This window comes from Solanum pennellii, chromosome 2 (genome assembly GCF_001406875.1).
Source record: "Solanum pennellii chromosome 2, SPENNV200".
NCBI classification, from domain to species: Eukaryota; Viridiplantae; Streptophyta; class Magnoliopsida; order Solanales; family Solanaceae; genus Solanum; species Solanum pennellii.
In genome coordinates this window covers 20,377,044-20,521,222 of record NC_028638.1, presented here as the reverse complement: position 1 = coordinate 20,521,222, position 144,179 = coordinate 20,377,044, and positions in this window count along the sequence as shown.

Sequence of the window (144,179 nt, the reverse complement as noted above, 5' to 3'; positions counted from 1 at the left end):
TGCCATCATCGCCCTTGGAAAGCACACACTGTTAGATGACGTTGTGTGTGGAATGCCTACGTAGTCCTTGAACATCATACACGGTCGGACGATGTCTCGCATGGCATACCATCATGGCCCTTGGATAGCATACATGGTAGGTCGAGGTCGGGCGTGGCATGCGTGAGTAGCCCTTTGAAACCACAAAACCGGAAGACGTCAGTCGTGGCATGACATCATAGCCATTGGAAAACACATACAGTTAGATGCAGTCGGGCGTGGCAGCCCATCATGTCCCTTGGACAACACACACGGTTGGACGATGTTGTTCGTGGCATGCCATCATGTCCATAGGACTAATAACACGGTCGAACGATATCGAGCATGGTATACAATCATAGCCCTTGGACACCACACACAATCGGATGAATTCGGGCAACGTATGCCATCTTAGCCCTTGGAAAGCACACACTATTGGACGACGTCGGGTGTGGCATGCCATAATGGCCCCTGGACAGCACACACGTTCAAAAGACATCAGGCGAGGAATGCCATCATATCCCTTGGACATCACACACTGTCGGACTATGTCTGGTCTGGAATGCCATCTCTTGGATAGCATAAACGGTCGGACGACGTCGAGAGTGGATTGCCATAATCTACCTTGGAAAACATATACGGTCAAACAACGTCAGGCGTTGCAAGCCATTACCGTCCATGGACTTTACACATGGATGAACGATGTCGGGCATGGCATGCCATCTTCACCCTTGGATAGGATACTCGGTGGGACGACGTCGGCCGTCGCATTCTATTATGACACGTGGACATCATACACGGTAGGATGACGTCGGGCGTGGCGTGCCATCATCGCCCTTGAAGAGCAGACACGGTCGAACGACGTCGGGCATAGCATGCCATCATGGCCCTTAGATAGCACACACGATCGGACTATGTCGGGCGTGGCATGGCCGCATAGCCCTTGGACAACACATACGATCCGATGACATCGTGCTTGGCATGCCATCATTGTCGTTGGTCTGCACACACGGGCAGACGATGTCGGGCTTGGCATGCCATCATCTTCCTTGTAAAGCACACACGGTCACATGACGTCGTGTGTGGCATGGTTGCGTAGTCCTTGAACAACACACACAGTCGAATGATCGGGCATCGCATGCCGTAATAGCTCTTGGAAAGCACACACAGTCAAACGACGTCAGGCGTGGCATGCCAAATTTTCCCTTGGACAGCATACACGTTCGAAAGACATACGGAGAGGAATGCCATCATAGCCCTTGGAAAGCACTCACAAGCGGGCGACGTCAGGTGTGGCATGCCATCATGTCCCTTGGACAGCATACGCGGTAGGTCGAGGTTGGGCGTGGCATGCGTGCGTATCCATTAGACAATGGACGATCGGAAGTTTAAAGGTTTGGCATGCCCACATAGCCCTTTGACTGCACACACACGATTGGACGACGTCTGGTATGCCACACCTTCATAGCCCTTGGACAACACACACTGTCAGACGACGTCGGGTGTGGCAAGCTATCATAGCCATTGGACAGTACATACGATTAGACGTTATCGGGTATGGCATGCCATCGCCCATGGATTGCAGACACGTACGGATGATTGTGGGCTTGGAATTCCATCATCTCCCTTGGACAACACACAGGGTAAGACGACATCGGGCGTGGCATGCCATCATCGCCCTTGGAAAGCACATGTTCAATAAAAGTAGTACGCTATGTAACATTCCTATCCGAGGGGTCTATGTATACTCTATACGACTATATATTATGTGTATGTAGAGGTCTATGTAAACCTCAAAGTAGATTTTAATGAAAAAGTTTTAATTCTTTCGTATTTTCGATCAATGAATGTGATTATGTAATACTAAGAGGCTAATCATAGGTCACAAAGAGGATGACGACTCCAGTTGCATCTGGGGGTAAACCCGAATGTGATAAACTTATTTGATGCTAAGGAATCACTCTCATTTTGGAAATCCATTATCGTGCCTCTAGAGTGTACTTCTTATATGATTTACCTAATCCTTGTATTTTAGTTATAGTAAATGAATACTCCAAGGAATGCGTCTAGGAGGATTGAGGAGGAGGTCGCTAATGTAAGAGGTCCTCTACATGGTGATCAAGTCCTTCTACTTGAGGAGGTAGTTGTTGATGATTAAGCTTCGACTAATCCTCCACATTTGACGGAGGTCGAGATGAGGGTTATTCTTGATCAGGTCTCCCAAGCCATTACTACTCAAGACCAAGCCGCAACGGGTCAAGCCCAAGCTATGACAGCCTAAGCAAATCGAGAGGTTGAACCTCGGGTCAATCAACAAGTTTCTACTATGGAATGCCGACTTAGTGATTTTACTCGGATGAATCCTCCTATATTCTATGGGTCTAAGGTTTATGAATATCCCCAAGAGTTTATTGATGAGGTCTACAAGATACCATATGCCATGGGGGTTTCTACAAGTGAGAAGGCCAAGTTGGCCACATACCAACTCAAAGATGTGGCTGAAACTTATTATGTTCAATAGAGGGATAATAGGACTCTTCTGGGTGGGTCGGTGACTTGAGCTATCTTCGGACGTGGCATTTCATTATAGCAATTGGACAACATAAACGGTCGGACGACGTTGGGTGTGGCATGCCATCATAGCCCTCTTACTACACACATGAATGGACGATGTCGGGTGGAAATGCCATCATTACCCTTCGACAGCACATACGGTTGGACTACGTCAGGCGTGGCATGCCATCATCGCCCTTGGACTGAACACACGGTTGGAAGATATAAGGTGTGGCATTCCCATGTATCCCTTGGAAAACACACACGGGCGGATAACTTCGGGTGTGGCATGCAAATATAGACCTTGGTCTGCACACACGGTAGGATGATGTCGGGCATGGCATGTGATCATCACCCGTAGACGGGATACACGATCGGATGACGTCGGGCTTAGCATGCTCGCGTAGCCCTTGGATAGCACACATGGTCGGACAACACCAGGTGTGGCATTAAATCATAGCCCTTGGACAGCACACATTGTCGGATAATATCAGGCATGGTATGTCATCATAGCCATTGGATAGTACACACAGTAAGACGATGTCGGGCGTTGAATACCATCATAGCCTTTGGACTGCATATATGAAATGATGATTTAGGGCATTGCATGCCAACATTGCCCTTGTATAGCACACACAGTCAAATGACATGGGGCGTGGCATGCTATCATACCCCTTGGAAAACACATATAGTCGAACAACGTCGAGTGTAACATGCCCGCATAGACATTGGAAAGCACACACAGACAGACGATTTCATGCGTGGCAGGCCATCGTAGCCCTTCGAAAGCACGCAATATCAGGCGTGGCATGTTATCATAGCGATTGGTAAACACACATGGACGGACAAAGTCATGCTTGGCATGGCATCATTACCCTTTAACTACATACACGAACCTACAATGTCGGGTGGGTATGTATTCGTCGCCCTTTGACAGCAGATAGGGTAGGACAACGTCGGGCATGACATGCTATCAATGCCTTTGGATAGCATACTCGGTCGCACGAAGTTTTTCATGGAATTCCCGGGTAGCAATTAGATATCACACACGGTAGGTTGAAGTCGTGTGCGGCAGGCCATCATAGACCTTGGTAACCACACATGGTAAGCTGACGTGGGGCGTGGCATGTAATCATAACCCTTGGATAGCACACGGTCGGGCGATAGTCGGGTGTGGCACTGCACACACGGAAGGATGATGTTGGGCGTGGCATGCCATCACCGCCATCAGAAAGCACACATATTCGTACAACGTCAGGCGTGGCATGCCATCACGGCCCTTGGACAACACACATTATCAAGCGACATCGAGCGTGGCATGCCATTATCTCCCGTGGATTACATACATGGTCAAAATACGTAGCGCGTGGCATGCAATCATCGCCCTTCAACTGTACACACAGTCAGAGGCGTTGTGTGTGGCATGCCATCATCGCCCTTTGACTGCACAGATGGTCGGATGACGTCGGGCATCGCATGCCATCATCGCCATTTGACAGCACACAATGTTGGATGATATAAGGCGTGGCATGCGATCATAGCCCTTGGACAACACACAATTGTATAAGTTTGGCATGGCACGCCCGCGTAGCCCTTGGACAACACTGGCGGTCGAACGGCATCGGGCTTGACATGCCATCATAGACCATGGTTGGTACACACGGTCGGATAACGTGGGGAGTGTCATGTCATCGTAGCCCTTGGACAGCTCACACAGTCAAGCAACGTCGGTTCTGCCATTCCATCATCACCAATGGATTGCACACATGGACGGACGATGTCAGGCGTGACATGCCATCATTGTACTTGGACTGCACACATACACGAACGACTTCATGAGTGGCATGCCATCATCGCCCTTCGAATGCACAAACGGACGCACTATGTCGAGAGTGGCATACCATCATTGCCCTTGGATAGCACATACGGTCAGACAACATTAGGTTTGGCATTCCATCATCTCTGTTCGACTGAACACATGGTTGGACGACGTCGGGCGTCGCATGCAAGATGGAACTTGGACAATACACACGATCAGCCAATTTCTGGTGTGGCCTGCCATCATCTCACTTAGACCGCACATACGGTAAGAGGACGTCGGGTGTGGCATACCATTATTCCCCTTGGACGGCTCACATAGACGGATGACTTCATCAGTTTAATTCCATCACTGCCCTTAGATTGCACACACAGTCGGACGATGTTGGAAGTCGCATTCCCTCATTGACCTTGGACTAGACATACAAATGGAAAACATCAGAAGTGGCATGCCACCATCGCCTTGCACAGCACACACGGTCGGATGATGTCGGGCGTTTTCTGCCACCATGGCCCTTGGACAACACACACGGTCGAAGGTTGTCAGGAGTGGCATGCAATCATTGCCTTTCGACTGCAAACACAGAAAAACGATGTTAGGAGTGGAATGCTATCATCGCCCATGGAAAGCACACAAGTGTGGATGGCATCGGCGTGGCATGCAATCATGGCCCTTGGACAACACACACGATAAGACAAAATTGAGCGTGGCATGCCATAATTGCCCTTGGAATGCACACACGGACGGATGACATCAGGCGTGGCATGACATCATAGCCCTTGTACTGCACAAACAGATAGGCGATGTTAGACCTGACATGCCATCATCGCTCTTCGAGAGTACACACAGTCGTACGACGTCACAAGTCGCATGCAACCATCGCACTTGGAAAACACACACGAAAATGACATCGGATTTTGCATGCCATAATCGCCCTTGGACTACACAGATAGTGGGAGGACGTCAGGTGTGTCATGCCATCTTTTCCCTTGTACTGCACACACAGACAGATGAATTAATGAGTGGCATGACATCATCGCCCTTAGACAACACACACAATCAAACGATTTCGGGCGTCGCATGCCATCATCGCCCTTGGAGTGCGCACACAGATGGACAACTTTGGAAGTGACATGCAATCATGGCCCTTGGACAACACACAATGTAGGACGACGTCGACCTTCCACTCCACACATGGTCGGATGACGTCGGATGAAGCATACCATCATTGCACTTTGACAGCACACACGGTCAAAAGACATCACGCATGGCATGCCATCATGGAACTAAGACATCTCACATGGTCGGACGATTTCGAGCGTGGCATGCTCGCGTAGCCCTAAGACAACACACACGATCGTAAAATGTTAGGTGTGACATGACATCATCGCCCTTGGACAGCACAGACGGTCAGTCAACGATGGGATTGGCATGTCATCATGGCCCTAGTAAAACACACACACTCGGATGAAGTCGGGCGTTGCATGCCATAATCGCCCTTGGACTGAACATACGGTCATATGATTTCGGGCGTGGCATGCAATCATCGTCCTTGGAAACCACACAAGGTCGGATGTTATCCGTCGTGGCATTCCATCATGGCCCTTGGACAGCACACACGGTCGGATGACAATGAGCGTGGACTGCCATCATCGCCCTTTTACAAGAAACACAGATGCACGATGTTGGGCGTGGCATGCCATCATGTCCCTTGGACAACACACACGGTTTGACTACGTTGGGCGTGGCATGTCATCTTGGTCCTTGGACAGCACACATAGTGGAACCACATCGGGCGTGGCATGCCATAATCGCCTTCGGAAAGAACGCACGGTCGGATGACTCGGACGTGCCATGCCATCATGCCCTTGTGAAAGTACACACGGTCAAATGACGTCGGGCATGCCATGCCATCATCGACCTGGGACTGCAGACAGGGTCATATGAATTCGGGCATGGCATGCCATAATCTTCATTGGACTGCACACACAAACGAACGATGTTTGTCATGGCATGCCATCTTCGCCCTTCTACAACATACACGATTAGACGACGTTGGGCTTCGCATGCCAGCATGGCCCTTGGACAACAGACGTAGTCGGCGAACATCGGACGTGGCATGCCATTATCTTCTTTGGAATGCACACATGGTCGGAGGACGTCGGGTGTGGAATGCCATCATCGCCGTTGGAATGAACACACGTACGGATGACATCGGGCGTGGCATGACATCATCGCACTTAGACAACACACACGGTCAAACGACATTGGGCGTGGATTGCCATCATCGCTCTTGGACTGCTCACCCGGACGTACAACGTCGAGCGTGGCATGCCATCATCTCCCTTCGACAACAAACATGGTCGGACGACGTCGGGCGTCGCAGTTAACAAGGACCTTAGACAACACACACGATCAGACGACGTCAGGCGTGGCATGACATCATCGCCCTCGACTGCACACATGGTCGGAGGACGACGGTCGTGGCATGCCATCATTGCCCTTGGACTACACACACTGACAAAGGACTTCATGAGTGTTATGCCATCATCGCCCTTAGACAGCACACACATTCGAACGACGTCGAACATGGCATGTCATCATCGCCCTTGAACGCCCTTGTATTGCACCCCAAATGAATGATTTCGAGCGTGGCATGCCATCATCACCCTTGGACCGCACACATGGTTGGACTACATCATCTCCCTTGGACAGTACACAGGATCGGATGAAGTTGGGCGTTGCAAGTCCACATAGCCTTTAAACCGCACACAAGGTCCTAATATGTCCGGTGTGGCATTACATTATCTTCCTTGGGCAGCAGATACGTTTGGACTACGTTAGGCGTGGCATATCATCATTCCCCTTTGATAGGACATACGATCGGACGACGTTGATGCCATCATCACTTTGGACTGCACACACGGACGGACTATGTCGGGCGTGGCGTGCTTGCATAGCTATGGTACATTACACATAGTATGAGGACGTCGGGCGTGGCATGCCATAATAGCCCGTGGAAAGCACACACGGTTGGACAGTGTCGAGCATGGCATGCCATCATGGACTTTGGACAACAAACACGGTCAGTCGACGTGGGGCGTGGCATGCCTTCATGATTCTTTGAAAGCACACACGATCGAACGTTGTCGGGTGTGACATGCCATTATGGTCCTTAGACAGCATGCATAGTCGGACTACGTCAGGCATGGCATGCCCGCGTGGCCCTTAGACTGCTCACACGGTCAGACAACATCAGCCGTGGCATGAAATCATTGACCTCTAGACAACACAAGCGGTCGGACGAAGTCTAGCTAGGATTCCATCATTGACCCTTGGACATCACATACGGTAGAAAAACATCACACGTGTCAAACCATCATGGCCCTTTGATAGCACACACGATCAAATAACGTCGCATGTGGCATACTCGCATAGTCCTTTGAATGCACACGTGTAATCGGACGACGTCGGGTGTGGCATGCCTTTATAGCACTTGGACAACAGCATTGTCGGATGAAGTCGGGTGTTGCATGTTATCATATCCATTAGACAACACAAACGATTAGATGACGTCGGGCATGGCATGCCATCATCTCCCTTAGACTGCACACATGGACGGACGATGTTGGGATTTTCATGCCATCATTGCCTTTAGATAGCACACACAGTCAGATGACATCGGGCGTGGCATGCCATCATGACCCTTGGACGATGTCGGGCGTGGCTTGCCCGCATTGCCCTTGGGAAACACATAGTAGAACAACAGCGGGTGTGGCATGCCATCATTGCCCTTGGAAAGCACACACGGTCAGACGAAGTTGGGCGTTGCATGTCATCATAGGTCTTGGATAAGCTATACGGTCGGACGAAGTTGGGCGTGGCATACCATCATCGCTCGTGTTATGCACACACTCATAGACAATGTAAAGTGTGGCTTGCCATCATCTCCCTTGTACAGCACATACGTTCGGACTACGTCGGGCGTGGCATGCCATCATCGACCTTAGAAAGCACACACAGTCATACTACGTCTGAATAGCATGCCTGCAATAGACATGTTATAGAACACAGGGTCAAACGACGTCGGGCATGCATAACATCATAGCTCTTGGACAGCACACACGGTCAAATGACGTCGGGTATGGTATGTCATCTTAGCCCTTTGAAAACACAAATGATTAGATGAAGTCAGGAGTTGCATGCCATCATCTCCCTTAGACTGCACACACGAACGGACGACTTCGGACGTGGATGCAATAATAGCCCGTGGAGAGCACACACGGTTGGACGATGTAGGGCATACATGCCATCATGGCCATTTTACAACACACAGTGTCAGCCGACGTTGGGAGTGTCACGCAATCATGATTCTTGGACAGCACACACGATCGAACGTTGCCGGATATGACATGCCATTGAGGCCCTTGGACAGCACATACGGTCGAACAACATCAGGTGTGGCATGCCCGCGTATCCCTTAGACTGCGCACACGATCTGACGACGTCGGGCGTGGCATGCCATCATAGCCATTGAAGCACACATGGTTGGAAGACGTCGAGCGTGGCATGTAATCATAGCCCTTTGACAACACAAGCGGTTGGATGAACTCAGGCATAGGATGCCATCACATACCCTGGGACAGATCACACGATAGAATGACGTCATGCGTGCCATGCCATCATGGCCCTTAGACAGCACAGACGATCGGACGACGTGGGGTGTGGCATGCCCGCATAGCCCTTTGACGCACACACAGGATCGAACGACGTCGTGTGTCGCATGCCTTCATTGTCCTTGGACAACACAAAAGGTCGGACGACGTCGGGTGTGGCATGCTATCATATCCATTGGACAACACACACGATTAGATGACATCAAGCATGGCATGCCATCATCGCCCTTAGACTGCACACACGGACGAACAATGTCGGGCGTATTATGCCATCATCGCCCTTGGAAAACACACACGGTCGGACGACATCACGCGTGGCAAGCCATCATGACCCTTGGACATCATAAACAGTCGGCCTATGTCTGGCGTGGCATTCCTGCGTAACCCTTGGAAAGCACACACGATCGGACGACGTTAGACGTGGCATGCCATCATCGCCCTTGGACTTCACAGACGGATAGACGATTCGGGCCTGACTTGCCATCATTGCCGTTGGACAGTACACACTGTCAGACGACGTCGGGTGTGGAATGCAATAATAGCCCGTGGACAGCACACACAGTTGGACGAAGTCGAGCGTTGCATGTCCGCATTTCTCTCTGACTACATACACATGACCGGACTACGTCGGGTGTGGCATTCCTTCAGAGACCATGGACTACACACTAGGTCGAACGGCGTCGTGTTTGGCATGCAATCATAGCCATTGGACAGTACACACGATCAAACGATGTCGGGCGTGGCATGCCATCATCGCCCTTAGACTAGACACACAAACGGACGATGTCGGGTGTGGTATGCCATCGTGATTCTTGGACAGCACACACGGTCGAACACTGTCGGGTGTGACATGCCATTATGGCCCTTGGACAGCACACACTGTCAAACATTGTCGGGTGTGACCTGCCATCATGGCCCTTGGAAAGCACACAGTGTCGGACTACGTCGTGCATGGCATGCCCGCATAGCCCTTATAGTTCGTACACGGTCAGACGAGTTAGGCGTGGAATGTCATCATAGCCCTTGCACCACACATGGTTAGATTACATCGGGTGTGGCATGTAATCATAGCCCTTTGACAACACAAGCGATCGAACGAAGTCGGGCATGAAATGCCATCATCGACCCTTGCACAGCACAAACAGTCGAACGATGTCGTGCATGACATGTCATCATGGCCCATGGACGTCACACCTACAATCAGACGATGTTGGGTGTGGCATGCTTTCATAGCCCTTGGACAATACACAAGGTTGGACGACGTCGGTCTGGAATTCTATCATAGCCATTGGAAAGTACACACGGACGGACGATGTAAGGCATGGCATTCCATCATCACCCTTGGAAAGCACACACGGTCAGATGACGTCATGTCTGGCATGACTGCGTAGTCCTTGAACAACAAACACGGTTGGACAATGTCGGGAACAGCATGCCATCATAGCCCTTGGAAAGCACACACGGTCGAACTACCTCGGGTGTGGCATGCCGGCGTAGGCCTTGAGCAACACACAGTCGAACGGCGGCGGGCACTGCATTCCATCATAGCCCTTGGAAAGAACACACGATCGGACGACGTCGGGTGTTGCATGCCATCATAGCTTTTGAATAATATACGGTCGGACGAAGTCGGAGGCGTGGCAAACCATCATCGCTCTTGGACTGCACACACCCACAGATGATGTCAAGTGTGGCATTCCATCATTGCCCTTGGACAACACACACGTTCTGACTTGGTCGGGGGTGGCATGCCATCATCGCCCTTGGACAACACACACGGTCAGACTACGTCTGGCTAGCATGCCTGGGTAGACCTTGTACAGAACATAGGGTAAAACGACGTCGGGCATGGCATGCCATCATAGGTCTTGGACAGCACACACGGTCTGACGACGTCGTACATGGCATATTATCTTAGACCTTTGATAACACAAATGATCGGACGAAGTCGGGCGTGGCATGCCATCATCGCCCTTAGACTGCTCATACTGATGGACGATGTCGGACGTGGCAAGCTATCATGACCAAATTGAACGCACATACGGTCATACGACATCAGGCATGACATGCTATCATGGCCCTTGGAAAGCTCACACAGTCGGACGACGTCGGGCGTGGCATGCCCACATAGCTCTTTGACTTCACCCACACGATCGGATGAGTCAAATGTGAAATGCCTTTATAGACCTTGGACAACACACTCGGTCGGACGGCATCGGGTTTGTCATGCTATCATAGAAATTAGACAGTACACACAGTCGGGCTATGTAAGGTGTGGCATGCAATCATGGCCCTTGGACAGCATACACGGTAGGTCGAGGTCGGGCATGGCATGCGTGCGTAGCCCTTAGACAACACACGATCGGAAGATTTTAGGCGTTGCATGCCCACATAGACCTTTGACTACACACACACGATTGGACAACATCGGGTATGGCATACCTTCCTAGCCCTTGGACAATACACAATGTCGGACGACGTCGTGTTTGGCATGCTCTCATAGACATTGAATAGTACACATGATTAGACGACATCGGGTATGGCATTCCATCATCGCCCATAGACTGCAGACACGAACAGACGATGGTGGGCATTGCATGCCATGATCACCCTTGGACAGCACACACGGTCAGACGACATCGGGCGTGGCATGCCATCTTCTCCATTGGACAGCACATGCGGATTGACGAAGTCGGGCGTGGCATGTCATCATGACCCTTGGATATTACACACCATCGGACAACGTCGGGTGTGTCATTCTTGCGTAGCCCTTGGACAGCACACAGAGTTGGACGACGCCATGCGTGCCAAGCCATCATAGCCCTTTGATAGCAAACATAGTCAAACGACGTCAGGTGTGGGATGTCATCATATCACTTTGACAACACACATGGTCGGATGAAGTCAGGCGTGGCATTCCATCATCGCCCTTGGACTATACACACGAACAGACGATGTTGGGCGTGGCATGCCATAATGGCCCTTAGACAGCACACACAATTGGATGACGACGTGCATGGAATGCCATTATAGCCCTTCAGCAGTTCACACGTTCAGACTACGTAAGGTGTGGCATGCCATCACAGCTCTTAGACAACTCACATGTTCGGACGACGTCGGGAGTGGCTTGCCATCATCTCCCTTGAACAACACACACGATCGAATGACGTCAAGCGTTGCAAGACATTACCGCCCTCTAACTCACACATGGACGTATGACGTCGAGCGTGGCATTCCATCATCACCCTTGGATAGGATACACGGTAAGACAACGTCAAGCGTCACATGCCATTATGGACCTTAGACATCACACACAGTTGGACAATGTCGGGCGTGGACTACCATCATCACCCATGGACAACACACATGGTCGAACGAATTCGGGCATGGCATGCCATAATGGCCGTAAGATAACACACACGATAGGACAACGTCGGGCGTGGCATGCCGGCGTAGCCCTTGGGCAATAGACACAATCGAACGACGCAAGTGTGGCATGCCATCATAGCCCTTGGAAAGAACACACGGTCGGACGTCGTCATTCATTGCATGTCATCATATCTCTTGAATACTATACGGTCGGATGAAGTCAGGGGCATGGTATACCATCATCGCCCTTGGACAGCACACACACAGAGATGATGTCAAGTGTGGAATTCAATCATCGCCCTTGGACAACACACACGTTCGGACTACATCGGGCGTGGAATTCAATCATCGCCCTTGGACAACACACACGGTCCGACTACGTCTGGCTATCATTCCCGGGTAGACCTTGCACAGAACATAGGGTCAAATGACGTCGGGCATGGCATGCCATCATAGGTCATGGACAGCACACACGGTCAGACGACGTCGGGCATGGAATGTTATCTTAGCCTTTGATAACACAAACGATCGGACGAAGTCGGGCGTGGCATGCCATCATTGCCCTTAGAATGCTCATACTGATGGATGATGTCGGACGTGGCAAGCTATTATCACCAATTGAACGCACATACGGTCACACGACATCGGGCATGGCATGCTATCATGGCCCTTGGAAAGCTCAAACAGTCGGACGAAGTCGGGCGTGGCATGCCCACATAGCTCTTTGACTTCACCCACACGATCGGACGAGTCGAATGTGAAATGCCTTTATAGACCTTGGACAACACACTCGCTCGGACGACATCGGGTTTGGCATGCTATCATAGACATTAGACAGGAGACACAATTAGACAACGTCGGGCGTGGTATGCCATCATCGCCCTTAGACTTCACACACAAAGCGACGATGTTTGGTGTGGCATGCCATCATCGCCAATGAAAAACACAAACGGTCAGACAACGTCAGGCGTGGAATGCCATCATGACCCTTGGACAGCATACACGGTCGGACTATGTGTGGCGTTGCATGCTCGCGTAACCCTTAGACAGCACACATGATCAAACGACGTCGGGCATTGCATGCCATCATGTCCCTTTGATAGCTCACATAGTCGAACAACGTGGGGCGTGGCATGTCATCATAGACCTTTGACAACACATACGGTAGGATAAAGTCAGGTGTGGCATTCCATCATCGCCCTTTGACTATACACACGAATGAACATCGTCGGGCATGGCATGTCATCATGGCCTTTTTACAACACACACGGTCGAACGACGACGTGCGTGCCATGCTACGTAGCCCTTGGACAACACACACGGTCAGGCGAAGTCAGACGTGGAGTGCCATCATCTCCCTTCAAAAACACACACGGTCAAACGACGTCAGGCGTTGCAAGCCATTATCGCCCTTGGACTTTACACATGGATGGAGGATGTCGGGCTGGGCATGCCATCTTCACCCTTGGATACGATAATGGGTAGGACAACATCGGGCATCACATGCCATTATGGCCCTTGGAAAGCACACACGGTCAGATGACATTGGGCGTATCGTGCCATCATTGCCCTTGGACAGCACACACAGTCGAACGACATCGGGCATAGCATGCCATTATGGCCCTATGATAGCACACACGATCGGACTATGTCGGGCATGGCATGCCCGCATAGCCCTTGGACAACACACAAGGTTGGAGAACAATGCGAATCGTATGCCATCATTGCCCTTGGAGTGCATAAACAAATAGATGACATCGGGCATGGCTTGCCATTATCGCCCTTAGAGAGCACACATGGTAAGACGACGTCGTGTGTGGCATGCCTGCCTAGCCCTTGAATAGCACACACGGTCAGACGATGTCAAATATCGCATGCCATCATAGCCCTTGGAAAGCACACACTGTCAGACGATGTCGGGTGTGGCATGCCATAGTTGCTCTTGGACAACACACACAGTCGAAAGACGTCGGGCGAGGCATGCAATCATAGCACTTGGAAAGCACACACTGTCGGGCGACATCAGGTGTAGCATTACATCATGGCCCTTTAACAACATACACGATAAGTTAAGGTCGGGCGTGTCATGCATGCGTAGCCCTAGGAAAAAACACGTTCGTAAGATGTGAGGCGTGGCATGACATCATAGCCCTTGGACAACACGTAAGTTGGACGAAATCGGGGGTGGCATCCCATCATGTCCGTTGGACAACATACACGGTTGGACGACGTCATTTGTGGCATGCCATCATGGCCTTGAACTAATAACACGATCGGACGACATCGAGAATGGTATCCCATCGTAGCCCTTGGATACCACACATAGTTGGATGACGTCGGGCGTGGCATGCCATCATGGCCCATAAAAAACACACACGATCGGACGACATCGAGTGTGTCATGACTGTGTAGCCCTTGAACAACATATACGATCTAACGACGTCGGCGTGTCCTTTCATCATAGCCATTGGACAGCACACATGATTGGACAACGTCAAGCATGGCATGTAATCATCGCCCTTGTACTGTTCACACAAACGGACAATAACAGGCGTGGCATGTTATCATCGCCTTTGGACAACACAAACGAATGGACTACGTCGGGCATGATATCCCATCATCTCCCTTGGACAGCACACACAGTTAGATGAAGTCGGGCGTGGCATGCTCGCGTAGCATTTGTATTACACATACTGTAAGAGAACGTCGGGCGTGGAATGCAATAATAGCCTATGGACAGCATACAAGGTTGGACGATGTAGGGCATGGCATGCCATCATGGACTTTTTACAACACACACTGTTAGCCGACGTTGGGAGTGGCATGCCATCATGATTCTTGGACAGCACACACAGTCGAACGTTGTCGGATGTGACATGCCATCGAGGCCCTTGGACAGCACATACGGTCGAACTACATCAGGCGTGGCATGCCCGCGTATCCCTTAGAGTGCGCACACGATCAGATGACGTCGGGCGTGGCATGCCATCATATCCATTGAAGCACACATGGTTGGACTACGTCGAGCGTGGCATATCATCATAGTCCTTTGACAACACAAGCGGTTGGATAAAGTCAGGCATGGGATGCCATCACTGACCCTGGGACAGATCACATGATAGAATGACGTCATGCGTGGCATGCCATCATTGCCCTTGGACACCACACACGATCGGACGATGTGGGGTGTGGCATGCCCGCATAGCCCTTTGACGGACACACACGATCGAACGACATCGTGTGTCGCATGCCTTCATTATCCTTGGACAACACAAAAGGTCGGACAACGTCGGGTGTGGCATGCTATCATATCCATTGGACAACACACACGTTCGGACTACGTCGGGCATGGCATGCCATCATCGCCCTTGGACAACACACACGGTCAGACTACGTCTGTCTAGCATGTCCGCGTAGACCTTGTACAGAACACATGGTCAAACGACGTCGGGCATGACATGCCATCATAGTTCTTGTACAACACACACGGTTGGATGAGGTCGGGCATGGCATGTAATCTTATCCCTTTGACAACACAAGCGATCACACGAAGTCGGCCGTGGGATGCAATCATCACCCTAATACTGCATATACGGACGGACGATGTCGGACGTGGCAAGAACTCATCACCCTTTGAATGCACGTACGATCGGACGACATCAGGCTTGGCATGCGATCAAGGCCCATTGAAAGCTCACACAGTCGTACGATGTCGAGCGTGGCATGCCCACATAGCTCTTTGACTTCACACACACGATCGGACGTGTCGGGTGTGGCATGCCTTCATAGACCTTGGACAACACATTAGGTCGGACGACATCGAGTGTGGCATGCTATCATAGACATTGGACAGCAGACACCATCAGACGACGTCGGGCGTGGTATACCGTCATAGTCGTTAGACTGCACATAGAAAGGGACGATGTCGGACGAGGCATGCCATCATTGCCCTTTGACAGCACACACGGTTAGACAATGTCGGGCGTGGCATACCATCATGTCCCTTGGAAAATATATACGGTAGGACTATGTCTAGCATGGTATGCCCACGTAAATCTTGGATAGCACACACGGTTTAACGATGTCGGGCATTGCATGCCATCATCGCCCTTGGATAGCACAATAGTCGAATGAAATCAGGCGTGGCATGTCATCATAGCCCTCTGACAACACAAGCGGTCAGACGAAGTCAGGCATGGGATACCATCATCGACCCTTGGAAAACATACACAGTCGAACAACGTCGTTCGTGGCATGCCATCATGGCCCTTTGAAAACACACACAGTCGAACGATGTGGGGCGTGGCCTGCCCGCATAGCTGTTTGACTGCACAAACACGATCGAACGACGTCGTGTGTGTCATGCTTTCATAGCCCATGGACAACACACAAGGTCAGACGACGTGGGGTGTGGGATGCTACCATAGCCATTGTAGAACAAACACGATTAGACGGAGTAAGGTATGGCATGCCATCATCGTCCTTAGAGTGCACACACCAACGGACAATGTCGGGCGTGGTATGCGATAATCGCCCTTGGACAACACCCACGGTCAAATGACATCAGGCGTCGCATGCCATCAGGACCCTTGGACAGCATAAACGGTTGACCTATGTCTGGCGTGGCATTCCCGCGTAACCCTTGGACTGCACACACGATTGGACGACGTCAGACGTAGCATGCCATCATCGCCCTTCGACTGCACACAAGGATAGACGATTCGGGCGTGGCATTCCATCATCTCTCTTCGACAGTACACACGGTCATACGACGTCGGGTGTGGCATGCTACCATAGACATTGGAAAGCACACACGATCACACGACGTCGGGCATGGCATTCCATCATCGCCCTTAAACTGCACACACAAACAAACAATGTCGGGCGTGGCATGCCATCGTCTCCCTTGGATAGCACACACGGTTAGAAAACATTGCGCATGGCATGCCATCATTACCCTTTGACAGCATACACGGTCAAACTATGTCTAGTGTGGAAATTTCGCATAACCCTTGAAGAGCACACAACCTCGGACGACGTCTGGCGTTGCATGCCAACATAGACCTTGGATAGCACACATAGTCAAAAGACGTCGAGCGTGGCATGTCATCACAACCCTTCGACAACACACATTGTCTGATGATGTCAGGCGTTGCATGCCATCATGGCCCTTGGACGGCACACACAGTCGGAGGACGATGTGTGTGCCATTCTACGTAGCCATTAGACAACACACACAGTAAGGCCACGTCGGGTGTGGCTTGACATTATAGCCCTTGGATAGCACACATGGTCGAATGACGTCAGACATGGAGTGACATCATAGCCCTTTGACAGCTCACACGGTCGGACAACGTCGAGAATGGATTGACATCATCTCCCTTGGAAAACACGCACGATCAAACAACGTCAAGCGTTGCAAGCCATTATCGCCCTTGGACTTTACACATGGAGGGACAATGTCGGGCGTGGCATGCCATCTTCACCCTTGGATAGGATACACGATCAGACAACGTCGAGCGTCGCATGCCATTATGACCCATGGATAACACACACGATCGGATGACGTCGGGAGTGGCGTGCCATCATCGCCCTTGGACAGCACACATGGTCGAACGACGTCGGGCATAGCATGCCATTATGGACCTTAGATAGCACACACGGTCAGACTACATCGGGCGTGGCATGACCGCATAGACCTTGGACAACACACACGATCGGATGAAATCGTGCGTAGCATGCCATCATTTCCCTTGGTCTACACACATGGGCAGATAATGTCGGGCTTGGCATGCCATCATTTCCCTTAGAAAGCACACAAAGTCATATGACGTCGTGTGTGGCATGCCTGCGTTGTCCTTGAAAAACACACACAGTCGGACGATGTCGGGAATCGCATGGCATCATAGAACTTGGAAAGCACACAAAGTCAGACGATGTCGGGCGTGGCATGCCATAATGTCCCTTGGACAGCTGACACTGTCGGGCGACATCAGGTGTTGTATGCTATCATGGCCCTTGGATAGAATACACGGTAGGTCGAGGTCTGGCTTAGCAAGCTTTCGTAGCATTAGACAACACACGATACGAAGATTTAAGGCGTGGCATGCCATCATAGGCCTTGGACAAAACACACTGTCGGACGAAGTTGGGCCTAGCATCCCATCATGGACCTTGGACAACACAAACGCTCGGACGACGTCTTCATGGCATAAAATCATGGCCCATGGAATGTTAACACGGTCGGACGACAATGGGCGTGGTATGCCATCATAGCCCTTGGACACACACACGGTCAGATGACTTTGGGCGTGGTATGCCATCATCGCCCTTGGAAAAGATACAAAGTCAGGCATTGCATTCCATCATTGCCCTTGGAAAGCAAACACTATCAGACAACGTCGGGCGTGGAATGCCATAATGGCCCTTGGACAGCACACACGGTCGAAAAACCTCAGGCGAGGAATCTATCATGGCTCTTGGACAGCAAACACTGTAGGTCGAGGTCGGGCGTGGCATGTGTGCGTAGACCTTAGACAACACATGATCGGAAGAATTCACGCGTAGCATGCAATCATAGCCCTTGGACAACACACACTGTTGGACGAAGTCGGGCGTGTAATCGAAACATGGCCCTTGGACAACACAAATGGTCAGACGACGTCGTTGATGGCATGCCATCATGGCCCTTAAACAGTTAACACGGTCGGACGACATCAGGCGTGGTATGCCGTCATAGCCCTTGGACAACACACATGGTTGACATTGGGCGTGGCATGCCATCATGGCCCTTAAACAACACACATGATCGAACGACGTCCAACCTATCATGACTTCATAGCCCTTGGACAGCACACACGGTCTAACGACGTCGGGCGTGTCTTTTCATCATAGCCATTGAACAACACACATGATCGAACAATGTCAGGCAATCATTAACCTTGTACTATTCACACGAACGGACGATAATAGGCATAACATGCTATCATCGTCCTTGGACAGCACAAACGAATAAACTACATTGGGCATAATATCCCATCATCTCCCTTGGACAGCACAAACGGTTAAACAAAGTCGAGCGCGGCGTGCTCGCATAGACCAGGTACATCACACATAGTAAGAGAACGTCGGGCATGGCATGCCATAATAGCCCATGGAAAACTCACACGGTTGGACAGTGTGGAGCATGGCATGCCATCATGGACTTTGGACAACACACACTGTCATTCGACGTCGGACATGGCATGCCTTCATGATTCTTGGACAGCACACACGATCGAACGTTGTCGGGTGTGACATGCCATCATGGCCCTTAGACAACACGTACAGTCGGAGTACGTCAGGCATGGCATGCCCGTTCGATCGGGTGTGACATGCCATCATGGCCCTTAGACAGCATGTACAGTCAGACTACGTCAGGCATGGCCTGCCGCGTGGCCCTTTGACTGCTCACACGGTCGGATAACGTCGTGCGTGGCATGAAATCTTTGACCCTTGGACAACACAAGCGGTCGGACGAAGTCGAGCTGGGATGCCATCATTGACCCTTAGACAACACATACGGTAGAACAACATCGTACGTGTCAAGCCATCATGGCCCTTGGATAGCACACACGATCAGGTGACGTCGCATGTGGCATACTCGCATAGTCCTTTATAGGCACACGCGTAATCGGACGACGTTGGTTGTGGGATGCCTATATAGCACTTGGACAACAGCATTGACGGATGACGTCGGGTGTTGCATGTTATCATAGCCATTAGACAGCACACACGATTAGATGATGTCGGGCATGGCATGCCATCATCTCCCTTAGACTGCACACATGGACGGACGATGTCGGAATTTTCATGCCATTATCGCCTTTAGACAGCACACACGGTCAGACGACATCGGGCGTGGCATGCCATCATGACCCTTGGACGATGTCGGGATGGCTTGCCCGCATAGCCCTTGGGAGACACACAGTAGAATAACACCGGGTCTGGCATGCCATCATAGCAGTTGGAAAGCACACTCGGTCAGACGAAGATGGGCGTTGCATGTCATCATAGCCCTTTGATAAGCTATACGGTCGGACGAAGTTGGGCGTGGCATACCATCATCGCTCGTGTAATGCACACACACATAGACAATGTAAAGTGTGGCACGCCATCATCTCCCTTGGACAGCACACACGTTCGGACTGCGTCGGGCGTGGCATGCCATCATCGCCCTTAGACAGCACACACGGTCAAACTACGTTTGGATAGCATGCCTGCAATAGACCTGTTATAGAAGACAGGGTCAAACGACGTCGGGCATGCATGACATCTTAGCCCTTTGAAAACACAAACGATTGGACGAAGTCAAGCGTTGCATGCCATCATCTCCCTTAGACTACACACGGACGGACGACGTCGTGCATGGCATGCCCGCATAGCCCTTAGACTGCGCACACGGTCAGACGATGTCAGGCGTGGAATGTCATTATAGCCCTTTCACCACACATGGTCAGTAACATCGGGCATGGCATGTAATCATATCCCTTTGACAACACAAGTGATTGAACGAAGTCGGGCATAAAATGCCATCATCGACCCTTGCACAGCACAAACAGTCGAACGACGTCGTGCATGACATGTCATCATGGCCCATGGACAGTACACACGATAGGAAGACGTCGGGCGTGGCATGCCCGTGCCATTCGACGGCACACCTATGATTGGACGACGTTGGGTGTGGCATGCTTTCATAGCCGTTGGACAATACACAAGGTTGGACGATGTCGGGTGTGGAATTCTATCATAGCCATTGGAAAGTACACACGGACGGACGATGTAAGGCATGGCATGCCATCATAACTCTTGGAAAGCACACACGGTCAGATGACGTCATGTGTGGCATGACTGCGTAGTCCTTGGAAAGCACACACTATCGGACGACGTCGAGCGTGGCGTGACATAATTTCCCTTGGACAGCACACACAGTCGAAAGACGTCAGGTAAGGAATGCGATCATAGCTCTTGGACAACACACACAGTCGGGCTACGTCAGGTGTGGCATGCCATCATGGACCTTGGACAGTATATACAGTAGGTCGAGGTCGAGCGTGGCATTCGTGCGTAGCCCTTAGACAACACACGATCGGAAGATTTTAGGCGTTGGATGCCCACATAGACCTTTGACTACACACACACGATTGGACAACGTCGGGTATGGCATACCTTCATAGCCCTTGGACAACACACAATGTCAGACGACGTTGGGTGTGGCATGCTATCATAGACATTGGACAGTACAGACGATTAGACGACATTGGGTATGGCATTCCATCATCGCCCATAGACTGCAGACACGGACGGACGATGGTGGGCATTGCATGCCATCATCGCCCTTGGACCGCACACACAGTCAGACGACCTCAGGCGTGGCATGCCATCTTCTCCCTTTGACAGCTCATGCAGATTGACGATGTCGGGCGTGGCATGTCATCATGACCCTTGGATATTAAACACCGTCGGACAATGCCAGGTGTGTCATGCCTGTGTAGCCCTTGGACAACACACACAGTTGGACGACGTCATGCGTGGCAAGCCATCATAGCCCTTTGACAGCAAACATAGTAAAACGATGTCAGGTGTGGGATGTCATCATATCACATTGACAACACACATTGTCGGATGAAGTCAGGAGTGGAATGCCATCATTGCCGTTGGACAGTACACACTGTCAGACGACGTCGGGCGTGGCATGCAATAATAGCCCGCGGACAACACACACGGTTGGACGAAGTCGGGCGTCGCATGTCCGCATTGCTCTCTGACTACATACACATGATCGGACTACGTCGGGTGTGGCATGCCTTCACAGACCATGGACCACACACTAGGTTGAACGACGTCATGTTTGGCATGCAATCATAGCCATTGGACAGTACACACGATCATACGATGCCGTGCGTGTCATGCCATCATCGCCCTTAGACTAGACACACAAACGGACGATGTCGGGTGTGGTATGCCATGGTGATTCTTTGACAGCACACACGGTCGAACGCTATTGGGTGTGACATGCCATCATGGCCCTTGGACAGCACACACTGTCAAACATTGTCGGGTGTGACCTGCAATCATGGCCCTTGGAAAGCACACACTGTCGGACTACGTCGTGCATGGCATGCCCACGTAGCCCTTAGACTGCGTACACGGTCAGACAATGTCAGGCGTGGAATGTCATCATAGCCCTTGCACCACACATGGTCAGATGACATCGGGCGTGGCATGTACTCATAGCCCTTTGACAACAAAAGCGATCGAACGAAGTCGGGCATGAAATGCCATCATCGACCCTTGCACAGCACAAACAGTCGAACGATGTCGTGCATGACATGTCATCATGGACCATGGACAGTACACACGATAGGAAGACGTCGGGCGTGGCATGCCCGTGCTATTTGACGGCACACCTACGATCGGACGATGTTGGGTGTGGCATGCTTTCATAGCCCTTGGACAATACACAAGGTTGGACGACGTCGGTCTGGAATTCTATCATAGCCATTGGACAGTACACACGGGCGGACGATGTAAGGCATGGCATTCCATCATCACCCTTGGAAAGCACACACGGTCAGATGACGTCATGTGTGGCTTGACTGCGTAGTCCTTGAACAACAAACACAGTTGGACAATGTCGGGCACAGCATGCCATCATAGCCCTTGGAAGCACACACGGTCGAACTACCTCGGGTGTGGCATGCCGTCGTAGCCCTTGAGCAACATACACAGTCGAACGACGACGGGCATTGCATTCTATCATAGCCCTTGGAAAGAACACCCGGTTGAACGACGTCGAGTGTTGCATGCCATGATAGCTTTTGAATAATACACGGTCGGACGAAGTCGGAGGCGTGGCAAACGTTCATCGCTCTTGGACTGCACCCACCCACAGATGATGTCAAGAAAGGCATTCCATCATTGCCCTTCGTCAACACACACGTTCGGACTACGTCGGGGGTGGCATGCCATCATCGCCCTTGGACAACACACACTGTCAGACTACGTCTGGCTAGCATGCCCGGGTAGACCTAGTACAGAACATAGGGTCAAACGACGTCGGGCATTGCATGCCATCATATGTCATGGACAGCACACACGGTCTGACGACGTCGGGCATGGCATGTTATCTTAGCCCTTTGATAACACAAAAGATCGGACGAACTCGGGCGTGGCATGCCATCATCGCCCTTAGACTGCTCATACTGATGGACGATGTCAGACGTGGCAAGCTATCATCACCAATTAAATGCACATACGATCATACGACATCAGGCATGGCATGCTATCATGGCCCTTGGAAAGCTCACACAGTCAGACGACGTCGGGCATGGCATTCCCACATAGCTCTTTGACTTCACCCACACGATCGGACGAGTCGAATGTGAAATGCCTTTATAGACCTTGGACAACACACTCGGTCGGACGACATCGGGTTTGGCATGCTATCATAGAAATTAGACAGGACACACAATTAGACGACGTCAAGCGTGGCATGCCATCGTCTCCCTTAGACAGCACACACAGTCGAAACAAGTCAGGCGAGGAATGGGATCATAGCCCTTGGACAGTACACACTGTCGGGCTATCTCAGGTGTGGCATGCAATCATGGCCCTTGGACAGCATACACGGTGGGTCGAGGTCGAGCATGGCCTGTGTGCGTAGCCCTTAGACAACACACGATCGGAAGATTTTAGGAGTTGCATGCCTTAATAGACCTTTGACTACACACACACGATTGGACAACGTCGGGTATGGCATACCTTCATAGTCCTTGGACAATACACAATGTCGGACGACGTCGTGTTTGGCATGCTATCATAGACATTGGATAGTACACATGATTAGACGACATCGGGTATGGCATTCCATCATCGCCCATAGACTGTAGACACGAATGGATGATGGTGGGCATTGCATGCCATCATCGCCCTTGGACAGCACACACGGTCAGACGACATCGGGCGTGGCATGCCATCTTCTCCCTTGGACAGCATATGCGGATTGACGAAGTCGGGCGTGGAATGCCATCATGACCCTTGGATATTACACACCATCGGAATACGTAGGGTTTGTCATTCCTGTGTAGCCCTTGGACAGCACACACAGTTGGACGACGCCATGCGTGGCAAGCCATCATAGCCTTTTGACAGCAAACATAGTCAAACGACGTCAGGTGTGGGATGTCATCATATCACTTTGACAACACACATGGTCAGATGAAGTCAGGCGTGTCATTCCATCATCGCCCTTGTACTATACACACGAACAGGCGATGTTAGGCGTGGCATGCCATAATGGCCCTTAGACAGCACACACAATTGGATGACGACGTGCATGGCATGCCATTATACCCTTCAGCAGTTCACACGTTCAGACTACGTAAGGTGTGGCATGCCATCATAGCTCTTAGACAACTCACACGTTCGGACGACGTCGGGAGTGGCTTGCCATCATCTCCCTTGAACAACACACACGATAGAATTACGTCAACCGTTGCAAGACATTACCTCCCTCTGACTCACACATGGACGTATGACGTCGAGCATGGCATTCCATCATCACCCTTGGAAAGGATACACGGTAAGACAACGTCGAGCGTCACATGCCATTATGGCCCTTAGAAATCACACACAGTTGGACAACGTCGGGCGTGGACTACCATCATCACCCATGGACAACACACATGATCGAACGAATTTGGGCATGGCATGCCATAATGGCCCTAAGATAACACACACGATCGGACGACGTCGGGCGTGGCATGCCGGCGTAGCCCTTGGGCAGTACACACAATCGAACGATGCAGGCGTTGCATGCCATCATAGCCCTTGGAAAGCACACACGGTCGGACGACGTCAAGCATTGCATGTCATCATATCTCTTGAATACTATGTGGTCGGATGAAGTCGGGGGCATGGTATACCATCATCGCCCTTGGACAGCACACACACACAGATGATGTCAAGTGTTGAATTCAATCATCGCCCTTGGACAACACACACGTTCGGACTACGTCGAGCGTGGCATTCGATCATCGCCCTTGGAAAACACACACGGTCAGACTACATCTGGTTATCATTCCCGGGTAGACCTTGCACAGAACATAGCATTTGATATCTTAGCATTTGATAACACAAACGATCGGACGAAGTCGGGCGTGGCATGTCATCGTCGCCCTTAGACTGCTCATACTGATGGACAATGTCGGACGTGCCAAGCTATTATCACCAATTGAACGCACATACAGTCACACGACATCGGGCATGGCATGCTATCATGGCCCTTTGAAAGCTCACACAGTCGGACGAAGTCGGGCGTGGCATGCCCACATAGCTCTTTGACTTCACCCACACGATCGGACGAGTCGAATGTGAAATGCCTTTATAGACCTTGGACAACACACTCGCTCGGAAGACATCGGGTTTGGCATGCTATCATAGAAATTAGACAGGAGACACAATTAGACAACGTCGCGCGTGTCATGCCATCATCGCCCTTTGACTTCACACACAAAGCGACGATGTTTGGTGTGGCGTGCCATCATGGCCAATGGACAACACAAACGGTCAGAATACGTCAGGCGTGGCATGCCATCATGACCCTTGGACAACATACACGGTCGGACTATGTGTGGCGTTGCATGCTCGCGTAACCCTTAGACAGCACACATGATCGAACGACGTCGGGCATTGCATGCCATCATGGCCCTTGGATAGCTCACATAGTCGAACAACGTGGGGTGTGGCATGTCATCATAGACCTTTGACAACACACATGGTAGGATAAAGTCAGGTGTGGCATTCCATCATCGCCCTTTGACTATACACACGAACGAACATCGTCGGGCGTGGCGTGCCATCATGGCCAATGGACAACACAAACGGTCAGAATACGTCAGGCGTGGCATGCCATCATGACCCTTGGACAACATACACGGTCGGACTATGTGTGGCGTTGCATGCTCGCGTAACCCTTAGACAGCACACATGATCGAACGACGTCGGGCATTGCATGCCATCATGGCCCTTGGATAGCTCACATAGTCGAACAACGTGGGGTGTGGCATGTCATCATAGACCTTTGACAACACACATGGTAGGATAAAGTCAGGTGTGGCATTCCATCATCGCCCTTTGACTATACACACGAACGAACATCGTCGGGCGTGGCGTGCCATCATGGCCAATGGACAACACAAACGGTCAGAATACGTCAGGCGTGGCATGCCATCATGACCCTTGGACAACATACACGGTCGGACTATGTGTGGCGTTGCATGCTCGCGTAACCCTTAGACAGCACACATGATCGAACGACGTCGGGCATTGCATGCCATCATGGCCCTTGGATAGCTCACATAGTCAAACAACGTGGGGTGTGGCATGTCATCATAGACCTTTGACAACACACATGGTAGGATAAAGTCAGGTGTGGCATTCCATCATCGCCCTTTGACTATACACACGAACGAACATCGTCGGGCGTGGCATGTCATCATGGCCTTTTTACAACACACACAGTCGAACGACGACGTGCGTGCCATGCAACGTAGCCCTTTGACAACACACACGGTCAGGCAACGTCAGACGTGGAGTGCTATCATCTCCCTTCAAAAACACACACGGTCAAACAACGTCAGGCATTGCAAGCCATTATCTCTCTTGGACTTTACACATGGATGAAGGATTTCGGGCTTGGCATGCCATCTTCACCCTTGGATACGATAATGGGTAGGACAACATCGGGCATCACATGCCATTATGACCCTTGGACAGCACACATGGTCAGATGACATTGGGCGTAGCGTGCCATCATTACCGTTGGACAGCACACACAGTCGAACTACATCGGGCATAGCATGCCATTATGGCCCTAAGATAGCACACACGATCGGACTATGTCGGTCATGGCATGCCCGCATAGCCCTTGGACAACACACAAGGTTGGAGAACATTGTGAATTGCATGCTATCATTGCCCTTTGAGTGCATAAAAAGATAGACGATATCGGGCATGGCTTGCCATTATCGCCCTCAGAGAGCACACACGGTAAGACGACGTCGTGTGTGGCATGCCTGCCTAACCCTTGAAAAGCACACACGGTCAGACGATGTCGGGTGTGGCATGCCATAATGGCTCTTGGACAACACACACGGTCGAAAGACGTCGGGCGAGGCATGCAATCATAGCCCTTGGAAAGCACACACAGTCGGGCGATGTCAGGTGTGGCATGACATATGGCCCTTTAACAACATACACGATAGGTTAAGGTCGGGCGTGGCATGCATGCGTAGCCCTTGGAAAAAACACGTTCGTAAGACGTGAGACGTGGCATGACATCATAGCCCTTGGACAACACGTAAGTTGGACGAAATCGGGGGTGACATCCCATCATGTCCGTTGGACAACATACACGGTTGTACGACGTCATTTGTGGCACGCCATCATGGCCCTTGGACTAATAACACTATCGGACGACATTGGGAATGGTATCCCATCGTATCCCTTGGAAACCACACATTGTTAAATGATGTCGGGCGTGTCATGCCATCATGGCCCATAAAAAACACACACGATCGGACGACATCGAGTGTATCATGACTGTGTAGCCCTTGGACAACATATACGATCTAACGACGTCGGGGTGTCCTGTCATCATAGCCATTGAACAGCACACATGATCGGACAACATCAAGCATGGCATGTAATCATCGCCCTTGTACTGTTCACACAAACGGACAATAAAAGGCGTGGCATGCTATCACCGTCTTTGGAAAACACAAACGAATGGACTACGTCGGGCATGATATCCCATCATCTCCCTTGGACAGCACACACAGTTAGATGAAGTCGGGCGTGGCATGCTCGCGTAGCAATTGTACAACACACACAGTAAGAGAACGTCGGGCGTGGCATGCAATAATAGCCTGTGGACAGCACACACGGTTTGACGATGTAGGGCATGGCATGCCATCATGGACTTTTTACAACACACACTGTCAGCCGACATTGGGAGTGGCATGCCATCCTGATTCTTGGACAGCACACACAATCGAACGTTGTCGGATGTGACATGCCATTGAGGCCCTTGGACAACACATATTGTCGAACTACATCAGGCGTGGCATGACCGCGTATCCCTCAGACTGTGCACACGATCAGACGACGTCGGGCGTGGCATGCCATCATAGCCATTGAAGCACACATGGTCGGACGACGTCGGGCGTGGCATATCATCATAGTCCTTTGACAACACAAGCGGTTGGATGAAGTCAGGCATGGGATGCCATCACTGACCCTGGGACAGATCACACGATAGAATGACGTCATGCGTGGCATGCCATCATGGCCCTTGGACAGCACACACGATCGGACGATGTGGGGTGTGTCATGCCCGCATAGCCCTTTGACGGACACACACGATCGAACGACGTCGTGTGTCGCATGCCTTCATTATCCTTGGACAACACAAAAGGTCGGACAACGTCGGGTGTGGCATGCTATCATATCCATTGGACAACACACACGTTCGGACTATGTGGGGCATGGCATGCCATCATCACCCTTGTACAACACACACGGTCAGACTACGTCTGTCTAGCATGTCCGCGTAGACCTTGTACTGAACACATGGTCAAACGACGTCGGGCATGGCATGCCATCATAGTTATTGTACAATACACACGGTTGGATGAGGTCGGGCATTGCATGTAATCTTATCCCTTTGACAACACAAACGATCGCACGAAGTCGGGCGTGGAATGCCATCATCACCCTAATACTGCATATACGTACGGACGATGTCGGACGTGGCAAGAACTCATCACCCTTTGAATGCACATACGATCGGACGACATCAGGCTTGGCATGCGATCAAGGCCCACGGAAAGCTCACACAGTCGTACGATGTCGGGCGTGGCATGCCCAAATAGGTCTTTGACTTCACACACACGATCGGACGAGTCGGGTGTGGCATGCCTTCATAGACATTTGACAACACATTAGGTCGGACGACATCGATTGTGGAATGCTATCATAGACATTGGACAGTAGACACCATCAGACGACGTCGGGCGTGGCATACCGTCATAGTCGTTAGACTGCACATAGAAAGGGACGATGTCGGGCGAGGCATGCCATCATTGCCCTTGGACAGCACACACGGTTAGACAATGTCGGGTGTTGCATGCCATCATGTCCCTTGGAAAATATACACGGTAGGACTATATATAGCGTGGTATGCCACGTAACCCTTGGATAGCACACACGGTTTGACGATGTCGGGCATTGCATGCCATCATAGCCCTTGGATAGCACAAATAGTTGAACGAAGTCAGGCGTGGCATATCATCACAGCCCTTTGACAACACAAGCGGTCGGACGAAGTCGGGCATGGGATACCATCATCAACCCTTGGACAACATACAGAGTCGAACAACGTCGTTCGTGGCATGCCATCATGGCCCTTGGACAACACACACAGTCGAACGATGTGGGGCGTGGCATGCCCGCATAGCCGTTTGACTACACAAACACGATCGAACGACGTCGTGTGTGTCATGATTTCATATCCCATAGATAACACACAAGGTCAGACGACGTGGGGTGTGGCATGCTATCATATCCATTGGAGAACAAGCACGATTAGACGGCGTCAGGTATGGCATGCCATCATCGTCCTTAGAGTGCACACACAAACGGACAATGTCGGGCGTGGTATACGATCATCGCCCTTGGACAACACACACGGTCAAATGACATCAGGCGTGGCATGCCATCAGGACCCTTGGACACCATAAACGGTCGACCTATGTCTGGCGTGGCATTCCCGCGTAACCCTTGGACTGCACACACGATTGGAAGACGTCAGACGTAGCATGCCATCATCGCCCTTGGACTGCACACAAGGATAGACGATTCGGGCGTGACATTCCATCATCTCTCTTCGACAGTACACACGGTCATACGACGTCGGGTGTGGCATGCTACCATAGACATTGGACAGCACACACGATCACACGACGTCGGGCATGGCATGCCATCATCTTTCTTAGACTGCACACACAAACGAACAATTTCGAGCGTGGCATGCCATCGTCTCCCTTGGACAGCACACACGGTTAGAAAACATTGCGCATGGCATGCAATCATGACCCTTTGACAGCATACACGGTCAGACTATGTCTAGTGTGGAAATTCCACATAACCCTTGAAGAGCACACACCGTCGGACGACGTCTGGCATTGCATGCCATCATAGACCTTGGATAGCACACATAGTCAAAAGACGTCGAGCGTGGCATGTCATCACAGCCCTTCGACAACACACATTGTCGGATGATGTGAGGCGTTGCATGCCATCATGGCCCTTGGACAGCACACACAGTCGGAGGACGACGTGTGTGCCATTCTACGTAGCCATTGGACAACACACACAGTAAGGCGACGTCGGGTGTGGCTTGACATTATAGCCCTTGGATAGCACACATGGTCGAATGACGTCACACATGGAGTGACATCGTAGCCCTTCGACAGCTCACACGGTCGGACAACGTCGAGAATGGATTGACATCATCTCCCTTGGAAAACACACACGATTGAACAACGTTAAGCGTTGCAAGACATTATCGCCCTTTGACTTTACACATGGAGGGACGATGTCGGGCGTGGCATGCCATCTTCACCCTTGGATAGGATACACGATCAGACGACGTCGGGTGTCGCATGCCATTATGACCCATGGATAACACACACGATCGGATGACGTCGGGAGTGGCGTGCAATAATCGCCCTTTGACAGCACACATGGTCGAACGACGTCGGCCATAGCATGCCATTATGGACCTTAGATAGCACACACGGTCAGACTACATCGGGCGTGGCATGACCGCATAGACCTTGGACAACACACACGATCGGATGAAATCGTGCGTGGCCTGCCATCATTTCCCTTAGAAAGCACACAAAGTCATATGACGTCGTGTGTGGCATGCCTGCGTTGTACTTGAACAACACACACGGTCGGACGATGTCGGGAATCGCATGCCATCATATAACTTGGAAAGCACACAAAGTCGGACGATGTCGGGCGTGGCATGCCATAATGTCCCTTGGACAGCTGACACTCTCGGGCGACATCAGGTGTTGTATGCCATCATGGCCCTTGGATAGCATACACGGTAGGTCGAGGTTTGGCGTAGCAAGCGTGCGTATCATTAGACAACACACGATAGGAAGATTTCAGGCATGGCATGCCATCATAGCCCTTGGACAAATCACACTGTCAGACGAAGTTGGGCCTGGCATCCCATCATGGACATTGGACAACACACACGGTCGGACGACGTCGTTCATGGCATAAAATCATGGCCCATGGAAAGTTAACACGGTCGGACGACAATGGGCGTAGTATGCCATCATAGCCCTTGGACACACACACGGTCAGATGACTTTGGGCGTGGTATGCCATCATCGCCCTTGGAAAAGATACAAAGTCAGGCATTGCATTCCATCATTTCCCTTTGAAAGCAAACACTATCGGACAACGTCGGGCGTGGAATGCCAAAATGCCCCTTGGACCGCACACACGGTCGAAAAACATCAGGCGAGGAATCCATCATGGCTCTTGGACAGCAAACACTGTAGGTCGAGGTCGGGCGTGGCATGTGTGCGTAGACCTTAGACAACACACGATCAGAAGAATTCAGGCGTGGCATGCAATCATAGCCCTTGGACAACACACACTGTCGTACGAAGTCGGGCGTGTAATCGAAACATGGCCCTTGAACAACACAAATGGTCTGACGACGTCGTTGATGGCATGCCATCATGGCCCTTAAACAGTAAACATGGTCGGACGACATCAGGCGTGGCATGCCATCATAGCCCTTGGACAACAAACATGGTTGACATTGGGCGTGGCATGCCATCATGGCCCTTAAACAACACACACGATCGAACGACGTCGAGCCTGTCATGACTGTGTATCCCTTGAACAGCACATACGGTCTAACGACGTCGGGCGTGTCTTTTCATCATAGCCATTGAACAACACACATGATCGAACAATGTCAGGCGTGGCATGCAATCATCGACCTTGTACTATTCACACGAACGGACGATAATAGGCATAACATGCTATCATCGTACTTGGACAGCACAAACGAATAAACTACATTGGGCATAATATCCCATCTCCCTTGGACAGCACAAACGGATAAACAAAGTCGGGCGTGGCGTACTCGCATAGCCCTGGTACATCACACATAGTAAAAGGACGTCCGGCGTGGCATGCCATAATAGCCCGTGGAAAGCACACACGGTTGGACAGTGTGAAGCATGGCATGCCATCATGGACTTTGGACAACACACATGGTCAGTCGACGTCGGGCGTGGCATGCCTTCATGATTCTTGGACAGCACACACGATCGAACGTTGTCGGGGTGTGACATTCCATCATGGCCCTTAGACAGCACGTACAGTCGCACTACGTCAGGCATGGCATGCCCGCGTGGCCCTTAGACTGCTCACACGGTCGGACAACGTCGTGCGTGGCATGAAATCAATGACCCTTGGAGAACATAAGCGGTCGGACGAAGTCGAGCTGGGATTCCATCATTGACCCTTGGACAACACATACGGTAGAACAACATCGTACGAGTCAAGCCATCATGGCCCTTGGATAGCACACACGATCAGGTGACGTCGCATGTGGCATACTCGCATAGTCCTTTGAAGGCACACGCGTAATCGGACGAAGTTGGTTGTGGCATGCCTTTATAGCACTTGGACAACATCATTGACGGATGACGTCGGGTGTTGCATGTTATCATAGTCATTAAACATCACACACAATTAGATGATGTCGGGCATGGCATGCCATCATCTCCCTTAGACTGCACACATGGACGGACGATGTCGGAATTTTCATGCCATTATCGCCTTTAGACAACACACACGGTAAGACGACATCGGGCGTGGCAAGCCATCATGACCCTTGGACGATGTCGGGCGTGGCTTTCCCGCATAGCCCTTGGGAGACACACAGTAGAACAACACCGGGTCTGGCATGCCATCATAGCCCTTGGAAAGCACACACGGTAAGACGAAGTTGGGCGTTGCATGTCATCATAGCCCTTGGATAAGGTATACGGTCGGACGAAGTTGGACGTGGCATACCATCATCGCTCGTGGAATGCACACACGCATAGACAATATAAAGTGTGGCATGCCATCATCTCCCTTGGACAGCACACACGTTCGGACTACGTCGGGCGTGGCATGCCATCATCGCCCTTAGACAGCACACACGGTCAAACTACGTCTGGATAGCATGCCTGCAATAGACCTGTTATAGAACACAGGGTCAAACAACGTCGGGCATACATGACATCATAGCTCTTGGACAGCATACACGGTCAAATGACGTCGGGTATGGTATGTCATCTTAGCCCTTTGAAAACACAAACGATTGGACGAAGTCGGGCGTTGCATGCCATCATCACCCTAAGACTACACACACGGACGGACGACGTCGGTCGTGGCAAGCCATCATCGCCCATTGACGAACATATGGTCAGACAACATAAGGCGTGGCATGCCATCATTGCCATTGGACAGCTCACACAGTTGGACGAAAACGGGCGTCGCATGCCCGCATTGCTCTCTGACTACATACACATGATCGGACTACGTCGGGTGTGGCATGCCTTCACAGACCATGGACAACACACTAGGTCGAACGACATCGTGTTTGGCATGCAATCATAGCCATTGGTCAGTACACACGATCAAACGATGTCGGGCGGGGCATGCCATCATTGTCCTTAGACTAGACACACAAATGGACGATGTCGGGTATGGTATGCCATTTTGATTCTTGGACAGCACACACGATCCAACGCTGTCGGGTGTGCCACGCCATCATGGCCCTTGGAAAGCACACCCGGTCGGACTACGTCGGGCATGGCATGCCCGCATAGCCATTAGACTACCCACACAGTCAGACGATGTCAGGCGTGGAATGTCATTATAGCCCTTTCACCACACATGGTCAGTAACATCGGGCATGGCATGTAATCATATCCCTCTGACAACACAAGCGATTGAACGAAGTCGGGCATGAAATGCCATCATCGACACTTGCACAACACAAACAGTCGAACGACGTCGTGCATGACATGCCCGCGTGGCCCTTAGACTGCTCACACGGTCGGACAACGTCGTGCGTGGCTTGAAATGATTGACCCTTGGACAACATAAGCGGTCGGACGAAGTCGAGCTAGGATGCCATCATTGACCCTTGGACAACACATACGGTAGAAAAACATCGTACGTGTCAATCCATCATGGACCCTGGATAGCACACACGATCAGGTGACGTCGCATGTGGCATACTCGCATAGTCCTTTGAAGGCACACGCGTAATCGGACGACGTTGGTTGTGGCATGCCTTTATAGCACTTTGACAACATCATTGACGGATGACGTCGGGTGTTGCATGTTATCATAGCCATTAGACAGCACACACAATTAGATGATGTCATGCATGGCATGCCATCATCTCCCTTAGACTGCACACATGGACGGACGATGTCGGAATTTTCATGCCATTATCACCTTTAGACAGCACACACGGTCAGACGACATCGGGCGTGGCATGCCATCATGACCCTTGGACGATGTCGGGCGTAGCTTTCCCGCATAGCCCTTGGGAGACACACAGTAGAACAACACCAGGTATGGCATGTCATCATAGCCCTTGGAAAGCACACACGGTCAGACGAAGTTGGGCGTTGCATGTCATCATAGCCCTTGGATAAGGTATACGGTCGGACGAAGTTGGACGTGGCATACCATCATCGCTCGTGGAATGCACACACGCATAGACAATATAAAGTGTGGCATGCCATCATCTCCCTTGGACAACACACACGTTCGGACTACGTCGGGCGTGGCATGCCATCATCGCCCTTAGGCAGCACACACGGTCAAACTATGTCTGGATAGCATGCCTGCAATAGACCTGTTATAGAACACAGGGTCAAACGACGTCGGGCATACATGACATCATAGCTCTTGGACAGCATACACGGTCAAATGACGTCGGGTATGGTATGTCATCTTAGCCCTTTCAAAACACAAACGATTGGACGAAGTCGAGCGTTGCATGCCATCATCTCCCTAAGACTACACACACGGACGGACGACGTCGGTCGTGGCAAGCCATCTTCGCCCTTTGACGAACATATGGTCAGACAACATAAGGCGTGGCATGCCATCATTGCCATTGGACTGCTCACACAGTTGGACGAAAACGGGCGTCGCATGCCCGCATTGCTCTCTGACTACATACACATGATCGGACTACGTCGGGTGTGGCATGCCTTCACAGACCATGGACAACACACTAGGTCGAACGACATCGTGTTTGACATGCAATCATAGCCATTGGTCAGTACACACGATCAAACAATGTCGGGCGGGGCATGCCATCATTGTCCTTAGACTAGACACACAAATGGACGATGTCGGGTATGGTATGCCATCTTGATTCTTGGACAGCACACACGGTCCAACGCTGTCGGGTGTGCCATGCCATCATGGCCCTTGGAAAGCACACACGGTCGGACTACGTCGGGCATGGCATGCCCGCATAGCCATTAGACTGCGCACAGTCAGACAATGTCAGGCGTGGAATGTCATTATAGCCCTTTCACCACACATGGTCAGTAACATCGGGCATGGCCTGTAATCATATCCCTCTGACAACACAAGCGATTGAACGAAGCCGGGCATGAAATGCCATCATCGACCCTTGCACAACACAACAGTCGAACGATGTCGTGCATGACATGCCTGCGTGGCCCTTAGACTGCTCACACGGTCGGACAACATCGTGCGTCGCTTGAAATCATTGACCCTTGGACAACATAAGCGGTTGGACAAAGTCGAGCTGGGATGCCATCATTGACCCTTGGACAACACATACGGTAGAACAACATCGTACGTGTCAAGCCATCATGGACCTTGGATAGAACACACGATCAGGTGACGTCGCATGTGGCATACTCGCATAGTCCTTTGAAGGCACACGCGTAATCGGACGACGTTGGTTGTGGCATGCCTTTATAGCACTTGGACAACATCATTGACGGATGACGTCGGGTGTTGCATGTTATCATAGCCATTAGACAGCACAGACAATTAGATCATGTCAGGCATGGCATGCCATCATCTCCCTTAGACTGCACACATGGACGGACGATGTCGGAATTTTCATGCCATTATCGCCTTTAGACAGCACACACGGTCAGACGACATCGGGCGTGGCATGCCATCATGACCCTTGGACGATGTCGGGCGTGGCTTTCCCGCATAGCCCTTGGGAGACACACGGTAGAACAACACCGTGTCTGGCATGCCATCATAGCCCTTGGAAAGCACACACGGTCAGACGAAGTTGGGCGTTGCATGTCATCATAGCCCTTGGATAAGCTATACGGTCGGACGAAGTTGGACGTGGCATACCATCATCGCTCGTGGAATGCACACACGCATAGACAATGTAATGTGTGGCATGCCATCATCTCCCTTGGACAGCACACACGTTCGGACTACATCGGGCGTGGCATGCCATCATCGCCCTTAGACAGCACACATGGTCAAACTACTTCTGGATAGCATGCCTGCAATAGACCTGTTATAGAACACAGGGTCAAACGACGTCGGGCATACATGACATCATAGCTCTTGGACAGCACACACGGTCAAATGACGTCGGGTATGGTATGTCATCTTAGCCCTTTGAAAACACAAACGATTGGACGAAGTCGGGCGTTGCATGCCATCATCTCCCTAAGACTGCACACACAGACTGACGACGTCGGGCGTGGCAAGCCATCATCTCCCTTTTACGAACATATGGTCAGACAACATAAGGCGTGGCATGCCATCATTGCCATTGGACAGCTCACACAGTTTGACGAAAACGAGCGTCGCATGCCCGCATTGCTCTCTGACTACATACACATGATCGGACTACGTCGGGTGTGGCATGCCTTCACAGACCATGGACAACACACTAGGTCGAACGACATCGTGTTTGGCATGCAATCATAGCCATTGGTCAGTACACACGATCAAACGATGTCGGGCGGGGCATGCCATCATTGTCCTTAGACTAGACACACAAATGGACGATGTCGGGTATGGTATGCCATCTTGATTCTAGGACAGCACACACGGTCGAACGCTGTCGGGTGTGACATGCCATCATGGCCCTTGGAAAGCACACACAGTCGGACTACGTCGTGCATGGCATGCCCGCATAGCCATTAGACTGCGCACACAGTCAGACTATGTCAGGCGTGGAATGTCATTATAGCCCTTTCACCACACATGGTCCGTAACATCGGGCATGGCATGTAATCATATCCCTTTGACAACACAAGCGATTGAACGAAGTCGGGCATGAAATGCCATCATCTACCCTTGCACAGCACAAACAGTAAAACGACGTCAAGCATGACATGTCATCATGGCCCATGGACAGTACACACGATAGGAAGACATCGGGCGTGGCATGCCCGTGCCATTCGACGGCACACCTATGATAGGACGACGTTGGGTGTGGCATGCTTTCATAGCCGTTGGACAATACACAAGGTTGGACGACGTCGGGTGTGGAATTCTATCATAGCCATTGGAAAGTACACACGGACAGACGATGTAAGGCATGGCATGCCATCATAACCCTTGGAAAGCACACACGGTCAGATGACGTCATGTGTGGCATGACTGCGTAGTCCTTGAACAACAAACACGGTAGGACAATGTCGGGCATAGCATGCCATCATATCCCTTGGAAAGCACACACTATCGGACGACGTCGAGCGTGGCATGACATAATTTCCCTTGGACAGCACACACAGTCGAAAGACGTCAGGTAAGGAATGCGATCATAGCTCTTGGACAGCACACACAGTCGGGCTACGTCAGGTGTGGCATGCCATCATGGACCTTGGACAGCATATACAGTAGGTCGAGGTCGAGCGTGGCATTCGTGCGTAGCCCTTAGACAACACACGATCGGAAGATTTTAGGCGTTGGATGCCCACATAGACCTTTGACTACACACACACGATTGGACAACGTCGGGTATGGCATACCTTCATATCCCTTGGACAACACACAATGTCAGACGACGTTGGGTGTGGCATGCTATCATAGACATTGGACAGTACAGACGATTAGACGACATTGGGTATGGCATTCCATCATCGCCCATAGACTGCAGACACGGACGGACGATGGTGGGCATTGCATGCCATCATCGCCCTTGGACCGCACACACAGTCAGACGACCTCAGGCGTGGCATGCCATCTTCTCCCTTGGACAGCTCATGCAGATTGACGATGTCGGGCGTGGCATGTCATCATGACCCTTGGATATTAAACACCGTCGGACAATGCCAGGTGTGTCATGCCTGTGTAGCCCTTGGACAACACACAGTAAGACGACGTCATGCGTGGCAAGCCATCATAGCCCTTTGACAGCAAACATAGTAAAACGACGTCAGGTGTGGGATGTCATCATATCACATTGACAACACACATTGTCGGATGAAGTCAGGCGTGGACTGCCATCATTGCCGTTGGACAGTACACACTGTCAGACGACGTCGGGCGTGGCATGCAATAATAGCCCGTGGACAACACACACGGTTGGACGAAGTCGGGCGTCGCATGTCCGCATTGCTCTCTGACTACATACACATGATCGGACTACGTCGGGTGTGGCATGCCTTCACAGACCATGGACCACACACTAGGTCGAACGACGTCGTGTTTGGCATGCAATCATAGCCATTGGACAGTACACACGATCAAACGATGTCGTGCGTGTCATGCCATCATCGCCCTTAGACTAGACACACAAACGGACGATGTCGGGTGTGGTATGCCATCGTGATTCTTTGACAGCACACACGGTCGAACGCTGTCGGGTGTGACATGCCATCATGGCCCTTGGACAGCACACACTGTCAAACATTGTCGGGTGTGACCTGCCATCATGGCCCTTGGAAAGCACACACTGTCGGACTACGTCGTGCATGGCATGCCCACGTAGCCCTTAGACTGCGTACACGGTCAGACAATGTCAGGCGTGGAATGTCATCATAGCCCTTGCACCACACATGGTCAGATGACATCGGGCGTGGCATGTACTCATAGCCCTTTGACAACAAAAGCGATCGAACGAAGTCGGGCATGAAATGCCATCATCGACCCTTGCACAGCACAAACAGTCGAACGATGTCGTGCATGACATGTCATCATGGACCATGGACAGTACACACGATAGGAAGACGTCGGGCGTGGCATGCCCGTGCTATTTGACGGCACACCTACGATCGGACGATGTTGGGTGTGGCATGCTTTCATAGCCCTTGGACAATACACAAGGTTGGACGACATCGGTCTTGAATTCTATCATAGCCATTGGACAGTACACATGGGCGGACGATGTAAGGCATGGCATTCCATCATCACCCTTGGAAAGCACACACGGTCAGATGACGTCATGTGTGGCATGACTGCGTAGTCCTTGAACAACAAACACAGTTGGACAATGTCGGGCACAACATGCCATCATAGCCCTTGGAAGCACACACGGTCGAACTACCTCGGGTGTGGCATGCCGTCGTAGCCCTTGAGCAACATACACAGTCGAACGACGGCGGGCGTTGCATTCCATCATAGCCCTTGGAAAGAACACCCAGTTGAACGACGTCGGGTGTTGCATGCTATGATAGCTTTTGAATAATATACGGTCGGACGAAGTCGGAGGCGTGGCAAACGATCATCGCTCTTGGACTGCACACACCCACAGATGATGTCAAGAAAGTCATTCCATCATTGCCCTTGGTCAACACACACGTTCGGACTACGTCGGGGGTGGCATGCCATCATCGCCCTTGGACAACACACACGGTCAGACTACGTCTGGCTAGCATGCCCGGGTAGACCTAGTACAGAACATAGGGTCAAACGACGTCGGGCATTGCATGCCATCATATGTCATGGACAGCACACACGGTCTGACGACGTCGGGCATGGCATGTTATCTTAGCCCTTTGATAACACAAAAGATCGGACGAACTCGGGCGTGGCATGCCATCATCGCCCTTAGACTGCTCATACTGATGGACGATGTCAGACGTGGCAAGCTATCATCACCAATTAAATGCACATACGATCATACGACATCAGGCATGGCATGCTATCATGGCCCTTGGAAAGCTCACACAGTCAGACGACGTCGGGCATGGCATTCCCACATAGCTCTTTGACTTCACCCACACGATCGGACGAGTCGAATGTGAAATGCCTTTATAGACCTTGGACAACACACTCGGTCGGACAACATCGGGTTTGGCATGCTATCATAGAAATTAGACAGGACACACAATAAGACGACGTCAAGCGTGGCATGCCATCGTCTCCCTTAGACAGCACACACAGTCGAAACAAGTCAGGCGAGGAATGGGATCATAGCCCTTGGACAGTACACACTGTCGGGCTATGTCAGGTGTGGCATGCAATCATGGCCCTTGGACAGCATACACGGTGGGTCGAGGTCGAGCATGTCCTGTGTGCGTAGCCCTTAGACAACACACGATCGGAAGATTTTAGGAGTTGCATGCCCAAATAGTCCTTTGACTACACACACACGATTGGACAACGTCGGGTATGGCATACCTTCATAGTCCTTGGACAATACACAATGTCGGACGACGTCGTGTTTGGCATGCTATCATAGACATTGGATAGTACACATGATTAGACGACATCGGGTATGGCATTCCATCATCGCCCATAGACTGTAGACACGAATGGATGATGGTGGGCATTGCATGCCATCATCGCCCTTGGACAGCACACACGGTCAGACGACATCGGGCGTCATCAGGACCCTTGGATATTACACACCATTGGACAACGTAGGGTGTGTCATTCCTGTGTAGCCCTTGGACAGCACACACAGTTGGACGACGCCATGCGTGGCAAGCCATCATAGCCTTTTGACAGCAAACATAGTCAAACGACGTCAGGTGTGGGATGTCATCATATCACTTTGACAACACACATGGTCGGATGAAGTCAGGCGTGTCATTCCATCATCGCCCTTGGACTATACACACGAACAGGCGATGTTGGGCGTGGCATGCCATAATGGCCCTTAGACAGCACACATAATTGGATGACTACGTGCATGGCATGCCATTATACCCTTCACCAGTTCACACGTTCAGACTACGTAAGGTGTGGCATGCCATCATAGCTCTTAGACAACTCACACGTTCAGACGACGTCGGGAGTGGCTTGCCATCATCTCCCTTGAACAACACACACGATCGAATGACGTCAACCGTTGCAAGACATTACCTCCCTCTGACTCACACATGGACGTATGACGTCGAGCGTGGCATTCCATCATCACCCTTGGAAAGGATACACGGTAAGACAACGTCGAGCGTCACAAGCCATTATGGCCCTTAGAAATCACACACAGTTGGACAACGTCGGGCGTGGACTACCATCATCACCCATGGAAAACACACATGATCGAACGAATTTGGGCATGGCATGCCATAATGGCCCTAAGATAACACACACGATCGGACGACGTCGGGCGTGGCATGCCGGCGTAGCCCTTGGGCAGTACACACAATCGAACGACGCAGGCGTTGCATGCCATCATAGCCCTTGGAAAGCACACACGGTCGGACGACGTCAAACATTGCATGTCATAATATCTCTTGAATACTATGCGGTCGGATGAAGTCGGGGCCATGGTATACCATCATCGCCCTTGGACAGCACACACACACAAATGATGTCAAGTGTGGAATTCAATCATCGCCCTTGGACAACACACACGTTCGGACTACGTCGGGCGTGGCATTCGATCATCGCTCTTGGAAAACACACACGGTCAGACTACGTCTGGTTATCATTCCCGGGTAGACCTTGCACAGAACATAGGGTCAAACGACGTCGGGCATGGCATGCCATCATAGGTCATGGACAGCACACAAGGTCTGATGACGTCGGGCATGGCATGTTATCTTAGCATTTGATAACACAAACGATCGAACGAACTCGGGCGTGGCATGCCATCATCGCCCTTAGACTGCTCATACTGATGGACAATGTCGGACGTGCCAAGCTATTATCACCAATTGAACGCACATACAGTCACACGACATCGGGCATGGCATGCTATCATGGCCCTTTGAAAGCTCACACAGTCGGACGAAGTCGGGCGTGGCATGCCCACATAGCTCTTTGACTTCACACACACGATCGGACGAGTCGAATGTGAAATGCCTTTATAGACCTTGGACAACACACTCGCTCGGACGACATCGGGTTTGGCATGCTATCATAGAAATTAGACAGGAGACACAATTAGACAACGTCGCGCATGTCATGCCATCATCGCCCTTTGACTTCACACACAAAGCGACGATGTTTGGTGTGGCGTGCCATCATGGCCAATGGACAACACAAACGGTCAAACAACGTCAGGCGTGGCATGCCATCATGACCCTTGGACAGCATACACGGTCGGACTATGTGTGGCATTGCATGCTCGCGTAACCCTTAGACAGCACACATGATCGAACGACGTCGGGCATTGCATGCCATCATGGCCCTTGGATAGCTCACATAGTCGAACAACGTGGGGTGTGGCATGTCATCATAGACCTTTGACAACACACATGGTAGGATAAAGTCAGGTGTGGCATTCCATCATCGCCCTTTGACTATACACACTAACGAACATCGGCGGGCGTGGCATGTCATCATGGCCTTTTTACAACACACACAGTCGAACGACGACGTGCGTGCCATGAAACGTAGCCCTTGGACAACACACACGGTCAGGCAACGTCAGACGTGGAGTGCCATAATCTCCCTTCAAAAACACACACGGTCAAACAACGTCAGGCATTGCAAGCCATTATCGCCCTTGGACTTTACACATGGATGGAGGATTTCGGGCTTGGCATGCCATATTCACCCTTGGATACGATAATGGGTAGGACAACATCGGGCATCACATGCCATTATGACCCTTGGACAGCACACATGGTCAGATGATATTGGGCGTAGCGTGCCATCATTACCCTTGGACAGCACACACAGTCGAACTACATCGGGCATAGCATGTCATTATGGCCCTAAGATAGCACACACGATCAGACTATGTCGGTCATGGCATGCCCGCATAGCCCTTGGACAACACACAAGGTTGGAGAACATTGTGAATTGCATACTATCATTACCCTTGGAGTGCATAAAAAGATAGACGACATCGGGCATGGCTTGCCATTATCGCCCTCAGAGAGCACACACGGTAAGACGACGTCGTGTGTGGCATGCCTGCCTAACCCTTGAATAGCACACACGGTCAGACGATGTCAAATATCGCATGCCATCATAGCCCTTGGAAAGCACACACTCTCAGACGATGTCGGGTGTGGCATGCCATAATGGCTCTTGGACAACACACACGGTCGAAAGACGTCGGGCGAGGCATGCAATCATAGCCCTTGGAAAGCACACACAGTCGGGCGATGTCAGGTGTGGCATGACATATGGCCCTTTAACAACATACACGATAGGTTAAGGTCGGGCGTGGCATGCATGCGTAGCCCTTGGAAAAAACACGTTCGTAAGACGTGAGACGTGGCATGACATCATAGCCCTTGGACAACACGTAAGTTGGACGAAATCGGGGGTGACATCCCATCATGTCCGTTGGACAACATACACGGTTGGACGACGTCATTTGTGGCACGCCATCATGGCCCTTGGACTAATAACACTATCGGACGACATTGGGAATGGTATCCCATCGTAGCCCTTTGAAACCACACATAGTTAAATGACGTCGGGCGTGGCATGCCATCATGGCCCATAAAAAACACACACGATCGGACGACATCGAGTGTATCATGACTGTGTAGCCCTTGGACAACATATACGATCTAACGACGTCGGGGTGTCCTGTCATCATAGCCATTGAACAGCACACATGATCGGACAACATCAAGCATGGCATGTAATCATCGCCCTTGTACTGTTCACACAAACGGACAATAAAAGGCGTGGCATGCTATCACCGTCTTTGGAAAACTCAAACGAATGGACTACGTTGGGCATGATATCCCATCATCTCCCTTTGACAGCACACACAGTTAGATGAAGTCGGGCGTGGCATGCTCGCGTAGCAATTGTACAACACACACAGTAAGAGAACGTCAGGCGTGGCATGCAATAATAGCCTGTGGACAGCACACACGGTTTGACGATGTAGGGCATGGCATGCCATCATGGACTTTTTACAACACACACTGTCAGCCGACATTGGGAGTGGCATGCCATCATGATTCTTGGACAGCACACACAATCGAACTTTGTCAGATGTGACATGCCATTGAGGCCCTTGGACAACACATACGGTCGAACTACATCAGGCGTGGCATGACCGCGTATCCCTTAGACTGTGCACACGATCAGACGACGTCGGGCGTGGCATGCCATCATAGCCATTGAAGCACACATGGTCGGACGACGTCGGGCGTGGCATATCATCATAGTCCTTTGACAACATAAGCGGTTGGATGAAGTCAGGCATGGGATGCCATCACTGACCCTGGGACAGATCACACGATAGAATGACGTCATGCGTGGCATGCCATCATGTCCCTTGGACAGCACACACGATCGGACGATGTGGGGTGTGGCATGCCCGCATAGCCCTTTGACGGACACACACGATCGAACGACGTCGTGTGTCGCATGCCTTCATTATCCTTGGACAACACAAAAGGTCGGACAACATCGGGTGTGGCATGCTATCATATCCATTGGACAACACACACGTTCGGACTACGTCGGGCATGGCATGCCATCATCACCCTTGGACAACACACACGGTCAGACTACGTCTGTCTAGCATGTCCGCGTAGACCTTGTACTGAACACATGGTCAAACGACGTCGGGCATGGCATGCCATCATAGTTATTGTACAATACACACGGTTGGATGAGGTCGGGCATGGCATGTAATCTTATCCCTTTGACAACACAAACGATCGCACGAAGTCGGGCGTGGAATGCCATCATCACCCTAATACTGCATATACGGACGGACGATGTCGGACGTGGCAAGAACTCATCACCCTTTGAATGCACGTACGATCGGACGACATCAGGCTTGGCATGCGATCAAGGCCCATGGAAAGCTCACACAGTCGTACGATGTCGGGCGTGGCATGCCCACATAGCTCTTTGACTTCACACACACGATCGCACGAGTCGGGTGTGGCATGCCTTCATAGACCTTTGACAACACATTAGGTCGGACGACATCGAGTGTGGAATGCTATCATAGACATTGGACAGTAGACACCATCAGACGACGTCGGGCGTGGCATACCGTCATAGTCGTTAGACTGCACATAGAAAGGGACGATGTCGGGCGAGGCATGCCATCATTGCCCTTGGACAGCACACACGGTTAGACAATGTCGGGTGTGGCATGCCATCATGTCCCTTGGAAAATATACACGGTAGGACTATATATAGCGTGGTATGCCACGTAACCCTTGGATAGCACACACGGTTTGACGATGTCGGGCATTGAATGCCATCATAGCCCTTGGATAGCACAAATAGTCGAACGAAGTCAGGCGTGGCATATCATCACAGCCCTTTGACAACACAAGCGGTCGGACGAAGTCAGGCATAGGATACCATCATCAACCCTTGGAAAACATACAGAGTCGAACAACGTCGTTCGTGGCATGCCATCATGGCCCTTGGACAACACACACAGTCGAAGGATGTGGGGCGTGGCATGCCCGCATAGCCATTTGACTACACAAACACGATCGAACGACGTCGTGTGTGTCAGGATTTCATATCCCATAGATAACACACAAGGTCAGACGACGTGGGGTGTGGCATGCTATCATATCCATTGGAGAACAAGCACGATTAGACGGCGTCAGGTATGGCATGCCATCATCGTCCTTAGAGTGCACACACAAACGGACAATGTCGGGCGTGGTATACGATCATCGCCCTTGGACAACACACACGGTCAAATGACATCAGGCGTGGCATGCCATCAGGACCCTTGGACACCATAAACGGTCGACCTATGTCTGGCGTGGCATTCCCGCGTAACCCTTGGACTGCACACACGATTGGACGACGTCAGACGTAGCATGCCATCATTGCCCTTGGACTGCACACAAGGATAGACGATTCGGGTGTGACATTCCATCATCTCTCTTCGACAGTACACACGGTCATACGACGTCGGGTGTGGCATGCTACCATAGACATTGGACAGCACACACGATCACACGACGTCGGGCATGGCATGCCATCATCTCCCTTAGACTGCACACACAAACGAACAATGTCGAGCGTGGCATGCCATCGTCTCCCTTGGACAGCACACACGGTTAGAAAACATTGCGCATGGCATGCAATCATGACCCTTTGACAGCATTCACGGTTAGACTATGTCTAGTGTGGAAATTCCACATAACCCTTGAAGAGCACACACCGTCGGACGACGTTTGGCATTGCATGCCATCATAGACCTTGGATAGCACACATAGTCAAAAGTCGTCGAGCGTGGCATGTCATCACAGCCCTTCGACAACACACATTGTCGGATGATGTGAGGCGTTGCATGCCATCATGGCCCTTGGACAGCACACACAGTCGGAGGACGACGTGTGTGCCATTCTACGTAGCCATTGGACAACACACACAGTAAGGCGACGTCGGGTGTGGCTTGACATTATAGCCCTTGGATAGCACACATGGTCGAATGACGTCACACATGGAGTGACATCGTAGCCCTTCGACAGCTCACACGGTCGGACAACGTCGAGAATGGATTGACATCATCTCCCTTGGAAAACACACACGATTGAACAACGTTAAGCGTTGCAAGACATTATCGCCCTTGGACTTTACACATGGAGGGACGATGTCGGGCGTGGCATGCCATCTTCACCCTTGGATAGGATACACGATCAGACGACGTCGGGCGTCACATGCCATTATGACCCATGGATAACACACACGATCGGATGACGTCGGGAGTGGCGTGCAATCATCGCCCTTGGACAGCACACATGGTCGAACGACGTCGGGCATAGCATGCCATTATGGACCTTAGATAGCACACACGGTAAGACTACATTGGGCGTGGCATGACCGCATAGACCTTGGACAACACACACGATCGGATGAAATCGTGCGTAGCCTGCCATCATTTCCCTTAGAAAGCACACAAAGTCATATGACGTCGTGTGTGGCATGCCTGCGTTGTACTTGAACAATACACACGGTCGGACGATGTCGGGAATCGCATGCCATCATATAACTTGGAAAGCACACAAAGTCGGATGATGTCGGGCGTGGCATGCCATAATGTCCCTTGGACAGCTGACACTCTCGGGCGACATCAGGTGTTGTATGCCATCATGGCCCTTGGATAGCATACACGGTAGGTCGAGGTCTGGCGTAGCAAGCGTGCGTATCATTAGACAACACACGATAGGAAGATTTCAGGCATGGCATGCCATCATAGCCCTTGGACAAAACACACTGTCAGACGAAGTTGGGCCTGGCATCCCATCATGGACATTGGACAACACACACGGTCGTACGACGTCGTTCATGGCATAAAATCATGGCCCATGGAAAGTTAACACGGTCGGACGACAATGGGCGTAGTATGCCATCATAGCCCTTGGACACACACACGGTCAGATGACTTTGGGCGTGGTATGCCATCATCGCCCTTGGAAAAGATACAAAGTCAGGCATTGCATTCCATCATTTCCCTTGGAAAGCAAACACTATCGGACAACGTCGGGCGTGGAATGCCAAAATGCCCCTTGGACCGCACACACGGTCGAAAAACATCAGGCGAGGAATCCATCATGGCTCTTGGACAGCAAACACTGTAGGTCGAGGTCGGGCGTGGCATGTGTGCGTAGACCTTAGACAACACACGATCAGAAGAATTCAGGCGTGGCATGCAATCATAGCCCTTGGACAACACACACTGTCGGACGAAGTCGGGCGTGTAATCGAAACATGGCCCTTGAACAACACAAATGGTCAGACGACGTCGTTGATGGCATGCCATCATGGCCCTTAAACAGTAAACATGGTCGGACGACATCAGGCGTGGCATGCCGTCATATCCCTTGGACCACAAACATGGTTGACATTGGGCGTGGCATGCCATCATGGCCCTTAAACAACACACACGATCGAACGACGTCGAGCCTGTCATGACTGCGTATCCCTTGGACAGCACATACGGTCTAACGACGTCGGGCGTGTCTTTTCATCATAGCCATTGAACAACACACATGATCAAACAATGTCAGGCGTGGCATGCAATCATCGACCTTGTACTATTCACACGAACGGACGATAATAGGCATAACATGCTATCATCGTACTTGGACAGCACAAACGAATAAACTACATTGGGCATAATATCCCATCTCCCTTGGACAGCACAAACGGATAAACAAAGTCGGGCGTGGCGTACTCGCATAGCCCTGGTACATCACACAGAGTAAAAGGACGTCCGGCGCGGCATGCCATAATAGCCCGTGGAAAGCACACACGGTTGGACAGTGTGAAGCATGGAATGCCATCATGGACTTTGGACAACACACATGGTCAGTCGACGCCGGGCGTGGCATGCCTTCATGATTCTTGGACAGCACACACGATCGAACGTTGTCGGGGTGTGACATGCCATCATTGCCCTTAGACAGCACGTACAGTCAGACTACGTCAGGCATGGCATGCCCGTTCGATCGGGTGTGACATTCCATCATGGCCCTTAAAAAGCACGTACAGTCGGACTACGTCAGGCATGGCATGCCCGCGTGGCCCTTAGACTGCTCACACAGTCGGACAACGTCGTGCGTGGCATGAAATCATTGACCCTTGGACAACATAAGCGGTCGGACGAAGTCGAGCTGGGATGCCATCATTGACCCTTGGACAACACATACGGTAGAACAACATCGTACATGTCAAGCCATCATGGCCCTTGGATAGCACACACGATCAGGTGACGTCGCATGTGGCATACTCGCATAGTCCTTTGAAGGCACACGCGTAATCGGACGACGTTGGTTGTGGCATGCCTTTATAGCACTTGGACAACATCATTGACGGATGACGTCCGGTGTTGCATGTTATCATAGTCATTAAACAGCACACACAATTAGATGATGTCGGGCATGGCATGCCATCATCTCCCTTAGACTGCACACATGGACGGACGATGTCGGAATTTTCATGCCATTATCGCCTTTAGACAACACACACGGTCAGACGACATCGGGCGTGGCATGCCATCATGACCCTTGGACGATGTCGGGCGTGGCTTTCCCGCATAGCCCTTGGGAGACACACAGTAGAACAACACCGGGTCTGGCATGCCATCATAGCCCTTAGAAAGCACACACGGTCAGACGAAGTTGGGCGTTGCATGTCATCATAGCCCTTGGATAAGGTATACGGTCGGACGAAGTTGGACGTGGCATACCATCATCGCTTGTGGAATGCACACACGCATAGACAATATAAAGTGTGGCATGCCATCATCTCCCTTGGACAGCACACACGTTCGGACTACGTCGGGCGTGGCATGCCATCATCGCCCTTAGACAGCACACACGGTCAAACTACGTCTGGATAGCATGCCTGCAATAGACCTGTTATAGAACACAGGGTCAAATGACGTCGGACATACATGACATCATAGATCTTGGACAGCATACACGGTCAAATGACGTCGGGTATGGTATGTCATCTTAGCCCTTTGAAAACACAAACGATTGGACGAAGTCGGGCGTTGCATGCCATCATCACCCTAAGACTACACACACGGACGGACGACGTCGGTCGTGGCAAGCCATCATCGCCCATTGACGAACATATGGTCAGACAACATAAGGCGTGGCATGCCATCATTGCCATTGGACAGCTCACACAGTTGGACGAAAACGGGCGTCGCATGCCCGCATTGCTCTCTGACTACATACACATGATCGGACTACGTCGGGTGTGGCATGCCTTCACAGACCATGGACAACACACTAGGTCGAACGACATCGTGTTTGGCATGTAATCATAGCCATTGGTCAGTACACCCGATCAAACGATGTCGGACAGGGCATGCCATCATTGTCCTTAGACTAGACACCCAAATGGACGATGTCGGGTATGGTCTGCCATCTTGATTCTTGGACAGCACACACGGTCCAACGCTGTCGGGTGTGCCATGCCATCATGGCCCTTGGAAAGCACACACGGTCGGACTACGTCGGGCATGGCATGCCCGCATAGCCATTAGACTGCCCACACAGTCAGACGATGTCAGGCGTGGAATGTCATTATAGCCCTTTCACCACACATGGCAGTAACATCGGGCATGGCATGTAATCATATCCCTCTGAAAACACAAGCGATTGAACGAAGTCGGGCATGAAATGCCATTATCGACCCTTGCACAACACAAACAGTCGAACGACGTCGTGCATGACATGCCCGCGTGGCCCTTAGACTGCTCACACGGTCGGACAACGTCGTGCGTGGCTTGAAATCATTGACCCTTGGACAACATAAGCGGTCGGACGAAGTCGAGCTGGGATGCCATCATTGACCCTTGGACAACACATACGGTAGAAAAACATCGTACGTGTCAAGCCATCATGGACCTTGGATAGCACACACGATCAGGTGACATCGCATGTGGCATACTCGCATAGTCCTTTGAAGGAACAGCGTAATCGGACGATGTTGGTTGTGGCATGCCTTTATAGCACTTGGACAACATCATTGACGGATGACGTCGGGTGTTGCATGTTATCATAGCCATTAGACAGCACACACAATTAGATGATGTAAGCCATGGCATGCCATCATCTCCCTTAGACTGCACACATGGACGGACGATGTCGGAATTTTCATGCCATTATCGCCTTTAGACAGCACACACTGTCAGACGACATCGGGCGTGGCATGCCATCATGACCCTTGGACGATGTCGGGCGTTGCTTTCCCGCATAGCCCTTGGGAGACACACAGTAGAACAACACCGGGTATGGCATGCCATCATAGCCCTTGGAAAGCACACACGGTCAGACGAAGTTGGGCGTTGCATGTCATCATAGCCCTTGGATAAGGTATACGGTCGGACGAAGTTGGACGTGGCATACCATCATCGCTCGTGGAATGCACACACGCATGACAATATAAAGTGTGGCATGCCATCATCTCCCTTGGACAGCACACACGTTCGGACTACGTCGGGCGTGGCATGCCATCATCGCCCTTAGACAGCACACACGGTCAAACTACGTCTTGATAGCATGCCTGCAATAGACCTGTTATAGAACACAGGGTCAAACGACGTCGGGCATACATGACATCATAGCTCTTGGACAGCACACACGGTCAAATGACGTCGGGTATGGTATGTCATCTTAGCCCTTTGAAAACACAAACGATTGGACGAAGTCGGGCGTTGCATGCTATCATCTCCCTAAGACTGCACACACGGACGGACGACGTCGGTCGTGGCAAGACATCATCTCTCTTTAACGAACATATGGTAAGACAACATAAGGCGTGGCATGCCATCATTGCCATTGGACAGCTCACACAGTTTGACGAAAACGGGCGTCGCATGCCCGCATTGCTCTCTGACTACATACACATGATCGGACTACGTCGGGTGTGGCATGCCTTCACAGACCATGGACAACACACTAGGTCGAACGACATCGTGTTTGGCTTGCAATCATAGCCATTGGTCAGTACACACGATCAAACGATGTCGGGCGGGGCATGCCATCATTGTCCTTAGACTAGACACACAAATGGACGATGTCGGGTATGGTATGCCATCTTGATTCTTGGACAGCACACACGGTCGAACGCTGTCGGGTGTGACATGCCATCATGGCCCTTGGAAAGCACACACGGTCGGACTACGTCGTGCATGGCATGCCCGCATAGCCATTAGACTGCGCACACAGTCAGACTATGTCGGGCGTGGAATGTCATTATAGCCCTTTCACCACACATGGTCAGTAACATCGGGCATGGCATGTAATCATATCCCTTTGACAACAGAAGCGATTGAACGAAGTCGGGCATGAAATGCCATCATCTACCCTTGCACAGCACAAACAGTCGAACGACGTCGTGCATGGCATGTCATCATGGCCCATGGACAGTACACACGATAGGAAGACGTCGGGCGTGGCATGCCCGTGCCATTAGACGGCACACCTATGATTGGACGACGTTGGGTGTGGCATGCTTTCATATACCTTGGACAATACACAAGGTTGGACTACGTCGGGTGTGGAATTCTGTCATAGCCATTGGATAGTACACACGGACGGACGATGTAAGGCTTGGCATGCCATCATCACCCTTGGAAAGCACACACGGTCAGATGATGTCATGTGTGGCATGACTGCGTAGTCCTTGAACAACAAACACGGTAGGACAATGTCGGGCATAGCATGCCATCATAGCCCTTGGAAAGCACACACCATCGGACGACGTCGAGCGTGGCATGACATAATTTCCCTTGGACAGCACACACAGTCGAAAGACGTCAGGTAAGGAATGCGATCATAGCTCTTGGACAGCACACACAGTCGGGCTACGTCAGGTGTGGCATGCCATCATTGACCTTGGACAGCATATACAGTAGGTCGAGGTCGAGCGTGGCATTCGTGCGTAGCCCATAGACAACACACGATCGGAAGATTTTAGGCGTTGCATGCCCACATAGACCTTTGACTACACACACACACGATTGGACAACGTCAGGTATGGCATACCTTCATAGCCCTTTGACAACACACAATGTCAGACGACGTTAGGTGTGGCATGCTATCATAGACATTGGACAGTACACACGATTAAACGACATTGGGTATGGCATTCCATCATCGCCCATAGACTGCAGACACGGACGGACGATGGTGGGCATTGCATGCCATCATCACCCTTGGACAACACACACGGTCAGACGACCTCAGGCGTGGCATGCCATCTTCTCCCTTGGACAGCTCATGCAGATTGACGACGTCGGGTGTGGCATGTCATCATGACCCTTGGATATTAAACACCGTCGGACAATGCCGGGTGTGTCATGCCTGTGTAGCCCTTGGACAACACACACAGTTGGACGACGTCATGCGTGGCAAGCCATCATAGCCCTTTGACAGCAAACATAGTAAAACGACGTCAGGTGTGGGATGTCATCATATTACTTTGACAACACACATGGTCGGATGAAGTCAGGCGTGGAATGCCATCATTGCCGTTGGACAGTACACTATGTCAGACGACGTCGGGCGTGGCATGCAATAATAGCCCGTGGGCAGCACACACGGTTGGACAAAGTCGGGCGTCGCATGTCCGCATTGCTCTCTGACTACATACATATGATCGGACTACGTCGGGTGTGGCATGCCTTCACAGACCATGGACAACACACTATGTCAAACGACGTCGTGTTTGGCATGCAATCATAGCCATTGGACAGTACACACGATCAAACGATGTCGTGCGTGGCATGCCATCATCGCCCTTAGACTAGACACACAAACGGACGATGTCGGGTGTGGTATGCCATCGTGATTCTTGGACAGCACACACGGTCGAACGTTGTCGGGTGTGACATGCCATCATGGACCTTGGAAAGCACACACGGTCGGACTACGTCGTGCATGGCATGCCCGCATAGCCATTAGACTGCGCACACAGTCAGACGATGTCAGGCGTGGAATGTCATTATAGCCCTTTCACCACACATGGTCAGTAACATCGGGCATGGCATGTAATCATATCCCTTTGTCAACACAAGCGATTGAACGAAGTCTGGCATGAAATGCCATTATCGACCCTTGAACAGCACAAACAGTCGAACGACGTCGTGCATGACATGTCATCATGGCCCATGGACAGTACACACGATAGGAAGACGTCGGGCGTGTCATGACCGTGCCATTTGACGGCACACCTATGATTGGACGACGTTGGGTGTGGCATGCTTTCATAGCCCTTAGACAATACACAAGGTTGGACGACGTCGGGTGTGGAATTCTATCATAGCCATTGGACAGTACACACGGACGGACGATGTAAGGCATGGCATGCCATCATCACCCATGGAAAGCACACACGGTCAGATGACGTCATGTGTGGCATGACTGCGTAGTCCTTGAACAACAAACACGGTAGGACAATGTAGGGCATAGCATGCCATCATAGCCCTTGGAAAGCACACACTATCGGACGACGGCGAGCGTGGCATGACATAATTTCCCTTGGACATCACACACACTCGAAAGACGTCAGGTAAGGAATGCGATCATAGCTCTTGGACAGCACACACAGTCGGGCTACGTCAGGTGTGGCATGCCATCATGGACCTTGGACAACATATACAGTAGGTCGAGGTCGAGCGTGGCATTCGTGCGTAGCCCTTAGACAACACACGATCGGAAGATTTTAGGTGTTGCATGCCCACATAGACCTTTGACTACATACACACGATTGGACAACGTCGGGTATGGCATACCTTCATATCCCTTGGACAACACACAATGTCAGACGACGTTGGGTGTGGCATGCTATCATAGACATTGGACAGTACAGACGATTAGACGACATTGGGTATGGCATTCCATCATCGCCCATAGACTGCAGACACGGACGGACGATGGTGGGCATTGCATGCCATCATCGCCCTTGGACAGCACACACGGTCAGACGACCTCAGGCGTGGCATGCCATCTTCTCCCTTGGACAGCTCATGCAGATTGACGACGTCGGGAGTGGCATGTCATCATGACCCTTTGATATTAAACACCGTAGGACAATGCCGGGTGTGCCATGCCTGTGTAGCCCTTGGACAACACACACAGTTGGACGACGTCATGCGTGGCAAGCCATCATAGCCCTTTGACAGCAAACATAGTAAAACGACGTCAGGTGTGGGATGTCATCATATCACTTTGACAACACACATGGTCGGATGAAGTCAGGCGTGGAATGCCATCATTGCCGTTGGACAGTACACACTGTCAGACGACGTCGGGCGTGGCATGCAATAATAGCCTGTGGACAGCACACAAGGTTGGACGAAGTCGGGCGTCGCATGTCCGCATTGCTCTCTGACTACATACACATGATCGGACTACGTCGGGTGTGGCATGCCTTCACAGACCATGGACAACACACTAGGTCAAACGACGTCGTGTTTGGCATGCAATCATAGCCATTGGACAGTTCACACGATCAAACGATGTAGTGCGTGGCATGCGATCATCGCCCTTAGACTAGACAAACAAACGGACGATGTCGGGTGTGGTATGCCATCGTGATTCTTGGACAGCACACACGGTCGAACGTTGTCGGGTGTGACATGCAATCATTGACCTTGGAAAGCACACACGGTCGAACTACGTCGTGCATGGCATGGCCGCATAGCCATTAGACTGCGCACACAGTCAGACGATGTCAGGCGTGGAATGTCATTATAGCCCTTTCACCACACATGGTCAGTAAAATCGGGCATGGCATGTAATCATATCACTTTGACAACACAAGCGATTGAACGAAGTCTGGCATGAAATGCCATCATCGACCCTTGCACAGCACAAACAGTCGAACGACGTCGTGCATGACATGTCATCATGGCCCATGGACAGTACACACGGTAGGAAAACGTCGGGCGTGTCATGCCCGTGCCATTTGACGGCACACCTATGATTGGACGACGTTGGGTGTGGCATGCTTTCATAGCCCTTGGACAATACACAAGGTTGGACGACGTCGGGTGTGGAATTCTATCATAGCCATTGGACAGTACACACGGACGGACGATGTAAGGGATGGCATTCCATCATCACCCTTGGAAAGCACACACGGTCAGATGACGTCATGTGTGGCATGACTGCGTAGTCCTTGAACAACAAACACGGTTGGACAATGTCGCGCACAGCATGCCATCATAGCCCTTGGAAGCACACACGGTCAACTACCTCGGGTGTGGCATGCCGGCGTAGCCCTTGAGCAACATACACAGTCGAACGACGGCGGGTGCTGCATTCCATCATAGACCTTGGAAAGAACACCCGGTCGGACGACGTCGGGTATTGCATTCCATCATAGCTTTTGAATAATATACGGTCGGACGAAGTCGGAGGCGTGGCAAACCATCATCGCTCTTGGACTGCACACACCCACAGATGATGTCATGTAAGGCATTCCATCATTGCCCTTGGTCAACACACACGTTCGGACTACGTCGGGGGTGGCATGCCATCATCGCCCTTGGACAACACACACTGTCAGACTACGTCTGGCTAGCATGCCCGGGTAGACCTTGTACAGAACATAGGGTCAAACGACGTCGGGCATGGCATGCCATCATAGGTCTTGGACAGCACACACGGTCTGACGACGTCGGGCATGGCATGTTATCTTAGCCCTTTGATAACACAAACGATCGGACGAAGTCGGGCGTGGCATGCCATCATCGGCCTTAGACTGCTCATACTCATGGACGATGTCAGACGTGGCAAGCTATCATCACCAATTAAACGCACATACGGTCATACGACATCAGGCATGGCATGGTATCATGGCCCTTGGAAAGCTCACACAGTCAGACGACGTCGGGCGTGCCATGCCCACATAGCTCTTTGACTTGACCCACACGATCGGACGAGTCGAATGTGAATGCCTTTATAGACCTTGGACAACACACTCGGTCGGACGGCATCGGGTTTGTCATGCTATCATAGAAATTAGACAGGAAACACAATTAGACGACGTCAGGCGTGGCATGCCATCGTCTCCCTTAGACAGCACACACAGTTGAAACAAGTCAGGCGAGGAATGTGATCATAGCCCTTGGACAGTACACACTGTCGGGCTATGTCAGGTGTGGCATGCAATCATGGCCCTTGGACATCATACACGGTAGGTCGAGGTTGAGCATGGCATGCGTGCGTAGCCCTTAGACAACACACGATCGGAAGATTTTAGGAGTAGCATGCCCAAATAGACCTTTGACTACACACACACGATTGGACAAAGTCGGGTATGGCATACCTTCATAGCCCTTGGACAATACACAATGTCGGACGACGTCGTGTTTGGCATGCTATCATAGACATTGGATAGTACACATGATTAGATGACATCGGGTATGGCATTCCATCATCGCCCATAGACTGCAGACACGAATGGATGATGGTGGGCATTGCATGCCATCATCGCCCTTGGACAGCACACACGGTCAGACGACATCGGGCGTGGCATGCCATCTTCTCCCTTGGACAGCACATGCGGATTGACGAACTCGGGCGTGGCATGTCATCATGAACCTTGGATATTACACACCATCGGACAACGTAGGGTGTGTCATTCCTGTGTAGCCCTTGGACAGCACACACAGTTGGACGACGCCATGCGTGGCAAGCCATCATAGCCCTTTGACAGCAAAAATAGTCAAACGACGTCAGGTGTGGGATGTCATCATATCACTTTGACAACACACATGGTCGGATGAAGTCAGGCGTGGCATTCCATCATCGCCCTTGGACTGTACACACGAACAGACGATGTTGGGGGTGGCATGCCATAATGGACCTTAGACAGCACACATAATTGGATGACGACGTGCATGGCATGCCATTATACCCTTCAGCAGTTCACACGTTCAGACTACGTAAGGTGTGGCATGCCATCATAGCTCTTAGACAACTCACACGTTCGGACGATTTCGGGAGTGGCTTGCCATCATCTCCCTTGAACAACACACACGATCGAATGATGTCAACCGTTGCAAGACATTACCTCCCTCTGACTCACACATGGACGTATGACGTCGAGCGTGGCATTCCATCATCACCCTTGGACAGGATACACGGTAAGACAACGACGAGCGTCACATTCCATTATGGCCCTTAGACATCACACACAGTTGGACAACGTCAGGCGTGGACTATCATCATCACCCATGGACAACACACATGGTCGAACGAATTCGGGCATGGCATGCCATAATGGCCCTAAGATAACACACACGATCGGACGACATCGGGCGTGGCATGCCGGCGTAGCCCTTGGGCAATACACACAATCGAACGACGCAGGCGTGGCATGCCATCATAGTNCACATACGGTCATACGACATCAGGCATGGCATGGTATCATGGCCCTTGGAAAGCTCACACAGTCAGACGACGTCGGGCGTGGCATGCCCACATAGCTCTTTGACTTGNGTCGGACGACGTCAAGCATTGCATGTCATCATATCTCTTGAATACTATACGGTCGGATGAAGTCTGGGGCATGGTATACCATCATCGCCCTTGGACAGCACACACACACAANTTTGACTTGACCCACACGATCGGACGAGTCGAATGTGAAATGCCTTTATAGACCTTGGACAACACACTCGATCGGACGGCATCGGGTTTGTCATGCTATCATAGAAATTAGACAGGACACACAATTAGACGACGTCAGGCGTGGCATGCCAACGTCTCCCTTAGACAGCACACACAGTTGAAACAAGTAAGGCGAGGAATGTGATCATAGCCCTTGGATAGTAGACACTGTCGGGCTATGTCAGGTGTGGCATGCAATCATGGCCCTTGGACATCATACACAGTAGGTCGAGGTCGAGCATGGCATGCGTGCGTAGCCCTTAGACAACACACGATCGGAAGATTTTAGGTGTAGCATGCCCAAATAGACCTTTGACTACACACACACGATTGGACAAAGTCGGGTATGGCATACCTTCATAGCCCTTGGACAATACACAATGTCGGATGACGTCGTGTTTGGCATGCTATCATAGACATTGGATAGTACACATGATTAGATGACATCGGGTATGGCATTCCATCATCGCCCATAGACTGCAGACACGAATGGATGATGGTGGGCATTGCATGCCATCATCGCCCTTTGACAGCACACACGGTCAGACGACATCGGGCGTGGCATGCCATCTTCTCCCTTGGACAGCACATGCGGATTGACGAACTCGGGCGTGGCATGTCATCATGAACCTTCGATATAACACACCATCGGACAACGTAGGGTGTGTCATTCCTGTGTAGCCCTTGGACAGCACACACAGTTGGACGACGCCATGCGTGGCAAGCCATCATAGCCCTTTGACAGCAAAAATAGTCAAACGACGTCAGGTGTGGGATGTCATCATATCACTTTGACAACACACATGGTCGGATGAAGTCAGGCGTGGCATTCCATCATCGCCCTTGGACTGTACACACGAACAGACGATGTTGGGCGTGGCATGCCATAATGGACCTTAGACAGCACACACAATTGGATGACGATGTGCATGGCATGCCATTATACCCTTCAGCAGTTCACACGTTCAGACTACGTAAGGTGTGGCATGCCATCATAGCTCTTAGACAACTCACACGTTCGGACGATTTCGGGAGTGGCTTGCCATCATCTCCCTTGAACAACACACACGATCGAATGATGTCAACCGTTGCAAGACATTACCTCCCTCTGACTCACACATGGACGTATGACGTCGAGCGTGGCATTCCATCATCACCCTTGGACAGGATACACGGTAAGACAACGACGAGCGTCACATTCCATTATGGCCCTTAGACATCACACACAGTTGGACAACGTCAGGCGTGGACTATCATCATCACCCATGGACAACACACATGGTCGAACGAATTCGGGCATGGCATGCCATAATGGCCCTAAGATAACACACACGATCGGACGACATCGGGCGTGGCATGCCGGTGTAGCCCTTGGGCAATACACACAATCGAACGACGCAGGCGTGGCATGCCATCATAGCCCTTGGAAAGCACACACGGTCGGACGACGTCAAGCATTGCATGTCATCATATCTCTTGAATACTATACGGTCGGATGAAGTCGGGGGCATGGTATACCATCATCGCCCTTGGACAGCACACACACACAGATGATGTCAATTGTGGAATTTAATCATCGCCCTTGGACAACACACACGTTCGGACTACGTCGGGCGTAACATTCGATCATCGCCCTTGGACAACACACACGGTCAGACTACGTCTGGTTATCATTCCCGGGTAGACCTTGCACAGAACATAGGGTCAAACGACGTCGGGCATGGCATGCCATCATAGGTCATGGACAGCACACACGGTCTGACGACGTCGGGCATGGAATGTTATCTTTGCATTTGATAACACAAACGATCGGACGAAGTCGGGCAAGGCATGCCATCATCGCCCTTAGACTGCTCATACTGATGGACGATGTCGGACGTGCCAAGCTATTATCACCAATTGAACGCACATACAGTCACACGACATCGGGCATTGCATGCTATCATGGCCCTTTGAAAGCTCACACAGTCGGACGAAGTCGGGCGTGGCATGCCCACATATCTCTTTGACTTCACCCACACTNAGCTCTTTGACTTCACCCACACGATCGGACGAGTCGAATGTGAAATGCCTTTATAGACCTTGGACAACACACTCGCTCGGACGACATTGGGTTTGGCATGCTATCATAGAAATTAGACAGGAGACACAATTAGACAACGTCGGGCGTGGCATACCATCATCGCCCTTTGACTTCACACACAAATGGACGATGTTTGGTGTGGCATGCCATCATCGCCAATGGACAACACAAACGGTCAGACAACGTCAGGCGTGGCATGCCATCATGACCCTTGGACAGCATACACGTTCGGACTATGTGTGGCGTTGCATGCTCGCGTAACCCTTAGACAGCATACATGATCGAACGACGTCGGGCATTGCATGCCATCATGGGCCTTGGATAGCTCACATAGTCGAACAACGTGGGGTGTGGCATGTCATCATAGACCTTTGACAACACACACGGTAGGATAAAGTCAGGTGTGGCATTCCATCATCGCCCTTTGACTATACACACGAACAAACATCGTCGGGCGTGGCATGTCATCATGGCCTTCTTATAACACACAGTCGAACGACGACGTGCGTGCCATGCTACGTAGCCCTTGGACAACACACACGGTCAGGCGACGTCAGACGTGGAGTGCCATCATCTCCCTTCAAAAATACACACGGTCAAACAACGTCAGGCGTTGCAAGCCATTATCGCCCTTCGACTTTACACATGGATGGAGGATGTCGGGCTTGGCATGCCATCTTTACCCTTGGATACGATAATGGGTAGGACAACATCGGGCATCACATGCCATTATGACCCTTGGACAGCACACACGGTCAGATGACATTGGGCGTAGCGTGCCATCATTGCCCTTGGACAGCACACACAGTCGAACGACATCGGGCATAGCATGCCATTATGTCCCTAAGATAGCACACACGATCGGACTATGTCGGGCATGGCATGCCCGCATAGCCCTTGGACAACACACAAGGTTGGAGAATATTGTGAATAGCACACACGGTCAGACAATGTCAAATATCGCATGCCATCATAGCCCTTGGAAAGCACACACTGTCAGACGATGTCGGGTGTGGCATGCCATATTGGCTCTTGGACAACACACACGGTCGAAAAACGTCGGGCGAGGCATGCAATCATAGCCCTTGGAAAGCACACACAGTCGGGCGACGTCAGGTGTGGCATGACATATGGCCCTTTAACAACATACACGATAGGTTAAGGTCGGGCGTGGCATGCATGCGAAGCCCTTGGAAAAAACACGTTCGTAAGACGTGAGACGTTGCATGACATCATATCCCTTGGACAACACGATCGGACGACATTGGGAATGGTATCCCATCGTAGCCCTTGGAAACCACACATGGTTGGACGATGTAGGGCATGGCATGCCATCATGGTATTTTTACAACACACTCTGTCAGCCGACGTTGGGAGTGGCATGCCATCATGATTCTTGGACAGCGCACACAATCGAACGTTTTTGGATGTGACATGCCATTGAGGCCCTTGGACAGCACATACGGTCGAACTACATCAGGCGTGGCATGACCGCGTATCTCTTAGACCGTGCACACGATCAGACGACGTCGGGCGTGGCATGCCATCATTGCCATTGAAGCACACATGGTTGGACAACGTCGGGAGTGGCATATCATCATAGTCCTTTGACAACACAAGCGGTTGGATGAAGTCAGGCATGGGATGCCATCACTGACCCTAGGACAGATCACACGATAGAATGACGTCATGCGTGGCATGCCAACATGGCCCTTGGACAGCACACACGATCGGACGATGTGGGGTGTGGCATGCCCGCATAGCCCTTTGACGGACACACACGATCGAACGACGTCGTGTGTCGCATGCCTTCATTATCCTTGGACAACACAAAAGGTCGGACAACATCGGGTGTGGCATGCTATCATATCCATTGGACAACACACACGTTCGGACTACGTCGGGCATGACATGCCATCATCGCCCTTGGACAACACACACGGTCAGACTACGTCTGTCTAGCATGTCGGCGTAGACCTTGTACAGAACACATGGTCAAACGACGTCGGGCAGGGAATGCCATCATAGTTCTTGTACAATACACACGGTTGGATGAGGTCGGGCATGGATTGTAATCTTATCCCTTTGACAACACAAACGATCGCACGAAGTCGGGCGTGGCATGCCATCATCACCCTAATACTGCATATACGGACGGACGATGTCGGACGTGGCAATAACTCATCACCCTTTGAATGCACGTACGATCGGACGACATCAGGCATGGCATGCGATCAAGGCCCATGGAAAGCTCACAGAGTCGTACGATGTCGGGCGTGGCATGCCCACATAGCTCTTTGACTTCACACACACGATCGGACGAGTCGGGTGTGGCATGCCTTCATAGACCTTGGACAACACATTAGGTCGGACGACATCGAGTGTGGCATGCTATCATAGACATTAGACAGTAGACAGCATCAGACGACGTCGGGCGTGGCATACCGTCATAGTCGTTAGACTGCACATAGAAAGGGACGATATCGGGCGAGGCATGCCATCATTGCCCTTGGACGCACACACGGTTAGACAATGTAGGGCGTGGCATGCCATCATGTCCCTTGGAAAATATACACGGTAGGACTATGTCTAGCGTGATATGCCCACGTAACCCTTGGATAGAACACACGGTTTGATGATGTCGGGCATTGAATGCCATCATAGCCCTTGGATAGCACAAATAGTCGAACGAAGTCAGGCGTGGCATGTCATCATAGCCCTTTGACAACACAAGCGGTCGGACGAAGTCGAGCATGGGATACCATCATCAACCCTTGGACAACATACAGAGTCGAACAACGTTGTTCGTGGCATGCCATCATGGCCCTTGGACAACACACACAGTCGAACGATGTGGGGCATGGCATGCCCGCATAGCCGTTTGACTGCACAAACACGATCGAACGACGTCGTGTGTGTCATGATTTCATAGCCCATAGACAACACACAAGGTCAGACGACGTGGGGTGTGGCATGCTATCATAGCCATTGGAGAACAAACACGATTAGACGGCGTCAGGTATGGCATGCCATCATCGTCCTTAGAGTGCACACACAAACGGACAATGTCGGGCGTGGTATGCGATCATCGCCCTTGGACAACACACACGGTCAAATGACATCAGGCGTGGCATGCCATCAGGACCCTTGGACACCATAAACGGTCGACGTATGTCTGGCGTGGCATTCCCGCGTAACCCTTGGACTGCACACACGATTGGACGACGTCAGACGTAGCATGCCATCATCGCCCTTGGACTGCACACAAGGATAGACGATTCGGGCGTGGCATTCCAGCATCTCTCTTCGACAGAACACACGGTCATACGACATCGGGTGTGGCATGCTACCATAGACATTGGACAGCACACACGATCACACGACGACGGGCATGGCATCCATCATCGCCCTTAGACTGCACACACAAACGAACAATGTCGGGCGTGGCATGACATCGTCTCCCTTGGACAGCACACATGGTTAGAAAACATTGCGCATGGCATGCCATCATGACCCTTTGACAGCATACACGGTCAGACTATGTCTAGTGTGGAAATTCCACATAATCCTTGAAGAGCACACACCGTCGGACGACGTCTGGCGTTGCATGCCATCATAGACCTTGGATAGCACACATAGTCAAAAGACATCGAGCGTGGCATGTAATCACAGCCCTTCGACAACACACATTGTCGGATGATGTCAGGCGTTACATGCCATCATGGCCCTTGGACAGCACACACAGTCAGAGGACGACGTGTGTGCCATTCTACGTAGCCATTGGACAACACACCCTATAAGGCGATGTCGGGTGTAGCTTGACATTATAGCCCTTGGATAGAACACATGGTCGAATGACGTCATACAAGGAGTGACATCATAGCCCTTCGACAGCTCACACGGTCGGACAACGTCGAGAATAGATTGACATCATCTCCCATGGAATACACACAGGATCGAACAACGTCAAGCGTTGCAAGCCATTATCGCCCTTGGACTTTACACATGGAGGGACGATGTCGGGCGTGGCATGCCATCTTTACCCTTGGATAGGATACACGATCAGACGACGTCGGGCGTCGCATGCCATTATGACCCATGGATAACACACATGATCGGATGACGTCGGGAGTGGCGTGCCATCATCGCCCTTGGACAGCACACATGGTCGAATGACGTCGGGCATAGCATGCCATTATGGACCTTAGATAGCACACACAGTCAGACTACATCGAGCGTGGCATGACCGCATAGACCTTGGACAACACACACGATCGGATGAAATCATGCGTGGCATGCCATCATTGCCCTTGGTCTACACACATGGGCAGACAATGTCGGGCTTGGCATGCCATCATTTCCCTTAGAAAGCACACACAATCATATGACGTCGTGTGTGGCATGCCTGCGTTGTACTTGAACAACACACACGGTCGGACGATGTCGGGAATCGCATGCCATCATAGAACTTGGAAAGCACACAAAGTCGGACGATGTTGGGCGTGGCATGCTATAATGTCCCTTCGACAGCTGACACTCTCGGGCAACATCAGGTGTTGTATGCCATCATGGCCCTTGGATAGCATACACGGTAGGTCGAGGACTGGCGTAGCAAGCGTGCGTAGCATTAGACAACACACGATAGGAAGATTTCAGGCATGGCATGCCATCATAGCCCTTGGACAAAACACACTGTCGGACGAAGTTGGGCCTGGCATCCCATCATGGACCTTGGACAACACACACGGTCGGACGACGTCGTTCATGGCAAAAAATCATGGCCCATGGAAAGTTAACACGGTCGGACGACAATGGGCGTAGTATGCCATCATAGCCCTTGGACACACACACGGTCAAATGACTTTGGGCGTGGTATGCCATCATCGCCCTTGGAAAAGATACAAAGTCAGGCATTGCATTCCATAATTTCCCTTGGAAAGCAAACACTATCGGACCACGTCGGGCGTGGAATGCCATAATGGCCCTTGAAAAGCACACACGGTCGAAAAACATCAGGCGAGGAATCCATCATGGCTCTTGGACAGCAAATGCTGTAGGTCGAGGTCGGGCGTCGCATGTGTACGTAGACCTTAGACAACACACGATCAGAAGAATTCAGGCGTTGCATGCAATCATAGCCCTTGGACAACACACACTGTCGGACGAAGTCGGGCGTGTAATCGAAACATGGCCCTTGGACAACACAAATGGTCAGACGACGTCGTTGATGGCATGCCATCATGGCCCTTAAACAGTAAACACGGTCGGACGACATCAGGCGTGGTATGCCGTCATAGCCCTTGGACAACAATCATGGTTGACATTGGGTGTGGCATGCCATCATGGCCCTTAAACAACACACACGATCGAACGACGTCGAGCTTGTCATGACTGCGTATCCCTTGGACAGCACATACGGTCTAACGACGTCGGGCGTGTCTTTTCATCATAGCCATGGAACAACACACATGATCGAACAATGTCAGGCGTGGCATGCAATCATCGACCTTGTACTATTCACACGAACGGACGATAATAGGCATAACATGCTATCATCGTCCTTGGACAGCACAAACGAATAAACTACATTGGGCATAATATCGCATATCCCTTGGACAGCACAAACAGTTAAACAAAGTCGGGCGTGGCGTACTTGCATAGCCCTGGTACATCACACATAGTAAGAGGACGTCGGGCGTGGCATGCCATAATAGCCCGTGGGAAGCACACACGGTTGGACAGTGTGGAGCATGGCATGCCATCATGGACTTTGGACAACACACACGGTCAGTCGACGTCGGGAGTGGCATGCCTTCATGATTCTTGGACAGCACACACGATCGAACGTTGTCGGGTGTGACAAGCCATCATGGCCCTTAGACAACACGTACTGTTGGACTACGTCAAGCATGGCATGCCCGTTTGATCGGGTGTGACATGCCATCATGGCCCTTAGACAGCACGTACAGTCGGACTACGTCAGGCATGGCATGCCCGGTTGGCCCTTAGACTTCTCACACGGTCGGACAACGTCGTGCGTGGCATGAAATCATTGACCCTTGGACAACATAAGCCGTCGGACGAAGTCAAGCTGGGATGCCATCATTGACCCTTGGACAACACATACGGTAGAACAACATCGTACGTGTCAAGCCATCATGGCCCTTGGATAGCACACACGATCAGGTGACGTCGCATGTGGCATACTCGCATAGTCCTTTGAAGGCACACACGTAATCGGACGACGTTGGTTGTGGCATGCCTTTATCGCACTTGGACAACATCATTGACGGATGACGTCGGGTGTTGCATATTATCATAGCCATTAGACAGCACACACGGTAGGAAGATATTGAACGTGGCATACCATCATCGCCCTTGGAAAGCACACATGGTCGGATGACGTCGGACGTGGCATATCATCATGTCCCTTGGATAGCACACACAATGGGACGTGGCATGCCATCATGGCGCTTGGACAGCACACACGGTCAGACGACGTCGAGTTTGGAATGCGATCAAGGCCCCTAAACGGGACACATGGTCGGACTACGTTGGTCGTCACATGCCTTCACGGACCTTGGACAGCACACACGGTCGGATGACGTTGGGGGTGGCATGCCTTGATAGCGCTTGTCAGCACACACGGTCCGACGTGTCATGCCATCATGGACCTTGAATAGTACACACGGTTGACCGGACAACATCGAGCGTGGAATTCCATCAACACCTTTGGACGGGACACACGGGCTTTCACATCTGGGTTTACCCCTTAGACGTAACCAGCATCATCAACCTTCTCATAGACTAAGACTAGCCTCTAAGTCTTACATCATTACATTCTTCGATCGAAAATACGGAAGAATTAAAATTTTTTCATTAACATCTACTTGGAGGTTTAGATAGACCTCTACATAAACATAATATATATTCATATCGAGTATACATAGACCCTTCGTATAGAAAGGTTACATAGCCTTCTACTTTTATTGCACATATATAGGTAAGATAGAATAAAGTCTCAATGATTGTCTCATGTCATACCATCTAATTGATTATCACAATATTGGCATAGCCCTACCTAAAAAGTAAAGAAGCAACATATAGGCTTATACAAGTCGTATAAAATGGAAATGGAATGAACATAAAGGAGTCTTAAACTCATAACAAAGAAACTTCATAGGTAAGATATTGGCATCGCCTTCGGAAAGTGAGGACCTAACTACTTGGATGAAATGAGATATCCATGTCTGCAATAATGTCACCTTACGAACCCTTCAACGACCAAAACCTAAAATTTTGGGGAAAAAGATAAGAAAATGGGGTTATTACTCCACATGTACTAAGTATGAGACCATATGCATACATAGCACCAAAATATGCTAAAAACCATATTTAGTTAAAACATGCCATTTTCCTGTTTAAAGACTTATGCAAAATTAACAAACCATAAAAATCTATTAGACATGCTTAAAAAGTCAATGAAACCATACGTATCGCAACTTGCTTGAACCCATAATCTCATATAACTATATAACAAATTAATAGTATCAAAACATAAATACTAGTTTGTTATATGAATAGCAAAGTAAGACACTACTTACAAATTCTCATAAAGTCAATAAGTGCAATGACAAGGAAACCCCCTTACCCTTCCTTAATCAAGTAACTCAACGAGATTTATAAATAGCAGCATACTTCACATAACATATTCTTCAAGTACTCAGAAGTTAATACTTAAACAACAAAGACCAATTGCATGTTCATAAGAATCATAATAATCTTATCGAGTCATTTACATCTATCATCATCTATATATATAATATTAACTTCCTAAATCTCATATCAAGGCAAACTAGTCCAAGGGATAGGTATAGTCTCATACCCCTATCTAGGCTAAGTCAAACCCTTAAAGTCACTTTAGTTAGTTTACACATCATTACTTCATATTAATTTAGGAAACACTTGCCTTAGCCGACATAGACCACATGAGATAAATGTGGAATCCGTTGTCCCTAAATCTTACACCGAAAGAAGGTGGACTACTTTTCAAGGTAGTACCTAAATATGAAACATAGCAACTACGTGGATCAACTAACTAGTATTCCTATGGGGTAACATAGTTCAAGAACTAAGATATATAATTGGGACCCTCTTTATGAACCATGCACTATATTCTCCAATATCAAGACTAATTTAGTTCTCCTACTTTCCTTATATGGGAAAGGAAACTCCTTAATTTAGTTCTCCTACTTTCTAGAGTCCCTTTTTAGAAATGTCTTTAAGCCTTTAATTATCAATCATACCTTAATTTATGTCATAGGGTCTACCACTTGTATAATTATAATCATCAATAGCTCTGTAAGAATTGTATGAGTGTAAGTCCTTTCATCACAATTCATGAAGATGAGGTTAACATATTGCATAGCATTTCATAGTAAGGCATATTGGTATACATTACCACCCTTATAACCTTTACATGTTAACAACCTCACAACCATAATCAAGACATTTAAATCCAACATCATACCACCCTATAAATCCTAATACAAAGCATACTCCCACATAATATCGTAACTTAACCGCAATTTATCACAACTTGATGTAAAGACAGAGATTCTAAGACTTACCTAGTCTTCCTCATACTTGATCATCAAGGTCTTACCATCAACTCATAACTCAACCCAATTAGGGGAGTAACACCATCTCATAATGATACCTAATAAGGTAAAAAGGCCAATATAACCTCTAGAACACAATCCAACACAAGATTATAGCCTAAGACAAGATACATAAGCCAACTTCAGAATATGCTTCATTCTTTAAATCACATCTCAAGAATTAGATAATAGGACTATAATTCATCTTAATTTAATCATACTAATACCATAATAAAGTAATATATTTAATAACAAAATCAATTGAATGATCACAATACAATATAGGTCAAGATTACAACCTAGGGTTAGGGGTTGAGAATCATGTTCTTTAATTTATGACAAACCATTAACAAGTATAAGAATTAAGTTAAAATACATGTCAATATACTCAATAGAACCTAAATAAACCAATATCAATGCAATTCATAACTTAATTTCTTAATTGAATGAAACCCATAAGAAAACCCTACTTTTAAAAACTAATTTGAAGGAAACCTTTGAGGGAAGAATCGCAAAGGTGAATTATACTCCATACCATGACATTTAATAAAAATTTAAGGATAAATCATACTTTTCAATTCCCCAATTCCGTTCCTTATCTAAGCCGCCAATGGTGTCTTCCAATAGAGAGCGAAAGTAGAGAAAAGATAGAGAGTTTGTATTTGAGAGTTGTCTTAGATTAATGAGGGTTGGGAGTATTTATATTGGGTCTTAAATAAACTAAATTAAACTTCCTTAACCCCAAATTAAACCACCTAACCCCCTAACTAATTAAATTAGACAAACTTAAATAAGGCAGAAAAATCGACCCTCACACATGAGACCCCGAACACGGGCCGTCTGTGAGTCGACGAACCCTCACCCCTCCGTTGTGCACTCCGTCTATGAGTTCGGAGACTGTGCAGGAGGAGGCCTTCCTCCAATTGTCTAAGTGTGGGACGACGGTGGAATCGACGCCCCATCAGTCCACACACGGACCGTCGATGGTCCAGTCGATGCACACAGCCCAGGCAACGTTGCTTTATCGCAAGGGTCCTTCTCAAGGGCCCATTGGTTGGTCCTTGGGTAGTTGTACCCATAAGTTTAGACCATAAACCAGCTCAAACACCTATTAACCACCTTTTTAATAAATTCAATGCATTTGCGACTCCAAAAAGCTAGTCAAATCGGCTAAGGCACACTAGTACCTCTTTCAACCAACTTCCAGACGTCATGGACATTCTTGAGAGTTTTGGTTCTTACACTTTTTAAATGACCTAAATTCATTAAAATGGACTAAAAATAGTACTTAGACCTAATTACACCATGGTTAGGTTTTACGACATGTTTTGAACTTTTGAAGTGTTACATATCTCCCCCCCCCCCCTTAGGAACATTCGTCATTGAATGAAACTAAAATTCTTTTGAACGAAGGAATAGACTAAAAACTAGAAGCCCAACAAACAACAATATCTTATCAAATTTAAACCATATCATTTCAACAAGGCAATTCCAATGACCACACATAAAGCTCAATCATTTCATCATGTGGTATTTCCTTCTCACAACACACATGCGCACAATATACATTGCATGAGTCAATTAGCACAAAGTTCATCTTATCAACATGCTATACATAATTTTATGAAGACTCACTACATCAAATTACACAACATAACACAAAAAAAAAAAGAAAAAATTCAAGTTTTCGAAGGCAATATTACAATAATTTCACTATAAATCTTTCAAAAATGAATACTTTGCAACACTTCACCCAAAAAAAAAGAAACATAAATTGTACTCATATTTATGTTATTAAAAAGAATGACTAACCTTAATTCTCAAAAAGATGAGGGTAACGGGACTTCATGTCGGCCTCGGCCTCCCATGTTACACCCTCAACTAGGTGATCTTTCCATAACACTTTTATGGAAACCACCTCTTTATTCCTTGATTTTTGACTTGCCTATCAAGAAATTGAACCGGAAACTCCTCATAAAAGAGGTTATCGTGGACACCAAGACCCTCAATAGGAAGAATGGACTCGGGATCACCAACGCTTTTTCAATATAAAAACATGGAAAACCGAATGAACCGAAGCCAATTTATTAGGAAGTTCTAATTCATAGGCCACCTTACCAACCCATTGAAAAATTTCATAGGGCCCCGCATAACGAGGACTCAATTTCCACTTTTGGCCAAATCTAACCACCCCTTTCATTGTCGAAATCTTCAAATACACCTTGTCACCCTTTTCAAACTCCAAATCTCTCCTCCTATAATCGGCATAAGACTTTTTCAGACTATAGGCCGTTTGCAACCGATTCCTTATGAATGAACCTTCTCCAAGGTCTTATAAATCAAATCGGGACAAAGAAGCGAAGTCTCACCCACTTTGAACCAACATATATGAGACCTACATACCCTACCATACAAGGATTTTTAAGGAGAAATGGAGATATATGAATGAAAGCTATTATTTTAAGCAAACACAACAAAAAAATGCCTATATCAATTCCCCTAAAATAAATAATGCATGCCCTAAGTATTTTCGCAAGGGTTTTAATAGAGTTTTCCGGTTTACCATCCGTTTTGGGATGAAAAGTGGTACTCAACTTCGCCTTAATTCCCAAACCTTCTTAAAATGACCTCCAAAACCTAGATGTGAATTGTGAACCCCGATCTGATATGATGGACAACGGAACACAATGATGAAATACAACCACTTCAATGAAAATCTTTGCATAATCCTACTTCGAACAAACCTATAGGAGACCAAAATATCCTACCATACAAGGCTTTGTAAGGAGTCATGGAGATAGATGAATGAAAGCTATTATTTTAAGCAAACTCCACCAAAGAAAAATGCTTATACCAATTCCCCTTTAAATAAATCATGCATTCCCTAAGTATATCCGCAAGGGTTTGAATAGTGTTTTTCAGTTTACCATCCGTATGGGATGAAAAGAGTTATTCAACTTCACCTTAGTTCCCAAAACTTCTTGGAATGACCTCCAAAACCTAGATGTGAATTTTGCACCCTGATATGATATGATGGATAACAGAACACCGTGATTACACCCAACCACATCAATGAAGATCTTTGCATAATCCTACGCCGAATAATTGGACTTGACGGGAATGAAATGATCGAACTTAGTCAACCTATCAATAATCATCCATATCGAATCATATGACTTTTGATTCCGAGGCTATTCTACTAAAAAGTTCATGTTTATGCCTTCCCACTTCCATGTTGGAATTTGGATCTTTTGTATTAAGTCACCCGACTTTAGGTTGTTGGCCTTAACTTGTTGGAAATTTAAATATCTAGCAACAAACTCCGCTATGTCCTTCTTCAAACCTTTCCACCAATATATCTCCCGTAAGTCATAGTACATTTTTTTTTTGAACCCGGATGGATGGAGTAGCGGGACCCATGGGATTCTTCAAGCATCCTGTCTCTCAACACATCTACATTGGGAACACATAGTCTCCCTTGGCACCTTAAAATACCATCCCCCCCTAGGGAGAATGTCTCATTAAGCATGCCAAGAACATCTTCTTTCCACTCCATCAATGACTTGTCAAGATATTTTGTGGACTTCACCCCAACCACTAAAGAGGATTCGGAGTTATGATGGACTGTAGCACCCCCATTTGGAGAACCTTCCAACCTCACCCCCAACCTACCCAACCTATTAAATTCCTTTGTTAGGTATTTCATGGCTTCATCTATGTAGGCTACACTACCCATATTAATATGACTTAGGGCATCCACCACCAATTAGATTTGTCTGGGTGATAGAGGACACTGATATATTAATGTTTTGAGAAATCTAACCACCTCCTTTGTCAGAGGTTCAACTCTTTTTGGGTAAACACATATTAGAGACTCTTATGGTTGGTGAAAACATCAATATGAACCTCATACAAGTAATGCCTCCAAATTTTAAAACTATATACCACAACTGCTAACTCAAGGTCATGAGTGAGATAGTTTCTCTCATGTACCTTAAGTTGTCTAGAAGCATAGGAAATCACCTTCTCATGTTGCATAAGAACAACCCGTAAACCCACACGGAATGCATCAAAATACACAATGAACCCCTTTGTACCCTCCGATAAGGTCAACATCGGAGCTGAAGTAAGCGTATCTTTAAACAATTTGAAGCTTTTCTCACATACCTCCGACCACTCAAACTTCTTATACTTTTGGGTCAAAGTAGTCAAAGGAGATGCAATGGATACAAAACCATCCAAAGACATTCGATAGTAACCCGCTAGACCCAAGAAACTTCTAATGTCGATTGGAGTCAAAGGTCTAGGCCAATTTTTCACTGCCTCTATTTTCCTTGGGTCTACCTCAACTCCCTCAATAGAGATGATGTGCCCTAGAAATGCAACCAACCTTATCCAAAACTCACACTTACTATATTTAGCATACAGTTGATGTTCCTTAAGGGTTTGCAATACTACCCTCAAATGACCCATATGATCACCCTCATTCTTTGAATATACCAAGATGTCGTCAATGAAGACGATAACAAATGCATATAGGTTATTTTGAAACACCCGATTTAGTGGGTCCATAAATGTCACAGGGGCATTAGTGAGACCGAAGGACATTACAAAGAACACATAATGCCCATACCGAGTTCGAAAGTCCGTCTTTGGTACATCCTCAGTCTCACCCTAAGTGGGCGATATTCCGACCTCATGTGTATCTTTTAAAAGTAACTTGCCCCTTTGAATTGATCAAACAAGTCATCAATATGAGTAAGAGGGTATTTATTCTTAATGGTGACCTTGTTAACTTGATGGTAGTCAATACACATTCTTAACGACCCATCTTTCTTCTTTTCAAATAACACCGGCGCACCCCAAAACAAATTCTAAGCCTTATAAGTCCCTTGTCTAAAAAATCCTTGAGTTGTGCCATGAACTCCTTCAATTCGGCTGGAGCCATTTGATAAAGAGGAATTGAAATGGGATTTGTATCTGATAGCAAATCAATGCCAAATTAAATTTCCTATTAGGGAGGAAACCGGAAAGGTTATTAGGAATGACCTACGGAAACTCACTCACTAGGATAACGACTAGATGTGAGGAATTTCGGAGTCTAAATGTTGAACTCTTACTATGTGACAGAGACACCCCTTTGAATTCGTTTTGCATGCTTTTAGACAAGAAATAATACGACCTCTAGGAATAGAATTAGCACTCCTGTCCTAAAAACAAAGTTGGTAAAACATGCATGCAACCAATCCATACCCAATATAATATTGAAATCAAATACATCAAGATCTACTATATAAACATAAGAAACTCTATTGGGAAACATTATAGGACAATTTTTGTATACTCTTTCAGCATCAACCGACTCACCCACCTGAGTAGACACTATAAAGGGTTCATGCAAATGTCGGGAAAAATTACAACTTTTTAGCTACAAGAAGTCTAACAAATGATAAAGTAGCATTGGGATACAGTAAGTCATAAGCATCAATAGAGAAGACTTTCAACATATCTGTCACTAATACGCTCAAATTTACTTCTCGAGATAAAGTAAAAGAGGTCTCATAAAGTAAAGAACCCAACTAGTGAGGTTGGTATCGTTCCCACGAGGCAAATGGTTCAGACTCGACTTTATTCTATTATTACTTCTATTTAGTAAATTATATCTAGAAAAGAAATAACGAAAAGGGGGGTTTTTATTGATGAAAGTAATTAGATAAATTAAAGTAAACAAGTTACAGGTTCTAGTATTGGAGTTTAATCAAGTAATGAGAGTAACTATGGCGTAAGTATTCCCTGCAGGCTCCTAACTAGGTAATTCTAGCTATAACAATCCTTTCCTAGTATCTTGCATGCAAAGTGATAGGTTATGTATCTGTATATCCTTGGCCCGACATCTAGAGAATTTAACTCCGCACCTTTGTCTAGCTACGTGTGTTGCTTTACTAAACCTTATCTTTACCTTATATTAAGTATAATATTCGATATTTGACTTAGTTGTTACTTTTTACCAAACGACACTAGCCTATTAGATAGTATACACTAAATCTATGTTGATAATTCTTTTCCTATTATCTACCTCCTTGGTCCAGCATGTAGCAATAAGGTGAGTTCTAATGTTGGCCATCTGTTAAAAAGACTTCTAGGAAAAAGAATAATCAATACATGGAAGACACTATTCTAGAATTGTTATTTTAGGTAGGTTTTACCTTGTTATTTACACATGGTTCCCACAACCCTAGTTATGGAGTTTAATTACTCAAGATAATAATCACACAATTCATAATAATAATGTAAGAATTCATGCACCTACTTTGATGAGAATGAACAAAATCCAGAATTTTACTTGAATAAATCACAAAACATCAATAATCGATTCCGGAAAAGTAATATCAAATCCCCCAAAACAAGAGTTCAATACTTAGACAATAAAACTTAAAAATATTCAAAGGTCTAACTCAAAAAATGAGGTTTTCAAACTATTTATAAGAAACAAAAAACATAATAGAAGAGGGAAATCTATTTCAGGAAAAATCCTCCCAAAAAGCGTCTGAGTCGACGAACATTTGAAAGATTATCGTGGCTGCCGTCGTTCCATACTTAGCACAAATATCTTCTTCTTTCTTCATCAACTCTCTATTACCCTCAACGAACAGGTATGACTGACCGTTATGAGCACGACGATCCATCGAGGGGTTCCGTTCCACGACACTTAGAATTTTCTGAAGTTGGGTACAGTGACTACTCTCTGTTAGCATTGATGAATGTGCAGGACAGACCGTCGTGGCTATGACGGTGTGGCATGAGCTTCCGTAGTCCCACACTTTGTCAAAATTCCCAAACTTCCTTCTCCCTCCATTATCCTCTCACGACGGTCGACCCCTACAGACCATCACAGTCACCACGGACCGTCGTGGTGTTCGTAGGTGGTCACATCTTCAATTTAAGCTCAAAATCTACGCGTTCTCCTTTGGATAGATTTCCTGGAGATAAATATAAAACTACATCAAAAATAATACAAAAAGCTTTATACATACACTAAACTTAAGGAATGTACCGTGAAACCATGGTACATCAACACCCTGAACTTAAATTCGTTGTTTGTCCGCAAGCGACGCACTATGACTCACTATAAATATTTTTTACAAGAGTATCCATATTTTAGTTTTAGCAACCATTTGTTTATCAATCCTGATTATTTCATTATGTTGATGCATGCTATCACTATTAGGCTTGAATTATGTGGATCAGACCATGACAGAGACTCAGTACACACAGACACCTATCCTCTTCGATTTCTCACCAAGGTAATAATTTTTTCGATATTGTAACTAGTGTCCTCAATTCAAAATAACATCCTCATTTTTAAAACAATGACTTCATTTTGATTATAGGGACTATTTTTGAACCCCCTCTCTCAGAACAACTTCACAACTCATTTATACATATTGCCGTAGGCTTTCCCTTATTTTCATAACTTAATGTTCGGCATAACAACCCTTAGGATCACGATAGAACTTTCTTAGCTTGTAACATAACCTCAGGGTCAGGTAGGGTATATTTTTGTATACTTTAGTGACTTGTTTCCCTCCTTGACATATCGACTAAGCATGCTACCTTTTCATCGTTTTATTCCGCCTTATTTCTTAATTTTCTTATATTCTTTCACCTTGCTATTTTCCCTTACTTCTTCTTTTGTGAAAGTGACTCCTTTCTTTTCTTGCTTGTATTTTCACATTTTCAAATATTTTTTTTAATTCACTTTTCTTTAAATTTTATTGAGTCACTTCCCTTTTGTTCTCTCTCTCTCTTTGTTCTTTCAACCCCACTTTCCAGAGCATTCCTCATAATAGCCACCCTGAACTCATGGATTTGCCATGAGTGAAAGTACCCAAAACCCAAAGTTGGGTCAGGGACAGGACAAGGTTGTTTTCTGCATTAGCCACCCTCAACTTATGCTTTTGGAATAAGATGAGCTGCACATGTCCAAGGAGGGACCAGGGCCAACACATTGTTCTCAGAAAAGATTAGTTGGGGTGAAAGAGAAAGGTCTATTTTAATGTCAAATCATTTGGATCAAGAAGGGATTAATTTCATTCGGTTTTCTGTAATTTAGGCTAAAGATAGGCTATATTTTATATGGGCCTATGATCCATTCTAATTGTCTATTACGACTTACTTTTAGAAGGACTAACCAGGAAAATTCTAGCTCAGTACAAAACGTGGACTATTCAAATTTTCCTCACACTCACTTGACATCTCATTACTCTACCAGATTATCAGACACCTAGTTTGAATCTTTTATTTAGGGTCATGCAGTGGTGTATCTCTATCTCATGCTTAGAGCCACGCATTTATAAATTACTATGCCTAGTCATGCATGATTTTCATTACATCGGAATCTCATTTCTGTCTTAGCCATCATGCATGAGAGTTACACTATGTACACAAGATATAGACATGCCGGTTCAACAACAAAAATAATCAGTTTCTTGGGGAACAAGAATATAGGCAATAAAACCCCAAAAGAGGATCGTGAGTTGGGCTACTCAAACTTCATCCTAGAAGTAACTTTCCATTTACCCCAACTCGAACAAAAATATATGCAATTGTCCCCAATGCATAAAAGAATCTAAAATAAGAGAGTGGTAGGTGAACCAAACCTGAGGCTCAAAGTGCCATCGATCAACAAGCTGGTGGGTCCGGTGTCCCGGAACCCACTCCCTCTGTAGTCTGGACACCCTCAATAGGGTCCTCAAAATCAACATCACCCTCAAAAGGGCCTCTCTCAACAATCACAGCACCATTAGTGCTGCTCTTCTCTGCCTCAACAACTCTGGAGCTATACTCCCCAGCAGTCAACTCAATAGCCCTCAACTGACGGGACTCCTCATTAGCAATTGAGGCTCTTCTCGTAGGCTCTAACCCTCGGTGCTCCCTCTTCTGCGCCCTAGCCTCAAGCTCACCTCGATCTTTACGCCTATTGGCATGCTCTCATGGTGGAGATAGTGGAACTGGAATAGTGGAGAATAAGGCCACCAAAACAGAATCCTCGGCGGGCTCTACAGTAGGGGACTTAGACTCGAGCACCCTAGCCTCTAGAATCGTTTCCAGGTGCGCTCTCAAACTCTCTACAGTAACCTGAAGGGTGGACACCTCCACAGAAGGAATAGGACGGGCTAGCACATACAACTCAAAAGCGTCTAGGCGCTAATGAACCTCCATGATCTTCCTCTCTGTGTGTTGGGACATCTTCCGGTCCATGCGCTCCTCCGCCTCAGCAATAGACCTCAGCATCCAAGGCTGGATGTGATGCAGAAGAGTGTCCATTTGGGCCTCATGTTTTTGGACCCTAGAAAGTGGTACCATAGTGGCGGAGGGAGTCGAGCAAGAGGAGTTCAATGCGGCGCTACCATCTGAGATAGACTTGACAGCGTTGGTGTCAGTAGGCTCAGATGTAGCCTGGGTAGCCGCATAGTCTTGCTCTAGAGTATCCGCCAGGTTCTCACTAAGAGGAAGTACCTCCGGGAAGGGCCCTCTGTGTGGGGACAACTCATTGGCCTCATCCCTGATAAAATATATATAACCGGTACCCGGTGGGGTCTTGATCTGATGTATGTATCAAACAGGCACATCTGTGGACCTGCACAAAGCAAACACCATGCACGGAAATGGGTAAGTAGTAGTGACCTTGAAGGCACTCTCGTGCATGACTGCCTGAAGAAGCCAATCGAAGTCCACCTCAAACCCTGCTATCATCGCCGCAATCATAACTGCGCGATCCCATGTGACAATATTGTGTGCAACACTGGGGGAAAGGCAGTGGCGGACTATCAGCCAAAAAAACTTGGTCGTAATGGTCAGGTTAGCCTTCTTGATGGATCCCTTCGGCTCAAGTACCCAGTCAGCAACCTCTCCATCAACGTAGAAATACCGGGTAGTCCACCTCTTGGTTGTCTCTCTCAACACTGGCTCACGCAGGAACTGCCCATCTTTAAAGAGTTTTCGCCGGTACTCAAACACGGGCAGTGATAGATGTCCGGGTGGCATCAACATTCTTACCGCATAGATACCGGCAAATGGCTGGAAAGGATATGTATACTCGCTTGCAGCGGACTCGGATGTGATGTAGAGGGGCATGTTTGGCGGGGGCAGTTCGCCTGTCTATATGGGATCAAAGATTTTCCACATACGAGGCGTAGAAGTCTCTAACCAACTCCTCACTGTATCGGCCCACATCACAAGCGGTCCATTCTAGCCGGTGCCTGGTGCAGAAGGCATGGATTGTCGGCATGGTGGGAAGACTCACCGTATAGACCCGCCTCTCCAGTGTAAGGGTCCGGGTCATAACCCTCTTATCATTCGGCAGTTTCGCGTCTGTGTACACCTGAAACCGCCCTCAACACACCACCGGTTGGGCTGGTTGGCAATCGTGGCGGGGACTCTAGGCAGTGGTGCTGTAGTGGAATCAACACTATTGGCCTCATCAGACGAGGCGGGTTGGGATGCAGTGGCTGGAGCATAAGCCTCCTCAGACCGAGAGACTTCTTCCAAACATGATACTTCCACTGAAACGGAAGCATCCATGGAGTGTGTAGCAAACCCAGAAGGCGTACCGGTCACTATACGCTCCTCTTCAGACTCGGAGGAAGTGACTATACCGGGTACCACCTTCATGGGGGTGGCTCTGGTGTTGCGTGCAGCCCGTGTAGGAGTGAGAGTACCTATGGGCATGTATTCGGTGTCAAGATCATCGTCAGAGCTAGTGATGAATCGGGAATATGAGCCGACGGACTTGGAACGCCCACGTGAGTATACTTGATCTTTATTTGGTTCCATGAGTGTTAGTACCTACATATAACAACAATTGGTACCATTGAACCAAAAACGACATGCATAGAAGAAAATAACAATGGAAAATAAAAACTTAACTGGCAGTGCTGCAATTGTAATACTGCACGACGGACCCATTGACCGTCCATCGGAAGCGTGACGGACCATCTTGGGGTCCGTCATGAAACACTTAGGAAATTTTTTTGAGAATTTTAGGAGGAAAGTCTCTGAAAACTGTGACGGTTGTGCAGGACGGACCGTCGTAGTCATGATGGTCCGTAAAAGAGGTCCGTCGAGGGACACTTGAGAAAAATATTGAGACTCTCAAAAAGAAATCCCCTAACAACCGTGACAGTTGTGAAGGATGGAATGTCGCTGGTATGATGGCCCGTCATAAGTGTCCGTAGGAGGATACTTAGAAATTATTTTGAGATTCTGAAAAGGAGGTCTCTAACAACTATGACAGTTGATCAGGATGGACCATCGTGGGTAGGATGGTCCGTCATAAGTTCTCGTAAAAGTAGGGGAAAATAAAAATTGGGGTTTGGTGTGACAGACACCACGACGGTCCGACGTCGAGGTCTCATTCTGTCGTACATTGACAGAGTTGAGAATGCATATTTCGTCCCCTACATTTTCAAATATGAACTAATTTTATCAACCCACAATTCCTACCCAATTTACCCATCATTCTAGCATTCCAATGATAATAATTTCCCTAGTTTTATCATGCATTTTCCGAGAACTATAAACCTAGGTCAGAAATAAATATTAGAAACAAGACATCCCCCATTGGATTTAGTTAACACAACAACCCCATTCTATTTACAATAATAATCGTCTAAAGGCACTTAGGATTGTCGGGGTAAGGTCTTAACATGCACTAGCGGTCAAATATCAAACACCCACACATTCAATAATATGTATTTTAGCATGAAAAAACAAGAATAAAATGTAGATGAGTGATAAAGCAGAAGCACATATCTGATAATGAAGTCAATGAAGGAGAAATGCAACACCACAGAGCGTTTGGTAGCGCACTAAAACAATACTCCGACCGTCAAAGAATTGGAAAATATTTTTGGAGATGGGAGAAGAAGGGTTTTGGGGAATGGGTGTAAATGAAGGAAATCAAAAGATCAGAGAACAGAAGAGTGTTTGGGGAGATGAAGAGGGAGAAAATGGAGAAAATGCGGGAAAGAATCGGTTTGAATGAAATGATAGGAAGTTAAAACGTTTTAAAACATTTAATATTTGTTGGTCGGGTCGGGTCTACCAGTTTTTGATGTGACGAGTCCCCGTCGACGGTCCGTTGCAGGCACGGAGGTCCGCCGTGGGGGTCCTTCATGCATGACTGGGCATGAAAGACGCTTGCGACGATCCGTAGCAAGAGTGAATGATGGTCGGTCGATGGGTCAGTCAAAGGGTTCTGCAGACCAATTTTCTTTAGATTTTCTGGTGATGTGATACCTGCAAATTTGACACCCATTAAGCTAATTTTTTTTGTACATTCTGGGCATATTTTTTGGGCATGGACCATAAACTATGCTCTAGCCAACACTTCTAGCAAAAAGAAAAACAATATTTAGATGGGAAGTTTAAGGAAATTAAAGCAAAGACACATGAAACTATTACTAGAAAATCACGAAAAACCTATAGTTGGCTAGAGGATACATATTGGGTTGCCTCCCAACCAGCTCTTGATTTCACGTCGTGGCACGACCTAGGACCCTTCATTACTCAGAATTCGTCAAGATGGTATCCCTCGATCACTTCATTTGCCCTTTAAGCGTGCCCCAGATAGATTTTGATTCGCTGTCCGTTCACCTTAAACCGAACACGCTCCTTGTTCTCCAACTCAACCGCTCTGTAGGGAATAGTTGGGTGATCAACTAAGGACCAGTCGATTTGGACTTGAGTTTACCCGCAAACAAACGCATCCTAGAATTGAATAAAAGCACCAAATCCCCAACCATAAAATTGCGTTTCTCAATCATTTGGTCATGGACTTCTTAATCTTTTGGTTTTAGAGGGCTGAACTTTCATAAAATTATAGGCAAAATCCATCAAGCTCATTTAACCTCTGTTCATAAGTTTCATTCCAATCCATTTCAACTTTTTCATTTCCCACAAGGCTTTATGCTATAATTCAACTAGTAAGTGACAAGCCTTTCCATATACAAGTGTGTATGGGTACATACCTATGAGAGTCTTTTATGTTATCCCGTAGGCCTAAAGAGCATCATCAAGCTTCCTTGACCAATCCGTTCTACTAGCATTCACCGTTTTTGACAAAATCTGCTTGACACCTAAACTTGCCCACTAGTTTGTGGATGGTAAGGAGTGGCCACATTATGGCGAAACCCATATTTATCCAATAATCTCTTAAACAATTTGTTGAAAACGTGGGATCCCTCATCACTTATAATAGCCCTTGGGGTGCCAAATCGGGAAAAAATATTCTTTTTAAAGAAAGCGGTGACACTCTTCCCTTAATTATTTGCGATTGCGATAGCTTCCACCAATTTCGACACATAATTGACCGCTACAAGAATGTAATTCATCCCATGAGAACTCACAAAAGGGCCCATAAAGTGAATACCCCACACATCAAATAGCTCAATAACAAGAATGGGATATAAAGGGAGCCCTTACTTTCTTGATATGCCACCATCTCTTTGGCATCTATCACATGCCTTAGCGAACTCATGAGCATCATGGTGGATAGTTGGCCAATAGTAGCCACATTGCAAGATCTGGTGAGCGGTCCGGATACCACTATGATGTCCACTTACAAGTGAAGAATGGTATGCCTCCAAAATACTCAACATCTCAACTTCTGGCACACAACGCCGAATAAGCCCATCGGCCTAACTCCTATACAAGTATGGCTTATCGCAAAAGAACTTTTTCACATTATACATGAACTTTTTCCTTTGATGAAAGGACATGTCCGGTAGGATGATATCACTAACAAGATATTTTGCAAAATTTGCGAACCATGGAATCAAATCTAGAGAGGCGGCCAATACATTCTCATCGGGGAAAGAATCATAAATTTCAGTCTTATAAACAAACTCTCTCATTGCTTCATCTTCTAAATGGGACATGTGATCATCAACTTGAATTTTGGTCCCCTTTCTATCAATCAACTCAAAGTCAAATTCTTTCAATAGTAATACCCAACGAATCAAGCTCGGTTTCTCATCCTTCTTGGCCATCAAATATCTCAAAGCAGAATGATCAGTACGCACTATAACCCTAGTGCCTAGCAAATAGGAGCGAAATTTATCAAAAGCAAAGACTACTGCAAGGAGCTCTTGCTCATTTAGGGATTTACTAGCATAGTAAATGGGGTGAAGGATTTTGTCCCTTCTTTTCCCCAATACCACACCAAGAGCAACCTCACTAGCATCACACGTTGCCTCAAATGTCTTGCTCCAATCCGGCGAAATAATGATAGGTACAGACACCAACTTTTGTTTCAACTCACCAAATGCCTTAAGACTGGATTAATCAAAATAAAATTTACACTCTTTCTCAAGCAACATACACAAAGGATGCGCAATTTTTGAAAAATCATTGATGAACCTCCAGTAACAACTTGCATGTCCAAAAAATCTTCTCACAGCTTTGACAGAGATAGGTGGGGGGAAGTCTCTCTATTACCTTGATTTTAGCAAAATCAACCTCTATACCCTTCTCTGAAATGCGATGACCCAATACAATACCGTCTTTAACCATGAATTGACATTTTTCCCAATTTAGTACTATATTACAATCTTCACACCTCTTAAGAACCTCATACAAATGACTCAAACACCGCTCAAAGGAGTCACCAACCATAGAAAAATCATCCATAAGCTAATCAATAGTGTCCTCCACTATGTCGGATATTTTCGACATCATACATCTCTTAAATGTGGCGGGTGCATTGCAGAACCCAAATGACATTCTCTTGAGAGCAAAGGTCCCATATGGACAAGTAGAGGTGGTTTTCTCTTTATCTTCCGGTGCAATATAAATCTTATTATACCCTGAATAACCATTAAGAAAACAGTACCACCCCTTTCTGGCAAGTCTATCAAATATCTGATCACTGAGGGGCATAGGAAAATGTTCTTTTTCGGTCCATGCATTTAATTTCCGTTAATCCATACAAACCCTCAAACCAGTCACCAGTCTCATTGGAAAAAGATCATTTTTCTCATTGGGGACCACGGTCATTCCCCCTTTCTTAGGTACACACTGAACAGGGGATACCCAACTACTATCGGCGATTGGATATACCACTCCAGCATCCAACCACTTAATAATTTCCTTCTTCACTACCTCTTGCATAGGTGGATTTATACGTATCTGATGCTCAATACTTTTCATATGATCGGGCATGAGTTGGATTTTATGAGAACAAATACTGGGAGGGATCCCATAATATCTGCAATAGTCCATTTAATAGCTCTTTTGAACCTTTTTAACACTTTTGCTAAACCCTCAACTTGATGCACATTCAAATGTCATGCAATATAACCAGCAAAGTGTCATCTTTTCTCAAGAATACATACCTTAAACGAGGTGTAGAGTCTTAAGTTCTAATTTTGGAGCCTCCTTAATAGACGGTTTCGCGGGTGGAGATTCGCGATGTTGCATATCTAAATCAAATTTCTTTGGTTTCAAATCATATTTCCTCGATCAAGTGCCGCAAGCAATCACCCATACTCTTCAATGCCATCACTATCAAAATTCATGATCACTGCCGCCAGTGCATCTACATCTAGACGCTCTTCAATTTGTAACTCAGATCATTCTTCAACTGCGTAGGATGTAGAAGATACTGATTGGAGTTCACTACTCTGCCTCATTGACCTAAAAATGTTGAAGGTAACTTCTTCATTGTTCAACCGGAATTTCAATTGCCCCTTTTCCATATAAATCAAGGCTCTACCCGTAGCAAGGAATGGCCTCCCAAGAATAATAGGCACCTCAAAATCGATCTCACAATCAAGAATCACAAAATTGGCCGAAAATATGAACAAATCCACTTTTACTAACACATCGTGGAGTATACCAATGGGTCTTTTTACTGTTTTATCGGCCATCAGTAGCCGCATCGCAGTGGGCTGTGGGTCACCCAAACCCATCTTCTTGTAAATCGAGAGGGGCATGAGATTTATGCTTGCCCCAAGATTAGATAATGCTATCGCAAAATGTAATTACCCGATTGTACAAGGAATAGTGAAAGCACCGGATCGTCTTTCTTTTGCACTAGAGATCTTTTAGCAATAGCGCTACAGTGCTGCATTCTATCAGGATCTTCTTTTCGTAACCAAATCTTTCATGAACTTGGCATAATCGGGCATTTTTTCAAGAGATTCTAGAAAAGGTACATTGATAGAAAGCAAGTTAAACATCGTTATAATACGCCGTTATTTACCATCCTCGGTCTTTTTTAATAACCTTTGTTGGAAAGGAGGTTGTGGTCTAGGAATAGGGGTCAACTTTTGGGGAACCTCAACATCTTTTAACATTTTATCTTCTTACTGACCACTAACCTCCACCAACGTATCATCATATCTTATCACCTTTTCTACACTAGACGGCATAGGTGGGTCAATGGTTTGCTTACCACCCCGAGTAATGATTTCCATACAATGCCCATCATTTTTTGGATTTTTGATATTGTTGCTAGGAATTGTTCCCGGTTTCCATGTGTTCACAGTTGCAAACAATTGGTCCATTTGCAACTCAAGATGCTTAATAGAGATTGCATGTGTATCAACTTTCTGCCTTATACCATCTAAGTCAATCCTTAACTTTTTTGTGTGCTCATCACTATTATCGAACCTCTACATCATTTTATGCATCATATCATCAACTCGCGCCATACTAATTCAACCATCCCTAAGAGAAACTTCACGATTTTGAGGTGGAACATAGGGCCCACTCCTATCATTACTGTTACCATTGTTACCCTGATTGAAGTTGTTGTCGCAGTTGTAATTTCCATACATAATGACACTCGCAATTATAATTACCATAGTTCCGACCTTGGTTTCCTTGACATTGGCACCAATTCTCCCGATTGGAGCCTTGGGCGTTCGGTCGGGAACCCCCCCCCCCCCGTCTGATCATTCACCGCATAGGTGTCCTCCTCATAGTAATATTCATCATTTGGAAGTAGTGGTTTAGACAAGTAATTCATCGCATTTACCTTTACCACACCCCCAACAACATGTTTCAACACCAACCCAAGCTCAGTTCTCATTTGAGCCATCTCCTCACGAAGATCATCTGCGACTGAGTTGTGTGTGGATTGGACTGCGAAGGTGTTTCTCCCAGTATCTGACTTTCTAGTACTCCAAGCTTTATTATTTTGGGAGATTTTCTCTAAATTTTCAGCAATCTCGGCATAAGGACACTCCCATAAGAACTACCCGCAGTCATATCCAACACCTCTTTGTTATTATCATCTTGTCTTCGATAGAAATACTCTTTTAGAGACTCATCATCTATGCGGTGATTTGCGACACTTCACAAGAATGAAGTGAACTTATCCCAAGAACTGCTAACTAACTCTCCCGGTACTGCCACAAAGTTATTCACTCTGACTTTCTGGTTTAGTTTCTTAGACACCGGGTAGTAGCGTGCTAAGAAAGCATCCCTCAGTTGATTCCAAGTGAAGATCGAGTTATAGGGGAGCTCAGTAGACCAGATACCAGCCTCTCCCGTCAGTGAGGGAGGAAAAACTCTTAGCCTGATTACATCCATATTTAATTCGATCCTCCTTACACAAATTTTGCACATTGCCCTTACGTTAGCGATGTGGGCACGTGGATCATCAGAAGGTAGCCCTGAAAAAAACCTCTAGTAGTGAACATTTGCATTAGACTACTAGTTGCCACAAAAGTGTTGCTGTGTGGTAGAGGGGGCAAGACGAGTGGACATCAGAGTATGCAATATTTTCGTAGCCCCTATAATACTCTTGAGGGCGTGGAGCGGGAGGTTGTCTCTGTATTTCACCTTCCCAACGAATAACAGGTAATACAGACTAATAAGAATCGACCAACGGTGGCATTTATTGGTTGACCTTATCACCTTGGATGCCCAAATTAAAGTACGCTCTAGTTTGGGGTCAGGTTCAATTACGGGTATTCCTCTACTCCATGTGTTTTGCATGTAAGGAAGTTAAGCCTATAGGAGACAAATAACTAAAAGATAAAAATTAAAAATGGGAAAATGTTGACTAATCTTTGGTAATAAGCTTAAAGTTAATCTAAAAGACACTTTCCTGGGCAACGGCGCCAAAATTTGATATGCTCAAATTTACCACTCGAAATGAAGTAAAAGCTGGTGTTTTGAGTAAAGATACCAACTAGTGAGGTTCGGATCGTTCCCACGAGGAAAATGGTTCAGACATAACTTTATTCTATTATTACTTCTATTTAGTCAAATTTCCCGAAAACAAATTACTAAAAGGGGGGTTTTGATTAATGAAAACAACTAGCTAAATAAAAGTAAACAAGTGACAGGTCCAAGTATTGGAGTTTAATAAAGTAATGAGAGTAACTAGGGCATAAGTGTTCCCCACAGGCTCCTAACTTTGTAATTTTAGCTATAACAATCCTTTCCTAGTATCTTGCATGCACAATGATAAGTTAGGTATCTCTAAATCCTTGGTCCGGCATCTAGAGAATTTCACTTTGCACCTTGGTTTGGCTACGTGTGTTGCTTTACTAAACATTAACTTTTCCTCATATTAAACATCATATTCTCTATTTGACTAAGTTTTTACTTCGTACTAACCGACACTAGCCTATTAGATAGTATACACTAAATCTATGTTGATAGTTCTTTTCCTATTATCTAGCTCCTTGGCCTGCAAGTAGCAATAAGGCAAGTTCTAAAGTTGACCATCCGTTAAAAAGACTTCTTAGCGAAAGAATTATCAATACATATAAGACACTATTCATGAATTGTTATCTTATCTAGGTTTTACATTTTTATTTGCCCATGGTTCTCACAACCCTAGTTATGGAGTTTAGTTAACCATACTAATAATCGCACAATTCATAATCATAATGTAAGATTATTACATGCACTTACTTTGATGAGAATGAACAAAATCTAGAAATTTAGTTGAAAAAATTATAAAACACCAATAATCGATTCCGGAAACATTATATCAAATCCCCACAATCAAGAGTTCAATACTTTGACAATAAAACTGAAAAATATCAAAAGGTCTAACCCCAAAAATGAGGTTTTTCGGACTATTTATAAGAAACAAAACAATATCAAAGAGGGAAATCTATTTCAAGAATATTCTGTCCAAAATGCGTCCTAGTCGATGACCCTTGTGATGGTCCGTCGTGGCTTCCATCTTTCCATACTTAGCACACATCTCTGCGGTTTTTTTCATCAAATCTCCGTTACCCTCGATGTACAGGTATGACGGGTCGTTGTGAGCACGACGGTCCATCAAGGGGTTCCGTTCCACGACACTTTGAATCTTCTGAAGTTTGGTACTAGGACTACTCTCGGTTACCATTGACGAATGTGCTGGATAAATCGTCGTGGCTATGACAGTTTGTCCGTAGTCCCAAACTTGGTCAAAATTACCCAACTTTATTTAGCAGCCATTATCTTCTCACAACAGCCGACCACTAAAGACCGTTACGTCACGCCGGACCGTCGTGGGGTCCGTAGGTTGTCAGTTCTGCAATTTCTGCTCAAAAACTTTGTGTTCTCCTTTGGATTGATTTCCTGGAAATAAATAGAAAACTACATCAAAAATCAATATAAAAGCGCTTTAGACACACACTAAACTTAAGGAATATACATTGAAGGTACCGTGAAACCATGGTACATAAGTCACCACGTATGGAAAAGTCTCTTGCTCTCCCCTAGAATCGAGAGCATAGAAGCGGGTTCTACTTTGGCGCATCATTAGAACCACTTGATTGAGCTTGACCACTACCCTTGTGTTGATCCCTCACAATTGGGAAATCTTTAACCTTGTGCCCACTTTTACAACAACCAAAGAAATTGTCCGTCCCTTTGAGGCAATCACCATAGTGTTTCTTGCAACGCTTTCCACAAGTTGGCTTCTTGGTTGGTGAATTAGTACCCCTTCCCTTCTTGAACTTAGTGTCATACATCCTATCCTTACTAGACTTCGAGAACTTAGTAGAAAATTGACTTGAAACCCATTTATTAAACTTAAGCTTGTGTTGTATCTCAAGCCTATTCCAAGAAAAACCTCCCTCAAAAAATCTGCCCTCTTAGCATCTTGGTTCTTCCTTTTTGTTCTAGCCTCCTCCACTCTCCTAGAATACACTATAATATGAGATATATTCATATTGTCATGCAACATAGCCGAATGGCAATCCTCTTGAAATCATCCGATACTCCCATGAAAAAGCGAGTCATTTTATCTCTAGGATCGGAGACCAAGGAAGGAGAATATTTGGACAACTGGATGAACTTTAAGGAGTAGTCATGAACACTCATACCCCCTTGGTGGAGGTTGATGAATTCAACCACCTTAGCCTCCCTCATCTCTCTAGGGAAGAAATGATCAAGAAATGCATTTTTGAAGATCTCCCAAGTCACCGGCCCACCCCGAAGAGGCCTATTATCCCTCCATTGCACATACCATGTTTGAGACACATCCTTGAGTTGGTATGTGACCAACTTGGCCTACTTACGTGTAGACACCCCCATAGCATATAGTATCTGGTAGACCTCATCACTAAATTCTTGGGTGTCTTCATCAACATTAGACCCATATAAGGTAGGAGGATTTATCCGAGTGAAATCCCTAATTTGGGAAGCCATAGTAGAAACTTTTTGATGAGATCGGGGAGCAACTTCACGAATGGCTTGGGTCGTCATAGCCTGGGCTTAACCATTGCGTCTTCTGCTTGAGTAGTAATGGCTTGGTCCATTTGAGACAAAATAGCCCTCATATCAACCTCCGTCAAAGGTGGAGGATAAGCCAGAGCTTGATTATCAACAACAACCTCCTCAAGTGGAGGAACTTGATCACCATGGGGAAGAGTTATCGCATTAGCATAGCAATAGGATTAGATGCAAAAAGCAACCCATATGTATACTCTAATGGTACTATATAAGATTTCCATGAAAGAGAGCGGTTCCTAGGCATAACATAGATTCCTATTCAGAAGGACCTACCCACATTGATGAAATGAGGTATTGAAGTCTTCAACAATGTCTCTTTCAGAACCCTTGAATGACCGGAACCTAAAATGTTGGGGAAAAGGGGAAGAAAATGGGGTTACTACTCGACATGTAATAAGTATGAGACCATAGGCATATATAACACAAAAATATGCTAAAATAAGACATTTAGTTAAAATATGCCATTTTATCTCTTTAAAGACTTATGCACAATTAACAAACCATACCAATCTATTATACACGCTTATCAAGTCAAATAAACCATATGTATAACAACATTCTTGAACCACTAAACTCATATAACTATATCACCAATTAATAGTATCACAACATGAATACGAGCTCATCATATAAATACCAAAGTAAGACACTACTTACAAATTCTCATAAACACACAATGCTAAATAATAAGGTAATAAGTCCAATAGCACCTCTATATCACAATCCAACATTAGATTATAGCCCAAGAAAGGATACATAAGAAAACTTCAGGATACATAAGCCAACTTCACAATATGCTTCATGCCATAAATCACATCTCAACAATTAGCATAATATGCCTATAATTCATCTTAATTTACTCAGAATAACACCATAATAAAGTAATCTAATCAATAAATAAATCAATTGAATGATCACAATACAATATACGTAAAGATTACAACCTAGGGTTAGGGGTTGAGGATCATGTTCTTCAATTTATGTCGAGCCATTAACAAGTAAAACAATTAAGTACATGTAAATTTACTTAATACAACCTAAAGAAAAAATTAGAAATGCAATTCATAACTTCAATTTCGTAATTGAATGAAACCCAGAAGAAAACCCAACTTTTGAAAACTATTTGAAGGAACCCTTTGAGGGAAGAGTCTCAAAGGTGAATAAGACCCCATACCTAAATGTTTGATAACTATTTGGACATGAATTCGTCCATTTACAGTCCCCAATTCCCTTCCTTAGCTAAGACTTCAATGGTTTCTTCCAATAGGGAGAGAATGTCAAGAGATGTTAGAGAGTTTGTATTAGAGAGATGTCTTAGATAAATGAGGGATGGGCGTATTTATATGGGTCTTCAATTAACTTAATTAAAATCCCGCAACACTTAATTAAATTATCTAACCCCCTATCTAATTAAATTATAACAAATTAAATAAGGCAGAAAACTTGACCCTCACAGACAAGACCTCGAACGACGGGTCGTTTGTGAGCTGACGGACCCTCACCCCTCCGTCCTGTTATTCGTCGATGAGTTCAGAGATTGTACGGGCATAGGTCTTCCTCTACATGGATAAGCCTGGGACGACGGTGGCATTGATGCCCCATCAGTCCACGCATGGACCGTCAATGGTCCCGTCGCACACTTCCCAGGCAGTGTTGCTTCAATTCAAGGGGCCTTGGTTGGTCCTTGGGTAGTCTTACACGGACGTTTCGACCATGAACCAACCCAAAAACTTATTTTTTTACCTTTTTACAAATTTTTATACATTTGCGACTCCTAAATGCTAGACAAATAGGATAAGGCATGCTAGTACCTCTTTGAACCAAGTTCCGAACGTCGTGGACGTTTCTGAACATTTTGGTTCTTACGCTTAATAAATGAGCTAAATTAATAAAAATGGATTTAAAAAGAGTAATAAGACCTTAGTACACGAAGGTTAGGATTTACGACACGTCTTGTATTTTCAAAGTGTTACACGGTCGGACGACATTGGGCGTGGAATGCATGCGAAGCCCTTGGAAAGCACACACCATTGGACGACGCCGGCCATGGTATTCCATCATAGCCCTTGGACAGCACACATGTTTAGACAACGTAAAGCATGGTATGTCTTCATGGACATTGGATAGAACAAACGGTAGCACGATGTTCGGCATGGCATGCCATCATCTACCCTTGGACTACACACATAAATAGACGACGTCGGGTGTGGCATGTCCGCGTAGACCTTGGATAGAACACACAATCAGACGATGCCACACTTGGCATTCCATCATGGCCTTTGGAAAACACACATGAATGGAATGTCATCATAGCCATTAGATAGCACACACGGTCAGGCGACATCGGGCGTGGCAAACCATCATAGCCCTTAGACTGCACACATAAATGGACGATGTCGGGCGTGGCATGCCATAATCTCCCTTGGACGACACACATCGTCGGACGACGTCGAGCATGGCAAGCAATCATAGCCCTTGGACAACACATGTCGGACGACATCGGGTGGGCATGCCATCATCTCCCTTAGACATTACAAGCGGTCAGACTACGTCGGGCGTGGCATGCCATCATCTCCCTTGGACTGCACATATGAAGGAGCAATGTCAAACGTGGAATGCCCGCATAGCCCATGGACAGCATTCATGGTCGGACGAGGTCGGGCATGGCATGCCATCGTAGATCTTGGTCGGCACAGAAAGTAGGATGACGTCAGGCATGGAATGTCATCATCACCCTTGGACGGGACACACAATCGAACGACGTCGGGGGTGGAATGCGCGTGTAGCAATTGGACAGCACACACGGTTAGATGACACAAGGCGTGGCATTCCATCATAGCCCTTGGAAAGCATACACGGTCGGACAACGTCAGGCATGGTATGTCATCCTAGACATTGGATAGCAGACACAGTCAGATGACGTCGGGCGTGGAATGCCATCATAGCCCTTGGATTTCACACATGAACGGATGATGTTGGGCGTGGAATGTCATCATCGCCCTTGGACATCACACACAATCGGACGACGTCGAGCATGGCATGCCGGCATAGCCCTTGGACAGCACACACGGTCAGACGACATCATGTGTGTTATGACATTATAGCCCTTTGAAAGAAAACACGGTCGGATGATATTGGACGTGGCATGCCATTGTAGTGATTCGACCGCACAAACGGTAGAATGATATCGGGCGTGGCATGTCATCATAGCCATTGGATAGCACACGCAGTCAAATGATGTCGGGCGTGGCATGCCATCGTAGCCCTTGTATTGCACACATGAACGAATAATGTCGGGGGTGTAACGCCATCAATCGCCCTTGGACAACACACATGGTCCAATGACATCGGGCGTCGCATTCCAGCATGGCCCTTTGGAAGCAAACATAGACGAACAACGTCGAGCGTGGCATGACCGCGTAGCCCTTGGACAGCACACATGGTCGGACGGTGTTATGCGTGGCATGTAATCATTGTCCTTGGAAAGCACATACGTTCTAATGTGACATGCCATCATCGCCCTTTTACGGCACACACGAAGGAACGATATCGGCGGGGCATGCCATCATCACCCTTGGAAACTACACATGGTCAGGCGTGGCTTGCCATCACCGCCCTTGAACTGCACACACGAACGGACAATGTAGGGCGTGCCATGATTTAATTGCCCTTGGAAAGCACACACGCTTGGACGACGTCGGGCGTGGTAAGCCATAGTTGGCCTTGGACAACACTCACGGTTTGACAACATCGGGCATGGCATGACATCATCACCCTTGGATAGCAAACACAGTCGAATGATGCATCGTGTGCCATGCAATCATGGCTCTTGGACGGGACACACTATCAGACGATATCGGGCATGGCATGCCTGTGTAGCCCTTGGACAACACACACGGTCAGACAACGCCAGTCTTTGGATTCCATCATTTCCCTTGGACATCATACACGGTCGTACAACGTAAGGCATAGTATGTCATCATAGCCCTTGGACTGCACACATGAACGGACGTTGACGGGCGTGGTATGCCATCATCTCCCTTCGACATCACACACAATTGGACGACGTTGAGCATGGCATGCCCGCGTAGACCTTGGACAACACACACGGTCGGACAATATCCTGCATGGTATGCCTTTATAGAGCTTGGAAAGAAAACATGGTTGGACGATGTTGGACGTGGCATGTCCTCATAGTTATTGGACAGTACATACGGTTGAACGATATCGGGCTTGGCATGCCGTCATCTCCCTTTTATTGAACACACGAATGGAAGATGTCGAGGGGCATGCATTCATCGCCCTTGGAGAGCACACACGATCAGACTACGTCGGGTGCGGCATGCCATCATCGCCCTTGGGCAACACACACGATTGGACGAAGTTGAGTGTGGCATGCCATCTAACCTTTTGACAACACACAAGATCGGATGATGTCTAGCATAGCATGCTGTCATAGACCTTGGTCAGCACACACGATAGGACGATGTTATGTGTGGCATGCCATCATAGCCCTTTGATAGCACACACATTCAGGCGACGTCGGGTGTGGTATGCCATCATCGGCCTTGGACATCATACACAGTCAAACGATGCCACACGTGGCATTCCATCATAGCCTTTGGACAACACACACGGTCGGACAACCACCTGCATGGAATATCATTATAGCCATTACATAGCACACACGGTCAGACGACATCGGGAGTGGCAACCCATCATAGCCCTTAGACTGCACACATAAATGGACAATGTCGGTATGGCATGCCATAATCTCCCTTGGACAACACGCATGGTCGGATGACGTCGGGCATGGCAAGCCATCATGGATCTTGGACAACACACATAGTCGGATGACATCGGGTGGGCATGCCATCATCACCCTTGGGCAGTACTAGCGGTCAGACTACGTTTGGTGTGGCAGGCCATCATCTCCCTTTGACTACACACATGAACGAACAATGTCAGGTGTGGAATGCCCGCATAGACCATGGACATCGCACAAGGTCGGACGAGGTCGTGTGTGGCATGCCATCATAGACGTTGGTCGGCACAGAAGGTAGGACAACGTCAGGCATGGCAAGTCATCATCGCACTTTGACGGACACACAATAAAGATTTTGTCGCGGAGGGGGGGGGCATGCCTGTGTAGCAATTGGACAACACACTTAGCGTGACATTCCATCATAGCCCTTGGAAAACACACACGGCCAGACGACGTGAGGCATGGTATGTCATCATAGGCATTGGATAGTACACACAGTCAGACGACGTCGGGCGTGGCATGCCATCATAGCCCTTGGGTTGCACACATGAACGGATGATGTCGAGCGTGGCATGGCATCATCGCCCTTAGACATCACACAAAATCGGACGACGTCGAGCGTGGCATGCCCGCATAGCCCTTGGACAGCACACACGGTCGAAGGACATCATGCGTGGTGTGCCATTATAGCCCTTGGAAAGCCAATACAGTCGGACAACATTGGACGTGGCATGTCATTGTAGTGATTGGACAGCACACACGGTTAGACAATATCGGGTGTGGCATGGCATCATAGCCATTGGATAGCACACGCAGTCAGATGATGTCGGGCGTGGCATGCAATCATAGCCCGTATATTGCACACATGAACGGATGATGTCGGGGGTGGCATGCCATCATTGCCTTTGGACAACACACACGGTCCAACGACGTCGGATGTGGCATTCCAGCATGGCTCTTTGGAAGCACACATAGACGAATGACGTCGAGCGTGGCATGCCCTCTTAGCCATTAGACAACACACAATGTCGGACGATGTTGTGCGTGGCATAAAATCATAGTCTTTGGAAAGCACAGACGTTCCGATGTGACATGCCATCATCGCCCTTTTACTGCACACACGAAAGGACGATGTCGGTGGGGAGTGCCATCATCACCCTTGGAAACTACACACGGTTGGGCGTGGCATGCCATCATCGCCCTTGAACTACACACACGAACAGAAAATGTCCGGCGTGCGATGACTTCATTGCCCTTGGAAAGCACACACGGTTGGACGACGTCGGGCGTGGTAAGCCATAGTGGGCCTTGGACAACACTCACGGTTAGACGACATCAGGCGTGGCATGCCATCATGGCCCTTGGATAGCAAACACGGTCAAATGTTGGGTGTGGCATGCCATCATTACTCTTGGACGGGACACACGATCGGACGATGTCGGGCGTGGCATGCCTCTGTAGCCCTTGGACAGCACATACGGTCGGACGACACCTGGCTTTGGATTCCATCATATCCCTTGGACAACATACACGGTCGGACAACGTCAGGCATAGTATGTCATCATAGCCATTAGATAGCACACATGGTCAGACGACATCAGGAGTGGCAACCAATCATAGCCCTTAGACTGCACACATAAATGGACGATGTCGGCGTGGCATGCAATAATCTCCCTTGGGAAACACACATAGTCGTACAACGTCGGGCATGGAAAGCCATCATGGACCTTGGAAAAAACATATAGTCGGACGACATCGGGTGGGCATGCCATCATCGCCCTTGGACAGTACAAGCGCTCAGACAACGTTGGTCGTGGCATGCCATAATCTCCCTTGGACTGCACACATTAACGAACAATGTAAGGTATGGAATGCCCGCATAGCCCATGGACATCACACATGGTCGGACGAGGTCGACTGTGGCATGCCATCAAAGACCTTGGTCGGCAAAGAAGATATGACGACGTCAGGCATGGCATGTCCTCATTGCCATTAGACTGGACACACGATCGAACCACGTCGGGGGTGGCATGCCCGTGTAGCAATTGGATAGCACACACGGTTAGATGGCACAAGGCGTGGAATTCCATCATAGCCCTTCGAAAGCGCACACGGTTGGACACGTGAGGCATGGTATGTCATCATAGGCATTAGATAGCACACACAGTCAGACGACATCAGGCGTAGCATGCCATCATAGACCTTTGATTGCACACATGAACGGATGATGTCGGGCGTGGCATGCCATCATCGCCATTGGACATCACACATAATCGGACGACGTCGAGCGTAGCATGCCCGCTTAGCCCTTGGATAGCACACACGATCAGAGGACATCATTCGTGGAATGCCATTATAGCCATTGGAAAGAAAACACGATCGGATGACATTGGACGTGTCATGTCATCGTAGTGATTGGATAGCACACATAGTTGGACGAAATCGGGCGTGGCATGTCATCATAGCCATTGGATAGCACACGCAGTCAGATGATGTCGGGCGTTGGATGCAATCATATCCCCTGTATTGCACACATGAACGGAATATGTCAGGGGTGGCATGCCATTATCTCCCTTGGACAACACACACGGTCCGACGATGTCGGGTGTGGCATTCCAGCATTGCCCTTTGGAAGCACAAATAGACGGACGACGTCGAGCGTAGCATGCCCGCGTAGCCCTTGGACAGCACACACGGTCGCATAATGTTGTTCGTGGCATGCAATCATAGTCCTTGGAAAGTACAGACGGTCGGATGTGGCATGCCATCATCTCCTTTTTACTACACACACAAAGGAACGATGTCGGCGGGGCATGCCATCATTACCCTTTGAAACTACACGCGGTAGGGCGTGGCATGCCATCATCGCCCTTGAACTACACACTCGAACGGACAACTTTGTTTGTGCCATGACATCTTTGCCCTTGGAAAGCTCACACGGTTGGACGAGATCGGGCGTGGCATGCCATATTGGGTCTTCGACAACACTCACGGTTTGACGACATCCGCCGTGTCATGCCATCATCGCCCTTGGATAACAAACACTGTCTAATGATGTCGGGTGTGGCATGCCATAATGGCTCTTAGACGGGACACACGATCGGACGATGTTGGGCATTGTATGCCTCTGTAGCCCTTGGACAGCACACACGGTTGGACGACGCCAGGCATTGGATTCCATCATATCTCTTGGACAGCATACACGGTCGGACAACGTGAGTCAAAGTATGTCATCATAGACATTGCATAGCACACCCGGTAAGACGACGTTGGGCGTGGCATGCCATCATAGCCCTTGGAATGCACACATGATCAGACGTTCTCGAGCGTGATGCCATCATCACCCTTCGACTTCACACAAAATTGTACAACGTCGAGCGTGTCATACCCGCGTAGCCCTTGGACAGCACACACGGTCGGAAGACGTCGTGCGTGGTATGCCTTTATCGCCCTTGACAAGCAAAATGGTTGGACGATGTTGGACATGGCATGTCATCATAGTGATTGGACAGTATACACGGTTGAACGACATCGGGGTGGCATGCAATCATCTCCCTTTTATTGCACACGCGAACGGACGATGTCAGGGGGCATCCATTCATCTCCCTTGGAGAGCACACACGATCGGACTACGTCGGGTGTGGCATGTCATCATCGCCCTTAGGCAACACACAAGACTGGACGACGTCTAGCGTGGCATGCGGTCATATACCGTGGTCACCACACACGATAGGACGTCGTTATGTGTGGCGTGCCATCATAGCCCTTTGATAGAACACACGGCCAGGCGACGTCGGGTGTGGCATGCCATCATCGGCCTTTGACCACACACTGATATAGACAATGTCGGGCGTGGCATGCCATCATCTCCCTTGAAAAGCACACACGGTCGAAAGACATCGGGTGTGTCATTCAATCATGGCCCTTGGACGACACACAATGTTAGACGACATCGGGCATGGCATGCCATTATTTCCCTTGGAGTGCATAAACGGTCGGACGACGTCAGGCATGGCATGCCATCATTGCCCTTGAACTACACATGGACGAAAGACGTTGGGCGTGGCATGCCATCATCGCCCTTCGAGATCACACAAGGTAGAACGACGTTACCCGTCTCATTTTACCATGTTCCATTGACAGCACACACGATCGGATGACGTCAGGCGTGGCATGCCATCATCTCCTTTGGACTGCACACACTATCGAAGGATGTCGTGTGTGGCATTCTATGGTCACCCTTGAACTGCACACACAAACGGATGATGTCGGGAGTGACATGCCATCATCTCCTTTAGAAAGCACACACGGTCGGATGACGTCGGTTGTCGTATGACAACATGTACCTTTGACAACACACACGGGTCGGACGACGTTGGTCTTGGCATACAATTATCGCCCATGGATAACACACATGGTTGGACTACGTCGGGTGTTGCATGCCATAATCACCCTAAGAAAGCACACACGGTTGGATGAAGTCAGGCATGGGATGCCCGCGGGGCCCTTGGACAACACACGGAGTCGGATTGTGTCGAGCATGACATTCCATCATAGACCATGGTTAGCACACATAGTTGAATGATGTGGGACATGACATGTTATCATAGCCCTTGTACAACACACACGGTCAGGCAATGTCAGGTGTGGCATGACATCATTGCCCTTGGACTACACACACGGACGGACAATGTTGGGCGTCGCATGCCATGATCGCCCTTGGAAAGCACACACAGTCGGACAATGTCACGCGTGGCATGACATCATGGCCCTTGGACAACACACGCGGTAAGACGACATCGGGCGTGGCATGCCATCATCGCCCTTGGACTGCATACATGGTCGGACGACGTCGAGTGTTGCATGTCATCATCGCCCTTGGACTGCTCACATGGATGGAAGACGTCGGGTGTGGCATGCCGTCTTCGCCCTTTGACTGCACAAACGATTGGACGACGTCGGGCATTGCATGAAGCCATGGACCTTTGACAACACACACAATTGGGAGATGTCAGGCATGGGATGCCATCATCGCCCTTCGACTGCACAGACGGTCGACAGACGTTGGGCATGGCATTCCATCATCGCCCTTTGACTACACACACGGATGAACGACTTCGGGATTTGCATGCCATCATCGCCCTAAGAAAGTACACATGGTCGGACGATGTTGAGATTCGCATGACACCATGGCCCTTTTTCAACACACACAGTTGGACGACGTCGAGTGTGGCCTGTGATCATAGCCCTCGGACAGCTCACACGATCGAACGACGTCAGGCGTGGTATGCCTTTATAGCCCTTGACAAGCAAACATGGTTGGACGATGTTGGACATGGAATGTAATCATAGTGATTGGAGAATATACACGGTTGAATGACATCGGGTGTGGCATGCCATCATCTCCCTTTGGAAACACACAAGATCGGATGACGTCTAGCGTGGCATGCAGTCATAGACCTTGGTCAGCACACACGATAGGACATCTATATGTGTGGCATGCCATCATAGCCCTTTGATAGCACACACGGCCAGGCGACGTTGGGTGTGGTATGCCATCATCGGCATTGGTCTACACACAGAGATAGACTATGTCGAGCGTGGCATGCCATCATCTCCCTTGAAAAGCACACACGGTCGGAAGACGTCGGGTGTGTCATGCAATGATGGCCCTTGGACGACACACAATGTCAGACGACATCGGGCATGGCATGCCATAATTTCCCTTGGAGTGCATAACTAGTCTGACGACGTCGGGTGTGGCATGCCATCATCGCCCTTGAACTACACACACGGACGGACAAAGTTGGGCTTGGCATGCCATCATCGCCCTTCGAGAGCACGCAAGGTAGAACGACGTAATGCGTCGCATTCAACCATGGCCCTTTGACAGCACACACGATCAGACGACGTTAGGCGTGGCATGACATCATCTCCTTTGGACTGCACACACTATTAGAGGATGTCGTGTGTGGCATCCCATGGTCACCCTTGTACTTCACACACAAACGGATGATGTCGGTAGTGACATGCCATCATCTACTTTAGAAAGCACACACAGTCGGATGACGTCGGCTATAGTACTCCATCATGGCCCTTTGACATTACACACGGGTCGGACGATGTTGGTCCTGGCATACAATTATCGCCCATGGATAACACACATGGTTTGACTACATTGGGCATTGCATGACATAATCACCCTAGGAAAGCACACACGGTTGGATGAAGTCAGGCATGGGATGCCACGGGGAACTTGGACAACACACGGAGTTGGATGGTGTCGGGCGTGACATTCCATCATAGATCTTGGTTAGCACAAATCGTTGAATGATGTGGGGCATGACATGTTATCGTAGCCCTTGTACAACACACATGGTCAGGCAATGTCGGGTGTGGCATGCCATCATTGCCCTTGTACTGCACACACGGACGGACGATGTTGGGTGTGGCATGCCATGATCGCCCTTGGAAAGCACACATGGTCGGGCGATGTCAGCCGTGGCATGACATCATGGCCTTTGGACAACACACCCGGTAAGACGACATCGGGCGTGGCCTGCCATCATCGCCCTTGGACTGCATACATGGTCGGACGACGTCAGTGTTGCATGTCATCATCGCCTTTGGATTGATTACATGGACGGACGACGTTGGGCATGGCATGAAATCTTCTCCCTTTGAGTGCACACAAGGTTGGACAACATCGCGCATTGAATGCAACCATGGACCTTTGACAGCAAACACAATCGGCCGATGTCAGGCATGGGAAGCCATCATCGCCCTTCTACTGCACAGACGGTCAGAGGACGTTGGGCATGGCATTCCATCATCGCCCTTAGACTGCACACATGGATGAACAACTTCGGGATTTGTATGCGATCATCGCCCATAGAAAGCACTCATGGTCGGACGATGTCGAGATTCGCATGCCACCATGGCCCTTTGTCAACTCACACAGTTGGACGACATCGGGTGTCTCTTGTGATCATAGCCCTCGGACAGCTCACACGATCGGACGATGTCAGGCGTGGCATGCCAACATGGACCTGTGAAAGAACACACGATCGGACAATGTCGGGCATGGCATTCTCTTATTTCCCTTGGATAGCACACATGGTCGAACGACGTCAGCCTTTACATGCCATCATAGCCCTTGGACAGCACACACGGTCAGATGACATCAGGCGTGGCATGCCATCATGGACCTTGGACAACACACACGGTCGGACAAATTCAGGCGTGGAATACCTGCATATACCTTGGACAGCAAACATGATCATACGACTTCAGGCGTGGCATGCCATCATAGCCCTTGGACAACACACATGGTCGGACGACGTAGGGCATGGTGTTACACCCTAAAACAAACGAAGGTTAAATAGAGCTTTGTAATTATTTCTTGAGTTATTTTTGTGTTAGGATAAGTTATAGTGATGTCCATAGGCAGTGTGTGAAGTTTAGAGGTCAAGCAACCAAGAACGTCCATGACGTTCGGAAGGTGAGCCTTAGAAAGTGCTAGTGTATTCTCATGTGTATGAGTGGGTTTTACATGTTTGTTTTGTTTGATATTGGATGAAGATGTTCCTAAGACCCATACTAATATTTTAGGGGTTTAAGGTCCAGGTACGACCCCACCTATGACCCACGATGGGCCCTATAAGAGGACCCCATCTCTTGGAAGGATGCAGCCAAGCAGTGACAAAACGACGGCCACAAGGGACGGTCCGTCGGTCAACAAACGGTCCGTCGACCTTGTGCGTTGAGTAGCCTGCAAGTCCATAAAATCCTGTAAATGATGGTTTCCAATTCCCTATTGATATACCCGCACCAACGGGGCGTCGATTGACAAACCACCCATATGTGGAGGGGGCGTTGATGGTGCTGCCAAAAGCTGTAAATTTCTGCCAAGGCTTGGTGTGTTTGGTAAATTCACACCAAGTCTTATATGAACCATGGAAGTTTATTTTAGGATTTATTAGGTATATTTAATTTTTTAAAACTCTAAGACCTAATTTTAGAATTCATTCCTAAAATCGAAAACCCCTCCCTCTTAGAAGACTCTCTCAAGTTACCATGGAAGCTAGAACTCGATAAGGGCTAGAAGCTGCTGTTTTGTGGTCATGTTATTCATCAAAATCAGTGGGGTTTATTCAATGTGAGGTATTGTATCCATCCTTGAAATATCCTCCATTCAAGGAGCCCCTTTCTAAAAGATTTCAAAAAGGGTTTTTAATCATCGTTTCTTCTATCTTCAAATCTAAATATGAATCTTGCATGAATATGTTTAGAATGATTTAAAAATAATGTTTCTAATGTTAGTTAGTGATTTTAATGCTAAAACTTCAAATAAATCATGTTAAAGCTTTTCATCAAATTTTGGCTAAGAAATAGCTTAAATGAGCATGAATTGGTAGTCATTGGGCTTTAGTTTCTTATGGTTGATATTGTTGTTTAGATACTGCCCTAAGGGCTATATTGTGATGAAATATTGAGTAAAATTTTATAGGTTATGGAAGCTTGTATAAAAGGAGTTGGTTATCTTGTTTACTTTTAATTATGAAATGCTCTTGAATGGTATGGTCCACCTTCTTGGTGGCGGTGTTAACTTGAATTCTATGAATGTATAGTTACTTGTGTATTGTAAATGAGGCCATGAAGGCATATTATGTGAAGAAATATGGAAATGAAGTTACTCTTGTTAATGCGTTTTAAGAAGCTTGTTATGAAGAGTATGCTAAGAATTATGTCTAAATGACTTATATGATTATGTGAAACATGTTAAAGTGTGTGATGTGGTGAAAGAAGGTCTAAGCATGTATAGAATGAAATGTAAATGGAATGATGCTTATATTAAAGGTTTTCTCACATGTACACACACACTTGATTGATACACACACACTTGATTGAATGAATGAAGCTATTTAAGTCAAAAAAGGGAGTTTTGGCGTGAACACTCTTCATGAGTTGAGATGAAGTGTTTTGTAGAAACCTCACTACATCCTATGAGCTTTATAAGATAGGTTGGAGGATGAATTCCCTTTGTGAGTTGAGATGTGGTGTTCATTAGTTATCCTTAACATATAGTTTATAATGTTGAGAATTCGTGGGGAGTTGTGCCTAGCACCGAGGGGATATGAAGAAGAGGTGGTTACACTTAGTGAGTTGACATGTTGTATTCGAATGTACATATTTAGATGCGTACTCCTCGTTAGTAGAGAATGAGTTCCTTAGTAGCAATCTCCTTATCCCTAAACTATGCGCCCGCATAGGTATAGCTATTGGGCAAACCATGTAAAAGTTAAAAATAAAAGTAAGATCTCACCCTAGGCATGTGAGGGGACCCTCCTCTGATAAGGGAAGTATCGGGATTCCATGTTTAGCTGTCACGGTCTTTATAGGTTAAGCTAAACCCCACAAAAGTAATAAAAGTGCTAAATCTTCTAAAAGATTGTACTAGTTAGGGTAGGTAGTTGAATAGGATGTTATTTATCCATTGCACTAGGTAGGCATTCTAAATAAGGAGTCTTGGTGAACCTTATATGAAATTAATGAACTTAGTCTCCTTAAAGAACGTACTACTTATGGTAGTTAGTTTAATGGGACGGTATCTATCCATTGCAGTAAGTAGACCTTCCAAAAAAGAGTCTTGGTGCCAAGCCTTCTAAAAGAGTGTATTGCACTAAGTACGCATTCCGAAAGGGTAGTTTTGTTGTGTTGTTTGGGTGTTCTTCTAATGTATTATCATTGAGTGGAGGCTTATTCTCCCGAGGTGAGTAAGCCAAAAAAGGGTAGTCTTGAGGATCACTTTGGTGTGTATTGAAGGAGGTGTAAGTGCACTTCCTTCATGTCTTACCCTGGTGAGTCTTAGGATGACCTTAGTTAGGGAAACTCATAAGGAAATGAGTTCACTTCCTCTTTGATTGGACTTGGGAGTTCACTACTTAAGAATAAGTTTAGTTCACTGTGATGTTAAAAAGAGTTCACTGTGATTTGGAGAAGCCTATTGTAAGTTGGTCCTTTTTGTTAAAATTATGAAAATTCTTCTCTTAGTGTTAAATGATGTTTCAGATGTTTTTTTACATCCATATAGTAGATTTTTGTGCTAACCCCATACTTTTCTATACTCTATAAAAATAGATTTTAGAATCAAGGTTGATAGTTCTTAATTCTTTTGGTTTTGTATAAGTATTTCTTATGTATTTCTCTCAAATGTAAAGGGGTCGTGTCCCTAAATTATATATGTTGTGTCTTTATGTTTGGCTAGTGAATATGAGATTTTTTAATTATTTATAAAAGAATTCCTTTTTATATTAATTGTTGTGAAATTTGTTAATTCCGCTCTACTTTTCATGTCTTATGCAATGAACTATAGTTAAAGGGCTTGTATAGGCCCCAAAGGGTAAAGTACGCCCGGCATTGACCCAAGGATCCTCCGTAACCTGTAGGGGGTACTTTCATGTCGTGACAGACTTGGTATCAAAGAATAAGTTTATTTGAAATAGTTTAGGGTCCAAAAGTATCACAAGCCACGTCAAGAAGAATCTTTGTCATTGGTGTGAGTCGAAACACATGCATGGACAACAGCTTTAATTTCTTCATTACTCTTGAATCGTGCGATAGAACTTAAATCCATATGGACTCTCATTCTTATGTTCCCTTTTCCGGTGTTCTTCTAGGTGTGATTCCTTGGAAGGGGAGATGTTTCTATGCTTGAGGGAGAGAAAAGGTGTGTTCTGATGTTATGATGGTTTTGTGGCTAGAAGCGTAGATATCAAGGTACACTTTTAAAATTTTGACGTGATGCCATTTATGGCTAGGTGTGATTTATGAGATTGGAAGTGTTGTGATGAGAAACTTTATAGTGAGGCAGTACTAAGCATGGTAAGAGTTATAGTGATTGAATGCAGCTCCTTTGAGAGGAAATGAATTACCTTGTGATTATGTTCAATGATGGTAGAAAGCTTTAAGGTGTATATTTGAGGAATGTTGAGGGAATGTGAAGATTTTGTTGGAGTTGAGGATAACCATCTTGTCTAGTTAATATTTCATTGTTTTTCTTATGATTGGGTTGTAGTTCTAATGTAGGTTTACTATACGGAGGAAATGTGGTATGAATACCTAGTAAGGGTGTTTTGTTCCATGAAATTGTTTTAAGTGGTGCCTAAGAGTTGAATGCTGTGGTGTTTGAAAGAGGTTTTCTAAGATTCAATCCTAAGGGGAAAGTGTTATGCTTAAATTTTAAGGTTGATGTTTAGTCTTGATGATCATATGTTAAGAGTAGTATGAGTTCCTTCCTTGTAAGAGGCATAACGGTACTTTCAAGTATGATGCCTTGAATATGCCTTTACCCTATGTGGGGGAGAATGAGTTAAGTATAAAGGTAGATGATATCCTTATGTAATGACCCAAAGTACCCCTAGAAGATAGACTATTCTAAGATCTCCACAAGGCGTCTTCGACCTCTCAGAGGTCTAAGACAATCCCTTAGACATCTTTCATTTAATAATTGTAATACAAATAGAGAAAAANTGAAATTTAAGAAAATTAAACTCATGAAATTTGAGATTTAAAATAAGTCATAGATAGTCGTATGAATTATCTCATTAAGGGTAAGATTGACATTTTAAAGTTAAATAATCAGTAAATATAAAAAAGTTTTTTTCTTCTAAAAAAATGACTGTAAAGAAAAATGTATCACATAAAAAATATAATTATTAGAAGGACTTGAATTAAAAATCTTTTCTTCGATTGACGAAGAAGCCGAAGAGATTCAACATCTACATCTACTATATATAAATTAAAACAAGAAATAATATATAAACGTATTCTTTAACTTGACTTTAACTGCTATTTATATCCTTTTACTTTAAATATATACAAATAAACACTTAAACTATAATAAAATTAAATAAGTAAATACACATCGCACAACGACAATTTAAAAATTATGATGATTACTTAGTCAAGGAATAATAAGTAAGTAAATGAATAAAAATTTAAAGATTGTATGTACCAACCATTTAACATTTAAAAGGCATAGATGGTGATGGGGCAATTTTAATTTTTATAAGAGAAAATATGTGGCCAAAATAAATGTATCACCACCTGAAAAATGATATATAAAAAAATTTAATCCCAAACAATAATCAATTTTATCCCACATCAACATATATATATATATATATATATATATATATAAAATTTTATAATACATAGTTAGAATCTAATTTCACTTTGCAATCCTAAGACTCAACTAAATAGAACATAATCGGGACACATGACCCTTGCAACATGAAAAAAAGTCTAAGCTATTATATCAAATTAAAGAAACATCTTGACATAGTCCTCCCTTGAATCATAAGGGCTCCTTTACTTAAACTTCGGAGATCTATCCAAGCTCTTATTTTAGGAGACACCCTCTATGCATCACCACCTACACTATTATGTAAAAAGATGATAAAGAAAGGTATTAGTACAAGAATGCACTAAGTATGACAACCATGGAAAAACATGCATTTAAAGAGGACATTTCTTTTGAAATCATGCAACATGCACTTTTATTAAACTTCATGAACAGAAACACATATAAGCTCAATGTAGTTCTCATACATAATATAGACATGGATATTGCTCATAATAACACATAAATCAATTTATCATACTTCGAAAAATATTCAATACATACAAGACATTACCTCTCTTTTATCGTACTTCTTCTCTTATGTAACCCTCAAGTGCACTTAGTACAATGTATAACTTTAAGGTCACCTTACAATAGTCTTTCATACTGTTATTCATAACAAAAGAACATGTATTTATAAGTCATAACCATCTCATAGACATAAACTTCACATAAGAACCATCACCTAAGACAACTCCTATGTCACACTAGTGCAATGTGTAAGTAACATCCCATAATGCTACTTCCACTAAGTGTACCTAATAAGTCACCCTAGGCTGGGCATAACATACTCAACAAGTCATAGCATATTCGACAAGTCATAGCATATTCATTTACAACTAGCATTAAGGCTGCATACTTCATATCATCACATAAGGGCTCTTTCCTTTACTACAATCGTAGTAATAACTCATTTAGTTCATATCATAGGTAAACAACCCTCATAACCCCTTAACAAGCTTACTTGTGCACCATACACGTGGAATACCATACTCCCACATATACTAAGTAAATTCATTTAGAAGACATAAGTTTAATTCACATGCATAGTCATAATTCTTATCTAATCATAACAACGTCACTTGACATGCATTCATGCAAGTCATTCATAAAATAAGTATTACTTTCATGCATATACTAATGTTATTCTTTCTTGGAGTTCGCTAGTTAAATGCATAGGCAGGATCCATAGTCCTACCTACACTAAGTAACATCCTCAAGGATTTGTGAATAGAGTCCATAATCTTATCTAAGTTGATTTCATACTTTTTGAGATTTGGCCATAGACAACATAGACAATGTGAGCTACATAGAATCAGGGAATGTACTTTCACATATCATACAATCATGTGTATGTTTATACCATGTGAGATTTACCTTCACATAACACCTCTAATCACACATGTTCTTAACTTCATTAATCATATACTTTACATGCATAGAAATAAGTAATGATGCATAGGAGAACTATCCTTTCCTTAATCATAATGAATCTATCCTATTCATACACATGCATAAAGTGTGTGTGTGTGTACATTGGTCAACATGATCACATGATGGCTATAACATAGCATTGATAAAGCCACCCTCTAAAGATAACCACACATCTACAACGCTTCCTCAAGTCTCAAGTCATACACACATATACAGACTATTCAAGACTAGACTAACACATTCACATTATATCATAGGAGACAAGTACAAATTCAAAAATACAATAAAAGACTCCTGGCATACATTGATCACACATTCATATAGGGTTCATACAAGTTGAGGTCATTCTACAAAAGTATTCATCAACATTAGCCATCTTAGACCACAAAAACCCTAACATGACCATCACATATACATAACATCCTCCACACATTAGCCATCTTAGACCACACCAAACCCTAACATGACCATCACATATACATAACATCCTCCACACATCTAAATCACGCAACTAGTTTTGAAGTCTATTCACACACTTCACATAACATAAACTCACTTAGAACATAATAATAAGAATCAAGGCTAAATCCTTCAACTTCCTAAAGATGGAATCATTATATCAATTAATCTTGCATCTAATGCCTTCAAGTCCATGATCATAACACATAAATATGTACAAGAATGTAAACAACTCCACCATAAGTGGACCATACCAATCAACATAATTAAATATACATTATAAGCTAATTAGAGGAAATAAGTAAACTTACAAAATCTCTAAGTTAATGATCATCCTTATAAATTCTCAACAATTCATAATCAATTGATATTAATAAGACTAGGACTAATAAATAAAATACAATCTAATAACAATTGAAATTATTAGGATCATGACTTTTTCGTAAAATTTGATAGAAATTCATCATAAAATACGTAGCTAAATTATATTCATCATTAGAATGATTTTGAAATCAATTTGAGAATGAACCCATGGCTAGATTGAAATATAAGATTTTTTACATAGAATTCATGTTTATAAAACCTTTGAAAGGACTCCATGGATGAATGGTTATCTAGGGATGAAGGATCACCATACCTTATAAATTAAAAAGTGTAACGCCCCAAAATAAACTAGGGTAAAACTAGAGACTCGTTATTGTTTATTGAGTTAATTCTGTTTTAATATGAGATACTTTAGTGTTCTTAAGTATGTTGTGAAGTTTGGTCAATATTGGAGGTCAAACGTCCAAGAACGTCCATGACATTCAGAAGATATGCCTTTGAAAGTGTTCTTGCGGGTTGAGGTGTTTGAGTTAGTTTTACGTGTTCATTTTTTTACAAATTGATGTGGGGAGTTCCTAAGACATATAAAACTTAGTTTAGGGTTTAAACGTCCGGTAACGACCCCACCTAGTACCTACAAGGGTCCCTAGATTAAGACCCAAGACTTGGACCAAAACTACCAAGGCATAGTCCAATCGACGAGCCAATCGACTGCCAGTCGACCAGGAGATGGCCCGTTGACTTGGTCCATAGTTTGTAAAAGAAAGCCATAATTTTGGTGAGTTTCATTCCCAACCAACGAAACCCCCACCAACGGTCCTTCCTTTGACAAAAGGACCGTAGGTTGGTCCTTCGATGCTAACTACTCAGAACGGTACCGTTTGCCTGTTAAGTCTTGGGGTGTTTTGTAAAATTTACCCCAACTATTTTATGACCCTAGGCTGATAATTTTAGGGTTTTAAAGTCATATTAGGTTATTTTTAATTCCTACACCTACACAATACCCCTTACTACAAATATTCAAACTCCCTCTCTAAACAAAACACTCTCAAACTCACCATTGGAGCTAAGACTCGAGGAGGGAAAAAAGGGCTTGTTTGGACATGTGTATTCATCAAAAAATAGTTATTTTTCCTTCTATTTGAGGTATGGTGTCCATCATTTAACCCTCTACTATTCAAGAAGTCATTTCAAAAAGATTTAAAAAAGGGTTTTCAAACTCAAATTCCTTCTATCTTTGATTTTTAGCATGGGTCTTCTTGTAAAAGTGTTCTAATGGTTTAAATGTGTTTATTATTGTATGAATTGACGATTTTCATGTTAAAAATCTAATTAACTCATGTATATGCATAATTAAAACTTTTAGTTTAAGAAAGGGGTTAGATTAGCATGTTTGGGTAAGGTATGAACTTTGGTCTTCTTATGTTATTATTTTTGGTTTAGATACTTTCCTAAGGGCCTGATTATGATGAAATATTTAGAAATTGATTATATGTTATGATGGATCGATAAAATTGTGAGTTGCTTATATTGTATAGTTCTTATTATAAATAGATCTTGAGTGGTAGGGTCCACCTTCTTGGTGGCGGTGTTTATTTGATATATTGCTAATATGCTTTTGAGGTCTAATGGGTGAAACAAAGTTTTATTGAAACTTTCTTGAATTATATCTTGTGAAGCTTGAATTGTATGTGTGACCTAAATTATACCTAAATGAAGTATAGGATTATGTGGAGCTTGTAGGATGTGTGTTTGTATAGGATTATGTGGAGCTTGTAGGATGTGTGTTTTGATGAATGAAGGTCTTAGGCTTGTAAAGAAATTGATATAAAAGGAAATGATGATTACATGCAAGGTGTGATCACATGTACACACAAACACAAAAGATTAAATGTATGAAGTCAAGTGGAATAATGAGGGGAGTCTTGGAGTGAACACTCTTCGTGAGTTGAGATGAAGTGTTTAGAGCAACCCCATTATTCCTATTGAGCTATCTAAGATAGGTTGGAGGATGAAAGCCCTTCGTGAGTTGAGATGTGGTATTCACTAGTCATCCTTGACCTATAGTTTAGAATGTTAAGATTTCCGTGGGGAGTTATGCCTATCACCAAGAAGTTATGAAAGGGAGGTGGATTACACTTCGTGAGTTGAGATGTTGTATTTCCAATGTACCTCTTGAGATGAGTACTCCTCGTTAGTAGAGAATGAGTTACTTAGTAGCAATCTCCTTATCCCGTAACTATGTGGCCGCATAAGTGTAACTATTGGGAAATGCATGTAAAAGCTAAGAAGCATGACCTTACTCTAGGCAAGTGAGGATCCCTCATCCGATAGGGGTTAATATTGGGATTCCATTTCTAGCTCTCATGGTCTTTGTCAGTTAAGCTAACTCCAACAAAATAATTTATTGAACTAAATCATTATGTTTATTAGTGATGTTTTGAATGAATATCGTGAAGTGGTCGATCCAATAGAAACAATTAGGAGAACTCAGTAGGAGTAGTAATATGGGGTACTAGTCTCACATTGCACTTAGTGTGATATACCTTCTATGGGAAAAGAGCATTTTCATGAAATCCATGTGAATGAGTGTTATGGTGTGATGGTATGGATGATTATTGTGAAGTGCTTGAGTTAATGGAATCAATTAGGATCACTAAGTGGTAGTGGTACTATGGGATGCTACTCTCACATTGCACTTAGTGTGACCTATATTTTCCATGAGTGTGTGGCACATGCTAGCCAAGGGCGTGGATTTGAATTCAAAATGAGGTAAGCCTAAGATTTAGTAGTCTTAAGGGTCGCTTTGGTGTGCCTTGAAGGGGGTTTATGGATGATGCTTTTCTTGGCTCACCATAGGGAATCATAGGATAACCTTGGGTTAGGGAAACTTAAAAGGAAAACGGGTTGATACGACTTGGATTGTGTCATTCACTGGAAGGCTCTCACTATAAGTGTTCAAAACAATCACTGTAATGTTCACTTAAGCTTATTGTTAAGTTTTGGTAAGTTCACTAAATGCCTCTTTTGCTTAAAAATTATGTAAGTCCTTCTATAAGTGTTAAATGATGGTTCTTATGATGTATTGTTCCTAAATTCATGAATTTTATACTTATTTTGCATTAAATGATATTGTACTAAAATGTCCCTTTTCGAATGTTTTTGAATATGCCATACTTAGTACATTGTTTTTTACTAATCCATACTTTTCTATACTACATAAGTATAGGTTGGAAGTTTTTGAAGGTTTAAAGGCGAAGCTTGGGAAATCTCCTCTTAAGACAAAGTATGTTCTCATATATTCGAGGGCATAGTCCTTTTCTTAGTTTTATTAAAAGACTTCTTATGTATTTTTACTTTAATGTAAAAGGGATGTGTCCCTAAGATTTTATGTCGTGTCTTAAGTTTGTCTTTTGACGATGAGATTCTCTAAATATTTATGAAATACTAGTTTTTACTAAATGTTCTTGAAATGTTTTAATTCCGCAGAGCATTTCATGTCTTATGTAATGAATGCTAGTAAAAGGGCTTGTACAAGGCCCCTAAGGTCAAGTATGGCTTGCCACGAAACGAGGGTTATCCCTAACTTCTATGGGGTGCTTTCGGATTGTGACAAAAAGCCCATGAAAATCTGAGAAGAAAGCTCCAAGAATCCAACTCCATAGCTTGTTCTTGAGCTTGGTCTTCAATGGAGGTTTTAGGGTTTTTGGAAGAGAAGAGAACTTTGGGAATTTGAATTCTTAATTGATGTGGGAATTTAGCTTGGCAAATGGTTTAAAAATCTCCCAAAATAAGTTAATAAAAAGTCCCCTATGTTACAAAACACCCCCACACGAATTGGGACACTTTGACCTGTCAAAATTGACTTAAAAACGAAGCAACCGGATCTGGGTGTGGGCTGCGCGTCGTGGGGAAGCCTCCAAATTCTTCCTCAAATAATTTTTTGGACAGTGAGGTGCGTGCTAGGTGCGCGTCGAGAGGGCAAGGTCTCATTCTTGCTCCTGCACTCTTCTTTGGGCAGACTCTTGTCCAAGGTTTGGGTCATCCTTGGGGGCACTTCGGGTGGTCCCCGAGGTACACGAACGTTTTGACCCTTTACATATTTATCAAGGTACTAGTCAACTACACTGATTCTAAACTCCAAACAACACATAATAAAGGATAACATACAAGGACTCACTAGCACGTCTAAAGACAACTTTTTGAATGTCTTTGACGTTCTTGGACGTTTGACCTCCAAATGACTTCAAATCAATTATGCAAGATATAAAGCACATAATTAACATGTTATTAATCTTATTAGGAACATGTGAGGCTCTATATACCTTAGTTTATTTTTAGGGTTGTTACAATATCCCTCACTTGTGAAATATTCGACCTCCAATGACACTTGAAACATTTAAACACTTTTAAGGACTCAATGACTTCCATAGCCACTCACAACAATTATGCATTTTATCACGTAAAATTCAATGCACCAAACTTATAAGGAACACTAACTTAATTCTAGCATGCATTGAAGGCTACATAATCAAACATAGACTACTTCTACATTTGGTTTCATGCATACATACTTCTTTATATTCATTGCCATATGGAGGAAGTACCTTCTCAAATTTTTTTGGCATGTTCATTATTTCATCACAAGGTTAAATATACAATGGATTCCAATTGTACACTTAGGCATAATCCACACTTCAACTCATGAGAAAATTTAAACACTTCATATAGTTGCACAAGAATCACGAATAAGGTAGATTAGCTACAATCTTATAGTCTAGACAGAATACCATCGAGGTCATATATGACATTACCATGATAATTTTTTTTCAAGGAGGAACTACCTTCTCCTAGTCACAACATACACGCATGGCATCATAGATTTCACATAAAAGCAATGCATAGATGTTAATTCATATTATGAAGTATTTATTCTGTCCAAACCATTGTATGATTATACTTCCTACCTAAGGGAATCAACATGGTAGGTTAAACCAAACACATTACAACCTTAGGAAGTAAATTTACATTTTTCTATTTCTAGAACATACGAGAATTCATAAGCATACATCATTAAGGAAAATTTATCACAATTTATAGGTATACTAAAAAACATAGGCTAGACAAATCATCACTCCTCAAGAGTGTGCCTAAAGTAACACTCCTCAAATCACAAAATTCACACATTTTTCAAAGAGACTCATCTTTTCATATTTAAAGGAGACTCCATTTCCCATAATGAGGACAAATCGCCACACAATATGAGTAACATGAAGAATGCTCATTAAGTTATCTCATGAAATCTAGTTCAAAATTTATCATACAAGAATACACAACAACATGAGTGACATGCAACTTTATAAAAATTTCCTTCTTAATGCATTAATGACCTTTCATAATATGCATAGCATAGTGTAATTTAAAACTTGCAGAACATGCCACTAATCCTTTTATTCAAGACTCCTATCAAGAACAAGCTACTTAGGAACTTTTCTGTTTCAAGTTTGAGTAAGAATAAAAGGAAAATATAGGTATATCTAAAATCTTAGTACTCAAATCATCCTCCCCCACTTAGGATAAAGTCATTTAAGAACAAATCCTCTCAACTCTAGAGAAATCATAGCTTACCAACCCTATTAACTAAGCACATCATCCCTCTCTTTGGATCTTAGCTTATGAAGATCCTTCTCACCAACACTTCAAGGTAATTTTCAACCTAGAGAAGTTCAACGGAACTCAACATGGAAACAACAAAGGCCCTAAATATCATACCACCTGTGCACATCATTTTCCACTTGGGGTAAGCCTAAGCACATCATGCCCTGAAACACCAAGGTCAAGGAAAGTAAAGACCAACCTACAAGGGTCATCACTTTTGGGTCGAACTTCCCAACAAATCACACCTATGTAAAATATAAGCACTTCCTCAATATACAATACATAAATTCAATCTTAAAAGAAAACTAACCACTTCAAAGTAGGTCAACTGCAGTTCTCTCTTTATCTTGAAGAAATGAGGGGTTACATATCATACACCCCCCTAAGTCACCTTAGGGTAATCATACTTCCCACTTATGGGATAAAAATTTTTTTCCACTTTTAAAATTGGTTCATAGAGGAAATCATTTACTAGTCATAAGGTTTCTGCCATTTACTAGCATACACAATCACCTTACAAGGCTCAGCATACTATCTCCCCTCTTTAGGAGCAAGACTAAACAAAAACTTTCAACTCCATACAAAGAAAACTATGAAGAATTTCACATATACAAAGAAAAAATTCATCTTTTTCACTATTCACCACATTCTCCAAGACATTCCAAGCCTACACCATAATATCATGCTACCATCCTACATTATCATAAGTTATTCTATCATTCCGAGGGAAACACTATTCATCCATAAAAACTATTAACAATATATAACCATATGTTAATATAACTTCTTAACATAACATCTCATTCTTCATAATCCACCTATAGCGATAAATGGCACAGAAATCCACGTATACTAAATTCACCTCACATATACTCATTAAACTATAAAACCAAGGTAAGTATCAAAAATTCCCCTTTTTCCCCCTAAACATTGAGGCATCATCCCAATCCAAGCAATCACATCTAAAAGGCAACCGAACTGTAACGGGCCAAAACGAACTAAGTTGAATTAGTTAATCGTAATTGTTTATTGAGTTCATTTTAATTTATACTAAGTTCTTTTAGTGTCCTTAGTTAGTGTGTGAAGTTTGGTTAAGTATGGAGTTCAATCGACCAAGAACGTCCATGACGTTCGGAAAGTATGCCTTAGAATGTACTAGTGTGTCTTATTGTGTTTAGACGAGTTTTACGTGTTCGTTTTACTTAAAACTTTAATTGGATGTTCCTAAGACCTATAAGACTTAGTTTAGGGGTTTAGTGTCCGGGAACCACCCCACCTAGGACCCAGAAAGGCCCTAGATTAAGGGCCCAAGACTTGGGAATAATCTGCCAAAAAGCAGTGGCCATCAACGACCCTAACGACAGTTCATTGGTTCCGCAACGGTTCGTCGACCTTGTGCGTCGATTGGAACAGTTATTTCAGTTTTCCATGCTCCATTTGGAGCTAAGTATCCACCAACGAAACCCTACCAACAGTCGTTGGCTCAATGATGGTTCGTTTGTGAGGCCTGCAAATCTGTGAAGTTGCTGCTAACTTGGGGTGTTTTATGTAAATACACCCCAAGTCTTTTAATACCCTAGGTGGATAATTTTCGTGTTTATTTAGGTATATTAAGGTGTTGTAAACCATAAGACCCCATTTTATACCCCTCTTCCTAAAATCCAAACATCCTCTCTCTTAGAAGACTTTATCAGGTCTCCATGGAAGCTAGAAGTAAAGAAATGCTTGGAGGACTGTTGATGGTTGTTTTTTCATGAAAAATATTTTGTATTTATTCAATCTGAGGTATGGTATCCTTCCTTGTACTCTCTTTCATTCAAGGAGCTCTTTCAAACTAATTTTCAAAAATGGGTTTTTAGCCCTAGTTTCTACTATCTTCAAATCTAAATATGGGTATTGCATGAAAAAGTTTCTAATGACTTAATAATGGTATTTTTAACGTTAGTTGATGATATTAAGGTTAAAACTTCAATGAAATCATGTTAAATATTTTCTTCAAATGTTGGATTAAGAAATGGGTTAAATGAGTATGTTTGTGTAGAGATTGAGCTTTGGTTTTTTATTGTGGTTATTATTGTTTAGAAACTTCGCAAAGGGATTTATTTTGATGAAATATAGAGTAAAATGTTATAGGTGATGAAATATTAGATTGAAGGTTGAGTTGGTTATGTTGTTAATCTTTAATTTTTGAAATGCTCTTGAGTGGTATGGTCAACCTTCTTGGTGGTGGTATTTACTTGAATAGTATGAATGTAAAGTTACTACTTTATTGTGAATGGGACTCCCTTTACTCATTGAATTAACAAGGCATTCCGAAAGGGAAGACTTTGGTTGGTTTGTTCGGTGTCTTTTCATGTATTATGATTGATTGAGGGGCTTGTTTCTCCCTAGTTGAGTCAGCCGAAAGGGGTAGTCTTTGAGGGTTTCCTTGGTGTGTATTGGAGGAGGCACATGCATACTTCCTTCATATCTTACCTTAGTGAGTCTTAGGATAATTCCAAGGTAGGGAAACTCTTAAGGAAAATGAGTTCACATTCTTTTTTCGTTGGCCTTGGAAGTTCACTCATTTAGTGTAGGATAGTTCATTGAAATTTCTCAAGTTGAATTTATTGTGAATGCTATAAATGATTCATTGTCAATTTTCAAATGTATTTACTATAAATTCTTAAGGGGTTAACTTTGAAGGTCAAGTTTGTTTACTGTATGTTTTGACAAGGTTATTGTAATCTTTCTTGTTGGCTTAAAATTATGGGAATTCTTATCTAAGTTGTAAATGATGGTTAGTATGATGTTTTGACATTGTATTCATGAATGTTTCACTTAAATTGCATGAAAAGATATTTTACTAAAATGTCCCTTTTAAAATGTTTTTGCATATGCCAAACTTACTACACTGTTTTGTACTAACCCCATACTTTTCTATACAATATAAGTATACGTTCGAATTTTTGAAGGTTTGAAGGCTGGAAGGAAGAGCTTGGGAATGTTTCTCTGAAGGAAAAGTATGTCCTCATATATTCGAGGGCATAGTCCTTTTCTTAGTTTTTATTTAATGACTTGTTTGGTTTTTTCATTTCAATGTAAAGGGCCGTGTCCGTATGTTATTTAAATCGTTTCTTTAATTTTTGCTTGTGACGATAAGATTTCTCTGTATTTATGAAAGATTTCCTTTTTATTAAATTATTCGTGAAAATTTGTAAATTCCGCACTACTTTTCATGTCTTATGTAATGAATGCTTGTTAAAGGGCTTGTGTGAAACCCCAGAGGGTTTATGTACACTCAGTCACGAAATGAGGGTTCCTCTTAATTCTTAGGGGGTACTTTTGGGTCGTGACAGACTTGGTATCGGAGCATAAGGTTTTGGGGAATAGTTATGGTCTAAAAGTCTCACAAGCCACGTCTAGTAGTAACTTGGTCATTGGTGTGAGTCGCGACACATCTGTTTACAAGAGGATATAGGACTATAGAGTTTCACTTTCTTCATTATTCTTGAATCGTGCCATAGAACTTAACTCCATAAGGTCTCTATCTTTCTTGTGTTCCTGTGTCCGATGGTCTTCTAGGTGTGATTCCTTGGAAGGGGATATTTTTCTATGTTTGAGGGAAAGAAAAGGTGAGTTTTGATGCTCTGATGGTTTTGTGGATAGATTAGTAAAGGTAAAGGTATGTTTTGAAGATTGTGATGGATGCCATTTATGGCTAGGTGTGAATTATGAAACTGTAATGGGTCGTTTGGTACAAACATTGATAGTGTAGGGATTAGTAATGCAGGGATTAGAAATGCAGGGATGAAATAGTGCAGGGATTATTTTTTGTCAAGTGTTTGGTTCACTACATTCCACTAAATTTTGTGTTTAATTTATAATTCTATGAAAAAATTCTTTCCTATTATACCCTTTTGTCATTATGAGTTTTATTTCATGTAACTAAGTCAAGGTAGATAACTACTGGACCGGATAATTTTGTACCACTAAGAAGATCAGTGATGGAACAATGTATTTCTAATTTTTTGTGGGTTAAGTATATACCTTAAACTTAAGATAGATTTAAGACTACTTAAATTGTTAATACCTAAAGGTTATTTTTATTTTTATATTTAAAACAATAGTTCAAGTGGGTAATTGACAAATTATCTTTAATATAAAAAAATCAAGAAAAAATGGAGAAAAAAATATTAGTAAAATCATTAAATTACACCAAACAAATTTGGATAATTAAAAAAGAACAATTGTAACCACTATAATATAAATAAAAAGGAAATTAAATTACAAAAGAAAATAAATAAAAAAAAAGAATAAAGGGTTAGCTTAGTAATTTAGGGATCTTATCCAAGGTTTAACAAACCATGGATTAGCTATCCCTCAATTTTCAAGGGATAAGATAATACCACATATGATGGATAAACAATCCATGTATTAAATTAAATGAAGTAACCAAACAATATATTAGTTGGATTAAATTTTAATCCATGGATTATTCTACCTAATACCGCCTACCAAACGGGTCCTAAGTGTTGTGATGATAAACTTTAATGTAATTTAGTTCTAAGCATAGTAAGAGTTATAAGAATGAATAAAGTGTTTTTGAGAATAAATGGGTTTTCTTGTGATTATGTTCAATGATGGTAGATATGCTTTAAGGTGTGAAATTGAGGAAATATTGAGAGATTGTGGAGATTTTGTAGGAGTTGAGGGCAACCCTCTTGTGTGACTAATGTTTCATAGTTGTTTTTGTGATTGGTGGATGTTGTGATTTAGGCTTACACTAAGATGGAAATGTGGTATGAATATCTAGTGAGGAAGTTTTGTTCCATGAAATTGATTTAAATGATGCCTAAGAGTTTAATGAAGTAACATTTAAGAGAGTTTATCTTGGCTTGAATCCTAATAGGGAAGTATTATGCTTAAACTTGTAAGGTTGATGTTTAATCATAATGTCCATGAGTTGAGGGTAGTATTAGATCTTAACTTGTGTGAGGCATAATGGTGCTTTCAAGTATGAGACCTTGAAAATGGCTTTACCCTATGTGGGGGAGAGTGAGTTGAGTAAAATAGCATGTAATGTACTTAGTCCAAGAGAATCTTCAAGGGTCACTAAGTGGGAGTGGTAGTATGGGATGATACTCTCACATTGCACTTAGTGAAACTTACTAAGTCTCTTTGGAGAAAGTTAGTTTGGTCTTATCCCTCATATTTTCATGTCATCTTGATAACGTTGCTTGGAAAATGCATTATGGAATTATTAAGCATGTGACATAGTGATGTTTTGAATTCACTATAATGAAGTTCAATTTTTTGAGAAAATTTCATTTTTCATGAATTATGGTTTCAATGTGTGATAGAATGAGTTTAATAAGAATTATACTTCATGTTAACATGTCATCTTGATTAATTGCTTAAAGAATGAATTTTCGAAAAAATTGATATACTTGGCAATGATCACATTGAAATTCACTGTAAAAATTTGTAATTTTAGGAAAATTTGCTTTGACTTGAATTAAAGTTTCAATGTATTTAAAAGTATTGTATATGATCATGTTTAATGTAGGGGAAGGTAGTTCCTCCATGAAAGAAAATTGAGGTTGAATTTTGACATTGCGAAGTTTGGCAAAAGTTGCCTAGGTTGTTAGGTTCTTGAAAATGTGAAATGATGCTTGTTGTTAGTTGGTGATTTGATTGTTGATGTTTTTATCATGATCTAAGTGTATTAAGTTATTCTAAGTGAGTCCTTGTTGTTCTTAAGGTGTAAGTGTCATTCGATTACGAATATTATTCCAAGTGGGGGAGAATGTAACACCCCAAAACGAACTAAGGTGAATTAGTGCCTCGTTGTTTTTTATTGAGTTGATTTAAAGCTAAACTAAGTTAGTTTAATGTCCTTAGTCAGTTTGTGATGTTTGGTTAAATTTGGAGTTCAACCGACCAAGAACGTCCATGACGTTCGGAGAGTATGACTTACAATGTACTAGTGTGTCTTGTTTTGTTTACATGAGTTTCCCGTGTTCGTTTTACTTTAAACTTTAATTGTATTTTACTAAGACCAGAAAAATTAGTTTATGGTTTTAAAGTCCGGGCATGAGCCCACCTAGTACCCACAAGGGGCCCTAGATGAAGGGCCTAAGACTTGGGCAAAATCTTCCAAAAAGCATTGGCATCAACGACCCTAACGACGGTCTGTTGGTACCTCAATGGTCCGTCGACCTAGGGCGTCGATTGGAACAATGAGTTGAGTTTTCCATTCTCCATTAGTATCTATGTATAAACCAACGAGACCCTACCAACGTTCCGTTGGCTCAACGACGGTCCGTTGGTGAAGGTTTGTCTGTGAGGTCTGCAATATGTGAAGTTGCTGCCAACTTGGGGTGTTTTATATAAATACCCCCCAAGACTTTTAAGACACTAGGTTGACAATTTTAATATTTATTAGGTATATTAAAGTGTTCTAAACCCTAAGACCCCATTTTAGACCCCTCTTCCTAAAACCCAAAACCCCTCTCACATAGAAGACTCTCTCAAGTCTCCACGAAAGCTAGAAGATGCTAGTGTCACAACCCGAGACCCCACCCTAGAAGTTAGTTCAAAATCTCGTATTTTGGTGCAGTGTTGTCGAACTCTTGGAGTTCTTACACAAGCCTCTTTCATATCATTCAATGCATATACATAGCGAAAAAAGATTAGAATTAATACTTTTCACAAAACATAATATAGTCTTTAAAATCTTTTTCACATAAAAGTAATAGGAAATACTAAGTCTCAATCTCATCATTTTAAGACACAAAAATACTTAGGACACGGCCAATACTTCAAAATACGAATATAGAAATACTTACTCTATTAAATACTTTGAATGAAAACATAAAATTCATATATGCCCTCGAGTCAAGTGAGGATATACTTCAACTTATCTTGAACAATCTTCTAAGTCACAATCTTCACATCTCAGAGCTCCTCACCGACCAAGAACTACATAGATATATAAAAGCATGGAGTTAATACAACCACAAGTACTAATTATGGCTATATGGATAAAAATCATGAAAACAGACTTTATTGGAAATATGCACCTTTTGATTTTTGAAAACATATTTTAATGATAATAACATAATAAATAAATTTAGAAAAACATAATATACTTATAGCATGCTATTTCCTCAGTTAAATTCATCCTAAGATTTACTTAAGTCACACAAAGAGAGACCGCCATACACCCTCTCTAGATGTGCCTAAACGACCATTAAGATTATATTTAATGAGTTCCATACATGCTTACAAAACAATCATAAACATCAAGGTAAGATTCTTCTACCAAAGGTAAACTCTAAGTCTCACTTGAGCGAGTTGTGAAGTGACCGCCCATACAATCCTTTACACACACACTTAAGAGATCCTATAGAATCCCTAATATAGAATCATGCTCACAAAATCACCAACACATAGATGATATGACATTCTCTTCCCAAAGGCTATCAAAAGACCAACTTAAGTAAATCAAGAAGATAACGTCCATAGTGGCCTCTTCAAGATTACCTATATAATCCTTAAGACTACCTAAGGCTTAGATCATGTCCACAAAATAGACCAACTTGCCTAACTACAGTCATCCTCAAGACTTCCAAAGATAAGACATGAAAAGATCATCCCTTATGCCCTCTCCACACTTTTACTAAGGAATCCATAAGTCACTTTAGATTAGGTACTCATTTATTTACATACTCCTTAACATAAGTCATTAGTTCATTAGTTCATTAAGACTCATACATCACATAAACGACATTCAAACAATGGTGTTGGACGAAACCTAGGAACTCCACATAACGCCTTCAAAGTCTATTGTGCAATGTCTAGATAGCATCCCATACCACGACCCAAACTCCATAAACTCCTCAAATGCTAATAGGTATTCCATATTATGAAAATAGGCAATAACCGACATAGACCATGATAACTAGACATGGAATCTGGAGTTCTATCCTACTCCGATGAGATTGTTCTACTTGCCAATGGTATAAATTAGACACAGCCCATGTAGGCATATGGTTAATGAATATGGAGGGCATACTTTGTATTCTAGTCTCATACTTAACTAGAACTAATTTCCCTTACCATACTCACGCGGTGAGAGACTTCGTTCTCATAGAGTAATTCATACATTAGGTTCACATAAAACGGTTCCATAACAAGTTCATAACCGAATCACATTACCCAAGCAAGGAAGGTCCACTAGGGCTACCTATCAATGGCAACAAGAAGCTAACGATGACTTTCCTAAGGATTAATATGATGCCTTTCCAGCCAACGAACCTTAAGTCCATCATTCCTTTACTTTAAAGGTTACTATTACGACTTACACTTCAATCAATCTTAACCTTACCCTTAAGTAAACGTTTTAACATAATAGACTCTCATATCATCATTGAAGGTCACGTTTCATTTATACATTCAAGACTAAGAGTTGTAACACCCTAATTCAAGACATCATATATTCATAATCATATATACATCAAGCAGGATATACAAGCCGATAAAGACAAGACATCACATACTTCACTTTTAACACATAATATAAGTCATTCTAGAAACACCTCTAAAAAAACCTAACGTCTTAAAGTAATCCTATATATCATCATAACGTCATTAATATACTCCACATAGACTCATAAAGTCAAATAGGAATAACCAAGACATAACCTAACAATGTTCTCATAATGTCAAGTCAAAGTCTTACATGATCACTTAAGGCAACATAAGTAGAAAAATACATATATGATTATATAACTTCACATTTATATAGATAATGTCATGATTCACATAGTCAAACTACACAAATATCCACACAACTTCAAGTAGTTCGAAATAAGGCCATGCTCATAATATTACATAAAGTAATGCCGACAAGGCCACATCATATGCATGTAAATACATATCACCGCCACCGCAAGTGGAGCATACCAATCACAATTGAATAGAAGTATAATTAATATCAAATTAAATTAATCCGGGCAGCATACCTTCATTCCCTTATTCACACTTCAATTCAATGCTAATTCGTCCAATTCAACATCACAAGGTCCTTACCCAAGGCCATAACCAACAATTAAAGCAATAATAATAAAATACAATGAAATCTCTATCAATTCAATGTAGGCTTAACAATATAGGATAAATTAGATAAAAATTTAATACAATTCTTATATCATAGAAAGCCCATAAGAAACTACATAACAATTCATTAATATTAACTTAATATCAAGTAACTCATATTATGGTAAAAAACTAGGGTTCGTACAAATTCATGGATTCATAGGTAATTTATGTTGAAGTCATCAATGTAATATCAATTAGATCATAATTGAATGTTTAGAAATCATTTATGCAAGAACTCATAGTAGAATAATGAAATTTGACAATTCACTTTAGAAAACTTTGAAAAACATGTTGAGAGTTGGGCTCCTTGATGAAACGAGTTTCAAGGATCAAAAGCCATACATCAAGGATGATAATTCTTCACTTTGATCAAGAATTTCGACACAAAAACCCCTCACCAAGCTGCCTCTTCAAGCAGGACTTCAATGGAGGTTTTGGAATATGTTCTAAGAGTTTTGGGTTTATAATTTTGAAGAATGAAGTCTTCCATGTGATTACCCTTTATATACATAATTAAAATACCCAAAATACCCTTAATGAACCGTCCATGACTTAATTTAGAAGTGGGGTGAATACTTGGATGCAACCTGCGCAGGAAGAAAGTTGTGTGCGACGCCTGCCCTTAACGAGCCGTCACAACCACGATGGGGCTTCAGAGCCCTTAGTCGTTGGTTATAGTTGCTGTACAAGCTTCCTTCCCCTACAATTTTTATGTTCGCATCGACGACACCCTTTGACGGGGCGTCAGAGCCACAATGGCCATCGACTGCTCCATCGTTTGGGATCTGCCTAGGACTGCCATGCTAACAATTTTGGGGTCCGTCCTCAAGGACCATTAGATGGTCCTTGGGGATAAATTCCCGGACTTTTCCAACCCAAATACAATCTTCTATAAGTTTAAAACCTCTCACATAAATTTCATGCAAAATAAACACGTAAAAATTGATGAAACTTGCCTAGACGTACAAGGTCGACTCAATGCATATCTTTCGAACGCCTTGGACGTTCTTGGTCATTTGACCTCCAAACTTCATGAAACTTTAACCACTGCCTATACATGATATATTAACTCTATTAAAAACCTTAAAACACCATTGAACACACATTAATAGATAAAACCACATTTTAGACATTTAGGTGACTTAGTCGTCAAACGTTTTAGTCGTCCCTTGACGTTTGACTTCCAACACCCCTATTGTCATGACCGGATTGTAGACCCTAGCCATAGCCGGCGTCTTTCACCTCTAAGAGGTCGCAGACAAGACTACACACGTCATCGTTACATCATATATGTTAATTTTTGGTGAAAATTTGAACTTTCTGTTTACTTAGACTTCATAGTGAGAAACATTGAACTTAAATAACACTATCTGCATAAACTCATAAGAGTTCAGAACAACCATCTATTATTAAGATAATCAAATGAAAGACATAATCAATATCAATAATAAAATATAGAGTTGCCAAAATGGCGCCAATACAATATCACAAAATAAATGGGAAAGAAACACTAGTGGAACATACTCCACTAGCTAATGTCTATGTCTAATGCTAGAATAAAATAGAGTATCCTCAAAATCATGAGGGCCTACCAAATCTGAATGAAAGCTCCACGTTCGGATAACTTCATCATCGATTTGTAAGTTCTAGCGTCCAGCTACACCTGCACCTACAAGTAGAGAGTTGTATGAGATTAGTACACACTTGTACTAACTATGGGTATATGCAAGCACACACAAAGGACATGCATGATTAAGAAGAGCTCTCTCCTAACGATATGATATATGGAAAGTCAACTCAGTGGACTTTCCAAAATCGGATTAGGAAAGCCATGCTATGAGAGTAACATGCATCACCATACGTATCATATTGCACACAACACATAACATATTACATGTAACACATAACATATTGAACATAGCACATAACATATTGTATATAACATATACATATTTCACATCATTCGTTCATATGCCGTGAGACCTTGGAATCATGGACTTGACATTAGGACTTCCCAAAATGAGGGCTCAACATATGGGACCTCAACTAGGGAGCCTTCTTTGGCAAACACAGAGTCTGCTTCATTCATTCATACGTACTTCATTTTCATTCGTTCGTAAACTAGTGTAAACACCAGCCAAAACATAGGATATAGTTTATGACTTTCATCTGGTTCGCTGTGCAATGACCAAGCATGACCTAGTGGAATTAATTAAATCTAGCTCACCTCTTGAACATCCTATCCTAACACCTTTTGTATCGTTTATTTCATTATGTGCAATATTTGAGGCTGGCCTCATTTTTTCTTTGGGAACTTTAATTTTAACCGACATAGATCATGTGAGCATCATGAAATCCAATGTTTAACCCCATACAGAAAAGAGGTGGAATCACAGGCCAAAGTGAACCAAAACATCCTAGAATATATATGGAGTTGAACCCTGCTAGAACCCAATATTGGCTGTATAGGTTCATAGACTAGGAGATATAAGGAGATCCATACCCATCTGGGCGGACAGTCTCATCTGAGAATTACACGAACCTCTGCCTTCCCGAAAGAAGGAATCGCAACTCATAGATAGTCTATCTATGCTTAGTATAAAGTTCCATTACATTCATCTCATACATCATAAAAGATGGATTCTAGCATGAGGGCATCATAGCTTATTAGATGATTTCTCATCTCATTATTAGTATTAAGTATTCATTAACTTTTAATAATTTCATTAGAGTGTTCATCGAGACCGGTCTCTTCATTAACATTACACTCTCATAGGCGAGTACGTTTTGGTAACATTTACTTAGGCTCATTTGAGTTTGATATCATGTTTCACATTCGCCTCTTATTATGTTGTCACCACATCCATTGGTTTTAGCATATTTGCCCTTCATAATTACTCACCCCTTTTTACGTGAATGTTCATTTCATCACATGCCAATGTAATTGGACTTTTATTGTGTTTCACACTCTTACTTAACCCTTTTGGGGTCTGATCATTCTTCACATAACATCTTGCGTTAACTTTATAATGTATGCTGGACTTATCAGTCCACACACACAAGCCATGATACTTCATTCATAATTTATTTAAGTGAATCATATTGCTCAAGATTATGTGGTACAAGACTTATGCATCTTGTAAGTATGCCAAAGTCTCAATTCATTAAATATTTAATCACGTATGACTTATGTGTCCCTTGAATAACACTTAGCCTTTCCTAATTTTTAACTATCATTTCACTCGGCTTGGGGATCCAGGTTCGATCCCCATTGCTCACGTTAATATTTTTTTTCACATTTCATTTCGGCTGTTTCTGAGGGGCGTGGAATCGATTCCCCACGACCCCATACTTTTCCCCTAATAAATTTTCCCCTCCTTAGCTTCTCATTTTTTCTACTGGTCGAGGGGTTGTGGGATCGATTCCCCACAGCCCCCCTTGTTTTTTTTAATATTTTCCTCCTCTCCGTCGCTACCTACCTAGAGGACGTGGGTTCGAACCCCACTCTTCTCATTTATTTATTTACATTTTTAGAAGAAGGGTACATCTAAGGGCACACGGGTTCGAAACCCGTGCACATCACTTCTTTTTTATTATAAGTGTGGGGGTGTCGTGAGATCGAAACACTACAAAAACCTTTTTTTTCCTTTTTTCGGCCTAATTTCGCTGGAACCCCAGCCCCAGTTCGAGCCCCACTTAGTACACCCCTTTTTTAATAAATTAGTTAAGGTATGCTTTAGTGAGGTCTTGGGTTCGATCCCTGTAGACCTCATTTATTTTTTTCATGTTTAGACGCCCAAAATATCTAGAACCATACGCAGCAGATTTCCTTATTCGGGAACTTTGTTACACGTTTTTATTCAGCATTTTACGGGTCATTTCAGCACCTCTTTCTTAGTCTTTCGTTAAGGTTCTTAATACAATTTAGAGGTATGACTTGTTAATTTGTTTTAACTAGAATTGATAGCATTTCAACCATGTGAACATCACGATTTTAAGAACACCTAATTGCACATAAAACACAAGTTATCTCTATCCTATTAACATGCCCAAACAAAGATTCAAAGTCAGGGTCACAATCTTGTACACATACATACGTGTCTACAGTCATATTTTTAAAAGACACAAAACATAAACACATAATCATGAACACATACTCAAAACGACATCATCACCACAAACACAGTATCCCTAAATTCTACAAGCAAGGGAACAAGAGACATGCAACGGGTAACAACCCTAGTTTTTGAGTAGATTCATCTGAGCATTAAGGGTCTCTTGGTAAGGGAACAAGAGGAAAGAAAACGCAGACCTAAAGTTGTTCAAAAGTAATTCAACATGCTGCCTATTTCCCCATAAGCCAACGCCTCACAACCTAAACCACAAGTAAAATCCGTCGAAAAATTGATTTTTACTTTTTATTTTAACCTTGTTTGAGCGTTCAAGTTATGGATGAACTTTATGTTTTCCTTTTTTGTTCTATTCTTTCTCTTGTTTACAGAGAGTTGAGCGTGAGCGTGAGACAGAGATGGTGAGAAATGTGTGGGTGTGTTAGCTTAGGACTAGGAGATGAGGGAGAGACTTAGTCAAATAAGGATTAATTATTTTATTTATAAATAAAAATCTGATTTTTCCATTTTCTTAAATCAGCAACTTAATATTATCTAATTAAATTAATTCACCAAATAAAATAATCAAATAAAATAATTGCTCCCACCTACGTTCGAACCCCGGTGGAGCAAAATTTCACTCAAAGGGCCAATTTCTGCATTTCTACCCAAATTTCCCCTACACAATATTAATTAAATAATTAATTAAATATTTAGGGTGATTACAATTCTACCCTTAGAATGGAAAAAGACCATTTTACCCCTAGCCCGTCCAAACATAAGATTACCCTTTTTTAAATACTGTTAAAACTCATCCAGGTAGATCTTCATATTTAGGTGCCCTACATGGTTTAACCCAACCTTTCCTAGCTCAACTAACTCACCAAGTTGGTTCCCTTGGTTGTTTCTAGGGTTCAGAGTTCCGGTTCTACGCGAATCAATCCATCTGAACCCGGTCTAATCGTAAGCATTCTAGACACATTAAGCATTACTTAACTTAGTCATTTTTAGGGTTGTTACATTATCCCCCCATAGGAATATTCGTCCCCGAATGATACTTCTTATAATCTAGCACAACTCCAGTCATATCATAACATAGGTATTATACACAGTGAAGCAATAACAACCAAGAATGTAGGAGTTAAGGAACCTTAAACTTAAGAGTAGAAAATATAACCTAAAGAGCTGAAGAGATGAGGGTAGAGGGATCTCAAATCGGCCTCGCCCTCCAACGTAGCACCCTCAACAAGATGGTTCCTCCACAATACCTTCACTGTGGCAACCTTCTTGTTTCTCAGGCTCTTTACCTGCCGGTCTAAAATCTCAACAAGTAACTCCTCATAGGACATGTCTTCATCAACTCCCAAACCTTCAACAAGTAGAATCATTGCGGGATCACCAAGGCACTTCTTTATCATAGTGACATGAAAGACTTGATGAACAGAAGCTAGCTCCGCAGGCAACACCAACTCATAGGCCACCTAACCCGCACGATATAGGATCTCATATGGCCTAACATACCTCAGACTCAACTTCCCCTTCTTACCAAACCATATCACCCACTTCATAAGTGATATCTTCAAATAGACCTAGTCACCAACATCAAACTCTAAACGTCGTTTTCTATAGTCTTCATAAGACATCAGCCTACTATAAGCAGTAGCCAACCTGTTCCTAATCACCTTGACCTTCTCTAAGGCCTCATGAATTATATCTGGACCCGAAATGGATGACTCTCCAACCTCGAACCACCCAACTAGAGTCCTACACCTTCTACCATACAGTTCCTCAAACGGTGCCATCCCAATGCTGAAGTGATAACTTTTATTATACGAGAACTCTATCAAAGGCAGATGGTCGTCCCAACATCCTCTGAAGTCAATAACACACGCGCTCAACATGTCCTCCAATGATTGAATGGTGCGCTCTGCCTTCCTGTCAGTCTGAGTATGAAAGGCAGTACTAAGATTTACCTGCGTGCCTAAGATTTTCTAGAAGGATCTCAAGAAATGTGAAGTTAATTGAGCTCCTCTATCTGAAATGATAGACAAAGGAATCCCATTCCATCTCACAATCTCATAATTGAAGACTCTTGCATAATCCTCGGTTCTGTAAGTAGACTTCACAAGGAAAAATTACGAAGACTTAGTCATCCTATCCACAAAAACCCATATGTAATCATGATCTCTCCTAGTGTTTCGAAGACCAACGACGAAGTCCATATTAATGGTCTCCTTCTTCTAACTCAGAACCTGGATCATCTGAGTAAGACCGCTAGGATTAAGATGTTATGCCTTAGCGTGTTGACAATTCGGACACTTGGTCAATTATTCAGCATTATCCTTCTCTATGCCATCCCACCAATTGATCTGCTAAAGATCATGCTAAATCTTGCTGGAACCTGGATGTATCGAATATTTGGAACCATGGGACTTTGTAACAATTTGGCTCCGCAAATCATCCACATCTGGTATACAGATCCTGACCTGGTACCTAAGTATGTCGTCACTTCCCAAAGCAAAAGACTCATTCATCTTTACCAACACTTAGTCCTTCAACTCCATCAACACAGGATCAAGATGCTGACCCTTCTTGACTTCAACAACCAAGGATGATTAAGAAGAAGGATGAACTGAAACACCCCGACTAGTAGAGTGAACCAACCGTACACCCAGTCTGTCCAGTCGGTGTACATCTTTCACCAACTCTTTCTTCTGATCCTCAATGTGGGTTGTACTCCCCATGCTCATCCTACTCAAAGCATCATCTACAACATTAGCCTTACTTGGATGGTAGTGGACATTCATGTCATAAACCTTAAACATCTCAAACCATTTCCGCCAACGTAGGTTCAACTCCTTCTCTATGAACATGTATTGGAGACTTTTGTTGTCTGTGAACACATCCACATGCACTCCATACAAGTAGTGCCTCCACAGTTTTAGTGCAAACACCACAACTTCCAAATCTGGGTCATTAGTGGGATAATTCTTTATATGAACCTTGAGCTGTCTGGAGGTATAAACTATCACCTTACCACGCTGCATAAGATCACAACCCAAACCAAACAAAGATGCATCACAATGAACAATGCAATTCTCCCTACACTTAGGAAAATTAAGCACCGAGGCTGTAGTGAGTTTGTCCTTGAGCTTCTGGAAACTCTTCTTGCACATCTTCACCCATTCAAACTTGACTTTCATCTTCGTCAAAGCTGTGAGTGGGGCAGCAATGGAAGATAAACACTCTAGGAATCTGCGATAATGACCAGCCAATCCCAAGAAGCTATAATATCAGTGGGAGTAAGAGGTTTTGTCAAGTTCTTTACATCCTCAGTCTTCCTGGGGTCTACCTCCACACCTTTGTCAGACAAAAAAAGACCCAGGAAGGTTGCTAATCTAAGCTAGAATTCACACTTTGTGAATTTGGCATATATATAATGTTGTCTAAGTACCTTCAAGGTAAGTCTCAAATGTTGTTCGTGCTCTTCCTTGGTCTTAAAGTAGTTGAAAATGTCATCAATGAATACTATGCCGAAAGAGTGAAGGTATTCACGAAAGACACTGTTCATGAGATCCATAAATGCAGCTGGTGCATTAGTAAGACCAAACGACATGACTAGGAACTCATAATGGACATATCAGGTATGAAAGGTTGTCTTTGTGATATCTTCATCCCTGACCCTAAGTTGATGGTACCATGAACGAAGATCAATCTTCAAGAAGAAACTAAACCCTTGAATCTGATCGAAGAAGTCATATATTCTGGGAAGTCTTGGGAAGTGGATACTTATTCTTGATAGTGACTTTGTTGAGCTACCAATAATCGACACACATTCTAAGGGTTCCATCTTTCCTTTTCACAAATAACGCAGGAGCGCCCCAAGGGGATATAACTTCAATTCTTTAAGTTTAGATGGAGCCATTCTGTAAGGAGGAATCGAAATTGGTTTAGTGTCGTGTTGTAAGTCGATACCAAAGTCAATCTCTCCAGAGGGAGGAACTCCAGACAAATCATCAGGTAACACATTTGGGAACTCATTCACTGCAGGCACTGAGTCTATGGAATCGATTTCATGATCTAGATCATTTACAATCACAAGATGACATAGTAATCCCTTAGACATCATTTTATTGACTTTAAGGTTCAAAATCAAGGGGTTAGGACGACTCGAGTTATACCCCTCCCAAACTAACTTTACTTCATTCGGGAAATGAAATCCTACAACCGTACTATGACAGTCCACAAAAGCATAGGAACTATGAAGCTAGTCCATGCCAAGAATGATGTCAAAATTGTTCATAGGTAACTCAACCATGTTAGCACACATAGTCCTACCACATAGAACTATTAGGCAATCCTTTTACACTCTATCAGCTCTTACATTTTCTCCTAAAGGTTTACTAACCACTATAGGATCATGCAAAACTTCATGCAATATCTAAAAAGCGACATCAAGTAAAGAAGTTACAAAGGAAATTGTACACCCTACATCAAGTAAGGCATAAAGAAAAGTTGAGAATACTTCCAGCATACCGATGACCAACTCAGCGGAATTCTCCTGCTCCTCCCTACTCTTGAGGGCGTAGAATATGTTCTTCCTTGGATGCTCGGCTCCTGCTGCACCCTATGGATTAGCCCTAGGCTGAGCATTACCTCCAGCCTGACCGCTATTCTTTGGGAAGTCTTTGAACATGTGCCCGCTCTTCCCGCAACCGAAGCAAGCATTAGTGACCTGTCCGCACTCTCCACTGTGAGTACGGCCACACTTGGAACACTCCCTTCTGGGACGCTGCACATCACCTTCATTGACCTTCTTGGGATCGGGTCTGCCTACTCTAGAGTTAAAGTTCCCTGAACTCTGATGCCCCTTTTTAAATCTGGGCTACTCACGGACGCTGAAGTTGTTCATGCCGCCTCCATTACTAGGACATGCATGATTAGAAGGTTTAGACCTCCTAACCTCATGGACCCCCCTCTTCATCTGTTTTACTCTACCTGTTGGACATGTAACATCAACCTGGAGAGGTCCATGCTATCATGGAGAATCGCAACCCGATACTCCTCCTCTAGATCTCCTGAGATTCTTGTGAGGAAACTACTCATCTCATCCCTGTTGTTAGATACAAGGGAAGTGGCATACCTTGACAATTTAACACTCTTTAGGGATTACTACCAGACTTTCATCGATCCCTATTTAAGGTTAATAAACTCGTCAACCTTGGCCTCCTTCATCTCCCTGGGGAAGAATCTATCCAGGAAGGATTTCTTATACAGCACCCACGTGACAAGACCTCCGCCCAAAGATCGTCTATTCTGCCACATCTTGTACCACGACTGTGCAACATCCTTCAGCTGGTAGGAAGCCAGCTCAGCCTTTTTAGTATCTATGGCCCGCATAGCCACTAAAATCATATGAACCTCATCAATAATTTCTTGAGGATCTTCTGATGTCTTGGACCCTGTGAAAATCGGAGGATTCATCCTCGTGAAGCCCGTAGTCTCTCTACCAAGCTACGTGCTGGTGGGTTCTTGATACGCTCAAACTTACTTCTCAAATAAGAAGTAAAGTGGTCGTACTAAGTAAAGAATCAAACTAATGAGGTTGGGATCGTTCCCAGGAGGAAAATAGTTCAGACTTAACTTTATTCTATCATTACTATTATTTAGTCAATTATTTCCTTACAAAACAAAAGACAATAAAGGGGAGTTTTTTATTTCTAAATTAATGAAAATAATTAACTAAACTAAAGTAAACAACTAACAAATTCAAATCTTGGATCTTAATCAATTAATAAAAGTAACTAGGGCTTAAGTTTTCCCCATAGGTTCCTAACTTGATAATTCTAACTATAACAATTTTTTCCTAGTATCATGCATATAATGTAATAATTTATGTATCTCTAAATCCTTGGTCCGGCATCTAGAAATTTTTACTCCCCATCTTGGTCCGGCAATGTGTGTTGCTATACTAACCCTTACCTTTACCTTATATTAAGCATTGTATTCGATATTTGACTAAGTTATCAACTCGTACAAATCGACACTAGCCTATTAGATAGTGTACACTAAATCTATGTTGATAATTCTTTTCCTATTATCTACCTCCTTGGTCACACAAGTATCATTAAGGCGAGTTCTAACGTTGTCCATCCGTTAAAAAGACTTCCAAATGAAAGAATTATCAATACATACAACCCTAGTTATGGAGTTTAGTTATCCATAGTCATAATAACACTATTCATATATTTAATATAAGAATTCATGCACTTACTTTGATGAGAAATAATAAAATCAAGAAATTCACTTGATTAATCAGGAAAAGTACCAACAATCAATTCCAGAAAAAGCATAACAGTTGCTGAAATTAATCCTTCAATACTTGAACAAGATAACAAAAGATTATCTAAAAGTTTAACTCTCAAAGAGTCTCCTATCAAAAAGTCTAACATTAAAAAGTCTAACATCAAAAAGTCTAACCCCAAAAATGATGGTTTTTGAACTATTTAGAATAAAAACAAAAACCTAATAAAAGACGGATTCTAATTACTGAAAATCTGTCAAAATGCGTCTTAGTAGACGGACCTCGTGACGGACCGTCGTGGTCACGACGGGCCGTCATGGCCTCCATCGTCCCATTCTTCATAAATTCTTCTGATGCTTTCTTCATTACCCTCAACGGATAGGTATGACGGACCGTTTAAAGCATGACGGTCCGTCGAGGTTCTTCGTTCCATAATACCTAAACTTCTTGTAATTTGGGTACTGGGACTACTCTTTGATCATAGCAACGAACCAGCAAGACGGACCGTCGTGGCTATGACAGTCCGTCGTGGACTTTCGGTATCCCACACTAAGTCAGACTTCCCAATCTTCCTTCAGCAGTTTCACTATGATGCCACCTACGGACCTTAACAGGCTCGACGGACTGTCACAAGCTCCGTAGGTGGTCTCTTCTGCATTTCTCACTTAAAATCTTCCGCATTCGTCATTGGACAGATTTCCTGCAAATAAGGAGAAACTTACATAAAAATCAATACAAAAAGGCTTTTGTACACACACTAAATTTAAGGAAAAAGCATTAAAAATACCGTGAAACCACGGTATATCAGTTCTCCCGCTGAACATCCTGTCTATTGGTTTGGGCCATCATAGCCTGGGCCTGCATAGTGATGGCTTGAGCCATATGAGCTAAAGAGGTCCGCACCTCCACACTAGTCAACCCAGCTGGGATAACCGGCATGGCCACTCCTTTAACTGGAACCTGGGGTGGAACTTGGTTATCCCTTGTAGCTGATCTTCCTCTTCCCCGACCAGCGTTCCTTCTTGAGTTCATTTTCTGAAAAAAGATAAGAATTGATGTAAGATACGCTCATAACACCAAGAAATCAGTAATTAGAGAAGGCACGATAAGATCAGAAGAAGGGAATCTTTCCTACGCATCATGCAGTCTCTAATTCAGGATAGTGGTGCACTTCACTACCATGACTTCGAAACTACTCGATGTGTTTAATGTGAACTTATTATCCTAGAAGTTTAACCTAACGCTCTGATAACAACTTTTTCACTACCAGAGTCTAGACCCTAGACGAAACTGAAATCGTTGACCTCTCAAAGGTCACAGACAAGCCTACATACGTCATCGTTACATCATCTAGGTTAATTTTAGCGGAAAATTTGAACTTTTTGTTCACTTAGACTTCATAGTGAGAAATATTGAACTCGTATAACACTATCTACATAAACTCATAAGTGTTCGCAACAAACATCTATTATCAAGATAATCAAATGAAAGACATAGCCAATATCTGTATAAAATATAGAGTTGCTAAAATGGCACCAATACAATATCTGAAAATAACTGGGAAAAAACGCTAGTGGAACATACTCCACTAGCTAATGTTTACGTTTAATGCTAGAATAAAATAGTAAGATCCTTGAAAGCATGAGGGCCTACCAATTACAAATGAAAACTTCACTTCCGGATAACTTCAGCATTGATTCGTAATTTTTAGCGTACAGTTGAACCTGCACCTAAAAGTAGAGAGTTGTATGGGATTAGTACACACTTGTACTAAGTATGGGTATATGCAAGCTCACACCAAGGACATGCATGATTAAGAAGATCTCTCTCCTAACGATATGAATTATGGAATTCAAGTCAGTGGACTTGACAAAATCGGAAAAGGAAAGTCAGGCTATGAGAGTAACATGCATCACCATACGTATCACATTGCACACAACACATAACATATTGCATATAACACATAACATATTGCACATAGCACATAACATATTGCATATAGAATATAACAAATTTAACATTATTAATTCGTATGCAACGAGACCTTGGAATCATGGACTTGACATTAGGACTTCCTAAAATTAGGGCTCAACATATGGGACCTCAACTAGGGATCCTTCTTTAGCAAACACCAGCCATACCTAGATGTAGTTTAAGACTTTCATCGGGTTCGCTGTGCAATGACCAAGAATGACCTAGTATCATTACTTAAGTCTAGCTCACCTCTTGATCACCTTATCATAACACCTTTGGTATCATTCATTTAATATGTGCATTATTTGATGCTTGCCTCATTCTTTCTTTGGGAACTTTAACCTTATCCGACGTAGATCATGTGAGCCTCATGAAATTCAGTGCTTAAACCCACACCAAAAAGAGGTGGAATCACCAGCCAAAGGGAACCAAAACATGCTAGCGTATATAAGGAGTTGAACCCTGCTAGAACCCTATATTGTTAATATAGGTTGAAAGACTAGGAGATATAAGGACACCATACCCATCTTGATGGACAGTCTCGACCCATGAGAATTACACGAACCTCTGCCTTCTCGAAAGAAGGAATCGCAACTCATAGCTAGCCTATCGGTGCTCAGTATAAACTTCCATTACATTCATATAATACATCATAGAAGCTGGCTTCTAGAAGGAGGGCATCATATCTCATTAGATGATTTCTCATCTCATCATTAGTATTAAGTATATATTAACTTTTAATACTTTCATTAGATTGTTCATAAGACTAGTCTCTTCATTAACATTACACTCTCATAGGCGAGTACGTTATGGTAACATTTACTTAGGCTCATTTTTGATTGCTCTCATGTTTCACATTGGCCTCTTATCATGTTGTCACCACATCCATTAGTCTTAGCACATTTTACCTTCATAATTACTCACCCCTTTTTACGTGAATGTTCATTTCATAACATGCCAATGTAATTGGCCTCTTAGTGTGTTTCACACTCTTACTTAACCCGTTTTGGGGTCTAATCATTCCTCACATATAATCTTAGGTTAACTTTATAACGTATGCTGGACTTATGAGTAAACAAACACAAGCCATGAGACTTCATTGAAAATATATACACGTGATTCATATTAATCAAGATTATGTGATACAAGACTTATGCATCTTGTAAGTATGCCAAAGTCTCAATTTGATTCCTATAGGTAACATTCATTAAATATTCAATCACATAAGACATGTGTGTCCATTTAACAACACTTAGCATTTCTTAATTTTTAACTATTATTTCACACGGCTTGGGGATCCAGGTTTGATACCCATTTGTCACGTTAATTTTTTTTTCACATTTCATTTCGTCAGTTTCTAAGAGGCGCGGGATCGATTACCCACGACCCCATACTTTTCCCTTAATAAATTTTCGCCTCCTTAGATTCTCATTTTTGCTACTGGTTGAGGGGTTGTGGGATTGATACCCCACAATTCCCTTTTTTTTAATATATATTTTCCTCTTTTCCTTCGCTACCTACCTAGAGGATGTGGGTTCGAGTCCCACTCTTCTCATTTATTTATTTACATTTTTTGAAGAAGGGTCCGATTAAGGGCATTCGATTTCGAATCTCATGCGCCTCACTTATTTTTAATTATATGTTTGGGCATGTCGTGCGATCGAAACCCCACAACAACATTTTGTTTTCTTTTTCTGCCGCATTTCGCTGGAACCCCAACCACAGTTTGAGCCCCACTTAGCACACCCTTTTTAATTAATTTGTCAAGGTATGGTTTAGTGAGGTCTTGTTTTCGATCCCTGCAGACCTCACCAATTTTTTTTAATGTTTAGACGCACAAAATTACTAGAAATCATATGCTGTAGATATGCAGATTCTGGGACATTATTACACATTTTTATGGAGCATTTTACGGTCATTTGAGCACCTCTTTCTGAGTTGTTCGTTACGGTTCTTAAGACAAGTTAGAGGTATGATTTGGTCATTTCTTTTATCTAATATTGGTAGCATTTCAACCATGCGAACATCACGATTTTAAGAACACCTAATTGCACATAAAGCATAAGTGATCACTATGCTATTAACATGCCCAAACAAAGACTCAAAGTCATGGTCACAATCTTGTAGACATACATAAGTGTCTACATTCATATTTATGAAAGACACAACACATAAACACATAATCATGAACACATACTAGAAACGAGATCATCACCACAAAAACAGTATCCCTAAATTCTACTAGCAAGCATACCCAACCTAAGATCATAGAAGCTATTGACAGGGTCATGCAATGGGGAACAACCGTAGTTTTCGAGTAGATTCATCTTAGCCTTAAGGGTTGCTTGGGAAAGGGACAAAGAGGGAAGAAAACCCATACCTGAAGTTGTTCAAAATTAATTCAACGTGGTGCCTATTTCCCCACTAAGCCAACCCCTCACCACCTAAACCATAAGCAAAATCCGTCAAGAAATTGATTTTTACTTTTCGTTTTAAGCTTGTTTGAGCGTTCAAGTTATGGATGACCTTTATGTTTTCCTTTTTGGTTCTGTTCGTTTTCTTGTTTACACAGAGTTGAGCGTGAGCATGAGAGACAGATGGTGAGAAACATGTGAGTGTGTTAGCTTAGGATTAAGAGATTAGGGAGAGACTTAGTCAAATTAGGATTAATTATTTTTTTAATAAATGAAAATCTCATTTTTCCATTTTCTTAAATTAGCAACTATATATTAATTAATTAAATTAATTCACCAAATAAAATTATCAAATTAAATTATTGCTCGCACCTAGGTTCGAACCCGGGTGGAGCAAAATTTCACTCAAAGGGCCAATTTCGGCCATTTCTACTCAAATTGCCCCTCCACCATATTAATTAATTAGTTAATTAAATATTTAAGGTAATTACAATACTACCCTTAGCCTGGAAAAATACCATTTCACCCCTAGCCCCTCCAAACTTAAGATTACCGCTTTTTAAGTCCGGTTAAGACTCATCTGGGTAGATCTCCATATTCGGGTTCACTACATGGCTGGACCCAACCTTTCCTAGCTCAACTAAATAACCAAGTTGGTTGCGTTGGCTGTTGTGAGGGTTCAAAGGTCTGGATCTACGCGCATCAATCCATCTGAACCTGGTCTAATCGTATGCATTCTAGACACATTAAGCATTACTTAGCATAGCCATTTTTAAGGTTTTTACATTCTCACCACATTAGAAACATTAGTCCCCGAATGACACTTCTTATAATCTAGCACAACACCAAACATATCATAACATAGGTATTATGCAGAGTGAAGCAATAACAACCAGGAATGTACGAGTTAAGGAAACTTAGACTTAAGAGTAGAAAATCTGATCTCAAGAGCCGAAGAGATGAGGGTAGCGGGATCTCATATCTGCTTCTCCCTCCCATGTAGCACCCTCAACAAGATGCTTCCTCCACAATACTTTCACTGTTGCAACCTCCTTCTTTCTCAGCCGCTTTACATGCCGGTCTAAAATCTAATTATGAACCTCCTCATAGGAAAAGTCTTCATCAACTCCCGAACCTTCAATAGGGTGAATCGATGCTGGATCACCAAGGCACTTCTTTAACATAGAGACATGAAAAACTGGATGAACAAAAGCTAGCTCCGCAGCCAACACCAACTCATAGGCCACCTCACCCACACGATGTAGGATCTCAAATGGACAAACATACCTCAGACTCAACTTCCCCTTCCTGTCAAACCTCATCACCCCATTCACAGGTGATATCTTCAAATAGACTTGGTAACCAACATTGAACTCTAAGGATCATTTTTTGTTGTCTGCATAAGACTTCTGCCGACTGTAACCAGTAGACAACCAGTCCCTAATCACCCTGACCGTCTTTAAGGCCTCATGAATGATCTTTGGACCCAAAATGGATAACTTCCCAACCTCGAACCTCCTAACTGGAGAGCTATACCTTTTGCCATACAGTGCCTCAAATGGTACCATCCCAATGCTAGAGTTATAAATGTTGTTATTATATGAGAACTCTATCAATGGCAGATCGTTATCCCGACTACCTTTGAAGTTAATCACACACGCTCTCAACATGTCCTCCAATGTCTTAATGGTGCCCTCTGCGTGCCTATCAGTCTGAGGATGAAAGGCAGTACTAAGCTTTACCTGCGTGCCTAAGCTCTTCTTGAAGGATCTAAAGAAAAGTGAAGTTAACTGAGCTCCTCTATCTGAAATGATAGACAAAGAAAATCCCATGACATCTCACAATATCATCAATGTAGAGTCCGCATAATAGTCGGCTCTGTAAGTAGACTTCACAGGGATAAATTGGGCAGACTTAGTCATCCTATCCACAATAACCCATCTGGAATCATGTTGTCTCCTAGTCTTTTGAAAAACAACGACGAAGTCCATATTAATGGCCTCCTTCTTCTAAGTCAGAACCTCGATGATATGAGTAAGACCACTAGGCTTAAGATGTTATGCCTTAACCTCTTGATAATTGAGATACTTGTCCACATATTCAGAAATTTCCTTCTTCATTCCATCCCATTAATAGATCTGCTTAAGACCATGGTACATCTAACTCGAAGCATCATCTCAAATATTAGCCTTACTTGGATGGTAGTGGATATTCATATCATAGTCCTTCAACATCTCCAACCATCTCTGCTGATGTAGGTTCAACTACCTCTGTGTGAACACGTATTGGAGATTTTTGTGGTCTGTGAACTAATCCACATGCACTCCATACAAGTAGTTCCTCTACAGTTTTAGTGCAAACACCACAGCTGCCAACTCCGGGTCATGAGTGGGATAATTCTTTTCATGAACCTTGAGCTAAATGGAAGCATAAGCTATCACCTTACCACCCTGCATAAGAACACAACCCAAACCAACCCTAGATAAATCACAATGAACAGTATAATTCTCACCTTACTTAAGCAAAGTAAGCACCGGGGATGAAGTGAGTTTGTCCTTGAGCTCGTGGAAACTCTTCTCCCACGTCTACGCCTAATAAAACTTGACTTTTTTCTTCGTCAAAGTGGTGTGTGGGGAAACAATGGAAAAAAAAACCTCCACGAACCTGTGATAATAACTAGCGAAACCCAAGAAGCTATGGATATCGGTGGGAGAAAGAGGTTTTGGCCAGTCCTTAACACCCCTAGTCTTCCTGGGGTCTACCTCCACACCTTTGTCAGACACAACATGACCCAGGAAGGTCAGTGATCTAAGACAGAATATAATCACACTTTCTGAATTTGGCATACAGCTGATGTTGTATAAGTACCTGCAAGGTTAGCATCAAATGTTTTTCGTGCTCTTCCTTGGTCTTAGAGTAGATGAGAATGTCATCAATAAATACTATGATGAAAGAGTCAAGGTATTCAGATAAGACCCTATTCATGAGATCCATAAACAGCTCGTGCATTAGTGAGACCAAATGACATGACTAGGAACTCATAATGACCATAACGGGTACGAAAGGATGTCTTTGGGATATCATCATCCCTAACCCTAAGGTTATGGTACCTTGAACGAAGATCAATCTTTGAGAAGAAACTAGAAACTTGAAGCTGATCTAACAAGTCATCTATTTTTTGGAAGTGGATACTTATTCTTGATAGTGACTTTGTGAGCTACCGATAATCGATACACATTCTAAGGGTTCCATCTTTCTTTTTCATAAACAACACTGGAGCGCCCCAAGGGGATATGCTAGGGTGAATGAAACCCTTATCAGTGATATCTTTTAACTACAACTTCAAGTCTTTGAGTTCATCTGGAGCCATTCTTTAAGGAGGAATCGAAATTGGTTTAATGTCGAATTCTTAGTCGATACCAAAGTCAATCTCTCGAGAGGGAGGAACTCCAGGTAAATAATCAGGGAACACATCCGGGAACTCATTGACTACAGGAACTGAGTTTATGGACGGAATGTCATAATCTAGATCATTGACACTCACAAGATGACATAGTAATCCCTTGGACATCATTTTATTGGCTTTAAGGTGCGAAATCAAAGGGTTCGGACGACTCGAGTTGTACCCCTCCAAGACCAGATCTACTTCATTAGGGAAACGAAAGCTCACAACCCTACTACGACAATCCACACAAGCATAGAAATTATGTAGCCTGTACATCCCAAGAATGATGTCAGAATCGTTCATAGGTAACTCAACTAAGTTTGCACACATAGTCCTACCACATACAACTATTGGTCAATCCTTATACACTCTATCATCTCTTACATTTTCTCCTATAGGTGTACTAACAATTGTAGGATCATGCAAAACTTCAATTTATATCTCAAAAAGGAAAGCAACTAAAGGAGTTTCAAAGGAAAGCGTAGACCCTGGATCAAGTAAGTCATAAAAAGAAGTTGAGAATACTTGCAGCATACCTGTGACCACATCAGCGGACTTCTCGTGCTCCTCCCTACCCTTCAGGGTGTATAATCTGTTCCTCTTTGGAGACTCGGATGCTGCTGCACCCTGTGAATTAGGCCAATGTGGTTGGGCAGTCTTTGACCATGTGACCGCTCTTCCTGCAACCGAAGCAAGCATTAGTGCCCTATCTGCACTCTCCACTGTGAGTAAGACCACATTTTGAACGCTCTATTCTGGGACGCTGCACATCACATCCATTGCCCTTCTTGGGTTCGTGTCCTCCTCCTCTAGGTTTGCACTCCTCTGAGAGTCAGAGTTCCCTAAACTCTGATGCCCCTTTATAAATTTGGGCTGCTCACTGACGCCGAAGTTGTTCGTGTCGCCACCATTACTAGGACATGCCAAATAAGAAGGTTTAGGCCTCCTAACCTCACGGACCCCCTCTTCCTCCTGCTGTCCTCTACCTGCTGGACATGTACCATCAACCTGGAGAGTGCCAATCTATCGTGGAGCATCGCAACCCTATACTCCTCCTCTAGATCTCCTGAGATTCCTATGAGTAACCTACTCATCTCATCCCTGTTGTTATATACAAAGGAAGTGGCATACCTGGACAATTAAACAAATTTCAGGGAATACTCCCAAAGAGTCATCTATTCCGATTTAAGGTTGCTAAACTCCTAACCTTGGCCTCCTTCATCTCCCTGGGGAAGAATCTATCTCGGAAGGCTGTCTTAAATAGCTCTCACGTGACCGGACCTCTGCCTAATGATCGGCTATCCTGCCACATCTTGCACCAAGATTGTGCAAAATCCTTGAGCTACTAAGAAACTAGCTC